Genomic DNA, 132,716 nt, shown 5'->3' with positions numbered 1-132,716 from the left:
TCAATAATTCTCCTCATCATGGTTGTTCCCGGATGACCCAAACGGTCGTGCCAAGTTATGAATTCATTTGGGCTAGTAAACTTCTGGTTTACAGTGGCATGTGATTCAATTGCACTAATCTTGGTATAATACAACCCAGATGAAAGAGAGGGTAATTTTTCTAATATAACTTTCTTATTTGAATCATGAGTTGTGATACATAAATACTCATGATTTCCCTCATTCATCGTCTCAACATGATATCCATTTCGGCGAATATCTTTGAAACTCAACAAGTTTCTCAGAGACTTGGTAGATAATAGTGCATTATTTATTATAAATTTTGTTCCTCCAGGAAACAAAATTACAGCTCTTCCGGAGCCTTCTATCACATTGCCTGAGCCAATAATAGTATTAACATATTCCTCTTTTGGCACAAGATGGGTAAAATATATATCACTTTTGAGAATAGTGTGCGAACTTGCACTATCCGCAAGGCATACATCTTCATTACATATCCTTACCATTCTTCAAAAACAAATAATAAAATGAGTAATATGCACAGTTAAATTGAATACTTGATCAGAATTATTTTTCTAAGAAACACTGTACATAAAATAATGTCATATACTAAAATTTTATTTTAAAATTTGACACATTTAATAATTTCAAAATTCATATTAATATTTCATTATTTATGTACATCACATTTGAATCTTAAATACATAGAAAATAAAACTTAATAAGTTCTTTACATTATTTATTTACATATATACTTCACAATCCCACATATTAAACTATTCCATCATTGATCAAATGACCAATATTTCCTTCAGGGTTCTCAAAGAAATCAGATACATCATAATGAGTGGTGGAGTTCTCAGCATCATTTGAAACAAAATTTGTTTCCTTTCCTTTGTCGTTCTTTTTCAAAGATGCCTGGTAAAGATCGACTAGGTGCCTTGGGGTACGACAGGTACGTGACCAATGGCCCTTTCCACCACAGCGGAAACACTTCTCCTCGGTTGATTTATTCTGCCCGATATTCCTTTCTTTGTCCCACTTCTGGTGAGATCCTCTCTTTTGAACATAATTCTTTTTCCTTCCATAATTTTTCTTATTATTAAAAGCTTGCCATTTACCTCTTCTGGGGTAATGATTTGCCGCATTTACTTCAGGAAATGGGGCGGCGCCAGCTGGGCGCGCTTCATGATTTTTTAATAACAACTCATTGTTGCGTTCGGCAACAAGAAGGCAATAAATTAACTCAGAATATTTTTTAAACCATTTCTCTCGATACTGCTGCTGCAGGAGCACATTCGAGGCATGGAAGGTTGAGAAAGTTTTCTCCAACATATCATGATCAGTTATTTTTTCCCCACACAATTTCATTCGTGAGGTGATTCGAAACATTGCAGAATTATATTCATTTATAGATTTAAAATCTTGTAAACGCAAATGCGTCCATTCATACCGGGCTTGAGGAAGTATCACCGTTTTCTGATGATTGTACCTTTCTTCAAGGTCTTTCCAAAGATCTGCAGGATCTTTTAATGTGAGATATTCATTTTTCAATCCTTCGTCAAGATGACGACGGAGAAAAATCATGGCTTTAGCTTTATCCTTCTGGGATGCATTATTCTCAGCTTTAATGGTATCTCCAAGATCCATTGAATCAAGATGGATTTCAGCATCTAATATCCATGATAAATAATTGTTTCCAGATATATCAAGAGCATTGAATTCAAGATGAGAGAGCTTCGACATAATGAAAAATTGTTACCTGAGTCTTCCTAAAAATTTGATCAGAGTCTCGTGCTGATAACGTGTTGTAAAATAAATAAAAGATATAAAATAGAGATGTATAAATAGAAGACTTTATTATTAATATAATTAGCTCAATAATTATTATATATATATAATAATATTATATGTTGTATTGTGTATATATATACAAAGATAAGAAAAGTATTAAAAATAAAGAGAGAGAAATTTGCATTTGATACTATCTCAATATAATAAAGATGGTTAATATTGCTATTAATATTATATGTAAAGAGTAATAGAAAATAGAATTTAAAATACTTATAAAATAAAAGAAGAGAAAGAATTGTAATAGTAATATAAGAAGAAGGGTATTTGATTGCAACATAAAAGAGAGAAGTATTCGTAAGAAGAGAGAGAGAAAGAGAGTATATTAGCTTTCTTTTATTGCTGTTGTTTTTTGTGTGTACGTATAATCACAAACCCATGCCCTATTTATAGTTGTCCAACATTCACCTTTTCAAACTTCATTAATATAAAGTCTACCATGGAGAAACAAAGCACCGCATATATTTAATATTGCACAGCCCAACATTAACTTGATGGACATTCATCCTTATCGTAACACACAATACTCATTTTAAAAGTTACAAGTTTAAATTTTTCTATTTTTAATAAAAAAAAAAATAAACACAATGCTCTAGATAATCATCTTTTAAAAAATATTAAATATATCTAAAATAAGTTTATTACCTAATAAAATGATTTAAAATGATAAATGAATGGACTCTCCCATAAAAATGGAAGAGCTGGAAGCACAGAAAATGATGATGAAGAGGCCTTCACTAAGATCAAGAAATTTGGGCATGGATCCATTGATACTAGTTGATTGTGACACTTGTAACGTAGTGCCAAAGTAAGTGGCCATGCTACCAGACAACCTTTAAGTCCCTGTCTTCCTGCATGAAATCATAATTAAAAAAACAAAAAACGATATTCGTCTATCAAAATTAATTATCAATATATTTGTGTATAAATATATATATATATAATTTAATTTATTTTTAATTTATATTTATATTTTAATATATATTTTATACTGGTGATTAATTTTAGAGTACACGTAGCATAATTTAAAAAAAAATAATTATGAAAAATCTTGTGATGAATTGAATGGAAAGTGGAAACCATTCTTCTCTGCAGATAGATATGGTTGATGAATGATGAGTGTTCTTCCATTCCTCTCATCTCCCATTCAGTTATAAACAAAATCTTCATTGCCATAGGGTTACCAAAGTTGTACCTGTACTACAAGGGTACGTTTATCATGTACCCTTAACTGTAGGGTCACTTGCAACCACTTAATTAATTATTTATTTATTATTTAAATTCTATTATATGAATACTAAATTTGTTCTTTTAAAAAATACTAAAATTTTCTCTCATAATTCACATCAAGGAAAAGAAAAATCACATCACTTGCTATACGTACGATAATGGCAACATCCAACAATGATAACGCTAGTGGGCTAACTAACCCTAAATAAGTTGAAGAAAATTTAGGTACAATCAATTTTATGTAAAGTTGATATCTAAAAGTCATTAAATAATTTGAATGATTTGACTAAATTTTTATCTAACAGCTTTTAATTATCAATTTCATGTGAAATTGACTACACTTGAGTTTTCACTAAATAAGTTTATAGTGAAAATTTCGGTGAAGTCGATTTCACATGAAGTTGATACATGAGGGCTGTTAGATGATTTAACTGATTTAACTAAATTTTCATCTAACGACTTTCAGATATTAACTGAGTTAAATTTCTACCTAAGTTTATTCATGCAAAATAATTTTGTCCACACACGGTGAGTTGTTATCGCATAATAAAACCTAAAGCAATTTTGAAGCAGTGACGACACACACGTGCTAAGAAATTACTAGAGAGATTCTGATAATATATATTGAGTTTATTATATACAATTTATAATATATATTTGTTTTTTTGTGTGTACTTATTAATTTATTATACATAGTTGTTAAAATGAGTTGTTTATGTTACCCCATGTATGTAGACTAATGCGTGTTTTTGGCGTAGGTCCGTTGTGTATGTACTTGTGTTGAATTTAGACAACCTCATTTCTTGGTTTTATGGGCCAAAAGTTTAAATAAAAAAATAATGAATTAAATTTAGAAAATGAAAGAAATTAAAGGATGAGATGAGAGTTTTATTTGAAAAGTGAACAAGTGGTGGGACCTTGATAATTAAGGTTGAAGAGACTGCGACCAACTACACTAAACTAGTATCTTCATTATATTTGCCTCCATCTCCCATCACTCATGTGCTTAGAATTTTCTTCCAAGTGCTCTGTTATTTGCCCCCACTCACCACCACTCACTCATATCAAAAGTGAAAAAAAGAGTAAATTTTAAACTCGTGTATATTTCGTTCTTACTCGTCATCTTAGCTTATTATTGCAATAATTAATTAATTAATTAATTATGTACAAACTCATCATCATCAGTATAACATACAAATTAAACTTAAATTATATATTGGTAAAAATTCAGATGCAATCAACTTTACGTGAAGTTGATAGCTGAGAGCTGTTAGATAATTTGACTGAATTTTCATCTAATTAACGACTTTCAACTGTCAACTTCACGTGAAGGCGACTGCACCTGAATTTCCACCTTATATATTTATTTTATTTTTGTTTATATAATTAATTATATATTTACAGAGTTAATAACATTTGTACGTGCATGTTGTAAAAAAAAAAAAAAAGATATGAAGAAATTAAAGAGAAAAAGGTGGGTGTGAGGTGAGGAGGATAAGGTGAGATTTGATGAATGAAGAACAGCTAGCATGCATAGGAAAGCAATATAATTAAGCCATAAAACCCTAGTTTGAGTGAGTGAGTGAGTGATGATAGTGATGGGCGTGGAAAAGAAAAGGGAGGAAAATGTCAAAAAAGCAACAGCTCATTTTCATGCTCATGGGTACCCCCTTAGATTTGAGGGTCCCATGCATCAAATTCTCTCTTTCTTCTTTTTTTGAGGCTTCCTTCCAATTCCACCGTCACACCACTTACTCACCGCCCAATTTCCCACCTTCTCCTCCTCTTCTTAACACACATCAACATGATCATACACCTTCATTTCTTTCTTCTTTTTCTTTAAGCTACCCAAATTCTTGTTTTTATTTTTCTAAAGAATAAATGACCATTTGTACCTATAATAGATGAAAACGCTGACATTTATACTCATGATAGCCTGAAATTAAAGTTATACTCATGATAGATGTCTTTCGTGTGACAAAAGTGCCCTGACTTAGATTTGAGCTTGGTTCGTAAGAATCCAATCTTAGGTGACACTCCCTCCCTTATCTTCAACCCCTCTCTCTCTCTTCATTCTCCAAATCCCACTCTGGCTCCTTCTTCCTCAACATTCGCTCCCTCACCATCCACTCTGCCCTTCACGCCGACGAAGCCATCCTCTTCTCCCTCCCCACCACCTCTGACCCCATTAAGGACACCCTTCTCACTCTCATGCTTTCTAACCACTCTTCCTTCATCCTCACCTTTTCCACCTCCCCTTCCTTTTCTGCACTCCAACGGCTCTTTTCTCCACAAATCTATAACAAAACCCACTCTTACGTCTACACTTAGTGCTAAGCCATCTATGCGCATTCTATCTTTCCCTCCTACAACATTTATGTCCGAACGATTTGTTACTCTGTCATCCTCAGCATCCCTTCCGAACTCTCCACAGTCATGGCTGCAAACTGCGTGATGAAAACGCCTTCCGCGTGACGACAATGCCGCTGCCTTCGCCTCATTAAACTTGAATTGGTGCAGCCAAGACCGCGTGATGGAGGAGTTTGTGATGGAGTAACCGGTGCCTTGTTATCTCTTTGCCTTTGCGATTGGGACCTAGACTAGGATTTATGCGGAGGAGGGTTCGACAGTGTTGGACTCAACGGCATAAGAGTTCGAGGGAAGAGAGGATATAATTGGGGAAGGAGAGAAGCTCTTCGGAAAATACGACTAGGAAATGTTTGATCTTTTGGTGTTGTCGCCGAATTTTTCTTACCGCGGAATGGAGAATCCAAAGATGGTTGTCACAGGATTTTGGATGTGAACCAGCGAAGAGCAAGATTCGAACTTTACCTCTCATGAAATTAGGGTATTCAGGGTTTCGCTGGAGCCATTGTTGGCGTTGTTGATCCCAATCGGAGATCTTGGGGCCTAGGGAGAAGGCAGCAATGGCGTTGGGATTGAAAGGTGTCGTTGCCGTCAGGTTCAGAGTCGAAGCGGATCTCAGCGAGAATGCAGTTGGTCTCCTCGATGAGACTCTTGTTGACGGCATCAGCGTCGGAGGAGGAGAGGTTGACGCCTATGGTGCCGTGAAGGACAAGGATGGTGACGAAACCGCAGAGGATGGTGATCTTGACGTTGTTGAAGGTCTTCTGGATCTGGCGGCCACGGGGTTTGGAATACCCTAAGATGGACAACTAAGATATGGATTTGGGGGTTTGGAGTGCCACCTAGGATCGGATTCCCACGAACCAAGCTCAAATCTAAGTCAGGGCACTTTTGTCACACAGAGGGTATCTATCATTGGTATAACTTTAGTTTCAGGCTATCATGGGTACAAATATCAGCATTTTCATCTATTATAGGTACAAATGGTCATTTGTTCTAAATTACATGTCATCATTATTGTTAGAATATAATTAGGATCAATTAGAATCAATTAGTATTATTTAGTATATCTAAATATTTATTATAGAAGATTACGTCTTTATTATTATGATTTTTTAATATCTATAAATGCCCTTTAATATTGTATTATTCTAGAAAATTTGAATAAATAACTTAAATATACTCAATAATACACAAATCATTTTTTCAGTTTAATATCTTGTTTCTAACAGCTTTATATATATATAAAATAGCATATCATGTTAATATTATAAAGATATAATATTACTCACTTAAACATATAAAAAAGTAGTTCATACTTGAAACTTCATATCACTCAAAATGATTTTGAAAAATATAAATAACAAATAATTTTTTGAAAATTTTAAAAACACACAAAAATATATATCACGTATTAGATATATATTTTTTTAATTTCAAAACTTATATTTTGATGTGATTTTTATAAAATTAAATAAAACTAAAAAATAAGATTTTTTATCTTTAAATTTTGATAGCTTTATAATGAGTAATTTTTTAAGAAATGATCGACAATATTTTTTAAAAATGAAAAAAGTATAAAGATTGAATTTTGCTCCAATTTTTAGTTAAAATTTTATAAATAATTATCCAAATATTAAAAAAAAAACTGTCGCTATATATGGACTTAAAGTGTTGTGGTGTGTGTGAAAAATAATAATATTTTTTTATAATTCTAAGTTTCTAACCATATGAAATATTTTAAAAGTATTATTTTGCAATTTTCGGTAATAATATTTTCAGCAATGCATATATTAACTCCATTTTAAACTTATATTTATGCTGCTTTTAGAATCAATACCTACCTTTTACAAAGGCCCCATCATGGTTTCTCATATATATTCAACGTAACTTAATCAATCATCAATTAAAAACCAACAAAGGCTGCTCACAAATCTTAATCAAATATCTCATTCAAACCTATCTCTCATCAGGAGAAATTAAACTAAGTCATCAAATTAAGTCCCTATTGTAGGTTCATATAGTCATCATCTAAAATTGTTAATTATTAAGCTGTGAATGTATTGAAATTTTAATAGAGCGACAAATATTAAAAAGTAAAGATGTTATTATAACTATTTGAGTAAAACATATTTTTTGTCTCTAAGATTTATAACTTTTTTAAAAAGTAGTCGTAACGTTTAATTTTATTTAATTTTAATTTTAATATTCTTAATTTATGATCAATTTTGTTTTAAATATTTTTATTTGTTTTAAAATTATTCTTAAATATTTTCAATAATTTTATCTTCAATAGTTTAGATAGAAAGTAAGAATGTCAAATGAGCTAGTCCGGCCTATTTAGACTCGGCCCGTCCATTGGTTAAATAAGCTTGCCTATTTAAACTCGCTTTATTCGCGGGTCAGAATTTTCTAGTCCAGACTGTTTATGGTCAACTCGGGTTAAACGGACCAGCCTGTTTATTATTTTATTTTACTTTTTAAAAAATATTTTGACAAAAAATATTACTTTTAAATCAAAAACTTTTTAAAAATAATATTTTTTAGTTGATGGGTCGAATTTTCGGATTGAATCAGAAGAAATGTCGGTTAAAAATTTTTTTTTTGAAAAAATGTAAAAAAAAATAAACGGGCCACCCGTTTAACCTACGAGTTAGTCCGTTTAACTTGTCATTTTTTCCGGGTTAATCGGATTCAACCCGTTTAGCCCGAAATTTAATCAAGCTTAATTTTAGAAGCAAAGCTCGCTCATTTAAATGAGTAAACGGGCTGGTCCGATGGATTTAACCTATTTTAACAACCTTAGATAAAATTAACATCTAAAAATAATTTTGATATAAATTGAAAATATTTAGGATATAATTACTTTACCCTTATAAATAATTAGGATATGATTTACGACATATAAATGAAGCCAAAAATACGAAGGTATACACCCTAAGGTAACAAGATTTTAGGAAGAATAATAGATAACACAAGTGATGAAGATATATATATAGGTACATAGAAAAGAGACAAAGCACGTAAGGAAAGTAGATAATAAGGTTGAGGTAGTGGCAATAATGTTAGTTTTGGAAGTGTAGATGACAAAAAAGGACATGTTATAATTGAAGGTAGCTTTCTACATGCAATTATTTGGAGGATCTTGCGGAATTTGTGACTCCAATGTGTCCACTCAGATAGTTTCTTTTCCACTCGTGAGTTCTTGTCAGGTAGCAAACATGTACATCAATTCAACACTACTCCTATTTATATGTACAATTAATTTTCCCCTCTTACTTCAGATGCACCTACCCAACATCTTTCATTTATTAATTACCTATTTAGTTTCTTCTCTAGTAGAAACTCACGACTTCACGTGAAGTTGATAGGTGAGAATCGTTAGATGAAAATTTAGTCAAATCAGTCAAATTATTTAACGATTTTTATCTATCAACTTCACGTGAAGTCGACTGCACATGAGTTTCTACATTCTTCTCTTTTTACTTTCAGCATTTCTTTTACCTTAGTGCAAAATAAATGTGTGAATTATTGTTTGGATAGGAGAAAGATATGTTAATTAAAGGGACAAAATTGTAATTATTGAAGTAAATAATTAATTATTATTAAATTTATAACTTCTATATATTATGTGTAAATTTATTATTTCGATTTAAGAATAATTAGATTCTTATTTTATCAATTTTTAAAAAAAAATTAAATCTGATTCCTTGAAATAATTTTTTTCTAGACATAATGTAATGTTTGAGAAGAATAAACCCAGACTTTATCGTATAATATTAAAATAAATAGATATTATATGATATATTGTTAATAAAAATATAAACTATTTATTTTTTTATTATTCTATGATTTATTTTTCACTTATGAATAAGATGTATTTTTTTTATCATATTTTTCACATTAAAATTTACAATTTTCATTTTCAAATACTTTTTCTTAATTTTAATACGATGTCAGAATTTAGGTATTTTCTAATAATAATTAATTAGAGAATACATATTTTAAATATTATTTTTTTATTGAAAATAAAAACTTCTTTGTAATAAGAATAAATATAAAAATAAAAAATAAACGAGTGTTATCATATATATTATTAGTGTAATTCTCTCTATGATTCCAAAGAAAACCCAAGTTTTATTCCCATGATAAACTAAGCTAGAACGAAATTAGTCACCTTATTCAATTACTAGTAATTAAATAATAGAGAGAGGAATACCTTGTGAAACAAATAATAATAAAATAATACATATTTTGTTTTCTTAAAATTACAATTGGCTTTCTTTCTACTATCTCAAGAAAAATTCAATGTTTTTAATCTATAAATTATCTTGATCGCAAAACAAACTATTCCAACCAGATAAAAAGTTACGTGAATATTCAAGGAATAAAATTAGAAGAATATTTCAAAACATAAAAAACTTCTCAAAAGAATAATAAACAGTCAAATAATTTTCAAACTTTTCCCGATTATTATTGATTTTAAAAACATCATATATATCCTACCACCGAAAATTAATAAATCGTCAAGTATCAAATTCTCATTATAAAGGCTCGATATGACATTTTCCATTAAAAAAATGCTCTCGGATGTTGATGAGAGGACTCTAATTAATTAGCCTATGTTTAGAAATCAATACTTTTTGGGATGTGGCCATTATTATCAACTATTATATAGTAGCGGATACGTATATTTCTAATTCCAATAATCTGCATACAACTTTAATTTCCTTTTGAAATTTTATTACTAAAGAATAATAACCACTTGCACTTAATTTTATACATTAATTAAGGAAATAAATATGCTTGTGTCATGTCATTAAGAAAGTGTATGTGTATGAGCAATAGTTGGTCAATAGTCATGTATATAACTTTTATTTGCCATATTAAAAATTCATAAGTGAAATATAAATAATGATATTTATATTTATATTTTGTTCTTAATTATAATTAATTACTTTACATGATGAACATAGATACATATAAGTTAAAAAGATCTATAATTTTCAAAACTAAACAACTAGTTAATTATTAAGTTGTTATAATTAATTATATTCTATGAAATACGGATAGTTCGCTGAATTTTCGTGTCTGCATGTCGGACATATTTTAGACATGACACTCACCGACACTCGTCCGACACGTGTGTCTGCTGTGTCTAAACCGTGTCTTAAAAAATAATTTTTTTTATTGTACACGCTTAGATACGCCTAAATATCATCACACGTAAATGTATCCAGTTTTATTTTTAATATATATTTTTAAAATAAATTTAGATATCATATAATGTATATTATTATTTATTAAAATAAATAATATTTTAAATACTTGATATAATTAAAATAAAATATTAAAAATAATTAAAAAAATTAATTTATATTTTAATATTAATAAAATATTAAAATATATCATTACAATTTATCTAAAAAATACATTATATTTTATATATATACATATCACCATATTTTATAAAATTTTAAAATTTACGTGTGGACGTGTCTCGTGTCGGATTTCATCTATTTCATCTGGTAGATTATAGCACTACCACATGAAAGTGGAATTAAGCTAGACAAGCTTAATTAAGAACAGTAATACAGCAAAAAGGATGGGAAACAATGATAAACCGAAACATAAAGAATAATATAATATTATTGTGGACCCCATCTCCATAATTAACGAAAAAGAAAGGTTTGAAGAGTGTGTATATGTCACTAATCATAATCATAATTAGTATTATATTATTACTAACTACTCATCAAAAAGGGTTTTAGCTAACAATCAGTATGTCCCTTTTCAAATATATATAAATTAAATCTCTCTCCCCAAACAAAAGAATGAGAGGGCATAAAAACATTGCTGGAGAGAGACGAACATAGAATGAAACATGTTTGACCAAATGTTTGTGTTTTTGCCCTCTTTTTATTTGTTTGCCATTCTTCAAAGGTAATTGGCTTCAAGGGAACACAGCAAGAAAGCAAACCAGCACCAACTTGGATTTTTTTTTTCTTGAACATGTTTTGGGTGACATATATATAGTGTCTCCAACATAATAAATTAAATCCCATTATCATTTATTATGTTTTAATTCTATGATTGCATGTTTGCTAATAACCAAACTTCATCCCTAATCATTTATATATCATTAGTGAAAAAAAATTGGACCTACAAGCAACCACTCTACACTACTAAACATTTGTGTCTTTCAAGTCAAATCTCTTAATTACATGTCATTTAGCTTAAATTTTTTTAGGTGTAATTATATTCCTATACATGCTTTTTGTCTCTCTTATACAAAAACTAGTACACGTGGCAAAATTGTATTGGATCAATAGTTTGTATGTACATGAACATGCAACAAATGAGTCTTCCCATGGTGTAGGAGATATAACAATAATAATGTATCCTCTTGAATAGTGAAAGATGCAGTTTGAAGCACCTATATTGAAGGATGCTTAAACTTTAGGTTACAAATAAAATATTCACGTTGTAACCAAGCAATATATATATATATGACATATAATCATTCTATATGTTTGACCAATATATAATCTCATATTCGAGCTCTAATAATCTCATATTCGAGCTCTAATAAATATGGACCGGTGACAATGCTAAAAAAGTTGTGTCGCTTGTGAGATAACGTTTGAAAAAAATACGGTGATCGAGAGACACAGAGATTGAGATTGAAATAAATTTTAGTATTGTGTTTGGTATAAAGTGGAAGACAAAAACTATAATAAGAATGAAGTTTTAATTTAATTTGTACAAAGAATAAAGTTAAAATTAATTAATTAAAATAGAAATATTTTATGTATAAAATGTTATTAAAGTTTCAGTCTTTGTACTAAAAAATTTTACTTTTCTGTGTTTTTACTTTTTGGAAAAAATTTTGGAGACAGAGACTGAAATTTTAGTATCAATCTTTGGGCCAACAAACATAATACTGAATTTCAGTCTCTTAGGTAGCATTTGGTGGAGAGACAGAGACGGAAAGACGAGACTGAGAGACAAAGATTAAAATAAATCTCAGTATTCTGTTTGATGCAAAGTGGGAGATAAAAATTGAAACAACAATAAAATTCTAATTTAATTTGTACAAAGGGTAAAATTAGAATTAATTAATTAAAATAAAGGTATTTTAGGTATAAAATATTATTAAAGTTTCAGTCTCTATCTTTACAAATTTTAGTCTCCTATGTTTCTATTTTTTGGAGGTACTAAAATACTGAAATTTTGGAGACAGAAACATAAATTTTAGTACCAGTCTCTGAACCAACAAACATGATATTGAGTTTCAATCTCCTAATCTCTATCTCAATATCTCAAAACAAACGCTACCTTAATCTTTGTTCTAGAACTTCAAAATAAATACTATCTTAGATTCTTAATACTTAAAAATAAATAAATAAATAAATAAATAAAAATATTATGCACCGCTATTTGAGAGTCCAGATGGGATGGTCAACATTTTCTCCTTTGAATATTAGCTCTGAGGATATTGGTATTCTACAATGCAAGGAGGAGAAATTTTAAAATTATTGGAGTAAACCTTAAGTCACATTTGCAATCTTTTTTTGTTTTGAAATTGAGTTCAAAGATATATAACATTTGAAATGTGAAGCCCAAGTTTAGGAATCCATGCATTATTGATGGGACCACAGAATTCCAAGCACGGCAAGTGGGTTCACATTTCTTGGTTTAGAAAACATTTTAGGATATCAAAATGATGCTATTTATTCTATAAAAGAATCATGGTTATTATAATAATATTTGATGGCTGTATAGTGTATACTATTACCACAAAGAATTATATTTTTAATGTATAGAACACTTTTAAGATCTATCAGAGGAATCATTAGGATAGTGTAGGCCATAGAGAACAAATTTATATGATGATAAAACACACCTGGGCTTTCAATTGGATTTGGATTTTAATTATACTAAAGATTATCTCCAACGTGCTTTGGAAGCCACTAAGATCAAAAAAAAAAAAAACCTGCGTTATTTGATGATAAAAAAATTATTAAATAAAATAAATGACTATTTGTACCCATAAAAGATAAAAACGCTGAGATATGTACTCATATTAAATCGAAACTAAACTTGTGCTCACACAAGATACCCTCCGTGTGACAAAAGTACCCGTTTTTGGAGGGTTAGAGTGCCACGTAAGGTACTTTTGTCACACAAAAGACATCTTGAGTAAGTACAAGTTTAGTTTCGATCTAATATGAATACATATATCAGTGTTTTCATCTTTTATAAATACAAATAGTCATTTATTCTTATTAAATATAATCCTACAAGAAAGAGTTGAAGAGAAGCTAGGTTTAGAAAGGTGCTCTCTCTCTCTCTCTCTAGTGCTGGATCACTTTTTGTGAGTGTGTTTAAATTAATTGATAAAATTAATGAAGAAGGGTTATCTTGGCCTAATAATATGGTATATTAATGACAAAAGAAGGTTCACTATTGATGAAAAGTGCTCCGTATAAGGACAATATAGCATCACATGGTTTGGTCAAACATGAAATTATCAAAAAGAGAGGCCAAACAGTTGCTTGTGTTTAAAAGGCAAAAAGCACGAATAATAAAATATTACGACTTCTTTTTTTTAATTAGAAGATTACGTACTACAATAATGCGATTAATATAATCAAATTTCTTATTTAAAAGGTTATAGTATGCGGTATATACGGTTATTACTAGAATAAGTCCAAATTGTTAATGGCACAAGTTCCATTGGCAATTTTTATATTGTCCATCTTTGAGAAAAGGGAACTGCTAACATATTTAGAATTAGAAGAGTAGTCATACATATCTTCTTTTTCATATTTAGATATATCATAGTCAATTCTTTTTTTTTATTATTTTAATTAATGCCAATGAAGAAAAGACAAGATATGATAATTTATCAACAGTGATCCATCTTTTATTGAATTAAAAAAAAAACTAAATTACCAGTGAAACTACATGTTTTTTTTTTAGTCAAATAAATTAGACAACTTTCAATCTTAGACATTACAAACTCACGCATATGTTGTCCCATTCATCCAAAACATAGCATAATTAACTACTTAGCTAAGCCCAATAAACGAAACAATTAATTGTTCAATAATGTATTTGGGCCAAAACAAGGCCCATAATAAAGAAGAGGTCCATATTAATCACTAACTAAACCCAAGCCCAAAAAGCTTAAAAGAAAAAAAATCGAACAGATATTTCAATGATTTTTTTATTCATCTTTAATGGTGTTTGGTTAAAAAGAAAAAACCTCTAATATTTTTGCTTGATTTAGGTAAAACATTATGGCCAGCAATTTAATCAAGTCTAAATTGTCCGGCTTCAATAAATAGGACTATGAAAAGTCATATATTGTTCCTTTTAGTTTTTCACCCTTTTTTTTTTTGTTAAAACCATTAAAACTATAATAACAAATAATATGATAAGTTGCATTATAAAACGTTGCAATACAAGAACTCATTCACAATGCAAATCAAATAATAAAGTTTTACAAAGTTTACAAGAATCTATATTCTAAAGTCATCTTCTTATACATGCCTTGGTGGAAATCAGTACACTCCTTGAGAAAGATGCACCTGCAATGGTCACTTTCCTACCCAAAATTCATTAGACTCTAGTTTACACCAAAATCACAATGCAATCATATTGGAACTCTTGCATATGAAGGACTATGATATCAGAATTGTGCATGTATATTCGAGGTGTTGGAAAGTGGGAACAAGTATCTGAGAGTATTCAAGGAACTAGCTTCCTGATTCAAAATCTGATTTCAACATTTATAGCCAGAGTTACACTATCTTTGTGGCAATGCCTAAAGCAAGTTGCTCATAGTTCAAGAAACTGACAAGGAATACTTACAAACTAAATCCCTCGGCCCGTGTCTACAACATGTGCGCGTCTGCACGTCTACAACTGCAATATATGCCTTTGACATGGAATGTGTCATGAGGAGGCATATCATTCTTCTTCTCCAAAGTCCATGAGGAAATCAGTCAAGTTCTCAGAATCATCTATAGCCTCATCCAGAGACATAGGACCGTCCTTCTTTGGTTTTGGCTACAGGATTGAGGATAGAAGGAATGTTATAATTGAGATGAAGCATGTGATAAAAAAAATCTATCTCAATTCTCAAATATGGACATGTATGATTTGATAAAAGCCAATAGGAGATTGATTTGACACTACTAATTTCGAAAATAGATGAAGCTATCCGATTTACAAGAATACCTTTGACTGGCGAAGCTCAGGAGTACTTTTCAAGACGCTCCAATTACGAGTGATCTTCTCTTCCTCTTCCTCTTCTTCTCCCTCTTCTTCATCTTCAACATCACTATCCTCTTCATCCTGTTTAATAAAAAGAGGAGGAAAAAGAAATATAAAATGTTACAATCACATTCGAGGGTAAATATTGTATACAGTTTACACGAGCAAATGAAATGACCAAGAGATAATGGACGAAGCTCACATCATTTTCACCAATGTCAACGGCTTTGGCCATAGCTTCATCTACATCTGTCACCTGTCAATTTAAAATGAATAGTATTAAACTATCTTAGCATACAATACTTTCCTTTAAAAGCTTCTGACCTCAGAGGTTTAAGGTTCCTTTTAATTTATCTTGATGACAAAAATTGCAAGAGTCATATTTCACAAATGATCCATGCAATCTGTATATTCTCTATTGGTATTAATATAATTTCCATGCTTATTACTTCTGACTACCGTACCACATGCTGTTCAGGCTTCTCCTTTGCCAGAATAGTGTTGAGTTCCTCCCTTGTAATAATGTGTCCATGCTGACCATATAAAGAAAAAATTTTCAGTACATATTGCAGTATTTAAGCACATAATGCATGGAATGACAAACTTATGCCAAATAACCCTTGCGTACTCCATCCCCAATACTTCCATATTTAACTAAGCAGTTAATCTTTAACGGTTACTCACATTTAGCAATCAAATTTTCAGGAAATAAATAAAGAAATAGCAGAAACAAAGTGGAAATTGAGTTTAGATCAAATTACCTCCATCAGATAAGCCAGCATATTTGGTGTTGGTTCATGGAAATCCGGTCCCCTGTAGTCGATCACTTCATTTGGATCTTGAATATAGTTCACGGTTGGGTAAACTGGATCTCCACCCCATACTGCAAGAATGAAAGTAACTTTTTAACTAATTGATATTCTGAATTTAGTATATCTAGAATCTAATGTGACCAAAAGCACATGAATGGTAGATCTCAATGCAAGCTGAATGATATTTACAGCCATGGAGTATGGGATGCTTGGCCTGATGATATGAGAAGACTAAAAAACTAAAACAGGATACTGACATAACACACTTTAGTTGTTAAGAGTACATACTTTGCTTTATCTGTTCCTCCTTCATTCGCATTGCTAAAGGATCCCTTTTAATACGCACATCAGTTCCCATCATTACGCGATACTCCCGATCAGTTTGGTGGCTGAACATTTCAATTAGTTGAGCAGTTTCATCTTCACCAGTCTCTTCAAAATGCTTCTGAATAGCTTCACGAGATGTGTCCCCTTTCCATGCTTTTACCCATTCTGAATAGTATGCCATCGGACCAATCTCTTCCAGTCTATCTTCCTCAGCCTGAAGCCTATAATAATGAAGAGTATGCTTTTAGGAGATTCAATAGTAAATGTCTTCAGATTTTGCAAAGCAGTCATCACAAATGAAACTATGAAGCAAGGATCTCTCATATGTCTATGTATGCGCAAATTATATGTGAATTGTGAAGTTAGTTTTGATGAATGAATTATACCATGAAAAATTCGATCTAATTTCATACACTGATGTCACCCTTAGTTTTACATTTCTCATGTACTACAGAAATGCATCACTTTCATTTCTATGCTTATCAGAACAATGTTGTGAGAATAATGGTCAGCAATACCTCTCTTCCTTATAAAGATGGCGTCTTGCTCGGTAAAGAGACGTTTCTGTCAATGTTGGGTGCTCACCATAAAGCTTTACTTGCCCAGTTTCTGCCATGGCTTTCAGGAAAACCTGAAAAGATTATTCAGTTCAGTCAAAATAGAACTTACAAGCTTCAATATATCTAACAACTTATTCTCAATGAACATAATTTTGAAGACTAACAAACAGTAGTATCTAATTTGAGGACTAGGAGTATCTGAGCTTCATGCTGCGAGGAAAATTAATTCATAGGTATCCTCTCCATAAACCGTATTCATACACACTAACCGTATCAGCATCTGGTTTCCTCCTTTGCCACCTGGACCATTGTTCTTTCTCTGGCTTCTTCCAGTTCCACCATAGTTCTTCCTCAGGAAGTGTGCCCTCTATTTTCTTTTTAACTCTTGGATCAATAAACGGGTGAGGATTTCCAATTTTCTTATCAAGGTCATATCCTGCCTCTTCTTCTTCCTCCGGTTCTGACTGATAAACAACAAACTCAGACGAAGAATCTTGGGCATCCTCAGTGGATTCAACCAAAGAAGCCTCATCAGATGGTGCAGGGTCAGACGATTCTACATCAATACTTGAAGAAGAAGCAGCAGCTGTTTTGTAATTCTTCCTCCTACTTCCAGGCTGGCTACCATAAGACGGAGAACTTGACGATTCGCCACCTGGCAGAGGCGCCCTGGCAGCCCTCACCTGACTAGCAGTTCCCTCAGGCCAATACTCTTGATCTGGAACACTTGCTCGAGCACCGGAGGCCGGCTCAAGCTGGCCAGAGGTGGAGTCCATGTAACTGTAGTAAGGTGGACGCTCAACAGATACATGCTCAATATTATGATCATCTTTCTTTTCACATTTTATACAACTATATGAAGGAAACCTCCTTGAATTGCTGAAACCAACTCTAACTTGCAAAATCCCAGCAGGGAATGAACCAACCAAGTAGGATGATGTCTACAAAGAATTGCACTACTATAACTTAGCTCATATTATATAACAAATTCAAAATTAACATAATAATTTAAGATAAACTACCTTAAACACAAATATGAGAGGGAAAAAAAAGATATATAATTTGGCAGCTCAGTCACCTAAAAATTGGATTTTTATTCTTTTCAAACAATAAAGACAAAGAACCACATACCTCATACATGTCAAACTTACATATAGGGAAAACTAAAGCAATCCAGAAGCTAAAAAATTGAACTTTGAACACCCCATTAAAGAGAAAGAGTAACCAAAAGGGAAAAAGTAAAGGAAGTGAACCTGGAAGTGATTGAAGGGAGACTTGGGAAGGAGATTGGAATGAATGGAATTGGAAGCCATAAGGTCTCACGAAAAAACGGGTTTTTAGAGTTCAAAGAAGATCCTTTGAGCTGAGTAGGTGGTTGGTTGGTTTTGCGAAAGAAGAAGAAGAAGAAGATGCGAGAATGAGAGAGGATGATTCAACTTTCTCCCTCTTTAATCCTTAAACCTCACTCAATGCAATCTGCAAAACTATGCAATGTGCAGTGGCATTGACGCATTGCCACCCCCCTTATCATTTTCCTCTTCTCTCTCTCACCCTTTATCGTATTTTCTTTCAAAAAATGCTAATTCACGAAACAATTAAGACTATGATAATTGGATAATGACTAAGGATTTATTTTCTATTCATGGGCCATTTATATCACATTCATTTTTTTTTAAAAAAATACAATAACTTATCAATAAATAGTTAAATTAGCCTCTAAAAAATTATTTATTCTTTAAATTGGTCTTCAAAATTTTTTTTAATCAAATTCATTCTTTAAAGATTTTAAATTAGTTATGCTAATATTTATGTCACTTTATTTATTAATAGTGTCAAAATTTACTAATGTAACACATTAAGTGACATTCTAACATATATTAATATGATTAGTTTATAAAATTAGATCAAATCAAAACTTAATTAAAGAGAAAACTTGAGGCATTGGAATTCCTTAATTTGGAGTTGATTTGATATAATTTCATAAATTAATCATGTTCAATTAAGACTTTTAGATGTATGTTAGAGTGTCATTTAACACGATACATTAGTAAATTTTGACACCATCAACAAACAAAGTGACGCAAAAACTAACATGACTAATTTAAAATCTTTAAATAACGAATTTGATAAAAAAAAATCTTTCAAATACCAATTCGGAAATATTTGGTAACAAAAGAAAATCAGCCAAAATCTCTGGCTGTTTTTTTTTTTATCTACCTAGCATTACCCGACCCTTTTAACAAATGCGTTATTTTTTTTAGATATGTTATTTAGATATGTTATTGAGTAAATGGTCAAATTAGTCCTTAAAAAATTATTTATGTTTTAAATAGAAATGTTTGGTAACCAAAGAAAATTAGTTAAAAATAGACATGACTTATCTTATTTAGTATTATTAATTGTTGCGACAATTAATAAATGTTAAATAAGGCAAGTTCTAGCTGTATTTTTTTGTCTCCCTAGCATTACCATTGTTAAAATAATGCATAAAGCAAATCTTTTTAATTTTTATTTCATTTCCTGTGGCGGAAGATAAACTTGAGTCGACCAATAACATATTAACATGTTAATTTGCATTTAATTTAACAAAAGTAAAGTAAATTAACAATTTTTATTTCAAATTTTTGGCAGAGAGAGAGAACGAGAGATAGATATACAACATAAGCTGATTTTGTAGATAGCTACGTTAACCGTTTTTGTCGCTCTTTCAGTTATTAGAATCGCTTCTTCTCTCTCTCTCTCTCTCTCTCTCTCTCTCTCTGGAGCTAGCTTCTCATCACATTTGACATTACAATGAAATCACTCCTTTCTCCTCTTCTTCTTTTCTTTTCCACTTTGTCTGCCATGTCTTAATTATTAATTTCTTAATATCATCAATGCAACAACCTGCGATTAAATCAAATAATGTCATTCATGAAGCTGGGATCAAAGTCTTCTGAAGCATTTCATTTGGAAGGCCAGACATGGTGAGATTTTTCTTTCTTCTTTTGGTTTCACATTAAGAGATAAATATAAAGATCCCTTATGCAATTAAGCATTGTTTTAATTTGGTAATGTTCCCATGTCAAAATGGAACCCTTTATTTATTATATTGGTGGGGTGGTGAGAGGTTTTCATTCTTGTCTTCAAATATCCCTAATTTGAGTTGCCCTCATTTTGGGATCAAAATGTTGTTAAATCCATTTTCCTCCAAAGATAGAAAGGTGCAAGCTTCCAAAATACTAGTCAATTTTCAATCATGCAGGAAATTCAAAGTGGTGCAATTCTATGAGCTTTTGGGTAGAGAGGAAACATGAGATTGGATTATTTCAAATTTCCTATTTGGTTCTTAACTGGTTCCACTTCCACTGGCTAATTACATTTACTAGAATTGTAAAGAAAAAAAAGAAAGAAAAAGAAAAGGCAAGAGTGAACAACTTATCCAAGTAACTATGAAATAGACTCAGCTTTTTGCAATTTTTGTCCAAACAACAGGGGATGCCTCTGTTTATCTTAGCAACTTTTCAATGATAATTGATATTGGGAATGTTGTTAGAGTATGATTACATTTTTCATTATTGCTCCTAAATCCTAGTTTTGTTCTACTTCAGGGTATGTTCAACAGGACTTCCAAGTGATGTTACAGTTGAAGTTGGCGAGATTTCTTTCTTCCTCCACAAGGTGCTTGTTGAATTCTTCTTTTTTATCTCCACTCTTTACCTTAAAAATGTCTTTGTAGGCCTCTGTCAAGCCCTAAATTATGCGCTGAGTTTGTTCCTCAATTTGTTCATATAATTGTGATTTTGATGCAGTTTCCATTGCTTTCTAGAAGTGGGCTGCTGAAGAAACTCATTGAAGAATTGTCAGGTGACGATGGATATGTTTGTACCTTTCAACTTCATGATATTCCTGGTGGTGCAAAAACATTTGAGCTTATAGCCAAGTTCTGCTATGGTCTAAAAATAGATATCACGCCATTAAATGTAGTTAGCCTCAGATGTGCAGCAGAATACCTCGAAATGACTGAAAATTATGGTGAAGGAAATCTTGTTTCGCAGACAGAAGCTTTTCTGAATGAAGTTTTTAGTACTTGGCCAGACTCCATAAAAGCCCTTGAAACATGTGAGGAAGTGCTACCTTTCGCCGAAGACCTGCATGTTGTTTCAAGGTGTATTGATTCCTTGGCAATGAAGGCTTGTTCGGATCCAAGCTTATTCAAGTGGCCAGTGGGAGGACGTAAAAGCCAAGACAATGCAATGGCGAACGGAATTTCCACTGAGATAAAGCCACAACCTCAAGGTGATAATTGGTGGTATTATGATGTGTCTTTGTTAAGCCTGCCCTTGTTTAAACGACTGATTTTAGCCATTGAATCGAAAGGTATGAAACCTGAAAGTGTCGCAGGATGTCTCATATATTACCTTAGGAGGTTTCTCCCCTTGATGAATAGGCAATCAAGTTTCAAGGATAAATCACATGCAACCATTCCCACAACCTCTGAAGCAGATCAAAGAGCTCTGTTGGAAGAAATTGTGGAGTTGCTTCCAAACAAGAGGGGGGTCACATCCTCCAAACATCTGCTTAGGTTGCTCAGAACAGCCATGATATTGCGTGCAAGTCCATCCTGCAAGGAAAATTTGGAGAAAAGGGTAGGAGCTCAACTAGACCAGGCTGTGCTCGTCGATCTTCTCATTCCAAATATGGGATACTCAGTTGAAACCCTCTATGATGTAGATTGCATTCATAGGATTCTTGATCACTTTATGTCTATATACCTCCCTGCATCTGTAACAGCTTCCCCACTAATACTCGAAGAGGGAACATTGATAGCTGCGAATGATCCATTGACGTCGATGACAATGGTGGCAAGCTTGTTAGATGGATATCTTGCTGAGGTGGCTTCAGATGCTAATTTGAGCTTGTCTAAGTTCCAGGCACTTGCTGTTGCAGTTCCGGATTATTCTAGGCCGCTTGATGATGGTATATATCATGCAGTAGATATTTACCTTAAGGTTAGATCACACTGGATAGTCTAGCTTGAGCAATAAATTTATTTCAATACACCAATGTTACATGTTTTTGCAACTGAAATTGTGGAAGACAATAATGAAATGTTGTTTGGAACTTGCTACCTTTGCCAAACCTATATATATTATGAAAGAACATATAATAAACGTAATGGTAAAATAATAATAATAATAAGTCTTTAATGTTCATGTGTTTGGAATTTCGTAATTCTGATGTTTTTAAAACATCAATAAACTGCAGGCACATCCGTGGCTGACAGATACTGAAAGAGAGCAACTTTGCAGACTGATGAACTGCCAAAAACTCTCAATTGAAGCAAGCACTCATGCAGCGCAAAATGAAAGATTACCTCTCCGTGTAATTGTTCAAGTCCTGTTCTTCGAACAGCTTCGGCTTCGCACGTCAATATCCGGCTGGTTCTTTGTTTCTGACAATCTTGCAAACTCACAAGACCAAAGTGGAAATCTCGGCCTCCATAGGAGTGATAGTAATCATCAACTGGACTCTGCAGGGGGAACAGACAACGTGAGAGAACGTCTTTTGCAGATCGAGAAGGAATGCTCAGAAATTCGAAATGAGCTGCAGAAGTTGACAAAGACAAAGAGAAGTTGGAACATTTTCTCTAGAAGGTTTGGCTTTAGGAGAAAAACAGATTCTAGCAGTTCAAAAGAATCAAATAGCACTAACGCAAAGACACAATCGTCCACTGTAAATGGAAAACCAAATCGGGAAAGTAGTTGATCGTCATCATTGATGTCCAAGTAGGTGGAGATAAATTGTCTCTTTTCTGCAACAAGTTCTACTTCTCTATTTGAATGAGTTTATAACTGCAATCAAATTGACAGTAGAATAACAGGTTTAGATGATGGTATTTTAGTCAATGTCTTAGATCAGTTCATTCTTAGGATATGAAACTCTAGAGTAAACAATAGTCACCTCTTAGACAAAGTAAAATGACCGTTCAATCAAAGAAAGACAAGGATTCTCTTCCATTGAGACTTATAGCATTTTGCAATGGTTAATTAATACTTAGAATTTAAGATGCTCTTCAGAATTGAGATGTTATGCTTAGATCTAATCATCATGATGCTTAACTTTTTTTTATATTAGTTTGTCATGTTCGTCTTTATTATGTGACGTGCTTTGCTGCCTTAAGATAATTGAACCAAGATTTCGTATAAACAGATTTATTTAGTGAGTATAATCAAACATTAATAGAAATGGATAACAGGGAGTTCTTCATGGGAGGAGAAACTTCACACCCTATCTGTGATAACATTTATTCAAAGATGTAAAAAAATAACTCGTTTTAACATAGGATAAATGTTATTTTTGGTCCATAACGTTGATGGTCAAAATCAAAACCGTCCCATTGTAATTTTCTTTTTAGAATCATTCTTAACATTTTTTTTTTTGTATTAAAATCGTCCTTTTAAAAATCGCCCTAACGTTGAAGAACTCTACCATAATGACAATTCGTTTTGCACATTGTAAAAATACCATTTCGTTCAACAAAAATGCTACACACACTAAAAATCAACTACATAAACCAGGAACACCTCAAATAGAATTTAGAGGGCAATGATAGTTCCACAAATAGTTCATATTCATATAAACCAGGAACACGTCAAATATGTTATATATAACAAAGTAACAGATTGTTCCAACAGCAAATTAAACCCAATATCATTCGGGTATGTACATTATTCCAATCAAAGGGGTTTTTTGCGAGTCAAAAGTTACATTCGACGCATTATCCAGATCCCAGCACATACTATCTATATTACGCCATTAATAACACCTGAAACAAACAATAAAATAAGATCAATCTCGAGAACCAGCATGCACAGAAATCGTGTGATTCCTTCAATAAATAACCTTTACTAGTGATGAGTTAATAAACCATTTGCGCATAATCAAACGTGAAGACTGAAGCCTCAAGGGGGAACAAATGCAAATTCGGAAATTTAGGTTAAGACTCCGTTCAAACACATCAAGAACAAAATTATGAATCCGCGATGTTCGGGAAAGGTAAATTCAAACACAGAAACAGATTACATAACAAGCCAATTGTTAATTAAACGCAAAATCACGGGGAACCCTAAAATCAAGAAGAATAGGGAAGAGGGAAGAAGAGACCTTTGAAGAGGGATTTTAGTTGTAGTAGAGCTCGAGGCCCATGCCGTCGTGGATCTCGTAATCTTTGAGGGTGATGTGATCCTTGTAGATGGTGTACCACTTCTGGATGCGAATCTTATCGGCCCTCGTTCCCGTCTGAGCTGCAACCAGCTTCTTCAGGTCGCCGATGGTGTCGTCATCGTTGCACTTCACGCGAACCTTCTTCCCCAATCGATCGTTCAGAACCACCTCGATCATCTTCTTTTCTTCGTTAATCGTTCACAGAAACTCGAAACCCGAAACCCTAATCCCCCAATTCCTTCTTCCTTTTCGTGTGACTTTGTCCGTTTGGAAAAAGAAGGCTTCGTATTTATAGCTTTGCTTGACCGCCATTAGTTGGATTATATATTAAATTTTTTTATTATATTTTAATTTAAATGATAAAATATTAATAAAATGAAATTAATTTTGAACCGATTCAAAATTCTCAGTATATTAGATGTATAAAACAATAATAATAAATATAATGTTGGTTTAGATTTAAATACCTTTCACTAGTTTTAAACTTAAATTTTAAAAGTAATAAATATATTTATGATGAATTATTGATAAGAAAAGTTATTTTAAAAGAAAATTTTTGCTCCATTTTTTTCCAATCTCAATCTTACATGTATAGATAAATAAAAAATAATAGATGAGCCAAATAAGAGTTTTGGATGAGATTATTAAATTAAAAAATCTAAATAATAGAAGAGGGGATAAGTTTATGGATTGTGGGTTCGAATTTTTTTATCTTTGGTAAAAAAAAATGTTCAAGTAAACAATAATCAGATTCTAAATTTTTGAAATAATGACTGCACAACATACAGCAAATAAATGTAACAATCGTAGTTATTTAAACAAATAAAATCATATTAAAAAAAAATAAATTAAGCAAATTACAAAATGAAAATCTACCAACCTTTATTAGTCTTTCTTGAAATAAAATCTCAATCACTTCTTTTAGAATTGGAATTAAACCAATTCCCTTTAAGCAAGGCCAACATGTTTGAAACCTAATCAAATTCATAAAATGGAGGTGAAAAACTTAGATAGCTTCAAAATAATGAGCCCCCACACAATATTCAATCAAAATAAAATGATTAAATTTAAGATAAAAGCAAAACCAAAACCAAATCAAAAGAAAAGAGGTGAGCAGCGAGACATACTAAAGAAAGAAAAAAAAACCTTTATTAGTTCTTTATGCACTAATTTTCTTTTTCTTTTATTTCGTTTTTTTTTAATCCAAACAAGATTATACAACAACAAAAATTCAATAATAAAAATTTTATCATTTATCTTAATAAATTTAAAACAAGATATAACTTAGCAAAATTCAATAAATAAATTCAGTTCAATGAAGTAGAAAAGACTCAATCATAATAAAAGCATGTTTATTATGTTTATATTACTTTTTAGGTCTCAAATTAGAGATTTAGCTGAAAAGAAATATGAAAAATTTTTATATGGAGACTCAAAACCCAATTCATGCACCCTGTAGGACATTGGTTAGAATTTTCACATCTGAGAATATTCTATTTGCATTGATTATTTTTTTATTTTCGAAGTTTTTGCATTGTTTAAGAACACAATTACAAACTTTTGAAGCATGAAAATTTATTTGAAATTCTCTAAAAATTTGAGGGATTAACATATTAATTTAACCAAAAGAATACATTGTTAAATAGTATAATCTAATATCCACATCTTATAGTCACAAAGAGCATAGCCTCAGAAAGCAACACTACAATAAAAGCACTTGAATTCCTAACAATTACAAGAATACTAATATCAAGTAACATACTGAACAAATAAAAGCTCATGCTTTAACATAATTTTAACAAGAATTATCAAGCGTTTAGCATAATTTTTTTCTACACAACACAAGAAAAGGCAACAAAACAAAGTATAGCAGAGACCATAGTTAAAAAGAATGAAGAATGAAAAATAAAAAAAATGAAAAAACCAATATGAATAATATAATCCTAAATTTTTGTTCTGACTTCTTAACAGTTTGAGTAGAGGGGTAAAAGTGTGATGGAGACAAAGGCCAGACAACGAGTACAACGGACGACGAAAGTCCTGTAGCTGATCAAACAAAGAGCAGACTCGAAGATGTTGAGCTCGAGGAAGAAACTACTATTGGTGGATTGGGAACTTCGACCACCATGACTAGAAGAAGTCAATGGCAGGAGCGCAACAAAGCAGATGAACGCCAAGGACTGACACTAAACTCGAGGAAGAAGTTGCAACGCATGACACGGCGGCAATCCTTACAACAGTCCATGTGACGATGGTTAGACAGCCCTTGAAGCAGTGGGGGAAAGGCTAGGATTTCTCGCCTTTAGGCTTCAGCTTTCTTTTTGTTTTGGAAAGAAGTGGAGAGGAGAATGCATTTTCAGTTTCAGTTCATCGTTTTCCTTCTTTTTTTTGTTTTTAAGTGTTCATGGTGGTGTTGATAGTGGGCTAGTGGCAAATTGTCTAAGTTTTAATCACATGTAATAGGATTGGTTCTATCAGCGGCTATGATGGAGGAGCGGAGTAGAGGAAGGATGAAAAGAAACTGACTGTAGGAGAGAGAACGAGATTGGAAAGGAAAAGGAGTGAGAAGACATATGTCATAATAGATGAATAATAAAATAATTTATAAAATAGATAATAAATTTAATAATTAAACAATATATATTGAGTTTAGAAAATTAATATTAAAATGATGATCAAACATTATTAAAATGTTAAATTAAATGCCTATTAAAATATTACCAATAGTTTGTTTGATGGATTGGGTTTAGTATGCAAGAAAGAAAATTAAGTTTCATAATGGCCCAATTGAAAACGCCCATCTTGTTAACTAAACAAGCTTAGCTTGGACCGCATTTTGTAAGACCGAGATACTGATAGAGGGGTTGGACTGTATCAAGGGCAATATGACCCTGCAAATGAAACTACTATCTAACTGACGATGGTTTTGAGACATGGTGGATGTTAGACAATTGTGCGGTCCACCAAACTTCTGAACCTCCCTAATCACAACAAAACATTTATACTTCAACTATATCTCTAACCTACATAACATATCATACAAAAGTAGTCAAAATCACAATTAAATTTGAACTTATCAGTATTCGAGATTCTGACGAAAGGTCACACAGAGGCTCTATTGACACCCATTGTTGGCTTGACGGCACTGCACAAGTTACTTTAACCGGTCGGACTCGATCACCCGGTACTCAGCACTCTTGTGAATACTGTAGTTCTTCACACCCTGAAGGCTGAAGCACCGCCTCTCGGCTTCTGAACCTGTAGCCGACTCGAAACTCTACCCTGCCGTCTAGGTTGTAATCCTCTTCACATGTGTCAGAAATCGAGGTCCTCTCTTGCATCGCGTCTAGATGCAGACTGTGATAGTGACTTGGGATTGCCGATAGCACCGGAATCGAGTGAGGTGGAGGCAGCACATGGCGTGCCACAGCCCCGACAAGTGTCTTCGGCACAAACTCATCCTCATCGCCACCATCAGACGACTCACTGTCCGCACTATCCGCCACGTAATCTTCGTCCGACTCCTCCTCACCCTCCTCTGCCTCATGCTCTGGAATGGCGACATGAATGGGTGGTGGTGCGAGAGGTCGGTCGTCCTGCACATAGGTATCGTGTACGGAACCACCACTACCACCATGACCCACCTCAGCCGACAGCTCCATTACCTGTTCTACCATGATCCTTCCATGGATGTCGAACATCAGTCGCACATGCTCGTCCCTTTGAAGTCAGAATAGTCGAAACCAGAAGACTTCGTTTCTCATGGGTGCCAGCAACCTATACCCCACCCTTCATATATTTCTCGGTTGTGTACCACTGGGCTTGCTCAATATCAAACTCTTCAAATCCGACAACGTCTCCACACGCTAAGTGTGAAACAATATCGGATTCTCACACTCAAATGTCACCCCATTGTCGTCATTTCTCATACGACAATTGGAATAAACAAGCACAAATATGAATGAACTATTATTGGCCATTGAGCTTTGTTTTTGTGAGAAAACAAGACAGAAAAATGATATAAAATGTGTGTAGAGAATACCAAAAGATTACACGTGTCACGCTAACGTGCCTTATCTCGTTTACACTGTAAATGATATAAGGTAAAGAAATTTAAATCGGTAAATATTTTTAAAATTATTTATTTTGATAAATATTACATTTATTTTATTTATTAAAATAAAAAATCTAAATTTAAATATTTAACTAAATGATCAAATTACTAATTAAATATTTTTCTAAGCCAAATGATTTAAATTTTAAATTTAAATTCAACTTTAATATACACGCAGTATCATATCATATCATAAAATAACAACTAATTTTCAAGGGTTTGCTTTGAAACTTGATAAAAGTAGCAAGGAGCCAAGGAAATCGTGAACATGATTGATGGTCCTGTAGCTGAGCCAATTAGACAAACATATGTAGGCCTCTAATCAAATCATGCGTAGGTTCTTCCTTTAACTTAAAACTAATCAAGTGAGAAAAACGGACTACTTAAGAAGTTGATTAATTAAAGCTGAAGCAAGGCATAAGATCCAGTTTTAAATTTACGGTGATCCAAAATGATGGAAGGTAAAAAGGTGAAAACTCACATGGATTCGATTTACGTTAAATTGATAATAGAGAGTAATTAAATAATTTTAAATTTTTATCTAATTGCTCTTATTTATCTACTTAACATGAAGTCGATTTTAGCTGAATTTTTACCTAAAAAAAAAAAAAGTAGAAACACTTTCTACAAAACTTATGAGAGTAGAGAGTCATACCTGAATTGTAAGTGCCAAAATAGTGGTGATTTTTTACTCGCAAAACATTCAACCAATCACATTCACTGTTCCCTTTCCCTTTTGCTGCTCTCATTCTTCTGCATTCAGCATTCACCTTCATCTTCGTCTTCTCACCATCCGGCACCTTTCTTTGTTCCTTTTCCATCCATTAGGGTTCACTTTCTACAACTATTAATTCCGTTCTGCTTCCGCAGATGCTGCTCTCATGCTGAACAATTCGGGGTTCCATTCCGCCACTTGCAACGACTTCCTTTCCAATTCGTTGAATCACTGCGGCATTGGTTGATCGACGCACTCCTTTTCCCCCTCACTGCATGAAAGTTTCATTCTTTGCCAGAAGAGGCCAACTTTCACTGCCCAATTCGTTGCCCTGTCGCTTTTAGCGGAAATTTTGGACTTGGGGTTTGCTTTCAAAATTACAGCTTTGTTGCCGTTTGCGTGCTTCCTCACGTTGATGTAGTTCTTTATGGTTTATTCGCGTTAAACATCTGCAGTGTCGGGTATTGTTGTAGTTGATAACTTGCTGTAGTGTAGATTGTATTGCTTTTTTCTTTGGTTTGTTGATTTTGAAGACTATGAAGAGGCAGAAAACTGAACCTTCCAATTCGAGGAGGTTTAGGTTGTCCCAATTTTTGTTTGCTGTTGGGGTGTTATATTTGGTTTTCATTTCGTGCAAGTTTCCTCAAATTCTGAAAATTGTGTCAACGATAAGTGGGGATGAGATTTATGGTGGATTGGATGGTGCCGCTGCTGTTGGTGGCTCAGAAGGTTCAGAGTTGAGCAAGCCTTTTGTTAGTTCTGTTTATCGAGATTCACTTCACCGGAGGCTAGAGGATAGCACGGACAAGGATGCTCCCTTGAGACCCAACAAAGTTTCACTGAAGGAGGAAGAACATGATGGTGAATCCGTGGAACGTGTTCCTCAGAAGTATGGTAGGATTACTGGAAGAATCATGCGGCAAATGAATAGGACAAACAATTTATCTGTGCTTGAGAGAATGACAGATGAGGCATGGACATTGGGGCTGAAGGCTTGGGGAGAATTAGACACGGCTGATGACGTGGAGTCCGGAGAGAACTCTATCGTCGAAGGAAAGCCTGAGTCCTGTCCTTCTTGGATATCAATGACTGGGGATGAATTGCAGAAGGGAGATGGCTTGATGTTTCTACCTTGCGGGCTAGCAGCAGGTTCTTCAATCACTGTGGTGGGGACACCCCATTTTGCTCATAAGGAATATGTTCCTAAGCTTGGGAAGTTGAGGAAAAGTGATGGATTGGTTGCAGTTTCACAGTTCATGGTTGAGTTACAAGGACTAAAGTCAGTTGAAGGGGAAGATCCTCCGAAGATTCTTCACCTGAATCCTCGGTTAAGAGGGGACTGGAGCAAACGACCAGTTATTGAGCATAATACCTGCTATCGAATGCACTGGGGAACAGCTCAAAGATGTGATGGCTTGCCAACTGAGGATGATGAAGGAATGCTTGGTATGATGTATAACATTGCATATGCACTTTCAATTGTTTTATCTAGAAACATTGTGCTGCAAAATAGTGCCCTCTTGTTCATAATGTTAAATGAAACAAAGCGAGAAAAGTAAAATGGTCTGACAACTTGGAATTCGTGAAATAAGAAAAAATGACTAATGGCCATCAAAATAAGTAGCAACTTGTTACATTGTTAACGAAACAGAAGAATGTTTACTGTGTTGGTTGTTTGTTAGATGCTTTATGGGCACTGCAGAAGTAATGCTTATTATTTTTTAAGTTATATGGTTAATATATATTGTCGTGCATGTTTGGGTTAGCTTGTATTTAGAAAAACCTCTAACCAAAATTGTAGACAGAGTTATATGGTTAATAATTTTTATGGCCCTTCATATGGAAAAATTATATTTGAGAGCAGTAATCCTTTAGTCTCTAACTTGCGCAGAAATTCTTGGATTAACTTTTTGGGTGTCAATTCAATGCACAAATAAACCTTTTGATTATGTTTGGCAGTTGATGGGTTTAGGCGATGTGAAAGATGGATGCGGAGTGACATTGTAGACTCAAAAGAGTCCAAGACAACATCATGGTTCAAGCGGTTTATAGGGCGTGAGCAGAAGCCAGAAGTGACTTGGCCATTTCCTTTTGTAGAGGGTAGAATGTTTGTCCTTACCCTGCGTGCTGGTGTTGATGGGTACCATATTAATGTTGGGGGTCGCCATATGACTTCATTTCCATACCGAACGGTAATTAATTAACACATGTCAGTTGCTTTTATTTTATGGTTGCACCCAGTATCTTGATTGAGTGGAATTATGTATATTTACTTATTCTTGTTAATCATTTGTCACAGAAATAACTTTCCCATTGTTGTTGCTTTTATTTTACCGCATTGAACTCAAAAACTTAAAGAACATATATCTATGTCAAGTTTTAATATAAAAAGAAATTTTTTTGTACCCTCATAACGATTGGCAGTATCACCTTTACTGTGTCATAGGGTGTCTGTTTGGCTTAAACAATAAGAAAAATTTGGGACTAATTGACATCTGCTGCAATCCATACTGGTTCTGCTGTGGGATACAGCTTACTTTTTTCCTGATGACTTTCTTTTCAACTTTATCGTCAGGGTTTTACACTTGAAGATGCTACAGGATTGGCAGTTAAAGGAGATGTTGATGTTCATTCTGTCTTTGCTACTTCACTACCTACTTCACACCCAAGTTTCTCACCTCAACGAGTACTGGAAATGTCTGAAACATGGAAAGCAAGTCCTCTACCCAAACATCCTATTAAAATGTTTGTTGGAGTCCTTTCTGCTTCAAATCACTTTGCAGAACGTATGGCAGTTCGAAAAACGTGGATGCAAGCAGCTGCGATCAAGTCTTCAGATGTAGTAGTACGATTTTTTGTTGCATTGGTATGACTTCTTCCTTTTGTTTTTCTTATATATATTGCGTAGAAGCATACACTACAATGATTTGATCATTACGTCAACATGAAGAAATGCATGTTAATTCTCAGAACCCATATGCAGTAATGCAGATAATTTATATTGAAATGTCTGTATTAACTATAATGTGGTTTGTGAAGAAATTTATTTGCCCAATTTATACATAAGATGCTTGAAATTTTGCAAGGCATTTGTGTGTATTTTGATTCATGCTTCACTATTGTTCTTTTACTATTTTTTATTTATAATATGGCTAAATTCTGTATTTGTGGCTACCATAAAACGATCGTCATGAAGAATCCAAGGAAGGAAGTAAATGCAGTGCTGAGGAAGGAGGCTGGTTACTTTGGTGATATTGTCATTATGCCCTTTATGGACCGCTATGAGCTTGTTGTGCTTAAAACCCTGGCTATCTGTGAGTTTGGGGTTAGTACATCCTTAAACTTTGTCAGCTAAGCTTTTCTGTTTCTTCTGTTTTTATTTTGTACGGGTGCTGGGTGTCGGTGACTTGCATTTATACAGCTGGTGTCGGTCACCTTCCTCAAATCTGAATTGTTGTATACACTCTAGTTACATCAGCTATATATTTTTGTCATGCAGATTCAAAATGTGACAGCTGCTTATATCATGAAATGTGATGATGACACTTTTATTAGGGTGGACACTGTCTTGAGAGAAATTGAAGCTGTACCTCGTAAAAAGCCGCTTTATATGGGGAATCTCAATCTCTTACACCGGCCTCTGAGACACGGCAAATGGGCAGTTACTTACGAGGTATGGAAGTTGCCACATTTAGTTGTAGTAGTTAATATATGGTGTGTGTATTTCTAATGGTAGATACTGAACAAGAATCTTAACAAATTTTGACAACTCCGGGGAACAGTTTTGGCCATAGAGAATTATTTATTGCCTTTTGGTTATCCAAATAATGCATATTCACTCAGCACATGACGGAGCTTAAATTAGACTAGAGTTTTAGCAGGATTCTATTTTCCTCGGTAGCCGTTCTTGTTGTAGGTGGTTACAAGTACAAGAGAATTGCATAGCTTGGTGCTATAGGCCTATTCTTTCCTTCTCTTAAGGATGATGTTTCTGTTGTTGCAGGAGTGGCCTGAAGAAGTATATCCTCCTTATGCAAATGGCCCTGCATACGTAATTTCCGAAGATATCGTTAATTACATTGTATCACAACACAAGAATAGGAACCTGAGGGTTAGTTGCCGTAAATTTATCTGGATTTTACATTCATTTCATTCGCCCTCCCCATCCTTCATCAACTAGTAACCGTGACTTTGACAAAATTGGTACATTCATAAATCAATCCTGAAACATTGGTCTGTGAATGTACAAGTTTCATCAAAGTAACACTTATTAGTAGATTGGGTAGTATATCACTGGATAATTCGCATTACTGATTGGCGAGAGATTTGTTGTGTGGTTGCAGCTGTTTAAAATGGAGGACGTAAGCATGGGGATGTGGGTCGAGCAATTCAACAATACAATGGCAGCAGTCCAGTACTCACACAACTGGAAGTATTGTCAGTATGGATGCATGGAGAACTACTTCACGGCGCATTACCAGTCGCCGAGGCAGATGATGTGCCTATGGGACAAATGGTCAAGAGGCCATGCTCGATGCTGCAACTTCTGAAGATAATGTTAAACAATCCCATTTTCCATTTTGTCTTCTTGTACCTTTAGCTTTGTGCTCCTCTTGGTTCACCTAGCTGGTTCATGTTTGAAGAAAATCTCAATGATGCAAAATCTATTAGTCATTCAATTTGAAAGAAAAAGAGAATTTGTAGGGATGTTCATAGTCCTGGCTGAATGGCTTGGGCCTTGGTTTCAGTGTAAATACATGTCCTCCATTTTTTGTGTGCATCAATTCAAATATTTTATTGCTCATAGATTCTGCAAAGAAACATGTGTTCCTCTCCTTTTGGAAGTAAGATGAAGGTATAGTTGCAGTTATGGAAACCTATTCTTTTTCCTTTTTTCTTTTTGGACCCGGAAGCCTTGTTTTATAGTCCTTCAGAGTTGTTTTCCAATGCTTGGCCCAACTTGTCCCCCAAAACAATTGACAAAAATTTCCTCATATGTCTTGTACTCGTCTTTCCTTCTTACTTCTAGTTCTTAGCAACCTTAAAGAGTCATAATCTCATTAATATTTTGATGTTTACTATCAAGTAATCTACTATTGATGCGTCAAGCAGAAACTATTCTCGATCGATGGTTAAAAGAAAAATGTAAAGTAGGATTTATTATAAAGTGAATAATTTGAATTAACGGTACAAAGTAAAGAAAGTGAGGAATGGCAAATCCAATGCCAAACAGGTAGATTATGGATATACACACACTTCAGAATTTCACATTTTTTTTTTAATATTGGGTTAACAATAGTGTTTTTCTAAATTGTGGTATACTGTGTTATTTTTCTAAAATGTGGGATGATTTAATTTATGGAGTACAAATTGGACCGTCCGATTTTTAAGAGGTATAGAAATCGGACAGTCCGATTTCTATACTCGGACAGTCCGATCTGTATTACTCCAAATTTTTAAAATTTTTTAAACACAAATGGAAAGGTTTGTGTACCTCCCATAATTTTAAAAAATACAAAAAATTATCACGTTAAGATATAACAATCATTCTACTTTCATATTCAAATTTTTTAGCGAAAAAATTTTATTGTGACTGTAAAAGAAAAAGCAAAAGTATATGGATGGGGCTCTTTTGGTCAAGATAGGGTACTTGTGGTGGAGCATTAATGACAGGCAAGCTGCCTTAAAATCAGACAGCACGGCCTATCCCTACAATGGAAAAAATATCAAAGAGCAAGAGAGGCATTGTATTGCGTGTGTTGAGTCAAATTCACTCTAACATGTTTGAGAGTTGGGAGTTGGGAGTTGGGACCCTCTAATCTCGAGTCCTTTCATTTTCAGCAACCTTTTGTAGCTGGCACGTGCCCCCACAACCCCACAAGTCCATACATTACTAAAAGGATCGGATTTCCCTTAAGTTAAGGATAACATGTGATCATGCAAATGACATATAACTAACAAGTAACAAGGCGCATCTTATTCCAATTCCAATCAATTCAAATTGAATATGTGGGGTCCTATGTTGCATCTATTTCCCGTTTCCTCTCTGTCGGCACCATATCCATCTGCCACGTTCATTCTCAATCCTCTCTTGTCATGTGGACACGTCGGCAGTAACGTTTGTCTTTGGGATAATACGACAAAGCTTCCGTTTGGAACAGTGGTTTGGTACGTACACACATTTCCCCGTATAGATTTCATCGGTGAATCTAAATTACAGCAAAAATTACCTCTAAACAGGAAAAGAAAAAGGAGAAATTATAGGGAAAGGAAAGTAGTAATTATGAAGCATTTTGGTTAAGTGACTGCTAAGCTTAATTATAAATTACACTTTTAAACATTGATGAATAATTGTTAAAAATAATAAATTTTGTTAATTTTTTAATATTTTTTATTATAAAATACATACTAAAAATAAATTAAATTATATATAATTATTAATTTTAATAGTTAATTTTAACGCATAAATAGTATTTTTTTAAATTAAATTAAGCCATAAAATAAAGTTAATTGCATTATGATGCTATCAATGACAGGTTGGCCGTGTATATGAACATGTGATATCAATTGTTTCTTCATGTTCAATTCACATGGTTACTAAATTATTCATTTTATATAACCTACCTATTAAGAACACAAACTCGTTTATTTTTATTTAACTTTTATTTGTTTTTTTTATTCAAATAGGGAGATTCGAATTCGCAACCTCTTACATGAATATGAAGAGACTATACTATTTAAATTGGTAGAAACTCAGATGTAGTCGATTTCCCGTGAAGTTGATAGATGAGAGTCGTTAGAGAAATTCGTTTTGTTAATTCATCTTAACTTTATGTATAAATAAATAAATAAAATGCCAAACCGTGTCTGTGGCAACTCACCAGTCACCACCAACCCTTCCGAGTTCTCAAAGTAACATGTCAAGAGAAAGGTTGACACTGAATCTATAAAATGTTTGATCTCTTTATATTGTTATTTAATTGAAAAAATAAAATAAAATCTGACGTTAATTAGTGGAATAGTCAGATTTAACCAACACAAAACGTATATATGAAAGCGAATAAATAAAAATACATTAGAGGAAGTCTTTAAATATTAGTTATTACCATTCAATACTGCTTATTATAATGCCCCATATATTTATTTTTTATAGTTTATAGCTTTATGCCACTTTTTGTCTGTTAATTATTCTTTCTTTTGTTTAACTGTGACATATTATTATATTTTACAATAATTGCAATCTTCACGTGCTTATAAAAAAAAATCTAATATTGAAAATTTGAAATGACCGGAAAAAAATAATGTATTATCAGAAAAATACAGTACTAAGTGTTAAAAGAAAGAATATAATCCAAAGTAACATTAAATGTGTATAAGAAATCGAAATGCTAAGGTACCCCACAAAACAGCTACCACCTTGTGTGTAAAAAGATCTTCCTCCTTCCTTTTATTTTCAATCTTATCTCTGCAATTAATCCTTTTCCATATCTCTGATATGAATATGATATTAATATGTAACTGTTTTCCATGGCCAATTATTAATTTCTGACTCCATTAGCATTTAGCGGCGGTTTCATTTCTGAATGAATGCAGAGTAATCCAGTAACCGATATTTCTACTCCGTTTTCCACGGTTCTGTGAACCAAGTTGGAAACTTTTCGGTGAATTCAGTGTTGTTTGGTTTAGAGAAGGAAGACCCAGATGGATTTTTCTTCGTTCTTGACGTCTCTAGCGACGTCGTTCATCATATTCGTGGTTCTGATGATTTTGTTTGCGCTTTTAGCAAGTAGGCCTGGCAACAATGTCATTTACTACCCAAACAGGATCCTCAAAGGTTTGGAACCTTTGGAAGGTGGAGTCAAGTCTCGCAACCCTTTCACTTGGATCAAGGAAGCTTTAACTTCCTCTGAGACAGAGGTGGTTGCCATGTCTGGGGTTGATACCGCTGTTTACTTTGTCTTCCTTGGCACTGGTTTGTCCTCCTTTTCTGTTAAATTTTCCTTTTTTTTTTTTGTTTCTTTGAAAATTTTCTGACTTGTTTTCATGTTCTCTGCTTTGACTTTTGCTTTGGAATTTTGAATTAAAAGGGACTTTGAGCTTTTCTGTTTTTAGTTTTTAGGTTGTTTGGATGTTGATATGTTCGAAGGATTCCTCATATTTCCTCACTTCTTTTTCTATTTCTTTTTTAATATATATATAGATAGCTATATTCCTATTTTAGAAGCTACTGATTAGCATTTAGTTTCAGCATGAGCATGTCAGATTAGTATTAACTTAGGGACTGAAGTTTTTACTTTGGTAATTTAGGGACTAATTTGCAGGTGAATAAAGCAATATCCTTATGAATGATGCTCGTTTCAGAAACGTGCACATAATCTTATACCTACACAATTTTCACCATCTTGTTGAAAAATGTATTCTAATGTTTATGACATGTATGCTTTTGCCAATAATCTTCTAATCCAGCGTAGTGCTTCCAGAATAGGCTCTTGGGCTGTTAAGTTTTTGTTGGCACTTCTCAAGTGTGGTGCCTTATGATTTAAAAAGAAATTTGAAAATTGCATCTCTTTCTTTTCAAACACTTTCAAATTGTATACTTCTATATTTTCCAATTATTTGAAAGCTTGTTTATTGGATAATTTATGAATAATCTTTTCAGTTTTTAACTATTGTTCTTCTTGTTGATGTGCCTGCAGTGTTGGGTATCCTAGTTTTTTCTGGCATGATTCTGCTACCAGTGCTTCTGCCTGTTGCTGTCACCGATGATGGTGGGAATCAAACAACTAGTAAAGGAACTTTTAGTGAACTTGACAAGTTATCCATGGCAAATATCCGGGTATAATTGCATTGAATCACAGTTTTTTTTTATAACATTATGCTAATTTTCCATACTTTTTTCTCCGAGTGAAAAAGAAGACTAGCTTGTTTTATATATGTTAGTATGATGGCAATGCCAAAGACTAAATAGCTTCTTGTATCTGCAGCAAAAGAGTAACCGGTTGTGGGCATTTTTTATTTGCTGCTATTGGGTTTCAATTGTTTCATTTATCCTCTTATGGAGGGCTTACAAACATGTGGCGTGGCTGAGAGGTGAAGCTCTTAAGGCCCCTGATGTGAAGCCTGAACAGTTTGCTATCGTTGTGAGAGACATACCTGCTGTCCCCGAAGGCCAGACTCGAAAGGAGCAGGTCGACTCTTATTTCAAAACCATCTATCCTGACACATTTTACAGGTCAATGATTGCAACAGACCACAAAAAGGTACACATTTCATTTCGTTGCTTTCTTGTCCTAAACCACCTACATTTCTGATTCAATGCCTTTCATTATATATATCACATTTGTCCTGGTGCTTCTGTCTATTTTTTATTGTGTCTGAATTTGATCACTAGTCTTTATTATTGCTAATAGGCAGACAAGATTTGGGAGGAGTTAGAAGGTTATAAGAAGAAGCTCGCCCGTGCAGAAGCTGTATTTGAAAAGTCCAAAACAACTGCCAAACCTGAAGGAACAAGACCTACTAACAGGACTGGTTTACTTGGACTTTGTGGTAGTAAGGTAGACAGCATAGAATATTACAATGAGAAGATTAATGAAACTATTACCAAGTTGGAAGCCGAGCAAAAGGTTACTCTCAGAGATAAGCAACAAAATGCTGCTATTATCTTCTTCTCGAACAGGGTTACTGCAGCATCAGCAGCTCAGAGTTTACATGCTCAAATGGTTGACCATTGGTCTGTGTTTGCTGCTCCAGAACCCCGCCAACTATTATGGCCCAATTTGAAAATAAAGTATTTTGAAAGAGAAGTGCGGCAATATGTGGTGTATTTCGTTGTCACACTGACTATACTCTTTTACATAATTCCAATTGCATTTATATCAGCATTTACAACCTTGCAAAATTTGGTGAAACTTCTGCCGTTCATAAAGCCAATAGTGCGTCTAAGGGCTTTGAGGACAGTGTTGGAAGCTTACCTACCTCAAATAGCGTTGATTGTTTTCTTGGCTTTGTTGCCCAAGCTGCTTCTGATTTTGTCTAAAATGGAGGGCATTCCCACAGAAAGTCATGCAATCAGGGCTGCATCTGGAAAATACTTCTACTTTACTGTGCTGAATGTATTCATTGGAGTTACTCTAGGTGGAACCTTGTTTGGCACACTAAAAACTATAGAGAATAGCCCAAACAAACTTGTGTCCTTGCTAGCTGCAAGCCTTCCAGGCAATGCTACTTTCTTCTTGACCTATGTGGCTCTCAAGTAAGATAACATCTCATGTTTCATTTATTTATTTACTATTATTCTTATGGCAATGCTGATTAGGTCTGTTTGTTATATATGCTAAAGGGTGCATTAATGCAAACTTGATTTACAAATGGTGTTTCCATGATCTTGTTAGTTATCATCTTCTTATGAAGTTGGGTTGTGCATATGATTTAATGTTCAACCAAATTAAATGACTTCTATTCTGTTTATCTCAGATTTTTTGTTGGCTATGGTCTTGAGCTGTCCCGGTTAGTTCCTCTTATTTTATTCCATTTGAAGAAAAAGTATCTTTGCAAGACCGATGCGGAGGTGAAAGAGGCTTGGGCTCCTGGAGATCTTGGTTATGGGACTAGAGTTCCTGGTGACATGCTCATCGTCACAATCGTTTTCTGCTATTCTGTGATTGCTCCTCTGATAGTCCCATTTGGTGCTCTGTATTTTGGCCTCGGATGGCTTATACTAAGAAATCAGGTGAAGTTCTCATGATTCTATTTACCCAACCAGGATCTTAATAGATCTGTGACATTTTAATAACTTGAAATCTCATGAATAAGTAATGTTTTTTGTTATCAACAGGCTCTAAAAGTGTATGTTCCATCGTATGAAAGCAATGGAAGGATGTGGCCGCACATACACAACCGCATACTAGCATCTTTGATTCTATACCAAGTTACCATGCTTGGTTACTTTGGGGTGCAGAAGTTCTACTACGCACCGTTCTTAATACCTCTTCCATTACTGTCAATACTCTTTGGGTTTGTATGTGCAAAGAAATTCTATCCAGCTTTTGAGCGACCAACGCTTGAGGTTGCAGCCAATGGTTTGAAGGATGCTCCCAACATGGACTTGATCTTCAGAGCTTTCATTCCACCAAGCTTGAGTTCTGAGAAGATTGATGATGAGAACTTTGAAGATGCAAGGTCTAACGTTTGAGGCAGTTGTCTGAATTTCCACTGCTAGTTGTACTATTCTAGTGTTGATATGTTTAGATATTGTTCATAATACATTTTAGGAATCAGGTTTGAGGTTCTTCGGGTCTCACATATCTGCTTTTGTAACATTGACGTTTGTGCATAGCTTTTCTGAATATAAATTCGAGTTTGTCTTTGTTGTTGCAGCTAGAACTACTATGATTCACAGCCTGTCATGTTCTACCTATAAACTATAAAGGACTTACTCTAACATTAGTCCAATCTCTAAGTTCTGGCCCAATACTATGTTGAGGAGGCCCAATAGTCTCCTAAAAAGAGGCCCAATATATCTTAACTCCGTTGTCAGCAGATGAGTTAAGAATTTGGTGGAAACTCAGGTAGATGAGTTAAGAATTTGGTGGAAACTCAGGTGAAGTCGAAGTTGATAGCTGAGAGTCGTTAGATGAAAATTTAGTCAAATCATTCAAATCATCTAACGGCTCTCAGTTATCAACTTCATGTGAAGTCGACTGCACCTGAGTTTTTACCTAATGATTGATTGATAGAGGAAGCATCCAAGAAAGAAATAAAGTTGATAGATTATTAGGCCTGGCTGAGACATTATTTGTAGTTTATTTGTCTTAATGTGAAGAAAAGTTGATCCCACAAGTTCACTTTATTTCTCAATCATACATGATGAAAGGGTGCTACAATTAAGAAGACGGTGGTGATATATTTTGTTGGTCAAGATTAAAGAGATCTTCTATGTTATTTCCATACTGCTTCAGTTAGTTACCAACTTACCATGCATCATATAGCTTCATAATTTGTAAGCAATAATAGCGTTGGGGTTAGAAGACTTTGGAACATCATGGACCTTACATCTTTTGTAACATCTCTAGGGACATATTTTGGGATATTCATGGGTCTGATGATAGTGTATGCGTTCCTTTCATGGAGAGCAGGAAACAATGTGGTGTACTACCCCAACAAGATCCTTAAGGGGTTGGAACCATTGGAAGGGATAAACAAGTCACGCAACCCTTTCATTTGGATGAAGGTTGCATTGGTTACCTCCGAGACGGAGGTTATTGCCTTGTCTGGGGTCGACACTGCTGTTTACTTTGTTTTTCTCAGCACTGGTTTCTCTCTCTCTATTTTACTTTCACACCCTCTTCACTACTTGTGCTTTTATCAGTAATTAATTTATCATTATTTCAAGAGGAGTCTTAGATTTCTGAGTCCTTTTGAAGTAATGAAATCAGTCACGGTGTGATCTTTACCTTTTTTTCTTATTACTATTATTCTTGGATTTAAATAAATATTAACAAATTAGTTTATTTAGGTGTACAAATAATATTGTTTTCTAGAGTAAATATGATATAAAGATTATTTGTTTTTGTTTTTGCAGGTGATTAAAAAAAATATATTCTAACATAAAGATGAGTTGAAAGTTTGTATTTTAATCATAATAACATCATAATTACATTTACGTAATCATTAAAGATTTTGCTGATATGTAGCCTTATTTGAAGGACACTTGTTAAATGATATTATGATTAAAATGTCTTGCTAGAAAATAAATATTTTTTTTTATTTTTTATATATTGAAAGAGCAAAAAATTTCTACTAATCTATAATGAATGTTCTTAGAACATTCTTCAGTTAAAATTACGAAATCTTTTATTATTTTCTTTACATTGGTCTATATCTTCAATATTCAAAAATTAAAAGTTGAGTAATTAGTGTGTTTGTGATTGGTGTTTCTTCTCAAAGTGCTGAGTATCCTGGTTTTATCTGCCGTGATTCTGCTACCGGTACTTCTTCCTGTTGCTGTCACCGATGAACGTGTGGTGAAGGAGTCAGTAACAAGTCATTACAATCAGACAGTGGTCGATGAACTTCAAAAGTTGACAATGGGAAACATCACGGTATGCATGCTGAATTTTGCCATGTCCATATTGTTAGAGATATAACCATTAATATTACCTTGTCCTATCAGCTTAAGCTTTTGAGATGAGTGGTTTCATGACATGGTATCAGAACTCTATGTCCAAAAGGTCAAGAGTTCGAGGCCCTTGTTTGAGAGGGAGTGTTAGAGATATAACCATTAATTTTACTTTCTCCTATCAGCTTAAGCTTTTGAGATGAGTGATTTCATGACACATATGGTTAGCTTCCTTTACAAGATATCTTATAATGTATGTGTAGGAGAAGAGTAATCGGTTGTGGGCATTTTTTGTTTGCTGCTATTGGTTTTCACTTGTTGCATTGGGCCTCTTATGGAAAGCTTGCAAGCATGTGTCATGGCTGAGAGCTCAAGCTCTTATGGCTCCTAATGTGAAGCCTGAACAGTTTGCTGTAGTTGTCAGAGACATACCTGCTGTTCCCCTAGGAGAGACTACTACAGAGGAATATGTCCACTCTTATTTTGAAGCTATCTATCCGGAGACATATTATAAGTGTATGATTGTAACAGATAACAGAAAGGTACACTCCTCATTCTGATTCAATGCCTTCCATTGCATATATCATTCAGCTGGTGGTGCTTCTTGTTAAAACAAGAGAGAAATCCGAAGAAAATGTTTGTATATTATTCAGTTGTATTCAAGTTGTCTATTCAAGTTGTTTAGAATGATACAATATAAAAGGATATTTATAGGTACTAAGAGAATCGTAATAATAAAGACGTAAATATTCAGATATACTAAATAATAATAATTGATCCTAATTATATTCTAACACTTCTATTAATAGGCAAACAGGATTTGGGAGGAGTTAGAAGGATATAAGAAGCAGCTTGCACGTGCTGAAACCGTATTTCAAATGTCAAAAACAAATGCCAAACCGGAAGGAACAAGACCTACTATCAAGACTGGTTTACTTGGACTTTGTGGTAGTAAGGTGGACAGTATAGAATATTACAACGACAGAATTAATGAAACCGTTACAAAGTTGGAAGCGGAGCAGAAGATTACTCAGAGTGAAAAGCAGCAAAATGCTGCTTTGGTGTTCTTCACAAGTAGGGTTGTTGCAGCAAGTGCAGCTCAGAGCTTACATGCTCAAATGGTTGATACATGGTCAGTGTCACCTGCTGCCGAACCCCGTCAACTAATATGGCATAATTTGACAATCAAGTATTTTGAAAGAGAGCTGCGTAAGTACTTGGTGAATGCTGTTGTTGCTCTCACTATAGTCTTTTACATGGTTCCAATTTCATTTATATCTGCCTTCACAACTCTGCAAAATTTGGTGGAACTTGCCCCATTCATAGAGCCAGTAGTGCGTATAAAGGCTTTGAGGACAGTGCTGGAAGCATATCTACCTCAACTTGCATTGATTATTTTCTTTTACCTGTTACCAAAGTTGCTTCTCTATTTGTCTAAATTGGAGGGGATTCCCACACAAAGTCAAGCAGTGAGGGCTGCATCTGGAAAATACTTCTATTTTCCAGTGGTCAATGTGTTCCTTGGAGTTACTCTCGGTGGAACTTTGTACAGAACATTCAAGTTAATTGAGGATAATCCCAAATCACTTCTGTCCTGGCTAGTTATGAGCCTCCCGGACAATGCTACTTTTTTTTTGACCTATTTGGCTCTCAAGTAAGATACCATTATCATACTTTGTTTATTGATTTTATCATGTCTAAAGTCTAATACACCTTAAGTGATTTTTAATATTTTGATTGCGTCAGATTTTTCGTTGGCTATGGCCTTGAACTGTCCCGGCTAGTTCCTCTTCTTCTATACCATTTTAAGAGAAAGTATATTTGCAAGACCGATGCTGAGCGTAAAGAAGCTTGGGCTCCTGGAGATCTTGGTTATGAGACTAGAGTTTCTGAGGACATGCTCATTGTCATAATTGTCTTCTGTTACTCTGTGATTGCTCCTCTAATAATCCCATTTGGTGTTCTCTATTTCGGCCTAGGATGGCTTATACTACGAAATCAGGTGATGTTCTTGGAACAGTTTTTGTTTACTAGAGGCCTGCAACAAAGGCAAGGCTATCAATTTTCACCATTAAAATTTTAACTTTGTATCGACAGGCACTCAATGTCTATGTTCCAACATTTGAAAGCAATGGAAGAATGTGGCCCCACATACATAACCGTATACTAGCATCTTTGATACTTTACCAAGTTACCATGCTTGTGTACTTTGGGCTGCAAAAGTTCTACTATGCCTCATTGTTGATTCCACTTCCTATATTGTCGTTCATCTATGGTTTTGTCTGTGCAAAAAAATTTTATCCAGCTTTTGAACGTCCAATACTTGAGGTTGTAGCTAATAGTATGGGAGAAGCTCCTGACATGGAATTGATTTTCAGATCTTTCATTCCACCAAGTTTAAATTCCGAAAAGATTGATGATGAGAACTTTGAAGAATCAATTTCCAAAGTTTAGAGATCACTGTAATTTGTGTGATGCGGTTATCCGAATGAATGTCCACTAGTTTTACTTTCTAGTTGTGTGCTATTGTAGTTTTGATACCTCTTATATTGAGGAGTGCTACTTTTGTTAAAACCATTAGATGTAATTTTACATCATTAAAAATTTTATTGATGGCTAATTGATGACTAAAAATCTCAAAATCTGCTGGTGCCTTAGTTTTTTTCTATTATATTTATTGTTGACAATATGTTTTATAAATAAGGATTGATGACTGCTTTATATATATATATGATTGGCTTTGTACAAAGATACTATGATGCAATATTAGGCTCGTAAAAGTGTTTATTTCATTCTGTCCTTAGGTTATTTTGTTCAGAGATGCTATGATGCAGCCAAAAGTGGAAACTCAAATGCAGTCGATTTCACGTGAAGTTGATAATAGCTAAGAGCCATTAAATAATTTGAATAAATTTTCATTTAACAGCTCTCATCTATTAACTTCGATACAAGTAGAAATCAAACATTATTAAAAGTTTAAAACTGAAGAAAGAGGAGTGGTAGGGGTAAGGGGCGGTTGAAAATCATTTGAGCAGAGCAGAGTAGAAGATGTCAATGTCAATGTCGTCTCCGGAGGTGTTACTGAAGAATCGTTTCATGAGCTTCTTGATCTGGCAATCCATACCCTCAACCCTCATCTTCCTCCTCTTCAAACCCTTCCTCTCTTCTTCTTCTTCTTTCACTTCCTCCCTCTCCTTCCTCACCTTCCACTTCTCCCTCCTCCTTTTCTCCTCCACTCTCTCCCTCATCGCCTCCCCCCACCCCCGCCACCCCGCCCCTCCTCTTCAACTCGCCGCCCGTCTCCTCTGCTTCTTCCTCTTCATCCCCTCCGACTCCGCCCACTTTCGCGCCCGCGCCAAGGTTTCCTTATCATTCGTGCTCTTCGCGGCCGCCTCCGCAGCTTCTGGTCTGGCGGCGGCGGTGTCCCTATGCGGGCTTGGAGCCATTGGTGAGGGCTTTTGGGTGATTGGAAGGGTAGCGTTGAGGGGTTTCTTCGTTGGTTTACTTTTTGGTTTGCATTACGTTTTGAAGCGTCGATGGGTTTTGGAGTTTCCCATCAGTCAGGTCACTTTCTCTATCTCTATCGCTATCTCCCTCACTATGATGCTTCTTAATGCGTTTCTGTCAATAACTTCTTTTGATTCTGCAGCGGCCACCTTACTTCAGCTTCAAAATGGGAGTTCCTTCGGCTGGTAGGCGCGCTCTCAAGCTTTCCATTGTGGCTTCCCTCTTCTCAGCTATTTTATTAGAGCTTCTCTCACATCCATTTAAGTACAGCATTTCACTGCAGAGATACGTCACCAACCAGATCGTCTTTTCTATTGCCACTTTTGCTATCTTCTTCTGTTGGGAATTGACTCATCACTTGCACCGGGTTGGTTTCTGCAACATGCTTCTTATGTATATCTTAACTGTTTCAAGTTACTTATAAATATTAGTAGTTCATTTGTGTTTGAAGTTTCTGTTGATTGGTATGTAGGTTTTACATACAAAGAGATCCGTATTTGCACCTCCAAAAGGTTCAGCAGCAGCAGAAACAAATCCAACTGAACATCTCCTTTTAGCTTTGGAGGAGAGTGATCCAACATCTCTTCTACGCTATCTTGCGTATCTTGATCTCTGTATGGTTTGCGAGAAAAATGTTGACACTTGGAGGCGTGCAGCATTTTTTGAAGAAACTGGTGAGACTTACAAAGGAGTAATCGCTGTGTGCTTGAAGCCGCTGGAGCAACTTGCCACAATATTAAGTGAAGGCATGGGAAATTCTGTTGACAAATCTGCACAGCTATCGAATCAGCTATCATCTCCAACTGATTCACTACTTGATTCAAAGTGCTTAGAACAATTGCAGCTTCTCCAGGTATGGGCATATCTAACTATATTTATATTTTTTACTAGAAAGATTTGCTAGTTCATTTAATTTTGTTCTTTGTTTAACTAGAAAGTTTTGGCAGCTCTTGTGATTACACTGAATTTTTAAACTTAAGTAACAAAAACCTTAAAAGGCTTATTATAAACTTCATAAATTGGTATGTTACTCAAAAAGTCAGGAATCTTGGATTGTATATGCCTGCCGCATTCACAATGTTACAGTGTTTGTTGGCCCTCTTTACTTTATCTTAAGTTTTTATCTAGTATGGTTGAAAGTTGAAACTTATTTAGAAGTTGTGGAGCCAACATACACAATTTTGGAAAGAGGTGTATAGAGACATGTGCCACTTTAGAATTACATAGAAATAGGATTTGTGACCTGGCTCCACAAAAGTCTGATCACTACTAGCTACCTACCTGCCATTCTGCGAAAATTGATAAGGAAATTGCAAGTGGTTAAAGGTGGATAGCACGAGTGCACGACCATTTCATGTTTTTGTTTTGGGTGTGTAAATGTGCTCAAATGACCAGTGTCATCAGTTACCATTCCTAGTAATCACTAATCATGACTGCTAGTAACAATGTTCACTTAACTCAGCATTGTGAATTTGCACGCGACATATTAAGATCTTGTGTTACTTATATGCAGCTTTACACGTGGTGTTCAAGATCTGTTGCCTCACTGACTGCCTGTTCACGCAAAGAAGATAAGTTTGGGGTTGCTCAGCTCTCTGGGAGTAATGCCGCCGTAATTTCAACGTTGATATCATGTCTTCTAGCTGTTGAAAATTTCATGGGAAAGAAAACAAACCTGCAGTCCCCGCACCAGCTATTGGGACCTGCCGGTATCAGATGGGCAACAATGAACGGTGGAAGGGTGGATGTTTCATCTGGTAAAAGAAGAAGTGGCCCAGTAAACTCAAAAGCTTATGTTATTGCTGATGTTCTAAGGACTTCAATATACCAAATAGTATCAGCATTCCATGATGAGATGTTAGCTGGTGCTAAAGCAAGCCTTCTTGAGAAGGACTGGATCACCAATGGGAAACCAGCTTTTGGTACCCGTGAGATGCTTATACAAAAGTTACGTCTTTTCCTTGATTATAGAGCTACATAACTTGATTGTAGTATTGGGGTTTGGATGCCACTTTGTTGGGTTGATCAAATATACTCATAGGTTGTTGTTAAGTGGAGATGAAATAGGATGAAGAGGATTCAATTTTGCTGTCAGAAATTTCAGAGAGGATATTAATCTGTAACAATTTTTTTTAATATGCTTGATTTTGCAGGTAAAAGTACATAAAGGCATGGGTTTATGCGTTTTTATTTTTACAAGTTCTTTTAGACTTTGCTAACGAGGAGGCCCTTCCTAGTTGCTACTCTGTGGCCCTGTCTTGGACTTTGTTACATTGCCTCCAAAAATAGATAAAGTCCTAAAATAGAAAAAAAAAAAGATGCTGTCGACAAATAGATGTTGGCTCAAAATTTTGATCACTTGCGTCATACATAGTATTGTATCGTATCATTTTTAATCGTACTTACATGTCCTATTTTGCCATTTTCATTGGCTACCATTGATAAGGGAACTAATAATTAATCAACACATGAACCAACTACAACTACTACTACAAAAACAAAAACTAAATTCACAAATAGGGTTCTCATACTCCAATCGTGTCCATTTTAACCACAAACAACCACCATATGTTGCATTATAGTTCTTAGTCTTCCCAGCTTGAGAGTTTTCATTTAATTTCCTTATAGTTTGATGGCTGCTTCAACTTCAGCCTCCATCTATCTTAGCTGTCACTGCACACAAGCTCACTTATCACCCTTACAGGTGGTACTTCTCTCATTGGTCCAAGATTCTCCACACGGGGAACCTCATAAGCACCATAATATCCCCCTTTTCCCCCGGTAGGATATGAAACCCAACCAAAAACCATTTACAATTCAGATATTTTGTTGTTTTGCCGGGGAAGTTAAGAATTTAAAAAATGGTGGGAAAGAAAGTGAATGTGCATGGCAATGGTGTTAGGAGTAGTAATGAAGAAACAGAGTGGGAGGTGAGGCCTGGGGGAATATTGGTGCAGAAAAGGAGCAATGATGCTCTGGCACCCGAGTTGAGGTTTCGAATTGCTTATGGGGGATTGAGGTATGAGATCAGTGTGAGTTGCATGAGCAGTTTCCTCGAGGTGAAGAAGGTTCTGAGCATGGAAACGGGGTTGCAGGTTGATGAACAGAGATTGGTGTACAGAGGAAGAGATGGAGAGAACGGAGAGTACTTAGACATGTGCGGAGTGAAAGACAGATCAAAGCTGGTTCTCATTGAAGACCCTTCCAGTATCCAACGCAGATTCAGACTGTGACTCGCGCCATCAACAATATTACCCTCCAACTCGACCACCTCGCACAACAGGTACATACCTATGCAACCTTTCATAATTTGAGGGACACAGGGAAGTTGAATTATGCTCACAAATTATGTAGGTTAAGACGTTTAATGGTCTTCATTGTATGTTTATTTTGATTTGATTAGGCCATGTTAAACGGTCTCTCTGTAGACATGATACATGACAGAGCACAATGACGTCGTTTGATTAATGTAGCCGACCCCACTTAGTAGGACAAGGCTTTGTTGTTGTTGTTGTTTGTTGTAGGCCATGTTAAAATTTATAGAGAGCACAACCTCCTATAATAAGTCCCTCTCATTAATGCATAATGAACACACATATAACTCAATTTGTTTCTGTTTCCCTGATCTATAGGTGTCTGCAATTGACAAGTCCATTTCGAATGGGGACACAGTACCTGAAATTCAGATTTCGACACTAATTGAGATGCTTATGGGACAAGCAATCAAGTTAAAAAGCATTTCTACAGAAGGAGATGTTTCTGCACAAAATAGTGTTCAGGTATTTAATTCCATTCTTTATTATCACACAAGTTCAAGAGGAATGATGAGTTATATGTTAAATTTGATGGTTACATTTTTCAGGAAAAGAAACTGCAGAAATGTGTTGAAACATTGGATGCGCTTAAGATATCTAATGCAAGAATAAAGCATGTTGTTGTTACAACCAACTGGGAGACCATTGATCATCCTCCTTCGTCGACTAAATCTCAGTGGGAAATATTTCATTGACTTTGCTTCTTTTTATTTTATTTTTATTCCAACTCTTCTACCAATAAATGTTGGGTGCTCTGAAAAAGTTCTGTTCAAAATACTTGTATCTTTGTCAAAATTATTGTTTTGTTGGGAGTTTTAATATGTCTATATTTATTACTTGATTGTAAAGTTATTGATCCTTATTTTGCTGGTCAATAATGATGTGGAAGATATGAAATATGTCATATGCTCAATGCCTTAATAACTCGAATTATATAATCTTATGCCATTTTGCTTCGAGTTTGAAATTTTCATTTTCATATATATATATATATATATATATATATATATATATATATATTAACAGAATCCAAACCCTACTATAATTATGCCATATAAGACTACGTTTGTATTTTGTATTATTTTAAAAAAGAGGCAGCACTATATGAGTATATTCACATTACACATTGCACAATATAGATTCGGAAGGTTATCAGGTGTATCGGGAATACCTTTGTTTTAGTTGTTATAACCGTTGATATGAATTATAAAAAATATATATAATATATATTAATTAAAATCAAGAGTTAAAATAATTGGAACACCGATATTTTCGAATACACCTGATAACTTGAAAGGTTATCAGGTGTATCGGGAATACCTTTGTTTTAGTTATTATAACCGTTGATATAAATTATAAAAAATATATATAATATATATTAATTAAAATCAACAGTTAAAATAATTAGAACACTGATATTTTTGAGTACACCTCATAATTTTCTTACACCGGTATTTCCGAGTACACCTGATAACTTTCTTATAGATTCGATCTAAGTGAACATTATATTAACATATCAAATCCTTAGCATGTTGTGGTATCGTACCATGTAACATGAGACTATACTCAAAGCTTTCCTCATTGGTGCACACATCTCAGCCGTTGAACCCCAAAATCCACCTATGTTCCTCAACCTTCTTATCATCATCATCAACAACTGCCACACAGAACCCAGTACCCCATATTGTCACAAAATGCATTGCCCTATTGCAGTTTTGGGCATCTTCCATATCCAAACTAAGGCAAATCCATGCATTTTCCATTAGGCATGGTGTCCCACTCAACAACCCTGACATGGGAAAGCATCTCATTTTTACTATTGTATCTTTCTCTGCACCCATGTCTTATGCCTACCATGTGTTTGCTGTATTGCATGACCCAAATGTGTTCACTTGGAACACCATGATAAGGGGTTATGCTGAAAGTGATGACCCAAGTCCTGCACTTCATTTCTACCGTAAAATGTCGGTGTCTTGTGTTGACCCTGACACTCACACTTACCCTTTTCTTCTAAAGGCTGTTGCCAAGTCTTTGAATGTTAGAGAAGGGGAAGCTATACATTCAATTACAGTGAGAAAAGGGTTTGAGTCTTTGGTGTTTGTTCAGAACGGTTTGCTTCACATGTATGCTGTTTGCGGTGACACAGAAAGCGCACACAAGGTGTTTGAGTCAATGGTGGAAAGAGATATTGTGGCTTGGAATTCTGTGATTAATGGGTTTGCACTTAATGGCAGGCCTAGTGAGGCCTTGACACTATTCAGGGAGATGAACATGGAGGGACTGGAGCCGGATGGGTTCACTGTGGTTAGCCTTTTATCTGCTTGTGCTGAACTTGGAGCTCTAGAATTAGGACGTAGGGTTCATGTGTTCTTGTTGAAGGTAGGATTGACACAGAACATGCATGTGAACAATTCACTGCTGGACTTTTACGCCAAGTGTGGGAGCATCAGGGAGGCGAAACAAGTTTTTGGCGAGATGAGAGAAAGGAATGTGGTTTCTTTTACTTCTTTGATTGTTGGCTTGGCAGTGAATGGCTTTGGGGAGGAAGCACTTGAGTTTTTCAAAGAGATGGAAGAACAAAGAGTTAAGCCTAGTGAGATTACTTTTGTTGGTGTCTTGTATGCTTGCAGCCACTGTGGAATGTTGAATGAAGGATTTAATTACTTTAGAAGGATGAAAGATGAATATGGAATCATGCCAAGGATAGAACACTATGGCTGCATGGTGGACCTGCTGAGTAGGGCAGGTTTAGTGAAACAAGCATATGAATATATTCAGAACATGCCAATGCAGCCAAATTCTGTTATTTGGAGGACCTTATTGGGAGCATGCACAATCCATGGTCATTTAGGCCTAGGGGAGATAGCTAGATCACACCTTTTGAAGTTAGAGCCTAAACACAGCGGCGACTATGTGCTTCTCTCGAATATTTATGCGGCCGAACGCCGTTGGTCGGATGTACAAACAGTAAGAAGATCAATGCTAGAGGATGGTGTTAGGAAAACACCTGGATATAGCATGGTGGAGTTGGGAAATCGGGTTTATGAGTTTACTATGGGCGATAGGTCTCATCCTCAGAGTAAGGATGTGTATGCACTGTTAGAGAAAATCACAGAGTTGCTGAAGTTAGAAGGTTATGTTCCTCATACTGCAAATGTACTTGCAGACATAGAGGAAGAGGAGAAGGAGCAAGCTTTGTCTTATCACAGTGAAAAGGTGGCAATCGCTTTTATGATCCTAAATACACCACCAGGGACACCAATTAGGGTCACAAAGAACTTGAGGGTTTGTGCAGATTGTCATATGGCTATAAAACTCATATCAAAGGTTTATGATAGAGAGATTGTTATCAGGGATCGTAGTAGGTTCCACCATTTTAGAGATGGTTCATGTTCATGTAAAGATTACTGGTAATATGGGATGTAATGGAAGTTAAATATTATTTGATAATTTTAGGTAAGATAACTTAAAGGATGGAATCAAACCATAAATTTGTGAACTCTTAAGCCATTAAACTACAATATTTTTTTTTTGTATTTTTTGTGTTATATAAAAAATTACTGGTAAAAATACGATTTGATAGACATGAAAATATCCAACAATATATATTTTTTTTTTTAAGTATAGGTAGACAATAAAAATACTAAACAATGTGAATAATGAATATATCGAATGTTTAATTTACTAGGTGTGCAGATGATTATTCTAATATTAATTATCATCAAAATTTAAGTGGGCAATTTAGGAGTGTAGTGTGTTTTCACTTTATTGGACTAATTTTAAAACTTATTGTTCACAAAAATAATTATCTATCTAGTAAATTTTTTTTTATTTATAAAATCAATAATATTGAGAATTTTTACTTTTGAGTTTGCAGATTTTTATTTTTTTATGAAAACCTTTGTTACTTATTTCTTTTTATAAAAAATGATTATTTAAAAAATTCAACGAACATAATTTAATTTAATATTTCTTAAAATTTTGCGTAATTAAGGAAATACAAATAATAATAAGTTAAGAAAAGAAAGCGGGAAAGAGTGGCGAGGAAGAAACTAGAAACTAGAAAGCTTGCACTGCAAAACAGAGGCGCGAAGGAAATGAGTTGGCGCGCCTTCAAATTCAAATAATAAAAATCGCCGCAAAACTACTTATTTGAAGCACAAATATTCTGAACTCTCTTTGGAGTTTGGATATAAACTGAATAGAATCAGAATCGTTTTCGCCCTTATTTGATCTGTCAATCGAGTATAACAATGGCGAATCGTACGGATCTGGAGGAAATGGGCAGAGAACTCCAATGCCCCATTTGGTATTCAAACACTCTCTTTCTAATCTTATGTTAATAATCCTCATAGTACAATTAATTAATTAATTTCTTCTCGTTGTTTTGTAATGATCTGTGAAGTTTAAGTTTGCTGAATTCTCCGGCCAGTCTCCCATGCAGCCATGTCTTCTGCAAGTAAGTATTCTTCTTCTTCTTGTTATTCGTTATACAAAATCCGAAATGAAGCATTCTTATGTGTTTGTAATTCAATTTTGGTGGTTTCAGCTTTTGTATCGTGAAGTCTATGAAATCGTCTTCTGATTGCCCTGTCTGTAAAATACCCTTCTTCCCTCGAGGTACCCCTCCTCCTCTTATCTCCTTTCTTTATCTTAAAGGTTCTTTTAGTAATTTTGGCTATTTTGTATGAAGAGGTTCGCCCTAGTCCTCGTTCGCTCAATTTGGTCAACATTTACAAAAGAATGGAACGCTCTTCTGGTATGAACTTATTCCTCACCCAGAATCCGCACCACTCTAAGTTTTCAGGTTAGCTTTTCCCATCTGTTTTTGTTCATGTATAACTTCACCTACTTCCAAATCATTATGACTTGTGTTCAAGTTTTTGTTTGCATTATGCACTATTTTATTGATTTAATGTGTTGTAATAAGCATATGCCTGTGCTATCTTTTAGTTGCAAGCTAATTTGCCTGTGGGTTTATAGGTTCAAGTTCTAGCTTTGTTTGAAATATAGGAATGTGCTTTCAAGCATATGCATTTATGTCCTCCTTTTTACACTTTACTGACATTTAGTTACCTGGCAGATGAAGAAACGCAATGTCAAGCTGATGCTGACTGTGGTAGAGAGGATGCTACTCGAAGTCATCCAAATCCTGCTCAGAAAAGGAAAACCCTCAAAAACAGCGTGTCAGGGAAAAAGAATGTTCCTGACACTGCAAAACCTTCTCTTCCAGCTAAGAAAAGGGTTCAGGTGCCACAAGATCCTCTTTCTGAAACTCCATTCAAAAATTTAAGCTCTGGAGACTCCCTCTATGGAACTAGAAAAGAGGGAAAAGAAAAGGATACTGATACTGCAAATGAAAACCCTCTCCAAAGTGAAAGAGATGTACCTGTTCTTTCACCTTTCTTTTGGTTAAGAGAGGAGGAAGGTGTTGAGAATTTAAGTCAGCAAACTTTCGGAGATAAGCTTATAGATGAAAGCCCAACACCAAGCCCTCCTTCATTCAGTGATCTCAAGGACTCTGATGATGAAAATCCGACTAAACTGACATTATCAGTAAGTAATGGGTTGTTATAGTAACTGAATATGTCGTCATAAACTATGAAATTGTAAACCCTTTTTTTTTTCAATAACTGTTTGTTTTATAAGGCTGATGAAAATCACTTCCCAGTCTCATGGTTCTTAAACTATTCAACTACTTGGTTGGTGATAAACGTTGTTGAAGTCACTCAGAACAAAATTTGGAAATTTAGTTTTCATGGTTAAAATCAGATTACGTTAGAAGAGACTTATAATAAATTACTGATTTTATTTCTTGGCTTCTTGCTATTGTCATGTAGGATGAAGTGCAAAATAAAACCTCTTTTGATCTCTTTGATAGTGAGCTGTTTGAGTGGACACAAAGGCCTTGCTCTCCTGAATTATTTTCAAGTCCTGTCAAATTGCAGGTAAGGAGAGAATTGGAGCCACGGGTTATCATACATAAATTTAGGATACTGTACCTTGACTATGCATTGATGTTCTTTTCAATTGTATTACAGCCTTTGAGTGCTGGTGTGATCAGTGAAAATCAAGAGGATTTGCTGGAAGCCTCAAAAGAGCTTGAAAGGAATAAATCCAGTGATTATGCTGAAAATACTAAACTTCAGAATTCACAAAACGGAACTAGATTGCCTGATGTGTTACAACCCAGTGTGACTTCTCCATTTAGGAGTTCTGGTGATATAAATGGGGCAAAGAAGTACAAGAAGAGAAGCAGGAAGATGAGGGAAAAAGCTGCTCAAGAACAGGTTGTGGAACAACAAGATTCAATTGAGGGAATCAATGTTGATTCAAATAGATCATTAGAAATCACTGAGGATCAATCACGGGAGAAGCAACAAGCTTCTAATCTGGGAAAGACTAATATAAAGTGCAAGAGGGTTTGTTTTGATACTCGTACCGACTCCAATATATCAGTAGTTTTTCGTAATGGTGAAGTGAACATGGCAAAGGATTCATATATTTCACATTCCCAAAAAGAAACCAACAAGCTTGCTTGCCAAATGATTCCAGGTAAATGCCAGAGTAAAAGATCTGGAAAGCAAAAGCTGAATTATGTGCAGGACCAAGCTGAAGAATTATCTTGCATGCAAAATCAAACTGATGATGAATTAGCTGGTTCTGCATCATCTATGTTAAGTCAGCAGACAGACAAAAATGGAAAGATGTCCAATAAAAGGCAAATTAAAGGGAAAGTTTTCAGAAAGTCTATTTCTTGCGGTAGCGAATTGAGGAGTACCAAGAAATTGAAACTTTCCTCCGATTTTATCTCTCAGACAAAGGCTGGTGAACAAATCCAACCTAATGAAAGTACCCAGAGGTGTCCTGGTGTCAAGGTTTTGGATGATACATCTAAGGAGAAATGTAGCACTTTGATGCATGTACCAGTTTTACCGAACTGTGAAAGTCAAGCTGAAAAGTATCAATGTGTTTTTTGTCACTCATCAGAAGAATCAGAGGTAAATTTGTTTGCTCACGCATCTAGTCATCTCTAATATGTTATCTACTATATACGAACTAGGATTTGATAGTGTGCCATTCAAAATTCAGGTTTCTGGGCCAATGATGCATTACTATGGCACCAAGCCTGTTGCTGCAAATTATGAAGGAGGATCCAAAGTCATACATTCTCACAGGAACTGCACAGAATGGTAATTTCCTAATTTTTACTGACGACTAACTACCTCTACTTTGAATGTTTACTTGTGACTGAGTTTGATATGTAAAGTTAATTTGTTCTAAACTTGTGCAGGGCCCCCAATGTATATTTTGAAGATGATAATGCAATTAATCTTGAAGCTGAAATAAGTAGGAGCCGGAGAATTAAGTGTGGTTTTTGTGGACTCAAGGGCGCTGCTCTTGGTTGTTACGAGAAAAGTTGTCGTAGGAGCTTTCATGTTCCTTGTGCCAAGTGGACTACGCATTGCCGATGGGATATGGTATGCGATAAAAAGCAGTGAGGATTTAAAGTTTCATGCAGCTTTTTAAATGAACCCATCTAATCAAATCCTTTCATTTTTATGCATCAGGAAAACTTTGTCATGTTATGCCCTTTACATACTTCGTGCATTTTACCCTGTGAGAGTTCAGGATCCAAGGGTAAGAGCAATAAGTGCAGAACGAGAGACAGTAAAAGCCTTGCTTTCAAACATGGCCCAACAAATCAGAAAGGGATTGCTGTTGGATCATACAAGAAAATTGTGCTTTGTTGCTCAGCTCTGTCAATACAGGAGAGGGTAAATAATTGCATATGGCATATTGTCTTTCCCCCCTCATTTAGAAGCCATATTTACTTTGTTTCATGGTTGAAAACTGTAGGATGTTGTTTCTGAATTTCAAAGAGTAACCAAGGTTACTGTTTTGAAAAAATGGGATTCAAGTGTTACCCATGTTATAGCATCAACAGACGAAAATAAGGCTTGTAAAAGGACCCTCAAAGTATTGATGGGCATACTGGAGGGGAAGTGGATTCTCAATATTGAATGTGAGCTCAGTACTTTAACTAGAATTCCTCTGGTTTCTAATTCCTACTAAAATGTCATCACAAAATTAATAATTGCGACATCTCTCCTATTCTCATGTTGTCTGGTTACAGGGATTAAAGCTTGCATGAAGGAAATGAAGCCTGTTGATGAGGAGAGTTATGAAATCAATCTTGACATCCATGGAATCCATGATGGTCCTCATCTTGGACGACTAAGAGTTTTAAATAAGGTTAGAATTTTCATTGTTAAGTGTTTTGGCGTCAAAACATTGTTAATTTATATTAAAACTTTCTCATGTTAATTTCTTAGGCATACTTTTTAGATAAACCTTATTTATCTTTTATATGAATGTCCTGGAACACGCAATGATAATAAAGCAGCTAGACGTTTGATTTCACGTCTTAATGTTTTAGGCAAAAACCTACTATGACTAAAACTAACTTCTATTTCATTAAAATTAGCTGTGCTTTTAGATTGGATTTCTTGGTGCAATTTCCGGATTTTGTGCAAACTAGTGGTCTGTGTTGACAAAATTTCTTTCTTTATGCAGCAACCAAAGCTTTTCGATGGCTTCAAGTTCTATTTTGTGGGAGATTTTATGCCATCATATAAGGGCTATTTGCAAGATCTTGTGACCGCTGCTGGAGGGGTAATTTTGAATAGAAAACCAGTGTCTGGTGACGCAAACTCAACATCACCTGGTATGCATCCACCCCAGACACTCATAATTTACAACCTTGAGCTTCCTGATAAATGCAGTCCTTCCAAAAGGGATACCATTTCTACTCAACGGCGACATGATGCGGAGGTTCTAGCAAGCTCTACAGGTTCAAAGATAGCAAGTAATACATGGATTCTGAACTCTATTGCAGCCTGCAAGCTGCAAATCCTTGCTGAATGAAATTGTATATGTTGACCTCTTTTAGATTAACGTGATCCTAGACTAGTGTCTTGCTCTTTTTATCCTTGTCTGTCAAGGCATGCTTTAATGACAATATCGTATGTAATTATATTATATAACCATGGAAAAAAAGAACTCATACTTCAACGGACAATCCAACTCTTACTCAAACAACACTCTGCATATGCATCTTTAGCTCTACATATGAAACTTACTAGTTACTATACATTTGTTAAGCTTCATACCAGTCCTAACAGATTAATAGGTAACACATACAACTTCTACCACACACTTAACTACTGTTCATGAATCAGCAATTTTGAAATCATACTTCGGAAATAGTGATCTGAACTTACTCACCTTTTGTTGAATCAGCACAATACCAACCAACAGCTTATACGACAAACAACCACCGCTAGTTAACAAATCAATCAAAATGCAAACACCCCTAACCTCAGACAGCTATACCCATGTCTCTAATCACAATAACCTCTTTCCAAGATCTGACAAGCAAAGCGAAAACGCTTAGCAGCCAGAGGCATATTACCCATTTTACCACACACTTTACAAGCTTTCTTCATTACCATGCATATTGTTTCTTTATCGGCATCACAAGCTTCTTTGAAGGCCCTCAATTTCTTCTTGAAAGATTCTTCGTCCTTCCACTCTGCATGAGTCTTTGAAGCCCCTCATTAGTATGCATATATTATATATTTTGCTAATCCAATCGATTTAATTTAACACCAATCGATTAGTAAATAACTATTTTGTGTCAAATAACTCAATCCTAAACTCATAACAGTTGATTGTATATATAAATAAATCGATTCCCTTATGCACAAACATATTCAATCTATAAATGTGAAATATAGTTTCAATCTGAGTATGAAACTTTGAATGATTTAAGATATAGTCCTTCGTCTTCATGACCCATCTCATAAATTTCTCCAACTATTCCTTTCGTCGTCCAACACAAGTCCAGACTTTATTATTTTATTAATAACAACCATCCACTAATCACACACCAAAAGAATAATAAAGGGAAAAAAAAAAGAACATACCCCTTTATGTAAAAATCTGGCTAATAGGCGCAGCAAGAGTATAAGTGTATAACGATAGAACTAGATATGCATTGATACTATGGTATCTATCCATCAACAATCAATATGCAAGCTAAATTGATTAAGATTCGCAAGAAATTGAGAATTTAATCGTTCTTGAATTAAAAGACTGAATTTCGACATGCTGAATCAGTCAAAGCGTGGGGTCGAGAACTTGTCCCACATGATTGAGCTGACCTCTACTACTGTGCCGAAGAGAGCACCACACATGGTGAAGCGTGCGGAGGCTCTGAGACTGCGGCGGGACACGGAGAGCAGCCCGGTGCCGATGGCCCTGGAAAATATGCGGTTCCAGCCGTCGTCCTTCTGACGAACAGAAACCAAGGCGTTTTTGGAGGCCTTGCAGAGGGCAGACCAGGCGGCAACCTTGCCCCCGACGCGGGGTGCATTGAGGCGAACGGCGTTGCAAGCTGTAGCGATATGGGTTGGAGAGATGCAAAGGGACTTGAAGAAGTGGTAGGGGGATCCGGCGATTACGCCCACCGTGAACCCAGCGCCCGCTGAATTGACGACCAAATCAAGGCATTCTTCCATTGACTGCGGACTGCGAACTTCTGAGTAGTAAGTGTATTCTTCCATTGACTGCGGAGTAAGTTACTGGAATCCTATTGCCCAAAGGTGTAATTGTATTTCTCCTTCTATGTTTTCTCCACCACAAGGGTTTTAAAAGGAGTTCTATTTATAGAATTCAACTAGGTATCTGATTCATATCCCACAGGCTCTAGAATAGGGATGTTCAAATTCATCCCTATCCAAATTATACCGTTTATTTAATTTTTAATTTAAATTAAAAGTTGATTAAAACTGCGTTAATTTGAATTTAATTGGATTGTATTTTTTTGCATATTGCTGCATAATTTTAAATTTACTTTTCATAATTGATCAAATCTAATTTAAATTGTACAATATATTACAATATTATTATTTTGTTATTATATTTATAATTATACTTATAACATGTACAATTTATTATACATTTTTATATTATTCATGAATTATTTTTATTTAATAAATATTTTATATTCAAAATGTTATTTATTTATTTATTTTAACTAAATTATAATTTTATTTCTATTATTATGTTATTGTTGGCTTTTTAAGAAATTGTTAAAACTTGTTATATCATTGTTGATTATTTAAATTTTGATGTTGAGACTTTTTATATGTATTTAATCTTTTTAATTTATAAAACCACAAATCCAATCCAATCCAATCCAATCCAATCCAAACTACTTGAAATTAGATCAGATCGGATCGAATTTTTTTAAGAATCATCTAATCCAAACTACACTGCAAGTAAAATTAATGTTTAAATCAAATGATTTTTTATTCAAAATCGATCTAAACCGTCGCAAATACCCCTACTCCACAAGAACAAGTCTAATTTTATAATAACTCTAACTCCAACGTGCCACCCGATTTTTAAGAGGTCAGATATGACAATGCAAACCTACACTAACTTATTCTAAAACGAAAGGAGTTCTCAACAAAGATTTCTAAGATAAAGAAAATAATAATCAACAATAAAAAGTAGAACTATCTTGTAAGTGATGACGAGCTCATCACCCACTATTATAAATATACTAACACCTACATATATATTCAAAATCTAATTCTGCATAAACATATTTTAAATTCATGATAACTTAAGTATTAGAGTTCTTTACATGTATTCTCACCAACCTTTTCAAAGAGCTTGGATGGCTTCACTTTGTCGAAAGAGACATCAAATCAATCACTCACATAAGTCTGTACCTCACGTTCAGACCCAAATCACCTATTTCATATAATTCTCAAAATATTGATGTCGTTGTCGGAAACCTAGAGTTCGACCTTTGACAAATGGGGGATGATCATCTTAAAGATGGACATATTGTCTCAGAATCAAAACCTCACGATGAGGACCAACCAAACAACTATCGTGCAATTGTCATACCTCCAAATCTTGAAGAAAGAAGATGTGTAAACGACAATAGAAACAACCCAGAAAGAAGAAGGAAAAAGAAAGAAGTATAAGATCATAGGTCTATCAACTTGAAGGTGCCCAAGACCGTGATGCTGCAAAATTCATAAGACTCATTTACAGACACCAAAAACGATTAGAACAACTGGAAAGACAAAGAGAGATTAAAAGTCCCTTTGAAGGAAGGCAAGGCGGTGCATATAGTTTAAAGACAAATTGCAGAAGTTGGAAGCCAACCTAAAAAAAAGTGTTAGGAAATTATTTAATCTTTTAATTTGTTTGTGAGCAATAGGATTTAGGATTTAAAGGGTGTCATGCTCAAATATAAATAATGACTTCAGGGTTTCGGTCCCCAATATATACCAAAGCCGCCTTAACAATTCTTTTTTTCACCAGAGGAGTTGCAATTCAGCCACCCTATTAGAAATATAGAAGGTTTTGGTTGAGGGAGATTAAGACAATTTTTTCATTAATTTCTAATTTTTATGAGTAAAGGTACGCTTCCATACTGTGATATATATTTTTGTTGATTCAATATGGATGATTTGGATTAATAAAACAATTTATTCTAACAAATAGTGGTCAAAACAAAAGAGAGACCTCTTCGCCTAAAAAAGAAGATCCCTTTCTCTAAAGACATTATGTTGGCTCAAGTTCCTTAAAACTTTAAGAGTCCAGACATTGATCTCTACGACAGAACAACTGATTCTCAACATCATCTTAACAATTTCAAAAGTCGTATGTACCTGGTAGATGTCTTTGACGCGACTTAATGTAAGGTTTTTTCAACCACGTTGACCAAAGCAGCAATAAAATGGTTTGATAGTTTACTTCCTAGATTGATCACATCTTTCGATGATCTAGACAAAAATTTCTTTATACGGTTTTCATTTAAAAAGACAAAACTAAGAATGCTCCAAGTTAGGGGTGTACATGATCCGACCCTGTCCAAACCTGAATATTTTGGGAGCTAATTTGGTGTGATTTTATCAGGTCTAGGGTCGGGTAAGAGTCTCAAAAATAGATCCGGTCATTATTTAGGATCGTGTTCGGGTCAAGGCGAATTTGGCTTCATCCGGCCCCATGTGCACCTTAAAGGGACTAAAAAAGATATATATTTTTTAAATTAATTCTAATATTATGTTATATTAATTATAAGCTTATTATTTTGTTTTTAATCATACTTGTTGAATTAGAAAATAAATCAAATAAGACTTGTATAGAAAAAAAATTTGTATATGAAAATTTTCTGATCTTGATTATCCCATAGTTTATAGGAAAATTTTCGAGTATATCAGTACACCGATATTTTAATAATTTTTAACCGTTGATCTTAACTGGTATATCAGTACATTTAAAATTTTCCTAGCTTGTGTCATTTAAAAAGTACAAAGGAAAAAACAGGCACACCGCACCTAGTAATAATTTTTAACCGTTGATCTTAACTGGTATATCAGTACATTTAAAATTTTCCTAGCTTGTGTCATTTAAAAAGTACAAAGGAAAAAACAGGCACACCGCACCTAGTTTGTAAAGTGTGTTTAGTTTCACTCATGTCTTCGATGTAGAAGAATTCAAGATCTTCATGGATAAGACGTGACTTTGTCAGTTAACAAGTGAAAAAATTTTAAGGAGAGTTCGTCGGAGTTAAGGCAAACTTTATAATTTTTATAGAATTCGTTGGTGCGGCGAACTTAAAAAAAAATGGAATTTAAAAAATGAGTTTTGGAAAAATATTTTTTTATTTTATTTATAAAAAAAATCCCAAGTCATGCTATTATATCTGAGATTAAATCTATGTGGCCAGTGAATTTGAAAATAAAGTTGGTCATAGACTCGTAATAACTACTCTTTATAAATCTTGACGTTTAAAATTGCTAGTAATTTAGCATGCTTGTAAAGGTTTTTGTGTGAACACTGAACATCAATCAAACATGTCATTCATTCGTTATCAAATGATAGATATGGAACATGGTTGATCAAAACCTATTACTGTAAGGTGTTCCATAAACAATAAAATATGGTCCAGTTCTGAGAACAGTGTCGATGGGAATTGCAAAGTTAACACCTGATGACATTCCGCTCCCTAAAATTGCGTTAAAAAAAAAGCAAATAAGTATTCTTGGGGAGTTGGAATATTAGTGAAGAATAGCATCCCCATAACAGTTACTTTTCTGGTGAAGGTTGCTGTGTTTACGCCAATAACATGGCCGTATGAGTCAATCAATGGTCCTCCTGAGTTTCCTGTTTTCCATCCATGCACACATAACATCACAATTCAAACTTTAGCGCTGGAAACATCAGGAAAATGAGGTGTGTTGCTTGCCTGCATTAATATCTGCATCAGTTTGAATAGCTCCTTATATAAAAAACTGGCTAATAGGCGCAACAAGAGTATAAGATATGCATTGATACTATGGTATCTATCTAATAACAATCAATAAGCTAAATTGATTAAGATTTGCAAAGAAATTGAGAATTTAATCGTTCTTGAATTAAAAGAGTGAATTTCGACATGCTGAATCAGTCAAAGCGTCCATTCGACCGGTAACATCGCATCTTTGGGTACATACTGCCTTCCTCGATTTCTCAAGCATGCAATCGGCCTCGAATTTGTTCCTCATGATTGGAATGACCTCTCCTGCTATGCCGTAGAGAGCACCACACATGGTGAAGCATGCGGAGGCTCTGAGACTGCGGCGGGACAAGGAGAGCAGCCCGCTGCTGATGGCCGGGGCAAATATGCCGTTCCAGGGATCGTCCTTCTGACGAACAGAAACCAAGGCGTCGTAGGAGGCAGTGAAGAGGGTAGCCTAGGTGGCAACCTTGCCCCCGACGCGGGGTCCATTTAGGCACACCGCGTTGCAAGCGGTAGCTTGAGAGTTGCAAAGGGACTTGAAGAAGTGGAAGGTGGATCCGCCGATTACGCCCACCATGAACCCGCTGAATTGAGGACATCATCAAGGCATTCTTCCATTGATTGCGGACTTCTAAATAAGTTTCCGGATTCCTATTGCCCAGACGTGTAATTGTGTTTCTCCTTCTATGTTTTCTCCACCACAAGGGTTTTAACGGGAGCCCTATTTATAGAATTCAACTTGGTATCTGTTCATAGCCCAAATAAGCTGTTAAATCCTAGTCGATCCAAATTAAATGGTTTATCTAATTTAATTTAAATTTGGTTTAAATTTGATTGAATTTTATTTTTTTAAATCGTTAGATCAGATCGAATTTAGATCTACTTTTTATAATTAATCTAATCCAATTCAAATCACACAATGTATTATAATATATTAATATTATTATTTTATTATTATATTATTATATTTATAATTATACTTATATCATGTTCAATTTGTTATATATTTTTATATTATTTAATAAATATTTTATATTTAAAATGTTATTTATTTATTTATTTTAACTAACCAGTAATTTTATTTCTATTGTTATGTTATCATTGGCTTTTTAAAATATTATTAAGAATTGCTATGTCATTGTTGATTATTTAAAATTTGATTTTGAGACTTGTTATATGTATTTAATCTTTTTAATTTACAAAATCGCAAATCCAATCCAATCCAAACCACTTAAAATTAGATTGAATTTTTTTAAAAAAATATCCGATCCAAACTGCACTACAAGTAAAATTCGTGTTCGAATCGAATGAGTTTTTTATTCAAAATCGATTCAAACTGCACCGCAAACACCCCTACTTCACAAGAACAAGTCTAATCTTATAATAACTCTAACTCCAACGTGTCAACCAATTTATAAGAGGTCGGACACGATAATGCAAACCTAAACTAACTTATTTTAGAACTAAAGGAGATCTCAACAAAACTTTCTAAGATAAAGGAAAACACAATCAACTATAAAGAGTAGAACTATCTCGTAAGTGATGACGAGCTCATCACCTACTATTATAAATATACTCAGAATCTAATTCTACATAAATATATTTTAAATTTGTGTTAACTTAAGTATTGGAATTCTTTATAGGTATCCTCACCAACCTCTTCAAAGAGCTTGGACAGCTTTACTCCGTCGAAAGAAACATCGAACCAATCACTCACATAAGTATGTACCTCACGTTCAGACCTAAATCATCTATTTCATATAACCCTTTGAATATTGACACCGTTGCCGAGAATCTAGAACTCGACCTTTGATAAATGGCGGATGATCATCTTAAAGATGGACATACGGTCTCGAAATCAGAACCTCACGATGAGGACCAACCAAACGACGATCGTGCAATTGTCATACCTCCAAATCTTGAAGAAAGAAGATATGCAGACAACAACAGAAACAACCCATAAGGAAGAAAGAAAGAAGGAAGAAGCATAGGATCATAGGTCCATCAACTTGGAGGTGCCCAAGACCGTGATGCTGCAAAATTCATAGGACTCGTTCACGGATATCAAAGATGATTAGAACAACTGGAGCACAAACTAGAAATACAAAGAGAGACTAAGAGGTCCCTTAGGCAAGGAGGTGGAAGAGTTCAAAGACAAATTGTAGAAGTTGGAAGCCGACCTCAAAGAAAAAAGTGTTAGGAAATTATTTAATTTTCTAATTTGTTTGTGAGCAATACATATATTAAGAGTAAAGTATCATTTTTGTCTCCAATGTTTGGGGTAAATCCTATTTGTGTCCCTAACGTTTAAATCGTCCTATTTGTATCCCTAATGTTTGTAAAAGTGATTCAATGTTATCCTTCCAACAATTACACATCATAAACGCTTTAGTTTGAGTTTTAAAAATCTCTTCTTGAAGTTAAAATGTAAATGTCTTGGATAGAATCGATGATCCACTCCGAAAAATAGCTCATCAAAAGTTGAAACTAATTCCTACAACATTTACATAATTCACTTTTTTAGGGATATAATTGAATCTAAACACAAATAGTGGGTATAATATTAAAATCAAATACATCCAAGTGAGACCTAATTGAGAATGAATACATCTAAGTGAGAATAATTGAAAAATATAATCTGATTTATTAGTATAATTGACAGTAGGATAACATTGAATCACTTTTATAAACGTTAGGGATACAAATAGAACGATTTAAACGTTAGGGACACAAATAGGACTTACCCAAAACGTTGGGGACAAAAACAATACTTTACTCCATATATTAATTATAATCACAAATTATGTTATTTCATTAAATTATTTATATAATGGTAATCTAATTTAATGTTATAAATACTAAATTGAATAAGTCATAATTATTTTTGATTTGGAATTAAACGAGAATAAAATCAGATATTATCTTTTTGGGTTTTAGATACTATTTTTATTTGGGTTTTAGGGTTTAAAGGGTGATATGCTCAAATATAAATAGTGACTTTAGGGTTTCGGTTCCCAATATATACCAAAGTTGTCTCAACAACTCTTTTTTCATCAGAGGAGTTGCATTTCAGCTGCCCTATTAAGGATATATAAGGTTTTGATTGAGAAAGATGGAGACAACTCTTCCATTAATTTCTAATTTCTATGAGTAAAAGTATGCTTCCATGTTATGATATATATTTTTGGTAATTCAATATAAATGATCTGAATTAATAAAACAATTTATTCTAACAAAAAGAGGTCAGAACGAAAGAGAGACCTCTTCGCCTGAAAAGGAAGATCCCTTTTTTAAAGACATTATGTTGGCTCGAGTTCCTTAAAACTTTAAGAGTCCAGACATAGACCTCTACGATAGAACAACTGATTCTTGACATTATCTCAACAATTTCAAAAGTCGTATGTACCTGGTAGATGCCTTTGACGTGACTCAATGTAAGGTTTTTTCAACCACGTTGATAAAAAAAGCAATAAAATGGTTTGATAGTTTACTTTCTAAATCGATCACATCTTTCGATGATCTAGGCAGAAATTTTTTTACACAGTTTTTCATTCAAAAAGACAAAATTAAGCATGCTTCAAGTTAGGGGTGTACATGACTCGGTCCTGTTCGGACCTGAACATTTTGGGGGTTGATTTGGTATAATTTTATCAGGTCTAGGATCGAGTAAGAGTGTCAAAAATAGATCTGGTCATTATTTAGGGTCGGAATTCGGGTCAAGGCGAATTCGGTTTCACCCGACCACATCTGCACCCTAAAGGGACTAAAAAAGGTATATATGTTTTCAATTAATTCAAATATTATGTTATATTAATTATAAGTTTATTATTTTATTTTTAATCACACTTGTTAAATTAGAAAATAGATAAAGGAAGCATGAAAATTAGAATTTATAGAAAATTCAAATATAGATATCAACTTCTCGGTAACAAGTATATTTTTTTTCTTTTTTATAAGTAAGTGCATCATAATTTTTTGACATAAAGTTTATCAAGACCTAGACTTCACAGGTCTAGATCCGGCTTTAGTATAAGCTGAAAGTAGTGTGATTTCACTAAGTTTAGGACCAGGTAAAAGTCTCAAAAATAGATCCAGCCATTATTTAGAGTTAAATCCAGAACAAAATAAACCCAACTTTACTCGATCCATGTATATCCTTGCTCCAAACCTCTTGAGAGTAAAGCAAGATGTCGATGAGCCTCTCCAAGCCTACATAAAAAGATTCAATAGAGCATATTTAGAGATTCAAAATCTCCCCACTAAAACAGCCATAATAGGCTTGTGAATGGATTTCTAGATGACCTTTTCTCTTAATCTATCTCCAAAAAGCACCTTACCTCCTTGTATGAAGTCCAAAAAGGAACAGATAAATACATCAGTACAGAAAGAACTTCTTTCCTCTAAGAATGCAACATACAAAAATAACTATCAAACTGTCATGCTTCTTAAGTTCTTTTTAACATATATGTAAATTATAATACATATAATTTATTTTTATTTAATTTATTTTAATTTTAATTATAAATTTATTTATTTTGTTTTTTAATTATATGATAGTTATTAATATTATTTTTTAAATAAATACTTATAATATTATATATTATAATAGATATAAACTAATTAATAAATGATTAAAATTTAAAAATAATAATTATTTTAATATATCGACGAACCGGCCACAAATTATTTATTATTTTTTATAAAATAGTTCCTATTTTTATATTATTTCTATTTTATATTGTTTTAGAATAGTTTGATTATTTTCAAAATGTTAATGTAAAATATGTATTTTAAATTTTAATTTTAAGTTTTTGATTTTTTTATTTATATAATTATAGGAAAAATATATGGAACCAACTTTAAATCAACCAAAAATAGAACAATTTAATTAATTATAAATATAGTAATTAATTTTATTTATTTATGATTTAAAATATTAGTTATTAAATATTTCACCACATTCAAATTAGGAAGAGATACGTGCAGTATCATTGCAACGTGAATCAAGAAAACTGATTCAATTAGCTTCTGTCTCATCACCCTCCTTCCCTCTTCAAATGCCTAAAACATGATAAATCAGAAAATAGATTCAAAATCATCTAATTTACAAAGAAAAGAAACATCCTAATGCCTAGCATAAATACCATCCACGTAGAGGTTTTGAATTCACCCAGAGGCATTTGGCTGATACCCTCTTGGTTCCCTAGTATTGTTGTAAATGAGACCGAATTAACCGGTTCAACCAGTAACTCACCGATCAAACTAATAAACTAATAAATCAGTAATTTAATTTGACCAGTTTAATTACTACTTCAGTTCTATCAACTATGATATAAGCAAATATTCAGAAATTATAATGAACTATTTAAAATGTTTTTATTTGGCGAAATGTATAATAAAAATGTTAATATATATCGAGTTTCTAGTTAGAATTATGTTTACCCATGGTTATATTGTCAAGCTTTAATTCTACTTTGCTTCTTGGATAGCAACACTATCTCACGCAGTCACGCTTGTATGTCACTATACCTAGACATAAGTCATAAGTGTTACGCGTTTGATCTGTAATCTTGTCGTTGGTTGAATATCAATTATTCACATTCCTGAGGTATAAAATGCCTTATTATTATTATTATTATTATTATTATTATTATTATTATTATTATTATTATTATTATTATTAAATTGTAGAAGTAGAATTCGTTTTCTGAAAATAGGAAACATGGTAGCAGACTAGTTTTAATTGAAAAAAAAAAAAGGAGAAGAAAGAGCATAACTCCTGATTTTCTGATTTTACAGAAGATAGAATATACAGCCTCTTTTGTTGGGCCTCAATAGATAATATTTAAAGTTCAAAAATATGTGCAATATCAACTTTTTCTACTCTGACTCTTGTCCTCCTCATTACAAATTTTACAGTTAATCATCTATGTTTATAATGACTCTCTTTTTTGCATAATCCTGAAGCATGCATCCTAGACAGGTAAGCAAAGAAGTGAATAAGAGCATATTATACATGAAGGGTGTGTTTATAACTTGATTCCAATAATGCATGCTTCTTATCTTGGCCTCTAGCAATCTCATATTATTAGACACATTAAGTTTTCTCCTGATCATGTTTTGAGATTTTGAGGCCAAGAGATTCAAGCATGTTCTCTATAGCGGAAATCTCCTCTGCAAATATGTTTTCATGACTCTTTATGACTTGTTCCTTGAAGCCATGTATCCTTTGAGTGCCTGCTTCAACTTCCTCCTTCAATTGTTCCAATGTGGCATGGATTTCTTGGTTTTCCTCTCGTGCATCTTTGTACTTGTGCTTCAAAGATCGATATGCATCAAGAGACTTGTGGAGTTGTTCTGTAAGTGCCCTGTTTCGCTCCTGCAATGCTATGTTGCCTTCAATTTCCGCATCGTTGCTCTTCTTTTCTGAGCTGCAAGCATACAGCTTCTCTGCCAACATGTTATTTTGTGTCTTGAGATCAACCAAGAGCTCTTCCATTTCTGCCAACTCTTGAGCCTTTCTTGCAAGTTCTGAAGCCATAATCTGCTTTTCTTTCCCCAAACTCGCACACATGGCTTGAAGGCTCTGTCGCGCCATGAAGCTCGCATTAAGCTCCCTCCTTAGCCTCTCCTTCTCATCTATTGGCAAATCAGGCTGCCTTTTATCATTGGAAGTTGGAATTGTAGGCCTGAGATCTGTGTTACACCTTCTAAGTTCTGCTTTTTTCTTGGTAGATGTTTGGATTCTTTGAATCCTGGACCTAACCTCATCTAAAATGGACATGATCCCATTCACCCTGTGGACCTTTCTCTCTTCGTTCTCTTTCATGCTTGCTCCATTATGATCTTGAATTAGTTTCAGCAGCAATCTAACATTTGTGGTAATGCCTAAAGCAAATAAGAAATATTAGAAACAAAAGACTAAACTGAAAAAATGATGTTATATTATTGACAAAAGGAAAAGAAGAATGACATAGAAAAAAATGCAAAAACTATGGTGATTTCACCGCAAGAAAAACAATCGATCCTCTTCAAGGATGATACCATGAGTCTGATACCATATCAGGAACAAGAGGCTAAACTGGAGAAAGAATGATATATTATTGAGTGTATTCAAATTGTCTATACAAGTTGTCTAGAATGATACAATATAAAATGATATTTATAGGTATTACGAGAATCGTAATAATAAATATTCTAACTATATTCTAACAAGAAACATTGAATAAGGATTATTCTACCATATACTATGATGAAACATGAACATGAAAATGAATGTTATTACCTTCTAAATTGCAATCTTCTTGTGGTTGTGGCCTTTCAGCGTTATTTGATGATGGTGAAGAAACTAAATGCGGAGATGAATGTGCTCGAGGGCGATCCATGCTACAAACCACAATGTCCAACAAATTTTAACAAATGTGTTCAAAGATATGTAATGATGAGTAGAACAAAAGGGATAAGTGTTAGTGAAATTCTTTCTAAGAAAGAAAAGATATGATATAGCTTTTTTTTTTTCTGGTCTCTATTCTCTATCCCTTGAAAGCATCATTGTTTTCCTTTCTTTGATTTGTAATGTTAATGTAGTATGTGGAGTGAGGATTGGGGAATGGTTGGCTAATAGTTGGATGCGCAATTATTGCTTTGAGTTTGACCTTTTCATTGGTTTTGTCTATCCTTATATTATGGCCTCAAATCACATCGGAATTAATGCTCATTACTCATCCTTGTCTAAGAAACTTTTATCCAATCCACGGCTTATGGTGATTATTGGAAAAGAATATTAGAGATCATGTTTTGATCATCATTTGCCTCAAATTCCATTTTAAAGATAGTAGATTGTCATAATTATTGCAAAATTAAATGAAGTTTATTTGGATAATTCAAGGCATCTTATTTAAGATAATTAGAGTATTAATTTATCTAAAATTTTTAATAATAAAAAAGAATCAGTTAAGAATGTACACAATTTATCTTATTTAGTACTTATTTATGATGCACAATACTGACATAGATGCGAGACACACTAACACGCAAATTTTTAAATGTTATAGAATACGGAAACATATATATAAAATGTAAAATATTTTTTAGATAAATCGTAATGATATTTTGATATTTTTGTTATTAAATATTTTTGTTTACCTAAATTAATTAATTATTATTGTGCAAAGCTTGATGAAGAATACTTAAATCATTTAGTTTCTAATGTGAATCACCGGTTCCTCTTAGTCAATGTGAATAATGAATTTGTGAATTTGATATGTGACATTGCACTGCAAGCTGGCTCATTTGACACCTATAACACAAGATAGAGAGACAACTATACAAATCTCTTTAATAAAAACGTTATTTAACACAATTATATGACCAAATAATTAGAAGTTACTCTGATTGATAAGTTGTCACTTTCAAATAAAATTTTTCTATGAAGTTTTTGTTAGTTAGAGTGAAAACAAGGTACATTATATACTTAGAGAAGACCAAAATATGAGGTTAAAAATGATCAGAACATATTCATAAATAATTTTGACACACATGAACATGAATTTTTTTCAATCTTATTTTTACTTCTTAACGAAACAGACACATTGAAAATTAAATTATACTACATATAAATAAAAAATTAATCACCAATGGATCACTTATATAAAATACCACATGTAAAGATATATAAATACATATAAAAAGTTAAATTATAGCATATATTGGTTAGTATATATTTGGTGGTATTGTTATTGATTACCTACCTACTATATCTAATCCAGAAATGCCATGGGAGGGTTACGTGGCATATTAGGAGAAAGCAGCATATATGACAGATAACCAATACAAGTTGAAAAAGAAGAGAACGTGCTTTTGCTTTCTACAGCTTTGCTTCTTTCGCTGTCCTAAGTTACCAAATCATATAACAATCACATTTCCTTTGACCCAAACAATCATAAGAGACAAAAGCTGCACCCTTTTCTTTATTTTTTTTGAAACAAAATAATTGAAAAAAGAATGTGTGCACTTGTTCACGTCCTAGCATGTGGGTGTATCCGCCATAAACGCCCTTACGAACGGCCTTCATAATCTATATCCTATTTCTGTCAATATGTGTTAAGTTCAAGTAATGATAATATTAATCATATTAGTAATAAAATAATAATTAATATAAAGAGAAAGTTGTGGGTGAGTGTTAATGTTCTTGACATGAGAATGCTCAATGTTATGATGATAACATTTGAGAGGTATGATGCACGGAAACTCACCGACACCCGACACGTTATGGGACACGCAAATTTTAAAATTTTATATGACATGGAATACGCATATATATAAAATATAAAGTATTTTTTAGATAAATTATAATAATATTTTAATATTTTATTGATATTAAAAATAAATTAAAATTTTTAATATTTTATTTTAATTATATTAAGTATTTAAAATATTTTTTGTTTTAATAAATAATAATATATACTATATTTAAATTTATTTTAAGAATATATGTTAAGAATAAGGTTGGACACGTTGATACGTGATGATATTTAAGTGTGTCCGGAGAAGAATTTTTTATTTTTTATTAAGACACGGTTGGACAAAGCAGATACGCGTATCAAACGAGTATTGGTGAATATAATGTCTAAAATGTATCTAACACGTAGACACAACAACTCAGCGAAGTGTCGAGCTTTATAGTTTGAGAGAAAAAGTAAAATTTGATGAAATATTTTTTTGACATATAAAATTGAGAGAATAATATACGTAGCAATTAGCATTTGTACATTGTAATATCGTTTTTCTTCCGGAGAGTGCAAACTTCTTTTTGTCAGAAAGGTATTCTGTCACCAAGAATATGGCCCATTAAAGAACAAAAAATATGAAAGCCCAAATTTGGAACTGATATGGCCCAAAATAAACTCATCTATCATGGAAAGCCCAAAACTAAGCCCACTAAGAATTAGCAGAAGACAAGTGTTACACGCGAGTTGGCTTTCCAAGGAAAAAATTCCAAATTCAACCCGAAAATCAGCATCTTCTGCCGGTTCTTCAATGGAAGCATCGTCATCATCGTGCCCGAACCAACCACCACCACTGCCGTCTTCGCCAGAGGATGAGCAGCGGAACTGGCTGGATCTGCCGCGAGACGTGGTGTCGGCGATATTCGTGAAGGTTGGTACGATCGAGGTGCTGAGAAACGTTCAGAGAGTTTGCTCGCTGTGGCGCAATGTCTCCAGGGACCCTCTCATCTGGCGCACCATCGACATGCACGCACTCGGTGACCTCACCGACTCCGATGACATCCTTGACGCCATGTGCCGCCGTGCAATCGACCACAGCTCCGGCCAATTAACCGACATCACCATCGAAGAATTCGCCACTGACGCTCTTCTCAAGTACATCGTCGATTCGTAAGTTTCTTTCTTTCTTTATGTTTTTGGGTTAAATTTTTGTTTGGCTTTCTTTGTTTCCGGCTTCGAATTTTCAATTTGAATATCAATTTTGGTGATGATTAGGGTTTCTTTAATTTTATTTCCGGTATTTATAAGCTTCCCTACAAGCAAGATGATCTTGATTTACTTTGAGTTTTGCCAATTGTCAACTTTAGATTTTATCCTCAATAAAGGTTTCAGAAATGAAATACTCTTAGTAATCACAAAATAAGGAATTTTCAAAAATTTATCTCTTTGTTGAGAGCCAAATGGTATGTTTATGTTGAAATCATGTTTCTTGTTTCCTGGGACTGAGTTATGTCAAGTGATGGCTTCCTTGAATGGCGATACTTCCATTTAGTGTTCACTACTAATCATATGTGTATAAATACTGAAGTTCATATTTTCATTAGCATATCCGTTAACTATATCTTCCGCTGTTGTTTTGTCTTTCCATTTACAGTACAAGTCATCTACGACGTCTATGCCTTATACGATGCTATAGTATAACAGATGAGGGATTGTGTGTAGTTGCAGAAAAGCTATCTCGGTTGGAAGAACTTGACATATCAATCAGCAACTTATCCAAGGATCCTCTAGAAACTATTGGCCGGAGTTGCCCTCACTTAAGAACATTGAAATTTAATATAGAAGGTTACAAAAGTCCACACATTGAGTGCAATGAGGATGCATTTGCCATTGCGGAAACAATGCCTGCATTACGCCATCTACAGCTTTTTGGGAACAAGTTGACCAATGATGGCTTGCTTTCCATTCTTGATGGGTGTCCCAATCTTGAATCTCTTGACTTACGCCAGTGTTTCAATGTCAATTTAATAGGAAATTTGGAGAGGAGATGTGCTGAACAGATCAAAGATCTACGGCGTCCATATGATCCCATTGATGACTACCCATTTGAAGCGGAAGATGACTATGGATCATTTGATGAAGACTATCCATCTGGGATATCAGACATTGACATATTGTCTGATTATGAGTATGACTTTTATGAATTCTCAGGTGGGAGTCTGAGTGAATTTTCTGATTATGATTACAATGATGATTATTAAGACTCTGGTAAATTTAACACTTTCCAGCTAAAGGACAGATAGCTGTTGTGAATATGTTAGGTATATTTCTCTAGGAAATAATCAACAATGTAATCATTGAAGTATCCTCGACCTTCCAAGGAGGACTCATTTTGGTGCTGGTTAATGATCTGTTGTAATGAATTTGCATGGTTAGACCACATGATCCTCTTTTGATCTTAATGTCCCATAGGATAATAGTACCATTTTGAGAAGCATTACTGTTTGCATTGTGCAGCTAATTAGATGTATGTAAGAAGCAATTTCTTTAGCTCAATGTATGTTTATAATTGACGATTCTGAACGGGTAGGAGATTTTTGGGTATGTTTATTATTGTAGTTTTGTCGGATGATTTCGACTGCATCTGTGGTTTTCCTTTTTTACGTTGAGTCCCTATCTTTGTTTCGGCTGCATCATCCAGCATTAGCTCTTGTTAATGCACATGTTGGGGGCGCACTATATTGCTGGTTCTGTAACCTTTTTATAGTGGTGTTTTACTTCCAAATATTGGATATGACAAGTGAGTTTGACCCAGAAATAGTAAGTTAATGACCCAATACTTGTGTTTGTTGTCATTGTTTGAGTTAACTTTTACCTGGACACGATGTGACCTGCTGTTGCAAAATGGCCCAAGGGCTAAGCTGTTGTAAAATCGCATTTTTAAATATAGGCCTAAATATTTTATATGACATAAAAGTATAAAATAAAATGATTATGAATGATGTGTTAATAACTTGTATAAAGCCATAAAGGATATCTTTATCATATAAAGTAGAACCAAGATTCCAATATGCTTATGGTCGGTGAGCCGAGCATGCGTAGAGAAGTGGTCAAAGAGAGAATGAAGGATCCTCTTAGGCTGTTAACATCATGCGAATGGAATACATTCCCATGGACTATGGCCACAACCGTTTATTTATTGTTTTACTACTCACAACTATTTATCTATTTGTTATTGTTATGTGTATAGTAAAACACACGTTAAATACTGTTGGTAATCGTAATTTTGAATGAAAGAGAAAACGAATGTGATTGTGATGGTGAATTGAGTGTTTAGAAGGAAAAAAGAGTCCAAGTATGATTTGATTTGGTGAGCCTCGCCAAAAACTGAATCATTCAAAGTTGTGTGGCATGTGACCGCGCGCTTCCAGACCTAAATCCGAAGACTAAAACCTCCCCACACCGCACTCCGCACTAACTAACACGCAAACACCAACAAAGCATCTCTTTTCTGTTCTCTCTCAATTGAAAACATAAAAACAAAAATTACAAACTTACCCCGCCGTGGAAGCCACCTTCGCTTTCTGCTTTCGGTGCTTCGCCATCATCAACGACGGCGATCGCGGCGTCTCGCCTATCATCTCCACCACTAGCAGGTACGCCCGCCGTCCCTCACCGATTAAAACCGACGATTCGGATCCCACTAAGGATTCCGAATTCGCATTCGGATCTCACAAATCCTCATGCTTCGCGAATCCACCATCTCCCTCTTCCTCTTCTTCTTCTTATGCTGTCATGCGGATCCGGAGTGCACGCGGGTCAGCCCGCTCGTCGATTTGGAGTTCGACTTCAAGATGGTTCAGCACCAGCTCAGAGGCCGCATCAAGGTCCTCGACGATTGCTCCTTTAGGGTTTCACAATTTGACATGCTCTCCGGCTCCGACGTTCATTGGTGGGGCGCCCTCGCCCCTGATCTTGATAACCTCACCAACGGATTCGTCATTTCCGATCACCGCTTGAACCAAACTTTCGCCAATTCCACCTTCGTTGTGCGCTTGCTCAACAACGTTACCTGGAGCATGATCCAGGTCCTTGCAGTTTGGGATCGCCCTACCGGCTCCGATTTTGGCCACATCGTCCTCGAAGAGTTAGCCAATGTCACTGAGGCATCTCCCGCACCCGCTCCGGCCGGCGGGGACGGGAAAGGAAAAGGTGAGGTTCGTATTCACACTGAGCCGACAATGTTTGAGAATTGCAAGGTTTTGTCTGATAATTTTAGGCTAAGGTGGAGTTTGAATGTGGGGGAGGATTCCATTGAGATTGGTCTCGAAGCTGCAACTGGGATCATGAATTACATGGCTTTTGGCTGGGCAAACCCTAATAACACTGGGTCTGAGCTCATGGTTGGTGCTGATGTTGCTGTTGCAGGGTTTAAGGAGGACGGGTTGCCATTTGTGGATGATTTCTTCATCACCAAGTATAGTGAGTGTGTCACAGATAGCAATGGATCTTCAGAAGGGGTTTGCCCCGATTCGATCTATGTTGGTCCTGATAGAGTTGGTTTGGTGAATAATACTGAGTTGATTTTTGGGCAGAGGAAAGATGGAGTCACATTTGTTAGATATAGGAGGCCATTGAGTAAGGTTGATGGGAAGTATGATCACCCTGTGGATCCTTTGGCTAACATGACGGTTATCTGGGCAATGGGCAAGATTAGGCCTCCTGATACCCTTCAGCATCACTATCTTCCTCAGAATCATGGCGGTCTTCCATCTCAGAATTTCGGGCATTTGGTTCTGAATGTTTCTGAGCATGTGAATGATTGTCATGGTCCCCTGGATGCTGAGGATAAAGAGGATCAAGATGTCATCATTGCTGATGGTAAGGTTCCGTTGGTTGTTTCGACTGGTCCAGCACTGCATTATCCAAATCCGCCAAATCCGGAGAGGGTTCTTTACATCAACAAAAAGGAATCTCCTGTGTTGAGGGTGGAAAGAGGGGTGCCTGTCACGTTTTCCATACAAGCCGGGCATGACGTTGCATTTTATGTTACTTCTGATCCAATCGGTGGAAATGCTACTGTGAGGAATCTAACTGAGACAATTTATGCTGGAGGTCCTGAGGCTCATGGAGTTGTAGCCAGTCCTAAGGAGTTAGTTTGGGCACCTAACAGGAACACTCCCGACAAGTTATACTATCATTCATTGTTTGAGCCGAAAATGGGTTGGAGAGTTGAGGTTGTTGATGGGGGTCTGTCTGACATGTATAATAATAGTGTTCTTCTTGATGATCAGCAGGTTACTTTCTTCTGGACATTGTCAAAGGATTCCTCCATATTTATTGCTGCTCGTGGTGAGAAAAAGAGTGGTTATCTTGCAATAGGATTTGGAAGTGGAATGGTAAACACTTATGCTTATGTAGGCTGGATAGATGATAATGGTCTAGGTCGAGTTGACACTTACTGGATTGATGGAAAGGATGCTAAAAGTATACATCATACGCATGAGAATTTGACATATGTGAGATGCAGAACAGAAAATGGTATTATTACCTTGGAATTTACACGTCCACTGGACCCATCATGTGATAGGAGCATTAGGCCAGAATGTAGCAATATTATTGATCCCACAACTCCACTTAAAGTTGTTTGGGCAATGGGAGCTAGATGGAGTAATGAAAATCTTAGTAACATGAATATGCATTCAGTCACGAGTAGTAGGGCTATTAATGTACTGCTGATGCGTGGCTCGGCAGAAGCAGAGCAGGATTTACTTCCAGTTTTGGCTGTGCATGGCTTTATGATGTTTCTGGCATGGGGTATGTTGCTTCCTGGAGGTATATTGGCAGCTAGATACTTGAAACATCTTAAGGGTGATGGCTGGTACAAGATTCATGTTTACTTGCAATACTCAGGATTAGTAATTGTTCTACTTGCCCTTCTTTTTGCTGTTGCTGAGCTTCGGGGTTTTTATGTCACCTCACCACATGTTAAATTTGGAATTGCTGCAATATTTTTTGCTTGTATACAACCAGTGAATGCATGCCTACGGCCTCCAAAACCAAATAATGGGGAGCATCCATCTTTGAAAAGGGTTATTTGGGAATACTTTCACATTATTGTTGGCAGAACTGCTTTTGTTTTAGGCCTTGCAGCACTTTTTAGTGGCATGAAGCATTTGGAAGAAAGATATGGTGAGGAAAATGCCAACGGACTCATTTTGGCAATGGTGGTTTGGTTCGTACTCGGTGCATTCATTGTGTTTTATTTGGAATACCGTGAGAGGCAGCGAGTAAGGGGCCGGATATTTGGAAGAAGCAATTGGGTGCTTGGTAATGCCGAGGAAGATGATTCCCTTGATCTATTGAGCCCATCCAGGGCACATGCAGAGAAAGAGTCACAAACCTCTGCAACAATGGAAGTCCAGCTAGAACCTTTGAACAGATAGATGCATGTTTTTGAACTTCTGATTCGAACTCTCTGTTTTGCTACAAATTTTGGCAGATTTTGAGTTGTCACGCTAATTCATGAGGCATTTTTGAGGTCTCAGGGGAGCACTTGCTGTTCAATACCTCGTGTTCCACCCATGATGCCATCTTTTGTGAAGAGTAGCTTTCCGATAGATTCATACATGTTCAGCAGAATAGGTTATATCATTTCTTCATTGTAGCTGCTTTTATTCTTCCCAAACCCACCAAAAAGAAAGAGAGAGAAGAAAATCAGTCATTACAAAGTCAAAGCATACTTGTGGATTAATTTAGGAGGCTGTCGTAGACAAAAAGCTTTGTTTATATTATGAGATGCAGGAAACTAATACAAAGTCGTTTATTTTTTGTTTCAATATGATTGTGTCATTCTTCAATTCATTGGTTGCCATAAATTCTCCATGTAAGCCAAGTAGCTAAGCTCAATTGGTTTCCATCGTCCCGATTGAAATCATCCTTGTGCTCTGCTCTAGCATCAAATGATTAAGCTATTAACTTCTGTGGAACCACGTTCCATTGTATTCGAGCAAATTTTTAACTGCTATTGAAATGAAGCGTTTTTTCTTTTAGTATTCACATAACATTTTTCTCCTAGCAGGTAGAATTTCTCCTACGGGTGATTTAAGTAAGTGTTGTCATTAATCAGAAGTATATACAAATCTTAAAAGAATTTTGTTGAAGAAAGCATTAGTTAAATAGTCGATTTTCTCTGAATTCTTGAAACTATATTTTCCTTATATTCCACACTTAAATATGAGAAATTTGTCGCACAACTTAAACAAACAAGTCTAGAGTAGTAATCCACCTTTTAAAAATATAATATGGCATTAAAATTTAATATATATATTGTTCTGGTATAACATACATGATTACATTTAGATGACCAATGCCGCCAACATATCTTATATATATACCCATTAAATAATAGCATTTGCAACGAAGACTTCCTTTTTTCTTTTATTTTCTTTGGTGGTGACAACAACGACTTCATATTATGCAAATGCAGTGGTTCCTACTATTCAAGTAGTCAAAGGCCATTCACTATTGTAGTATAAGCCCAATTTCCTTCCAATGAATACAATCTATTTGCCAACATAACATGCCAAAAAAAAGAAACTGGATCAAAATCCATTTGCAAATGCTGTAATGACCCAGTCCAAAAAAAGAATGCTGTCATGAGGTGACCCAATAAACAAAAAGTCTACTAATACTGTGAAAATAGTAAATTAACAAAATCCTTTTGAACGAAAACATTGACCGTTAAGCCGAAAGTAATGGTTCTTAATAATGCAAAAAATAGGAGAAAAAGAAAAGGAGGGGGGAGTCTGAAGTTAGAGTTCGTTAATAAAATTGTAATTTTATCTTATAGATTTTTAGAATTGCATTTAGGATAAGAGATTGCACCCGTTATATTCTAAAAGTAATTAACACCAACATATATTTACAGACATTAATCCAAATACAAATCTTAAAAACAGGCAATACAAAAACCGGAACTTAAAACATATTAAGATCTTAATGATTATACTCGGCTGAATTATTATACATTATACATAATTTTTATTATAAAAAAACTTTGTTAGACAAGATATTTATATTAAAAGTGTGATTTTTTTGTTTGATCATATTTTAAATAAAAATAATATTTTTATATGTTAAAATAAAATTTTAAATAATTTATTATCTAATAATAAAAAATATTTTTATATTAAAATAATTATAAAATTTTTATTGTAATATCCACCAATTTGTTAATATTATTTTGGACCACAATAATGATTGCAGGGGCAGGGGTAGCAGTTTGTGTATAATGGCAGTGATGGTAGTGTACCGTATTTGACTGATCCTATCTAGCCTTAGGCTTGTGCAAATTTTCTCCATACACAGAACAAGAAAAAGGTCAATAATGTTCAGCTGAGAAACTTCATTGATCCCAACACTATATTTATAGCCAATTGTCAACTCTACCATCCCATCCCCTCTATATTACTACTATTATTATTTGTACATTCCATGATAGAATATATTATTAAAATTAGTAATTTATGTTTGTAAGGTATTCTTATCAAAGTTAAACTCGTAACTTGTTAGCTCATTTAAATTAGTAAAGAAATATAATGCATAAAACAAGGATAAATATTAAATGGTACATACCCAAATCCAAACCTTGGAAATTCACCCCAATTTCACCTTGACCCTATTTGTTAAAGTACTCAGAGAATTAGAGCTTGTTATCAATTCCCATGCTCACTTGCAAATGGTCAACTAAGTTTGGTTTTGTTCCTAAGCTATCATACTAGTTTACGTCATGTCGTCATAATATAATAATCTACTACTATTAGACCATTAACATTTTATTTAGTTGACAAGCTTGGTTTTTGTCGGTTGCTACCAAAGTCATCTGGACTAGTTTATTTTTAGTGTACAGTACAGTATCATTAGATTAATATAGCTGTCCCATTGAAAAATAATTGAATCCATTCACTGAAGAATAAGAAATTGATGTTTAATTTGACTAAATCTCTATTTTGGTTCTCATTTTAGTTTTTAAAATTTAAAATTATTTATATTGGTCTTTTAGATTTAAATTTGAACACTAATGTGGTCTTTGACTCTTTTCGACGATAACTAGACAACAGAATATTGAGATGACACCCTTCTTGACAGGCTGGATAATGAGTAAAGGACGTCGTTTATCTTTTGCATCCAAACAGAAATGTCGTTTTGTATATAAAGAGAGAAAAAATAATGGAGACCCAAAATAAAGTATTTTTCTTCTTTTTTACTTCTACTATTCTTCATTTTTGACTTGTTTAGGTGTCAAAAATAAAGGACGTCGTGTACTCATCATCCAATATCGCAGAAAGAGTGTCATATCAGCATTTCGTTTGTCTAGTCATTGCATAGAGTCAAGACACTATATTAGTGTCCAAATTTCAATCTGGAGAACTAATATAAATAATTTTAAATTTCAGAAATTAAATTAAATAATCGCATGAATCTCAAAGACCAAAATAAATATTTAATCGTTTAATTTCAAAATAGAGTTGCATCGATAAGAAACTTGAAAGCAGCAGATTTTGGATACAAGTACAGAAAAAAAAAAATAGTGGAGAGTGGAGACAAACATTTATGAAATAAATGTTTTCCATACTACATAAATATCTCCTACTTTTAAAACAATTGTCATAAATAGAATTTTAAAAATTGAGCAAAGGGTTACAATAATTAATATTTATGATAAAATACTGAATTCAGAATTTGTCGAGTGAAAGTCATATCAAAGCTCTTATATCCATGCATGTATCAAATTTTAGGCTTCCCAAATTAGGCTCAACTTTGAAACCAGTTACCAAGGTCATCACTGCCATTTCATTTTCCCACCATGTCTTGTTAACCTTTGCTTCAATTCAGAGTTACTGGCATACACTTGGACCCATATATACTATTTTTTTTCTAGTTTTGTGCAATAATTCTGTTTTTAAATATTCTTTCATACACTGATTTGTTCTTGCCATATAAATGTGTGATGTGAAGTTGGCCTAAATTTTGTAGAGAAAGGATCATATATGGATGGATGTTGACATTGAGAAATAAGGTTTAGGATTTTTGTTCACATGCAATATTCGAATCACACATGTGGTATGTTCTGTTTTTAGTTCTTACAATATAATAATCAAGTTACTCTTCCCCTCTTCTGAATATAAATAAAGCAAAATAAAACAAAACATTCACACTTAATTTGACTTTGCCTTCTCTAGCTATTAGTATTTAGTAGTGAATTATTTGTTATTTATAATTGATCAATAAATAATCTTAATTTCAAATTCAGACATGTTTGTCATATCAATGTTAAATATTTATATATTGTATTGGAATTTTCAAGGAAAAAATGTATGATTGATATTAGCAATAGAGTAGTTAAAATCAACAGAATAACGAGAGTTTCTAAACAAAAGAAATTGTCTTATACATATAGAAGTAAAGAGTTAACCTGATCATGTCCATTCTCAAGAAGAATAAGGCATTTTTTATTTAAAAAAAAAAATACAGTTCAACTTCTATTTTTAGTTGTCTTAAAACATATCGATCCTTTTATCATATTCACTTCATTAAATTATTTTCGTCAACTTTTAATGTTAAGAATAACGAAAAAGATAATATATCTCACAAGTCACAATAAACAGAAACAAAAATTGACACTACTATTTTTTTAGACAGGAGTCGAATTAGATTTTTATTTTTTACTCTATATCTAACTGGTGAGAAACAACACGAAAAAAATGAAGGATTCACAAATAGCAAGACATAATTGAATCGGATAAACAGGGTAGTTAATCTTTAAGAGTTGTTCTTATAATTATTTAAAAAAATCACTTAAAAAGTATTTTAAAGATAATGATTAGGTGAATTAAAATAAAAAAGATGATGTACTATTGATGCAAAACTTAAAAACAAAAAAATTGTTTATGTTAAAAATAAGATACTAAACTGTATAAAAAATTTGTGTATTATTTAGTGTATTCAAGTTGTGTGGAACAATACAATATAAAAGCGTATTTATAGGTGCTTAAGAGAATTGTAATAATAAAGACGTAATATTCTATAATAAATAATTCTAATTAATCTAATTATATTCTAACAGTTTAGTCAAAATGTTTTATTTTTAATTTTAATGTTTTTATTTTTATTTTTATTTTTATGTTTTAATTTTTTCTATTTTTACTAACCGTTTTACAAGATTTTATAAACGAATATGAATAATAAAAACATAAATCAAATAAATGCTTTATATTCTCTAATAAAAATAGATTTAACTTATACGTATTCTAAAAATATATTATAAGATTATTATTATTATTATTAGTGAAAATTTTAAATTTTTTCTAATAAATACAAAGCTAGCTAATACGTTCAAAACTTAAATATTTTATATTTTTAATAAAAATTTTCAGTTTATAATTTTAATATGTGTCTTTAAAATAAAAATTAGTTAAATTAAAAAAAATTAAACATTTGTATATATCTTTTTTTTACACTTTTATTTTTAATATTAAAATCAAGAAAATTAGTTTTATATCATAAATAAATTTACATAAAAACATTATTTGTCATAATAAAAAAATGAAATTTGCTAATTTGTAGTCTAAGATCATAAATTAGAATATTATAAAAAAAGATTTTAAAAATTATTAAAAGATAGCTTTTTTTATATATTTTCAATGTATTGAATACATTAAAAATTTTAAAAATATTTTGTTATTGTATGTTTAAAATTAAATGTGTTATAAGAAGTTAAGAACACAAGTTAACTAAATTCTAAAAAGCATATCTAATTTTTGTGTTCAATATGAAGAAAACGGCCGGCTTATTAATTTTTCTATGCTGCAGGAGTGTGTATCACAAAAAGATAAAGAGAGAATATGTGATTTACCCAGCTGCAGATCTAAGAAATCGGTACTTCGAAATTTTTTACATTATTTAACTTTTTTAATAAAATGTCACAAATTAAATGGTTTGATTTATGTTTTTAAAAATTTAACAAATATTAAAATCGAACACTCTTATTTTTATTTTTAAAAATAAAAAATTAAAATTGAACCATCTAATTTGTAATTTGTTTTTTTTTTAAACAAATTGAATGATCTTTTTCCTTTTGTTAATACCAGAGTATTCATCTTCATCAGGCTGAAAATTTAATGACTAATTTTTCAGATACTGCAAAAGTAAAGTGGACAATTTTTTCACACAAGCAAGTTTTATTTTTATCTTCCAGTAAGTATTTCATTCATTTGTGTCAACTTGCGATAATAAATGATCTTATTTAATTAATATCAATTAAAAAAAATCTATATATATATAAAAAACACTCAAATTTTCAATAACAAAGTAGTACATACATTTGATCCATATAAAAAAAAAAGAGCCCAGGGAAAGATAGGATAGGGGGGGACAGTGATATTAAAGAGAGGTGGGCAGGCCTGGGCTGCCTGGTTGGCAGGGAATCACATGGACATTGCCATTTCCCATCACATGTCTTTGTATTTCTCTCTTCTCTCTCTCTTCTCTCTTCTCTCTTTTCCTTTTCACACCCCTCTGGGGATTGGGATTGCAATTCCACCAATTTCCATTACATTCCACACTTACACCACTTTCCGCGTGCCTCACAACTCCCAAATGATTCGCTGCTACGCGGCGCATATTTCAAACTACTATTAACTTTGGAGTTATTCGAATTTTAGCATAGACAGCACGGGATATAATAATGGATTTTTTCTCTTAAATTTTTGTGCCAACACAAAAGTGTGCTTAATTAGAAGGTCAACACCTACACTTCATATTCTAATTTAACGCTGTAACCTTTGAATTTGTTGATTAATATATTCTGAAAAGGTTAAACCAGTTGGTTATCAGACACCTGTATCATTCAGAGTTTTCGTTTCTACGGTATCAATTATTTGTAGAGATATAATAATTCTTTACTTGACCAACGAACTAACTATATTCCACATTTGGTAGATTACATTGAAATGAGCTACCAATTAGTGAAATAATGTACTATAAACATATACTACCCTAATTATAAACATATACTACCAATTAGTGAAATAATGTACTATAAACATAGACTACTAATTTCCCTTAAAATGAAAGATCGATCGAATTCGAAGCAAAAAGTGGATTCCTGCCTAATGAGAAGTCCACCCTACCCTAAACTTTGTAGGAACATGATTGTTAAATAATGGAGAACAAGTTTGATACAAAAGCAGATAAAAACAGTAGGGAACATTCTAAAGCGTAGGCAAAGAGGAAAAGGGAAAAAAAGAGAAGGAATTAAAACACTAGAAGCATTATCGATAGATGAAGATGAGATATGTTATATGAGACAGTATATTTTATGAGAACAATGAACATATCTATCTATTTATCTGATGAAAGGGTGAAAGTGGTGTTTCAAAGCAGAATACATAGAACTAGAATTGATTGGGGTATCGATTCTTATTATACTGTTTATATTTTTTCCGTAAAGCATCAGCACAAGTTGTAGTAAAAGGTAGCATACATATATATGATTCGTATATATGTTTTATTTTACAATATAATCTTTTATACATTATATTACATGCTGTGACATGTCAAAACATATCCCATTCAAGACATGCAATTCTTTACGTGAGACGCACATTTTTATTGCTTTCGACATTCTTGGTATTGATATAACTTAGTAGCTTATTAAAGAAAATCATCTATATATGTATATATATATATAGATAGATACAGAGCTTATTGACCATGAAAGTAATGATACCAACAACAATGCTAAATGGTTAAGAATGATAACATGTGACAAGCATGTGTATATATATATATCAAGCGTGAAAGAAATAGATCGATTATGCAATATATAGTGTGTTGTGGAAATCATCATAACATGTATTAGTAGCATATTTGCATGCTCAATATGATCTACAAATATTTGTAGTCACTTATATCTATTTATAATTTTAAATGTTAGAGTGTAATTAGGATTAATTAGATCAATTAGTATTATTTAGCATATCTCAATATTTATTATAGAATATTATATTTTTATTATTTCGATTCTCTTAACACTTATAAATATCTTTTTATATTATATCATTGCACACAACTTAAATACATAAGAACCTTTTCTCTATTCTTCTCTTTTACCTTCCTAAAATGGTATTAAAGTAATGGTATTCTCCTTGAAAATGATCTATTGTTTTTCTTATGGTGAAATCATCATATTTTTCACACTTGTTCTCTATGTCATTTTTCCTTATCTTGTGTTTTTCCGAGTCTAATGAATCAAACACCATTCTCATTTGCTGCTTATCTATTCTCACAGAGAAATCAGATATTTTTTGTCACCTTTTGACAATTCGCCATCCTCCCGACATTTTACCATCTCTTCGGACTTCGTCACTTTTCAGCAGTTTTCCAACTGTTTGTCATCTTTTCGGCAGTTAGCCACTCTTGCGGTAATTCTGTCTACGCTTTTCTTGTGGCAGTTTCATTTGTATTTCCTTGTGGTAGTTCTTTTTGCGTTTCCTTGTAACAATTTCGTCTGCGTTTGTTTGTGAGAATTCTGTCTGCGCTTCTTTCCGGTAGTTCCGTGCATTCCTTTTCGGCAGTTCCATTTGCACTCGTTCTATATATATATATATATATATATATATATATATATATATATATATATATATATATATATATATATATATATATATAAATTTCAAACTCAAGTTGTCATTTGAATTTGAGAAGAGATGTTAGAGTATAATTATGATTAATTAGCATTATTTAACATATTGGAATGTTTTTTTTTTCAAAGAAATTAAGTATTTTATTCCTTTCAGCAAAAAGGGTACAATGTCCAAATGAGACTTAGTAACGACAAAAGAAGAGAGAGACAGTAACCTCTCTATGGCTCAGACATATAGAGCAATAACTTAAAGTTGCAATACAGAGAGATAAGATAAAAGAATACCCACTCAGAATTGGGGTTCATTGGTAGCTGTGGAGACCCAGCTAATCATCTTCCTCGCGAGGCCATCCACTTCTTGGGGAGTCTTGGCACCCTGTCCAAATACGTGATCATTGCGAGACCGCCAAATACACCAGCAGTAAATCCCTAATGAAGCTAGATTTTGCTCATCAGTTGGGTTGAGAATCAAGTGCTTCTTCTTCGCCTCCCAACAGTTGAAGAACAGATTTTCCTCTTCCCCATCAGTAATACCACGGTAAGGGCTCCTGTTCCACACTTCTTTAGCTTTCTCACAAGAGAATAAACAATGTATGATGGTTTCCGTGGCTGCGTGACACTGCGGGCAGGTAGCCAGTCTTGAAGGGATCCTTCAGTGAAGCAGGTCCATAGTCGGTAGCCTTTCATGCTGAGCACGCCAGAGGAAAAGGAGGATCTTTGGTGGGGCTTTAATCTTCCATAGGTCACGCCAAATCCCTTGTCTTTGCTGGAGGTGGGGATACAGCTCAGTTGGTTCATGGCTGAACGAATAGGCTATTCTGTAGCCAGAAGAGACTTCATATCTACCAGATTTATGGAACAACCAAGTAATCTTATCCCTCTGTTCCCCAATTTTAATTGCTAAGATTTGCTGGGTGATGGCTGGTGGAAAAATTGAGGAAATAAGTTGTTGATTCCACTCGTTGTTTTCGTGCATTAGGTGGCTGACCCGTGAGACAGGTTGATTTGTGGCAAAGGAGTTTAACCTAAGGGGAGGGGTAAATTGTTGCTGAGGCGGGATCCATGGATCAGAGAAGATATTCACCTCAGAAGCAGGACCTATTTGCCAGATTAAGCCTTTCTCGGTGACTTTTCTCCCTTCCAGAATGCTTCGCCAGCCCCAAGACGGTAAGTTCCCTACCTCTACTCTCATAATATCTGTATATCGAAAATACTTGCCTTTTAGGATTCTAGCCAATATTGAATTAGGATGTGTTGCTATTCTCCAGCATTGTTTGCCAAGCAGTGCCAGGTTTTGTGCCTTTAGATTCTTAAATCTCAGTCTTCCCTCTAGTTTCGGTCTAGTCAACATGCCCCAGCTGACCCAGCTAATCCTCCGATCCTCTCCATTCTGACCCCACCAAAACCGAGCTAGGATACCTTGAATTTCCTGAAGTAACGAGTCAGGCAGTTTGAAGCATGATAGGGTGTATATAGGAACAGCTTCTCCCACCGCCTTGATTAGAACATGTCTCCCTCCAACTGAGAGTAGCTTGCGTTTCCAACCTTCAACTCTTTTTCGAACTCTATCTTTAATAGCACCAAATGTTGCCTTTTTTTATCTCTGTATTGTAGAAGGCAGGCCTAGGTACTTATCTTGGGCCCCAATATGTTGGATATTCAGATTCCCAGCCAATAAACTTCTGGTATTCTGGGGGGTATTTTTACTGAAGAATATAGCCGACTTGTTTAGGTTGACTGTTTGTCCACTAAAGCTTTCATAATCACCCAGTAAGTTCAAAATATTATCACAGCAGTTAGGGGACGCTTTACAGAAGAGGATAGAGTCGTCTGCAAAGAGGAGGTGGTTAACAGTCGGGCACCTTCTATTGATTTGAATCCCTTGTAAGCTCCTGTTTTGCTCTGCTTTGTGTAGCAGGAAGGAGAGTCCTTCCGCACAGAAGAGAAAAAGATACGGGGAGAGAGGGTCACCTTGTCGGATACCTCTACTTGGCCTGAAATAGCCAAATGGTTGTCCTTCCACAACAACAGAGTAAGAAATAGTCTCAACAACCTCTTTAATCCAGCCAATCCATCTCGCATCAAACCCTAGACGTTCCATCATAAACCAAAGAAAAGGCCACTCTACTCGATCGTACGCTTTGCTCATATCTAGCTTTATGGCCATCTCAGATACGTTCCCAAATCTCTTTGTTTTCAAGTAGTGCATAACTTCATGTGCAATAAGAACATTGTCCGAAATCAGCCTACCTTTCAAGAAGGCACTCTGATTCGGGCTAACTAAGAGATTCATAAAGTGTTGCAGTCTATGGACAAGGATTTTTGAGATAATCTTGTATACTACTGTAGAGAGGCTAATGGGTCTCACTTGGGACATGTCTTTTGCACCGGGGACCTTAGGAATAAGACAGATCTGGGTATGGTTGAAGCTCTTGAGTAATCTGCCTCCTGTAAAGAAGCTCTTCACAGCCGAGAAAACATCTCCACTCACAATGCTCCTGAATGTATGAAAGAACTTAGCTGTAAAACCATCATCTTCTGGGGCACTCTGAGGATGCACACTAAATGCTGCTCTTTTAACCTCCTCCATAGAGACTGGCCGCAGAAGTTTCCGATTTATACTTGGTGTTACCTTCGGTATAAACTCGTCAAATTCCTGGCTCGGATCCTGAATAGCAGAGGCAGAGAAGATACTTTTGAAGTAGTCCTCTGCTACTTTCGCCATACCCTCGGTTGTAGTTGCCACCACCCCAGTTTCACCAACCAAACTCCAGATTTTATTACTGCGGCATCTGACTCGAGCAAATTGGTGGAAGAACTTGGTGTTGCGGTCCCCTGTTTTTAGCCACTTTATTCTTGACTTGTCTTTCCAGCAACTTTCCTCATTTAGATAGGCCACCTCAAGTTGCTTTTCAATCTCCAGAACCTGTTTGCCCCCTTGAAATCCAGAGGATCTCATCTCTTCCAATCGATCCTTGAGGTCCCGAATTTGTTGCAGGGAGTTTGACCTAGAAGTTTGCTGCCAACGCACGAGTGAATGTCTGCATTTCTTTAATTTTTGGGCAAGAATAAACATAGGGGAACCCTCAACTTCTGCTTTCCACGTCTCCTCAACTATTCCCCTTACCTCAGCATTCCAACACCATCTCTCCTGGAACTTGAACCTGCGTTTTGTTTTCTCCATAGAAGGATTAGAATCCAGCAGTATCGGGGAATGATCGGAACCGTCCTCTTGTAGTCTGAGAACTGTGGCTGTAGGGTAAGACTCGCACCACTCCAATGTTGCCAGCACCCTGTCAAGCCTCTCTTGGATAAGCGCTTGTCCTCTCCTTCTATTTGACCATGTGAACGGTCTTCCAACCATTCCAAGATCCAGGAGATTGTTGTCATCTATAAAGGAGTTGAAAGCTGTCATAGAAGGTTCCACAGCCAAACATCCACCCTCTTTTTCTTGGATATTCTTTATAGCATTAAAGTCACCAAGAATGATGGTTTTTCCTTGGAATTGTTGTAGGACAGGTTTGATCTGTTCAAATTGTTGATGCCGGGTCTGCTCTATGCTACTAAAGTGAACACCAATAAGCCCCCATTCCTCCTGCCTAGAAATATCCTTTATTTTTGCAGCAATAAAGAAATCACCCGAGTTCGTTACTACCACCTCAGAGCCCTCTTTCCATGCCAAAGCAAGACCACCTGCTGTGCCATTAGGATTTTCCAGAAACCAACCGTCAAAACCACATGCCCTTAACTTGTTCTCCACACGACAAGGCTGATTTTTTGTTTCACAGATGAAACCAACCTCGGGGGAGTGGGATCTACAAATCCCTTTGAGGTTATGGAATGTCAGGGGTCTCCCCAAACCCCGACAATTCCATGTCAGAACTCTCATGGATCTTGGGGCACCGTTTGACGGCCGGTGCCCTCCACCTCATCGCGAATGTTTTGCATCTCTTCCAAGCAAAGCCTTTTGTGCGGTGTTATATTTTCTTTCTCATTGAATTTTCTCTTCACCCCTCCATTGATGTGAGAAGCCTCTATTTTTCTACATGCCATCTGTTTGAGCTTGGATCACTCCTTTCTTGGTGAATAAGATTGATCGACATTTTGAACCTCTTCTACAGCCATAAGACCTTGCACTCCTTCTTGTGGTTCCTTGGTACTTGCTGAGGTTATGTCTACCAAGTTTGCTTCTGAAGTCTCCAACAACGAGTCGCTTTTTGAGTGAGAACTATTCACCTCTGGGGCCAGTTTTGCTCCTACCGTTTCTTTCATAGAGAGACCTGAGAGGCTATTAAGTAACCAGCTAGGAATAGGTTTTTTCTTAGGTTTGTCCCCTTGGTCATTCAGGTTAGCGCCAGGCACATTATAACCATTGAATTCGTTGTTAATCCTCCTACCCATCTGGTAAGCTTTTATCCAATCTCCAATTTTATCTTGCCGCACTGATTTCATTACTGAATCTGTATCGAGTAGTTCACACCCCTTTGGCTCGTGCCCTAACCTTGCGCAATAAGTGCAGAATCTCCCAAGCTTTTCATACCGCACACCAATTTCAACAGCCTGATGATTAGGGCCAATCACACAGACGTGATCTTTGAGTTTTTTGGATGCATCCATTTCCACCCTGGTCTTGATTATCCTGGATTCTCCACCCTTCATTTCGTAGAAGCCAACCTCTATAACCCCACCAATTTTCTCAGCCAGTTTCCTTCCAACTTCTATAGTTTTATAGCATTCTGGCAATCCCCAAAATTGAGCCCATACCGGAAAGCCTTGCATCTCCCTCTCCTCCCTTCGATCAGAGTTATTCCATCTCCTCACATGGAGGACATAATCTTTAAAGAGCCACGGAGAACCTTTTTCAATCTTCATCAAATCTTTGTCATTGTCAAAGAAAAATTGGAAATTGTTGCCTCCTCTATCCGAGACTCTGAATCCTTCTGGTCTACTCCATATGGATCTGAAGGCGTTCTCTATAGTTCCAACAGAAAATTTTTTATCCGCAAACACACGGCCTATGAGGCTTTTAGCGCAGGCTTCCTTTCCTTTCTTGATATCCTCTTCTTCGATTAGTACCTCATTGTCGCTCTCTCCATCGCTATCTGAATTTCCTTCTCTGGCCTGCCTCTATATTCGAATGAATAATTTGATCACTGCACAGTTGAAATGTTATGAAGAGCCACTCCAGAAGAGCACAGAAACCCTAGCAGGGCACCAGTTAACCCTAGCAGGGCACCAAAATAGTGTTTCTAATATTTATTTTTATAACATATTTGAATGTTTATTATAGAATATTACGTTTTTGTTATTTCAATTCTATTAGTACCTATAAATATGCTTTTATATTGTATCATTGGATATGACTTAAATACATACAAATATTTTTTTTATTCTTCTTTTTTACTTTTCTAACATTAAAAACTATATAAAATTAGAAAAAAGTTGTAAATATGTTTAAACAAGTACTAAGTATGTAAAAAAAAAATTTCTCATTTGTATATAATGGTACGAGAAGAGCAACTTTATTATTCTTCTTCTATGCATCCTGATCATGTATGTTCATTATTCACTAGAAAATATGCCCAATGTTTAAACAGCAGTAAGAGGATTCGTTATGTGTAAATGTGTAATTGTGCATAATATCTATAAGGAATGTAAAATCTGCCACTAAAAATTAATTATTAAATTAAACGTTAATATAAAATATATATTAAAATATAAAATATATATTAAAAATAAATTAAATATTAATTATTTTTTATTTATGCAATGTATGTAACAATAATTATAATCAACTTCAATAACTAAAATTGGAGTATTTGGTGACAAATATGCAACATTCTTTGTAGCTTACTGCCATGATAGACCTTCCAAATTAGATTGTGAAGGGCGAAAAAATCAGCATCTTATTTTTCTCTTTTAAATTTTCTTTTTGTCTTCTTTTTTGGAAGAGAAGGCAAAAGTTAGTAAAAGAAGATAATAATAAAATTATATTTAATTAAGTTGTATATAATTTTTTGTCAAATTTTGAAGATGGAGAATCATAGATACTTTTTTTTTAAATTAAGATTAAGAATCATATAATTAAACAGGAGAGGAAAAACTCATTATCAATAATTAACTTAAGAAAAAGATTATTATTTCGCACTTTGTATGGAGCTCATGAGTCATAAGTATCAGTAATTTATGAATTGAATAACAAATAAAGCATATATACTAGCATGCTCCATGGCATTTAGGTTTAACAAGTTGCTTTTTTTCAATTAATTACAAATTTACAAGTTAATAGTCTTGCACTCTTCCAATGTCATTGTTTCAAAGTAGTGCAACTAACAATTAGCACTGTGTATCATTTCTAGAAATGTATAGACATATTTTGATTGAATCTGTGCTCTTCCCATGAATGCATTCCATAACAGGAAAGGAAAAGCGCAAATCTGTGATAACAACCCTATTTTTATTTAGTTATTTTACTTTTTCATCGCAGGAACATATTCAAAGAGGACAAGTAATGACTTGGCTTCCCATTTTTTAAGGAAGTATATATATAAAATATGTGATTGATAAAATAAAAAATATCTAATGATTTTATATTTACTTATTTTAAATAATGTGATAAATTTAAGTTTTAATTATTTTTATTGATATTTTTACTTAATCAATTTAATATTATACACTCAAATTTTTATATTTTTAAAATTATTTTTTATATATTTATTTCTATAAATATAATTGTTTATATTATTTTGTTTTAATAATCTATCTATTTTAGATATTCTTTTTTGTAAAAAATACTATTTTTTTAAATTATGTTGTTAAAAAAAACTTTTATCTTTTTTTTTACGATAACTTATTTCAATTATTGTTTTATTTAAGAGTTGTATTTTATATTTTGTAAGAGTACCAATAATTTTAAGATAATTAATAATTTATAAATTATTTTTAAATTTTTGAAACTTTAAAAGAACAAATTTTAATTAAAAAATAAGATAACAACTTTTTAATTAATGAACATACCATAAAAATATTAGTAGTTTATAATTTTATAGAGTAGTAGAGAGTACTATATAATTTTTATATCAAAAATAAAATTATTAAAAAGAATTTATATTTTTTCCTATATATATTAATAAAATTTTTGAAAAAGGACAATTCACTAATTATATATGATACATAAATTATTTTTATATAATAAAAAAATTTATATAAAATTTGATTCCTATATATCAAAATTTTTACATCGTCCCTGTTGCTTACTCGTCACCCACGCTATCCATATTTACGCATGTACATACGATCAAATCATAAACAGAATAAGGTAAATAAGTATTTCAAATATAAATTCTATTTTTTTTTAAAAAAAAAAATATATATATATATATATATAAAGGCAAGATACAAAAAGGAAAAAAAAAAAAGACAACTTAATATACACATACGTCACCCCACCAGCTATAAAACCTGAGGGGTCACCGACTTAACACGTGGCGCAAAACTCGGCCATCGTCGGAATATTTTCTCTCACTTTTCTCTTTCAAAAGCAATCAAACGACGCCGTTGTTTGCAGCTGCTTATTACTCATTATGGTGTTGTGACCTTTAGTAGTAGTAGAGAGCAACGAAGAAGGCATCGTTTTTTGCCTCCTGAGATAGGGAATCTCCGGCGGAGTGAGCATCCTGATGAGCGCCAGGTTGATCCCGCTGAAGAAGGGGTGCTTTTTGACGTCAGCAGCGCCCCGCCTGGACCCGAGTCTTCGAGTGGGGTCCTTGTGGAGCAAGCCACTTATGAGGTCCCGGGCGTGGTGCTCAAGCGTGCTACAGGGCGTGGCTGTGGGAAACGCCAACGGCTTCTTTATGATGTTGCGCAGTGTCACATCGTTGGATGGACCAGCAAACGGCGTGCGACCATACACGAGCTCGTATACGAATATCCCGAAAGACCACCAGTCAACGGCATTTCCGTGGGAGTTCCCGGAGGCAACCTCTGGCGACACGTACTCGTGAGTTCCGACGAAGGAGCAGGAGCGTGCTCCGACGGGCTCTGCCACGAAGAGGCGCTTGGGGTTGAGCGTCTGAACTTTCCTGGATCGGAAGACGCGGTTAGAGAGACAGGAGAATAGTGGCGTTGCTGAGTAAGTGCGTGTGTTTGTGTATGGTAGGGGGAATGTATTTTCTGAGTCAGGGGAATAGTCAGAGGATTCAACAGCTGGGATTGCATCGGAACAAAGGGAGAGATCGAAATCGGAGAGCATGATGTGACCGTCTGATCTGACCAACACGTTTTCGGGCTTTAGATCCCTGTAGATGATTCCAAGCATGTGCAGGTATTCCAAAGCAACCAGTACCTCCGCAGCGTAAAACCTGTAACAAGAACAACGAGGAATAGTAAATAATTAGTTACACCTAATTTTCTCACACAAACCTCATTTAGTAATATTGGAATGTTTTCACTTAAAGCACCTTGCGGAGGAGAGAGGGAACCGTTTTTGTGGTTGCTTGTAGCGGAGGGAGTGGAGGTCGCCGCCGGGACAAAACTCCATCACAATGCAAGAAAAATGAGACGCTTCAAACTCCGCATATAGGGTAGGAAGGAACGGATGGTCCAACATCTTTAGAATCTTCCTCTCCATTTCGGCCCTCTGCGACTTGTTCTTCATCGCCACCGCCTCTTTGTCCACCACCTTCATCGCGTAGAAGCACCCGGCGGGTTCATCGTCGCCGTTGCTGTTGGAGTTGTCGTACTCACCGGAGGGGAACTCATCGGAGGCGGCGGCTGAGTCACGGAGGCGGCAGAGGTAGACGGTGCCGATGTCACCAGCGCCTATACGGCGGAGGAGGTGAAAGTCGCGGAAGGTGAGACCAGACTTGCGGCGGAAGGTGGCGGAGCGGATGGCGGAGTATGCAAAGTCAGAGGAGCGGTGTGGCTTGATGGAGAGGCTCTCCGGTGAGGTAGGTAGGAGGTCGAAGGAGAGACGGCTGAAGCTGGTGCTACAGATGCTGTCACTGCTCATGGACGTTCTCTGTGCAGAATTCACAGTCTCCAAGCTCATCCCAGAATCACGACCACCACCAAAACCACTATCTACCATGGGGGTGTTAGGGATGAATCGATCATAAAAAAAGAGAAGAGTGAAGAAAGAGTAAGACAGAGCTTTGATTTTAATTTGGAATTTGAATGCGTTGTGAAAGATAGTGGGTTGTGTTTGTGGAAGGATGAGGGGTAGTTGTGTGGTATTTATGGTTAAGGAGTACAGAAGGGATAATAAAAGGGCACGTGAGAGAGGGTTTAGGCACGTGCGGAGGATAGTTGTTGCATTACTTTAGTTTAGTCCTGGACTACTGGTTAGTCGTTGGTTACTTTGAAGGATGATGACGAAGTGGTTTGCCGCGTAGCAGAGGATTCATTTGGAGGGCTGGGCGTGTGGGTGCAGTGAGAGAGAGAAAGAGGGTTCAATTTGTGTGAAACTGTGAAAAAGGCTTTTTGCTTGTGCACTTGGCATTTTTTACCCTTTTACTGATTAGGGGTGTGAAAATTTCTGTAAAACCTGCACTGGTTAAGTTTGTTGATGTCTCACCATTTTACCAAACACAATTTATGGATATCACCATCATTATTATTTGAGTCATGCTACGTCTAAACTAAAATCAACCATCAAAATCAGTTAATAGTATAAAATATATATTAAAATATAATTATATATTAAAAATAAATTAAACTATTATTTATATACAAATATATTAGTGATTGATTTTGACGTACAAATAGTATTTTTTTTATTATTTTTATGGTTTAATTTATTATTATTATTATTATTTTTGCATAATACAACTTTTAATACAAAACTTTAAGAGTAAGAAAAGCTACATGGAATTACATATAAGAGTAACGGTGAACATACACCATGTATCCATGTGAAGCATTTGTTCATCGGGAAACAAAAGGAAAACAAAAAACAAAACAATCAGCAAGCTTTGTTCATTTTTTATTTTTTCTTTTCTTTTACGTTTTTTTTATCAATTATTTTGTGTTGAATTTTAGGAGGAAGGGGAGTCAATGCTAGTAGAGACGGATACAAGGATAAGTAGTGATTTTGACCTCCCTAAGTTTTTTGAAAAAGTATAATATATAAAATATGTAATTGTTAAAATAAAAGATATTCAGTGCGATAGGTTTAAGTTTTAATTTTTTATTAATATTTTTATTTAATTAATTTTATATTATATACTCAAATTTTTATATTTTTTTAAATTAATTTTTATATACTTATTTCTATGAATATAGTTACTTACATTATTTTATTTTAATAATTATATATATTGTCTATTTTAAACATTTTTTTCTTATAAAAAAATACTAATTTTCTTTTAAATTTATATTGTTTAAAAGAAAATTTTTATCTTATTTTTTCATAATAACTTATTTTAACTATAATTTTATTTTGAGAATTGTATTTTATATTCTATAAGAATACTAATACCTTTTTTTGTGTGACTGAATACTAACACCTTTGAAATAATTAATAATCTATAAATTATTTCTAAATTTTTGAAACTTTTAAAAGAACGAATCTTAATTATAAAGAGATGTAACAAATTCTTAACTAAATATACCATAAAAGTATTGATATCTTATAATTTTATAGAGTACTGTAGAGTACTAAATAATTCTTGTGTAAAAAATAAGATTATTGAAAAAAAATTCCATATTTGTTCTGTATATATTGATAAACTCTTTAAAAAAGAGTAATTCAATAATTACATATCATGTATAGATTACTTTTATATAATAAATAATAAAAAATAAATTAACAATTTATATAAAATTCGGTCTCGCATATCAAAATTTTTAGATTTATCCTTGAACGCTAGCATAATTTTAATCTTAAAAAATTGAAAAAAAATGAAATAGTCTAATTATTTTTTCTAAGACCTGCAATTGATTAATTCTTTTTCTGATACGGTAATATATTTTGATGACATACCTATCTGTAGTCTAAATTTTAAAAGAAAATATTATTATGTCATCTAAAAAGATGAAAGATATTAGAAGTCATTTTCTGGTTCATGAAGAGAGTTTGATGTATGTAATGTATAAAATGGTAGATCCTCACATGAAGATTGACATGTTTATGGCAACCTTTGTACTTGCTAATTTTCTTTCAAACGGTTATATAATCATTTTTAGCAAACTTGGAAAGTACGCGCTATGTAGTGGTGATTTGTTACGCACGTCAACCAAATAGAAAATTATTGTAGTCTCAATACATGTTTGTGGTGTATGTAAAATATTTTGTAACAATTATTTAGATCCTATTGAAGGTGTCATGAGAGATTTTTGCGAAGAGGGAGGCAGAAAATACAAAGAATATGAACAGCAAGTATAATAATTTGATGAACAAGAACCACAATTTGTGTGTGTGGAATCAAGATAGCCCAAGGCCGCCCATGGTCATGTCCTAATGAAAGGAAAGGGGAAGAGAGAGTGAGTGTATGTAATGCCTTTGGATGCAGAGACAACAGTGACTAGTGAGTGATAATGTTATTGCACATTTATTATCTATCTTAATATAATATTCCACTTGGAGCAAAATGTGGAGGTTGTGTTTTGGGCTCATGTATGTACTAACCAATTAGTAACTATATAATAATAATTTCCTATAAGAAAACATTGAGATCAATCGTAGGTCCAATTTTATGGTACGGTAATAGGCCCGACGTAAGTGGTGACCTGACCTTTCACAAGACACTTTTAACCTTTTCCAACTTATTGCCTCTGCATGGGAATCTTATTATATATACACATATATTCACGCTCACACTCCCATACTATATTATTAGAAAGAATACAATTAATTTTATTTTACTAATGTTATCTTAGGAATTTGGAGATTGAATATTTATCTTCGTATTAAGTATAAATAATTTTTATATAATTAATTAGATGGAATTTAGAAAAATGATAAGAATATAAATTTATGTGATTGTTGATAATAATAATTATAATTTTGTTACTTAAATTAGTAATCAAACCATTGAACTAATCAATTTCATAGTATTAATGAAATTTTTTTAAAAAGATAGAAAACTTTGAGGAAAATTTTGTTTCGCTCTTTAGTTTCAACGTAACCAAAACCCACAGCTTTCATATGTGAAAACATTGATTTTGAACATGTGTGGAGGACACCATGTGGGTCTCCTAAAAATAGATAAACATAAATGTTTAATAAAAAAACTATAAATATTTTTTAATCATCGTATGCCTTACTATATATTACATATAATTGATGATGGCAAACCATGAGAAAACGTTGACATAACCTCCGATGATATATGATTTATGTTGAAAGCTTAAAGTATTATTATTGATTGATTTATTTGAGCTGAGGATTGAGTTTAATTAAAAGTTAATTATATAAATGTACAGTGAAAGCAGAATCACACTTGCTTCAAAAATAAGAAGGCATTGATTTCCAAATGAGCAATCATTTTCTACTTTGCACGATGCTCCACACACGTTTGCACTCTTCTCACGGACTCCTACAAACAAACATGGCCTTAATTGTTCGTAAGCCTCACCTCATTTCGTCATATTAATTTAATTTAATTATAATTCACATATTAAAACTAAAAATAACGTGGACACCTTTCTCCTAGGTAATACAATATAAGCAGCACTGCCAATAATTGTGATTTCTAAGACTGTGTATTCTACTGTGTGGAAAGATTATTATTTTACTTAATATTTTTTTATAATTAAAATGGACTTAATTAAAGAAAAAACATACATATTAGAAAGAAACGTTACCTTAATCATGATTTGGATAACTCTAGCTAAAGAACATTGACATTAGAAAATTTTAAATTTAACAATATATTAAATTAGTTTTCGACAAATTTTGAGGTAGAGAATTTAATTTTTAACAAAATTTAATTATTAAATCAATTAATTTTTAAATTAGATTGCTTGATCATATAAAAAGATTAATTTAAAAATTTTAAAAATTATTAACAACCGTTATATGTTTATCAAACAATGATAAAAATTAATTTGTCCAAATATTTAGCAAATTTTGACATAAGAGTTTATTTGTCTAAAAAATAAAAGATTATAAATTAATTTGGTGATTATAATAAGATTAAATTATCCTACTTAAAATTTAATTTGGATTGACCTATTGATTAATTCACTAGTCTATTTAAATTTTAAATAAGCGTCAGACGATTCGAAACATTGTTTTGTATATACAATAACTCATCGACCAACTACAAACTTTTAAATAAAACTCTAATCTGCAATAAATAAATTTTTAATCTATGAAATTGAAAAATACTGTAAAAAATAAAAAAATTCAATTTAAAATTCATAAGAACTGATTTGTTATATTACTCTCTTAAATTTTAATTATCAGAGGCAATAGTTATATAAGATAAGCTTTTTCTTTTCTTCAAAAGATATATATTCAACATTTCACATATGTAATAAATAATTTAAAGAGAAACAAGTTATTTAGTTGTCTCTTTCGAGATAGTAATAGTGTTATCTGTGCAAAGGAAGAGCAAGGTATCGGAATCCATTTTTACATGTTTCCACTATTCATTTTGGGTCTAACTTATTATCATTGTCAATGTCGGCAAACGATTATTAGAGAATATGCAATTTGTGTGGAGTAAATATGTAACTAACATATGCATATATACCTTATCATATGTGATTTAAATCATTATTGAGACATATCACGTATAATAATTAAAAGATTAAAAAAGTTCATTTGAAAATATGTATATATTAATACAATAAGATGCTAAAAAAACCATACTTGCTTTACATGGAAGTCAATATTGCAACGGATTCTCAAGGGAAAAAAGATAATATAATAAATAATTTAATTGAGAATCAATTTTTTAATTAATTTTTTATTAGTTTTAAATATTCAATATTAAATATTAAATTTTAAATTATAAATTTAAAATTTTTATATTAAATTTTAAATTCCTTTTAACTTTTTAATTAATATTAATCAATTTTTTAAAAATATTTTATTTATCTTAAATTCTAGGCATAAATTTTTAATTTTAAAATTTAAATCATCCAAAAATAAAAATTTTTACTCTATAAAAAAATAGTTAATATTGACTACATAAAAGTTAACTTCTATATTTTCTCATTATCATATTGAAAAGTAAATAATTTGATAATTTATTTTGGGACTTGGGGGTTTCTTTCCCTCCTTTATGCGTCAATGTTTTTATAGCTAGCAATCATTTATTAGTGCATACATTCATTATATGCTATCATTAGATAAAAGGAATCAATAAGGTAGCTATATATGTACATACATATAGAAACATGGGAGAGTTTGTGGTAGCTGAAATATGTTTCATGGAGGATTAGACAAATGCACTGAAAAGAAAAAAGTTGTGTGTAATAATTTTGTGACCCTGTGTATTTTCTTTTTTTTTTAATTCTTTTTTAGGGATGATATAAGTAATAAATAATTATTAATTTTTTTTTAAATATACTAATACACTGATATCTTAATAATTTTTAATTGTTAATCTTAATTATAAAAAATATATATAATATATATAATTAAGATCAATAATTAAAATTTATTAAAATACCAATATATTAATATACTTAAATTTTTTTTTAATTATTAAGTACTCCGAAATTATCTTAAGTTCTATTATTCCGTGGCCGTTTTACTATCGAAGTTATCTCTTGTACTAACCAAATGATTTTTCTGTTGTATCTCAATATGTTCATAATTTATTTTAGTAGAAAAGTAAACTTTACTATTTAATTAGTCCGAAATCAACAATTCCCTAATTAGGTAGTGAATATAATTAGTACATAAAAATGACTAGGATAATAAGATACATGTCAAAACAAAATTAAAGACAATATATAATTAACATGCATGTATAGCTCAATAGCAGGAGATTATAGTACTAGATTAATAACCATAAGTTTTTTATTTTAAATCTTGGATACATATAGATACACAGTTATAGAAATAAATATAATAAAATACTAAAGCAGAAGCTCTTCTGTTCTATTTGGCTTAAACAATATTGCATTTGATAGGCAAATACATGTGATTTTGTTCAGAAGTCAAAACAAACATGATAATACATTATTATACATTAAGATTTACCAAAAACTTGAAGAATTAGGTAGCTTTAATAATTAGGGGGCATACTTGTAACAAGCGAACAACGATGTTTTGCAATAGGTCTTATCAATTATTAAAGTAGAAGACAATTAAGTAATTAGATGAATTCATAATAGGAATTTATGGAACAAAGAAGTAATCTTAGTTAGTTATTAATTAAATGATTTGAGTTGTAATGGCATTGATGCAAGTTGTTGGGAGTACAAACAAATGACAATTAAGCTGATGTCGATTAAATTAAATATCTGGATTTCGATTTAGTTTATGGAAAGAAACGGATTAGATTGATACTAAATATCCACATGGCCGAAACAAAAACAATGCATGCATGACATGTTATGGTAATTGGAAGCAACAAGTGTTGGAGAAGAGGGATGTGGGGTCCAAAAAAAACTTGATGAGAAATTGATTGGGCCCCAGTGGAAAACAACCATTCTCTAATGAGGCTACATGATTTTTGAATTATTTGACACACATGACCCTCATCCTTTTCTTGGAAATAGATTGAGAAGAAATTGATGTACACCCTTCGGACCCATCATTTTATTTATTCACTAATTTTTTTTCTTCATTGATTCAACATTAAGGTCACCAAGTTAGTACAAACAAAGGTGCCGGTATAACCAAACTTGATAATCTATCAATAGGGTTTAATTAATATGTATTTTTAAGATAATTGTTAACATTAATATTGGTATAAATTTAAAATTTTTTATTTTAATAAATATAAAATAAATCTGTTTTAAATAAAGGACATATATTAGCTAAAATCATCAAAATACTAAGCTTAAAATAATAATCAAAGAAAAATACGAGTTTAAAAATACCATATTAGAATAATATATAGACTATCACACATCACACTCTAAATTGAAGGGACCCATTATAGTTTTGAGTGGGGAATGGTGTTTTGGTAAAGAGCAGCAAAAAGTGCACCAAGTGGAATTGTTGGTGCTATGGGGCCATGAGGTTTTGTACAAAAGGGAACCCAAACACTGAAAAATTGATGAGTCTTTTGTTTGTTTGTGAGGTCCATGACAAATATTTGAACCACCTTGCATTTTTTATTTTTTATCAAGTGAACCAAACTTTTACTATTTACACACGTGACCAGACACCCATGCACAACCTCAATTAATTACTTCCAACTTTTCTTGCATGTTTAAACAAAATTACTTAAACACAAGAGATAAGATTACTATTATTATAGTACCAAAAAAATATATTATTATTATTAGGTACATATGCACATGTTAATATTATCAATTTAAAAAGTTTTTATAATAAATATATAAAATTTAAGTTTTCATCAATATATTTGTTATATATTTATTAAAATAAAAATAGTAAAGTATCGTTTTTGTCCCCAACGTTTGGGGTAAGTCCTATTTGTGTCCCTAACGTTTAAATCGTCCTATTTGTATCCCTAACATTTATAAAAGTGATTCAATGTATTCTACTATTAATTATACTAACAAATCAGATTATATTTTTCAATTATTTTTACTTGGATGTATTCATTCTCAATTAGGTCTCATTTGGATGTGTTCGATTTTAATATTATACCCACTATTTGTGCTTAAATTCAATTATGTCCCTAGAAAAGTGAATTATGTAAAGGTTTTAGGAATTAGTTTCAACTTTTGATGAACTATTTTTCGGAGTGGATCATCGATTCTATCATAGACATTTGTATTCTAACTTGAAAAAGAGATTTTTAAAACTCAAACTAAAGCGTTCATGATGTGTAATTGACGGCAGGATAACATTAAATCACTTTTACAAACGTTAGGGATACAAATAGGACAATTTAAACGTTAGGGACACAAATAGAATTTACCCCAAATATTAAGGACAAAAACGATACTTTACTCTTAAAAATTTTATTAAGAATAGTATTCTTAATATATGTTCTTGAAACACATAATATTGTAGGATCGAAATTAACAACTTAGAAAATTTTATAAAAACATTGCCATTTTTATGCATTTATAAGATTGATTTTTTACGTCTACCCAGCTAATTTTAAAATAAACATGTTTATTGGATGGAAAAAACATTAGGTTACTCGATTGATTTAAAATTTATTGGATGGAAAAACAGAAGGCTCAAAATAGGTGGCATGAGGAAAGTGCCTAACTGTATGAGAATGAGAGTAGGAGGAGGAACCAATAATTGAATTTGGTGATAATAATCCCTAACCATATTCTGTGGATGGTAGACAATATCATAAGCTAGCAGACAACCATGATATCCACCATTAGATCTCATTTACCAAAACCAAAAAAATTACAAATCAAAGTATCAAACTCATTAGTATAGTAGTTACTTACTTTGTTTGTCAATGTTAAGGGTCACAAATTTTTCGCTAGCGAGGTCTTAGTCATTTAATATTCGAATTTTCACTTTAGCAATTATTTAATAAGAAACATTTTTCTAGTTGAATGATTATTTATTGCGACAAATCGTCACTAATCTAACTTCAATTTTTACGATATTATGCGATAAAAAAAAAATTAGTTGCTGTTAAGAATAAAATTTTTGTGATAAATTAACTAGAAAATTATTCATCGCAAAGAACATTTCAAATCTTTATGATAAATTAGCTAAGAACATTGTTCTTTGCTAATATATTTTTTCACACTAAATTAATTTAGCAACAAATTATTAGTGAGTAAATGATTGGTCACAAAATAAGGTTAAATTTTGGCTAAGAATGAATTAGGAACAAACTTCTCACTAATTTTATGTCAAACACTTGTGACGGAACAGTGATTACAATATCTGTCGTTACTATACTTTTATTCAATTGAATTTTTAAGTGACCGATTTGCTAAAAAATGTTACTCACTAAGTAATTATGACAATTAAATTAGGAAGAAATTTGGTCTTGTTCTTCTTTTAGCTACAAAACTCAATTTGCAAAGAACTAACATTTTCATGAATCTCTCGCTAATTATCTTTTTTACATTCGGGTATTGTTCGGTTGCTCAGGTATCGAATGGGCCGGATGTGCTAAATGCCCAGGGATGATGGAGAAATTAGGTTCTGATCACCTTCGTGCGTCTGGATCTCCAGGACCAGGGTGTAGAGGAGAAGGTCGAAGCTCAAGATCCTCCCAGATTGACGACGTGGAGTGAAGAGGGGGGATGCCACTTGCAAAGGGACTCCGACGCTTTAGTCAGTGTCTGTACAAAGGCGGCAGTTAGGGTAAAGGTTAGGTGACGTACCTATGGAGAGGGGTAGTGCCCTCCCCTTATATAGTCTACACTAGGGCGGGTCCCACAAGAGCAGGCCCACCTTTGAGGAAGCTTCCTCCCCAGCTATCAGGTACCTTGCGAGAGGGGAGGTGGCATTTGGGTCGCCTCCCAGTTCTGGTCGTGTTGTCCCGTCAGGTTAGCCGGTACGTCGGGTTCGAGTAGTGGGCCAACTGGGCTGGGCCGGAACACTGCCCCTAACACGCCAGCTATGGCCGTGAACGTTGTTGTTGGCGCGTTTCCTTCACTTTTTCTCTGGTTATGTTCCCGTGGAGTCGGCCGCTCGTGATAGGGGCATGCCCCCTACGCGCGAGTGTGCTTTGTCCATTTCAAGGGAACATCAATCGTCGCCTCTTTCCTCGCGCCTGACATTTAATACCATTATGACTGATTTGAAAAGTTAGGGGAAAAAGTCTGTTTTAACTCTGACTTTCGCGCTTCCGAGTTGTGGCAGTTATTCGTCAGTTTTTTTCTCATACTTTTGCATTCCATCTTCCCATTTCTGAATCACTCCTACGCTACTCCTTCTCATTTTTCCTATCAAGCTCTCTGGATTTCATTGCCTTGGTCAGCTTCCAATTCAACTGCGTCCCTTAGAATTTTTCCAATATTCCTTGGCAACAATCTTCCTGGTAAGCATCTCTTTCTTTATCCTAAATGGATGAATGATGCTGTTGTCACTGTTGCTACTGCTTCATCTTTGTAGTTCATAGGTTGTATATGCTCTTTCACTTGGATTACACTGCTATTTAGTTCGGCTTTTTTAGGAGGGTTACCACTAGATTTCTAGTTTTTGGTTTTTTATCCTTTGCTTAACTGTAGATAGGCTTACTGTGACACGTAGTGCTAGTTCCGAATTTCTCGATTTTCCAACCTACCAAACTCATTAACTAAGTGGTGCCCCCACTATAGATATGACACAACTTCCCATTGTGAGGACTCCTGTAGACTGGTACGCCTGGGTGACATCAGATGTGAAGGATACCCCTTCACAAATAACTCTGGAGGAGCTCACGGAGTTCCGTCAAAATGACCAGCTGTACGGGGGAGGTCTCGAGAAGGATCGCTACGACGCGTTCGTTCCCATGGACCGAGAACGAATATGTCACCTTAACCTAAACACCCCTCGGGTTGCTGATTGGATTTGAGTGTACAAGGCGATGTTTACCTGCCTGGGGGTTTGCATCCCATTCTCCCCCTTCCAAATGGTGCTACTGAATCGATGTGACGTGGCGCCGTCTCAACTGCACCCGAACAGTTGGGACTCCATCCAATGCTTTGAGATGGTCTGCGAATATCTCAAACTGCTGGTTTCGGTGGAGGTTTTCTTGTGGTTTTTTGTCTTGACAAACCCTCCAAGGAAGGGAAAGCTAAGAAAGGGTGCATGTCTTTCTGGGCGGCTCAAGGTAGATGGATCTTTGAGTTGTTCGAAGACTCTTTTCATGGTTCAAAAAAAGTACTTTAAAGTGCGGCTTGCCGAAGGTCTGCATCCCTTCTGGTTAACTTTGGAGGGAGAACGCCGCTTCCCAACCTACTGGAGCTTTGGGGCTGAGGCCAATGCGTTCACAAAAGTGACTTACAAAGGCACGACCCAACAGAATAAAAAGGTTGCCGACGTGCTGTTGGCTATTTTTGGCAAAAATAACGTTAACCCTCACCTTCTTATGGGTGACTGTGAGATGGGTATGGGTTACATAGGTGAGTAGTTGGCTGGTCGTAGTTTCTTGATTTCTAATGCTCGACTTATTTATTTATTCAATATCTTAATTAACGAGTTCTTATGTGTTTCCTTGTTTAACAAGTTCTTATGGCAAACAAGTTGGACTTGATACCTTGTTTTCGATGTTCCTTCCAGGGAACAGCGACGATAGCTCTGCCAACGGTGCCAACGAGGCACCGCATTCCCTTGACAGTCCCAACCTCCTCAAGGGGAGGTGATCAATACAAGCACTGGTCCGACCCCCCGACCAAAGGTTGGGGAAGAGGAGGTGGTGCCCGAGGTTACCATCGTCGATAATCCGAGGAAAAGGAAATCGACCTCGAGTCCTGAGGGAGTTCTCACCGTGATGGAGAAGAACTTCGATGCCAGGACCTTTATCAATTCACAACTGCCGCCCGCCACGGAGGACTTCTTTCTTGGTGGGGATCTGGCCTCCCAAGCCAAGCGAGTGTATCGCACCTTGCTTTGTGCTGTCGCTATAGCAAGGAAAGCGGAACCCGTCTTGGCTGGGGCTCGGACTCTGGAGGGTAAGCTTCAATCGGTTGTCAATTCCGAGGAGAAGTTAAAACTGGAAGTGAAGTCACTGCAGGCGCAGCTGGCTACTTCTGAAGAGAAAGTAAAGACTTCTGACGTGACGGTTGCCCGGCTTACTGAGTGAGAGCTTACTCTAGAGGGTCAGCTCAACGTTGCTCAAGGTTGGGTGAAGGAGTTGGAAAAAGAGCGTGACGATGCCGTTTCGTCGGCAAATGCCGCCGAGCTGAAGAAGAAAAATAAAGAGACTGTGAAGAATGCTCGGAACGCCATTCGGGCTACCTAGGAGGCGATCAAAGCGCATAGGGCTATCAAATGGGCCAGCCCAGCCCATTTAAGCCCAGACTGATTAGCCCACGGGTTATACGGGCTAGCCCATTTAAGCCCACTTTGTTCACGGGCCTAAATTTTATAGCCCGAACCGTTTATGGCCTACTCAACGGGTTAAATGGGCTAGCCCGTTTATTTGTTGGAATTTTTTGTTTAAATTTTTTTGAAAAAAAAAACTAAAAAAGTCCAATTTTATGGAGAAAAACTGGTGTATATATTTGGACAAAAAATTTTTGTTTGGCACAGGTAAAATTAAAGTTCTAGTAAACAACTAAATACATTTGATTTGAGTAACAATTATGCTCTAAATTTGTTCTTTTAACTCAAAACAGAACCACATTCACATCCAATTAGTGATTCCATATTTCTAATTCTAATATTTCTAATTAAAGGGAAATTCCTCATAAGTTAACAGAGTATTATAAACCAACATAGCAACATCATAATTCTACCAAAAAACCACACAAAAGTGAAAAGAAAGTATTTAACAGATTACATGGCATGCAAATATTTTATAAAAGCAGCAAGCAATGTAATTTCCAAAATTTTTTTTATCCAATCCACCAAATTAGTCAACACCTGTAAGCCATGGAAGCTAAATCAGAAAAGCGATGGGCTTGAGACCTCCAATATTGCAAGACATCTATTTTAGAGTTCATATCAAGAGTTGACTCTTCCAAATAGATATCTAAAGAAGACTTTCTTTGTGAAACATTAGTTTGAAAAATTATATTTCTCTACTCCTACAATATTAAAAAAATAACAAAACAATTAAGAAAGTAACATATTGACAGAAACATATAAAAAAATTATATTAACATAATGCACAACAGAAATAAAACTTACATCAGGCACATCAAATGAAAGTGAATCATCTTTTCTAGAAGTTGGAATTCTTATTTGACCACCAGAAATATTAGAAGAGGCATTATGTGACAAAATTTCTGAATATGCTTCAAACAACAAATACAGCTTTTTCTTGATGGTGGTCAATTTCTCATTAGCAGTACATGGATCCACTTTATTCAAACAATATTCCAAAACATGAAATTTTATTCGAGGATCAATAATAGCTCCTAGAGAGAGAATTATGGAATAATCGTTCCAATACTTATCAAATTTGGCTTTCATTGGCTGCACCATTTTTCTTATGACCCTATCCTCAGTAATGGAGTATTCTTTCAGCAAACACTCAATCCTCCAAATTTGCATAAAATATAAATTTGAAGTATGATAAGATTGACTAGACATCAAGGTAGTAATTTTATAAAATGGATTCAGAAATTTACAGATTTCTCTTCCTCTTTTCCACTCTTCTTCCGACAGACAATCTTTGAAATTGTTATCTTTCAAAGAGAGTCTAACAAAACTACGCTCACATCTCAAAGCACTCTCCAACATCAAGAAAGTAGAATTCCATCTAGTAGGCACATCTAAGTTCACTCTAATGTCAGGAATTTCAAGTGACTTAAGAACATCTCTAAATTGGATAGTTTGTGCCTCCGATGCTCTCACATACTTGATGCTCTCTCTGATATTATGAAAAGTAGAACTAGCAACCTTCAACCCATCTTGAACTATCAAGTTTATGATGTGAGCACAACACCTCACATGGAAAAAGTCCCCATTACACAATAACCCATCACTTAAAAGGAGGTTTTGCTTGAGTAAAGTTTGCATGCTATCATTAGATGAAGTATTGTCTAAGGTTATTAAAAATATTTTCTTCTTTATTCCCCATTCAGATAACAACTCAAGCACTTTATTTGCTAATTGATATCTCGTATGTGGAGGGAGCATGTGAGAAAATATGAGTATCTTAGAATTTAATTTCTATCTAGAATCAACATAATGGGCAGTCAAAATCATATAACCCTTTGTTGTGCATGAAGTCCAAAGATCAGTAGTTAAACATATCCTACTTCGAAGTTTCCCTAACTGGCATTTTAACTTTTCTTTTTCAGCAATATAAAATTTAAAAATATCAGCTACAGTAGTGTTTCGAGAAAACATCTTAGCATAAGGATTCAAGTACTTAAAAACATCCCTAATTCTTCTATACTCAACAAATGAGAAAGGCAAATCATGTTCTATGATTGCTATTGAATTAATTCACGAAAAACCATATTATCAACTTGTCTAGCCCTTAACCTCCCAGCTTTATCAAGCGTCATTTTTCCCAAATCATGAAACTTGGGGAGTTCACGACACACAGGGATATGAGCCTCAATGTAATGGTACCATGAGTACTATCCCCACCTTTGTATTCTTTTCCACACCCTTTACATTTGCACCTTGTTTTTCCATCTTTCCTAACTATTTTTATAAAGCTATCCCATATATTAGATGTAGTTAACGGTTTTCTCTTTTTAGAATTTGACCCATCAATAACAGTAGGTAGAATACTTACAAGAGGTGTCGCTTGAGTCACTTCCGGTGAGACTTTGTCGTCAACAAGATCATCAAAGTCATCATCAGAGTTTGAGTCCGAGAAAATTTGTTCTACCTCAGCATTTGGATCAACAATATCTCTTGCATAATCATCCATAACTCCAAATTAAATCACTAACAAAAAATAAAAACACAGAATTAGATTAATCCTTACAATAACCCAAAATAACCCTGAATAAAACAGAATAGATAAATAATTGATGTTAGTGTCATACTATTCATCTAAATGTTGAGAACCTAAGATTTATGGGAAAAGAAATAACATGTATATTTTGTTATTAAGACAAGAAATTAATCTTACAATAGTTGGCTGAAAATTGATGAGTGTGATGAGCGAAGGCTACGAAAACTGAAGAAGAGTATAATCTGAGTGAAAACTGAAGAATGGATGAAGTAACGAAAACTAAAGGGCTAACGGTGATGAGATCCTTGCAAGGCTCTAATGGTGGGGATGTTTATCGATGACACCGACAAAGAATTAGGGATTTATGCTACTTCAGAGTGCTTTCTCTTTTTCCTTTGAACGTTTGCTGTGTAGAAGAAATGAAGAATTAAGAATTTAGCATTTATGGCATAAGGGCTGATGGGTGTATGGGTTATGGCTATTTCTTTTTCCTTTGTAGTTTGTACGTTTGAATTTTTAGTGAGTGTTAGAGAGAGTTTCTTTATTTTTGTACTCTTATATTGTATATGAGTTGGGTTATCTTTTGGGCTGGATTTTTTTATCTTGCATAGTATTGGACTATTGGTATTTAGTTAATTGGGCTTATAATCCGTGATTTATTGGCTTAATAATTTTTTTATTTTCTAAATCTATTTTTTTTTGTACGGGTCAGGTCGGTTTTTTTCTAATGATGCTGGGTCAAAATCTGAAATTTTGTTAAAAAAAAACACAAATTTTATGCGGGCCCCGTTTAGCCCGTGAGCTAGCCCATTTAACCCACAGTTTTTTCGGGTTAATTGGGCTCAACTGTTTAGCCCAAAATTTAAATGGGCTTGGATTAGAGGCAAAAGCCTGCCCATTTAAATGGCTAAACGGGCGAGCCTGATGGGCTTAGCCCATTTTGATGACCCTAAAGCGTAGGTGAAGTTGCTGGCTCTCGACTTTGATATCTTAGCCGTCAGCGCCTTCAAGACCATCAAAGATGGTAAGATTGTCGATCTTCCAAAGAAGTGAGATGTATTTCCTTGTACTTTTTTGGGCCGTTCTGGCCTTGTGTAATGTATTGCTTTAGGCATTTTGGTTATTTGTGTAAATTGTTTATCATTTCTTTCAACAAGTGAAAACTTAGCCAAGCCGACTTGAGGCTTTTATGTTTGAACGTTCGAATTGTGGCCTTCATTTTCTTAGTCGTTAAGATTGTGTTCACAATTTTCATGGCTCCTGGGGTGATCAATCCCGAGGTGCCGTAATGTCAAAATTAGTCAATTTACAACTAAATAACGCATTAGACACGGTAGATTAAAAATAAGAGGTACCGTCATAAGATTAGACATGCGACTAAATCATGTTAAGTGACGATATAAACAAAATGGGTAAGTAAATAGGAACAAGTAAACATGGGATGGAGCGGGTATTACTAGATCGATGGATAGGCTGGTTGCTGGGTTCGTTTAGGGTTCTAAGGGTAGAACCTTTTTAAGTTTTCCACGCTCCACGTTCTAGGCACCTCTCTTCCGTTCAGTCATTCCAGCTTGTACGCCCCGCTGTCGACCACTTCTTTTATCCTGTATAGGCCTTCCCAGTTAGCTGTTAGCTTCCCTTCTCCGGGGGTCGGTAGACCCACGTCGTTGCGTCACAAAACCAGATCGTTTGGTTCAAAACTCCTCTTTAGTACTCTGGCGTTGTACCGCGGGGCTATCCTCTGTTTCAATGCCTTTTCTGACAAGTGAGTCATTTCCCTGGTCCCTTCGATCAGATCTTTCTCCACAGCTTCCTCGACTCCACCGAGGAGTAACCACGGGTTCGGTTCTCCCACTTCCACAGGAATCACTGCATCGACCCCATAGGTAAATCGGAAAGGTGTCTTCCCGATGGAGGATTGTAGTGTTGTCCTGTAGGACCATAAAACTGATGCGAGTTCGTTTGTCCATGCTCCTTTCTTCTGGTCAAGTCATTTCTTAAGGCCTTGGATGATGACTTTATTTGTCGCTTCCACTTGGCCATTGGTCTATGGGTGCTCTACTGACGAGAATCTTTGTTTTATTCTTAGGCCGGTAAGGAACTCACCAAACTTCTTGTCAGCAAATTGTGTCCCATTATCCGATATCACGACCTCCGAGATTCCAAGTCTGGAAATCACTTTCCTTCACATGAATTTTCGGCAATTTGCTGACGATATGCTGCCAACGCATGCGCCTCGACCCACTTGGTGTAGTAGTCAATGGCCACGATCAAGTATTTGACCTGCTTGGGCCTACCGGGAAGGGTCCCAGAAGGTCAACCCCCCATTAGCTGAAAGGTAGGGGGCCAAAAGCAAACTCAATTCCGCTGTCGGGGTCCTATAGAAGTTGGCATTTTCCTGACACTTTTTGCATCTTTTCACGAATTCTTAGGAGTCCGCCATCATCGAGGGCCGATAGTAACCGGCCCTAACTAGCTTCTGGGCTAGGGCCCTTCTTCCAATGTGGTAGCCGCAACATCCCTCGTGGACCTCGCTCAAGACGTAGTCCGTTTGATCAGGGTGTAGGCACTTTAGAAGGGATTGGTTCAGTCCTCTTTTGAACAGTTGACCCTGTACTATCACGTATTTGGCCGCTTCCCTCCTTACCACCTTCGCAGCCTTCTCATCCTCAAGGAGCTTCCCCTTCTCCAAGTACTCGGTAATTGGGTCCATCCATGAGGGGATGTCGGCTGCTTGGGTTATGTGCAAAGTGACCGTCGGTTCCTTTACCAATCCTTGGATCATGGATCGGTTTCCTGACCCTGGTTTTGTACTTGCCAGCTTTGACAGGAGGTCATCTCAGGTGTTCCTTTCTCTCAAAACGTGTTGCACCACGACCTCGTCGAATTATTCACTCAAATTTTTTACCCTTTCCAAGTATTTCTGTAACAAATAATCCCTCGCTTGGTAGGTCCCATTGATCTGAGGGGTGACGAATTGGGAGTCGCTGTTCACTTCCACTTTGGATGCCCCGACTTCCTTTGATAAGAGCAGACCTCCGATAAAGGCCTCATATTCTGTCTGGTTGTTTGAGACTGGAAAATCGAACTTGATGGACTGCTCGTATATCATTTTGGTAGGGCTTTCGAGGATTATCCCTGCCCCCCCAGATGTTTGGTTGGAAGCTCCGTCAATGTGGAGTTTCCACCGTGTGTCCAGGATCTCGTGAGGGTCCCCCGTTACCTCCACTAGGAGGTCGGCCATCGCCTGGGCCTTAATCGCGTGTCTAGGCTTATAATGCAGATCGTACTGAGATAACTCAACCGACCAGGTCATCATCCATCCTGCTAGGTCGGGTTTTTGCAGAACTTGGCAAATCGCTTGATCTGTCCTGACAGTGATCCGGTGCCCCTGAAAGTACTGTCTCAACCTTTGAGACAAGATCAGGAGTATGTAGGCTAGCTTTTCCAATTTGTTGTACCTTCATTTCGCGCCTTGCAGCGCTTTGCTAATGAAGTTGACCGGTTGTTGGGTCCTTCCTTCTTCTCGGATGAGGACGACTGCCAAGGCGTCGTCCGTTACAGCTAGATATAGAAATAATGTCTCGCCATCCTTGGGCTTACCTAGGACCGATGGTGCTGAGAGTATGTTCTTGAAAGGGTTGAAAGCTTCTTCACAAGCCGAGGTCCATTCGAAGGCAATCCCTTTCTTCATGAGGTTGAAGAAGGGGATGGCTTTGGCTGCCGATGCACCGAGGAAACGGGATAGGGCTGTAAGCCTTCCAGCCAACCTCTGCACGTCCTTGATGCAACCTGGGCTTGTCATTCGCAAAATGGCTTCACACTTGTCGGGGTTAGCCTCGACCCCTCTTTGGGTTATTATAAAACCTAAGAACTCCCCGGCTTCCATGGAAAAGGCGCATTTGAGGGGGTTATGTCTCATATTGTGCCTACGAAGAGACCTAAACACGGTCTCTAGGTCACCGACTAGGTCTTCTAATCGACTGGTCTTCACCAAGATATCACCCACGTATACCTCTACCGATTTCCCGATTAAATCATTGAAAACCTTGTTCATCAGTCTCTAGAAAGTCGCCCCTGCATTCTTCAATCCAAATTGTATTACCTTGTAGCAATAAGTGCCCCCTGGCATTATGAATGCCATTTTTTCCTCGTTTGGCCAGTGCATCGGTATCTGGTTATACCTAGAGTACGCGTCCATGAAGCTCAAGAAACAATAACCTGCTGCCACGTCCACCAGGGCGTCAATGTTAGGAATGGAAAATGAGTCCTTGGGGTATGCTTTGTTAAGGTCTGAATAGTTGACATACATCCTCCACTTTCCGTTGGCCTTCTTAACAAGGACCACGTCCGACAACCATGTCAAGTAGTCTAGTTCGCTGATGAAACATGCTTCCAACAAGATGACCGTCTGCTTGGCTACCTCACTGGCTCTTTCCTAGGACATCCTTCTTCGTCTCTGGGCCACGGACTTGGCATCCGGTCTCACGGCTAGTCGGCAGCCGGACCTTGAGAATAAAGTAGTTAAAAGGGGTTGCTCCCATGATTATGGGGTTTCGTCGCCTTCTCGGTCTCTCTCTGCTCTCTTCTCGATCTTCTGCCTCAGCATGAGTCACGAAGGGCCGAGTGTAGATTATGGGGTCTTGTCATCTTCTCGGTATTTCCCTGCTTTCGCCGTGGCCCTTGGACTCTACACGAGCCGAGGTGGATCGGTAACCCGTTCTATGTCTGACGTGGTTCCTCCGGGGGCTTCTTCCCCGGGTCTCCTCTCTCCTTTGAAGAGATCGGGCATGAGGTTGACTCAGGCCAGGTTGGTAGCGGTCCCTGGCCGCCAGCTCCCTCTCAAGATTTTGTACTCTGTGGCGTAATTCCTGCATGATTCTCGCGTTATCGACTCCCGTCCCTCCAAAAGGATGCCTCTCTCGGGAACAGGAGAGGAGCTCGTCCCCGCGAGAGGGGGATATCGTGTGTTCGCGGGAGGAAGCTAAGGAGGCCACCCTGCTGGTTCGGTGAGTGCCCTCTTTCTCGCGCGGCTCACCCTTCTCTCGCCCTTCAACTGGCCCCAACAGAAAATTTATTCGTGCCAGAGATCCCCACAGACAGCGGCAATGTTCTGTTGCTCGGGTATTAATCGGGTCAGATGTGCTAAATGCCCAGGGATGATGGAGAAATCGGGTTCGGATCACCTTCGTGCGTCTGGATATCCAGGCCAAGTGTGTAGAGGAGAAGGTCGGAGCTCGAGATTCTCCTGGGTTGATGACGTGGACTTAAGAGAGGGAATGCCACCTGCAAAGGGACTCCGACGCTCTAGTCAGTGTCCGTACAAAGGCGGCAGTTAGGGTAAAGGTTAGGTGACGTATCTCTGGGGAGGGGTAGGGCCCTCCCCTTATATAGTCTACACTAGGGCGGGTCCCACAGGAGCAGGCCCACCTCCGAGGAAGCTTCCTCCTCAACTGTCAGGTACCTTGCGAGAGGGGAAGTGACATCCGGGCATAGTTATCAAAACTGAACCGGTGTTCAACACAGTCATATGACCGGATTACCGGGTTACTGGTTCAACTGGTGGGTCACTAATTCACCCAGTTAACCCGGTTATAATTAAAAAATATAAAGTTATATAAATAAAATTAAAATTATGTCTTAAAACTTAAAATATAAGTCTTTACAAACATTAATAATCTAATATCTAGTTTTAAACATAACTAATAATCTAAAAAAAGATAATAAACTAGTCTCTAGTACAAAATATGTTCTGAATTTAAATCAACAAGAGCAAGTGAAAGATAACACAATCATTAAATCAAGTACAAGGGTTGAGCTCAAAGTCGGCATCAACATCTTCATAGGACAAAAGAAACCAAATATATTTTCAGCAACAAAAGATTTACTTAAGTCAGTTTTTAAGCAACACAGCAACCACCACCATTCCACCAAAATTCACTGACTTTGTGATTCAACAAAGTGAACAAACAGCAACTCTAAAAAAATCTAGCAACAAACAACAACTCTACAAAATACAGCAACCAGCAACAAACAACAACACTAAAAAACTAAATGCAACATCAGCAGCCACTAGATTCAAGTTCAACAATAATTCTAACTAAAGTAATAACCACCAGATTCAATAACAACTCTAAAACACAGCAACCAGCAAGAAACAACAACACTAAAAAACTAAAAATGCAACATCAGTAGCCACTAGATTCAAGTTCGACAATAATTCTAACTAAAGTAATAACCACCAGATTCAATAACAACTCTAAAAAATCAAATACAATAGTAATAACCACCAGATTCAATAACAATACTAACTAAAATATGCTCACCTTCAACAACTCTCAAATTCAATTACAATAGTGAATAGCAACAACCAGGTTCAGTATTCAACAATTCTAATGAAAGACAATGGTCAAAAACTTGAAGGGAGCTCACTTGGATAACTGGTTCCCAGACCGCGACCAAGAAGACGACCACCACCACCCGACTGACCCGAGGGAGCAGATGCAAAGATGCTGCTTGATTTTTGTCCTTTGTGAGTTTTCTGCCGCCGACGAAGTGAACGCAGAGCAGGAGCACGGGACCGCGACGACGACGAAGTGAGGAGACGAGGTGAGAGACTGAGAGAGCGACGAGGTGAAGCCTTGATTGTGAGAGACCGAGAGTGACGAGGTCATCGGAGGCGCGACGAAGTAACAAGGTGAGGGAAAAGACGATGGAGTGACGAGGTGAGGGCGAGGGTGAGCGACTACCGAGTGCCGATGACGAAGGAGCAGGGAGACGAGTGCTGGGGGGTTCCACACTTCCACTGGAATCAGATTGATTTGTGATTTCTCAGATTAGGGGCAATGGAGAGGGTGAATAGCCATTAGGGTTTTGTTGAAAGGGGAGGGGAGATCTGAAAGCCAAACGACGCCGTTGCCATTAAAAAAAAAAAAAGAAAAAAATACGACCCGGACCGAGTTGAATTAACCAACTAGGTCACCAATTTTTATGAAAACCCGTAAGGTCGAACCGGATTCCACTGGGTCTCATGCATAGCTGGTTCGACGAGTAACTTGACCCGATCAAATAATCGGGTGACCAGATTTTCGGTCGAACTGGCCGGATTTGATAACTATGCATCCGGATCGCCTCTCAGTTCGAATTGTGTTGTCCCGTCAGGTTGACTGGTATGTTGGGTTCGAACAATGGGCCAACTGAATTGAGTCGGAACAGATATTCTGTAACCCTATTTATTAATTTCATTGTTAGTTGTCGCCAATTTCTCATTAGCTAGTGATAAAGTAATAACAAAAAATATTTTTCATAAAAATAATTTGTCATTATTTTGTCAAATTTTTGTAGTAAACGTTCTTTTTATTATTTTTTTCGTAGATTAATTATCATTTTTAGATTGGAATAAATAATTTTGGGTAAGGCCTGGATCTCACTAAGTAACTAGCAGGTTACTCCGAAGAATAAGAGGGATGATAACCATAGAGAACTTAGGATTACTGATTAACCGATTAAGGGTGTGTAAATCCCATTACTCTTATTAATTGCCTGTCTCTAACTTTTAGCAACTGAGCTATCATTAGTAGAGGATTAGCTGAAATCATATATTTATGCACATCCGGTTTTTACGGTATATGCTAACAAATTGACTTGTATTGGTTAAGAAAATTAAATAAGAGTTTAGTTTTAAATTATATATATTTTTAAGACACTTGTTAGAGATATCCAAGTTACTCATTAATAATGATATGTTAACCGTCATATATACATCGATGCATGGACCATACGTAGCATAGAGCACTATGTCTGAAATTCAAATTCCCAGATAATCTACTCTAGATTCGATTCCTATCATTTATGCGAAGAGAAAAGTATTATTATTCTATGTCAAGATTAAAAAAAGCGGCAAATCAAAATATCAAATCTTATTCTATCTCTTTACGCGTATTTGTACATATATTATATATTGCAAATATTACAATTACAATAATGAGGTAATAATAATAATATATTAAGACGGAAGAAAAGAATGAATGAAATTAATAGAAATGGAAGGAAGCATGATTTTAAGAGATAGAGAAAGAGAACAGCCACCAATATTCCCGCTGTATTAATATCCCGACAAATGGACAACATGTGTCACACAGATAGCAACTCATCTTTTCTGTAACAATTTTTCTATTCTATCCGTGCAATTGATCCATCACGGAAAATAATAATAATAATTTCTTTATTTTGTTTTTATCAAAGAAATTCATTTGCTCTGGAGAATAATACATAGTTACATACCATGTACGACGTATAAATATTAATATATATATATTTATATGACACCATTTTAATTTACTGAGATCCAAACACAGTTATATATTAGTCCATCTTTCCCATAATAATTGGAGTGGAATGATATATATAATTGATCATCATGAATTGAAATTATTCTCGATTGTCCTACCTCTCTCATTATTCTTAAAAATGATAATAACAGAGAACAAATCCCAGAAACAAAGAATACCAAAATGGCAAAATCTAATAATAGCTAGCTAGCCTACAATACAACATTTTTTTGGGGGGAGGGGAAATAATTGCACTTTGATCCATTATTTTTTCAAATTAACAAAGGGTGGTGAATAGGAGAAATAGTGAGGCGTCATTAGGAAAAAGTAAAGGAAAAGAGAAAAGAAGGGGAATGATGATGGGGAAGTCAAATAAAGTCAAGAGAGAATAATAAATGGGAGGAGTTAAGATAAAGAGGAATTTTGGATCCTCTAAAGTTTGAATTTTATTTTAGAGAATAAAGTGTAATTTTTTATTATTGATTTTATAGGTGAGAGATATTCAGTGATTAATCTCACATTTTATTATTTTTTTTATTTATTTCTAGTCCTATTTATAGAATTAAAGTTAAAAAATTATATTTTATTCTCTTTGGTGAAAATAAAAATGAAGAGGATCTATTTCTATAAAACATGTATTTCCAAATTGAAAGGGAAACAAATAAATTGGATTTCATTTTAAAGAGAGAGAAATTGCAAAATGTCCACTACGATAAATACTAGATTGGTCCAAAGAAATAAATTGACAAGTCAAACTTAAAAATCAAGAAGGGAGTACTTTATAAAAAAAAGTTGATGAGTATTCAAGGGGATAAGTAATTTAATAATTCATGACATAAATGGTTCAAGCTCTATCTTCTTAGGTCCTTTTTAATTTATTACGTTGGTCCCCAAATTTAATTACAACAATATAAATAAATAAACGACACTAAATGGCTCAGTGATCCAACATATTTTGGAGCTTGTGATGGTTGGATCGTTGGATGGGTAGATTCTCCAAAAATAACTTGGAAAGTGACCAGACGAGACAGAAAGCAAATGGTGTGCACCCAAAAGAGAAACTTGAAAAGTGAAGCACTTAGTGAGCCATCAAAAAGGGAGAAAGAAAGTTAAATAAAGATGGTATTGATAACAAGATCCCCTCAGCATACGAAAGGTTGGTGTCTATTCCACGTAATTTATGCACCTGTTTTTAGTAATGGTTTAGCTAAAAAATATTATAGTATTCAGCTTGGTATTATTATTTACGTGTTATCAGTTAAATTAGTTTCTAAAATATGGATATTTTTTTAGTTTGTTTATAACAAATTTTATTAATTAAATTATTCTTTAAAAAATTATAAATTAATTATATTTACTCTTTTATTATTCTATTAACAATTTTTGTCAATTAATAATATGCAAGATAATATATATGATATCTAATATATTTAGTTAGACATTGATCAAATATAATTATAAAAATATGTCAATTTATTAAATTGAGATTAAAATTTATGTAATTAAATAAATCGACTAATTTAATAGATTTTTATAAATATATTTTATCAGCGTCGAATTCAACTTATTAAAACCAAAGAAGAAAGGAGAATGAAGGTAAAAATTGTATGCTAACAAAATGGTGAGTTATCAAACACTAATTCTAGAAGAATGTATTATGTGAGAATAAGACAAAATAGAATGAATTAACAATTGGTTGGTTGGGCTTTATTGTTGTGAATGAGCTGATTTTTATATTTTATTTGGACTGTTTGTTGTTTATGTTCGAATAATTAATGTTTCAATCGTTGATAAATTTGAAAAATGATCCATCCTTAAAGGATTAATTTGACTATTAATTTATTATGTTATTTTGTATTATTAGGTAATAATAAGGTAAGTTATACAACACTAGCAATTAACAAATTTTAAGATGATATGGTTCTTCTAAAAATTGAAATACACATTGGGTCTAAAAGCAAGAGACTTTTTCGTCTTCCATTCCATGCAAGACATTTGAGTATAATAGCTTGATTGGCGAGGATTTGTGATTTTGAAAGATGCTTGGAATAGTTGAATATAACAGTATTAGTGGAAGTTTGTGGCATAACATGATCAAAAAAGGAAATTTTTCTAAAATAAAAAATAGTAGAATAAATAAATAAAACATTTAATCACTACTGAATTTATAATTTTCATTGTATGTAAATCTTATTACCTCGATTTAAGAATAATTAACATTTTATTTTCTCACTTAGATTTAGAGAATCTTTTTCCAAAATCCAAACACAAGTATTCAAGACCTAAAAGATTTTTTTTCCCCTAATATGTTTTGGGCAATAAAAATTATATTACAAATGATAAGGGAAATTGGGTTAATTGCTGGATTAAGATCAAAATGAAACTTATTGCATTTTCGAACTCATGTCTCATGGCTGAGTGATGGAGCTACATTGCCAAAAATAGAGTTAGCACAACCTTGGGTATGTGAGTCAGTTGGTGGGACTGTGGCACATGTTATATTCCCTGCAATTCACAATAATTGTTTGTCCAAATGAACAATTATTTTGAAGCAGAGGTAATATATAACAGTGCAGCTTTGGCTACATATCAACTTGATCAAAGTTAATTGATCTATCATCAAAATCAAAGTCTGATTGATGAAGCCTGCTCCCGGCCAGTCTGCTCATCATTGCAAGACCTGCAAAAACGAAAAAGACATGCAATTACATCATCTACACAGTAAGAAGCTTATACTTCATCTCCAACCACATTGAAAAACCTGAGATTCTTTAATCTTAGAAATTTAAGCTCATTTAGCTCTGATACCATATCTTCCAGGGTTATCTCTAACTTAGAAATATTTGAGACAACATATATAGGAGAAAAAAAGGAAAGAGAAAGGAGAGGGAGGATAATGCATTCATGGACAAAAAAATGAAGCGGTCTCAGAATTTAATCTTTCAAAAATTTCATTGCAAGGGAAGGTTATGTAAAAGATGGCACAAAGTTATACATACCTTCAATCATCTTGTAGAGTGATGACCACCAACTGTCTGAGGATATTTGGTATCGGTCTAAAGATTCCTCGACTTCTCTATCATGCTTCCTTTCCAAAACCCCCTGCAAAGTTATCACAGCATCCCTTGTTTTCTTGAGTATGCTATTCTCTTCTTCCACTTCCAATCTTTTTAGGTCATTCTGTGATGAGGTGAGACTGACGGCAAGGGCAAATTGAGCTGCAGCAGCCCAGCGAGACGAAGCAAGCCATTTTTTCTGGCCATCATTATGCTTACTCTCTTCCCTATCTGACTTACTCCCGAGTGTTAAGCTGCGTAGATATTGGGCATTTGTGGCTCCTGTACTTTGCACCATCTTAGAGAACGAACTGCCTTCATTTGATAGCAGTTCTTCAGGGGTATCATATTCAAGAACCTTTAAACATAAGAAGCTAGCATCAGTATTATTTTATGTTGTATGATGAGCATTACTATTACTTACATTAGTGCCAAATGATAACCATATTATAAGATTTAACCAGCAGTACCATATAAATACAGTGCTTACCTTACCACCATCAAGCAAAAGAATCCGATCACAGTCTATGATGGTGTTAAGACAATGAGCAATGATGAGCATGGTGCCCGATTTAAATTCCTCTCGAATTGTTTTCTGTATGAGGGCATCTATTCTAACATCTGCTGCTGCAGTGGCTTCGTCAATATCATTAATCTACGCAATAATGCCCGAGAGAGACTCAACAGTTGCCTCTGCCCAACACTGAAGTTCTCGCCTGCCTCACAGACCTAAACAAAGTACATTTTCATAAATATTATATTGCTTTCAATAAAACATCACTTATTGACCATTGTAAAAATACTCAGCAATAGAAATGGTTCTGTACAAAAAAAGACAGGGTGTATTAAAAAATCATAATTTACCTCAGCATCCAGCCCCAAAGAATTCCTCCGTATCACATCCTTCAAATGTGCCCTCTTCAGAGCCTCCCAGAGGTCAGCATCATCGTGTTCATTAAAAGGGTCAAGATTAAACCTTACAGTTCCTATAAAAAATTAAATTAAGCTTAATATAAATACAATTACATTAATTCAAAGTTTAATATGCTTCACAATTTACAGAGTAAAAATTATAAAAATCAACAACACAATCATATATCTAGCAAAGCAAAACATCACTTATTATTGCTTTCCAGTTTTGACATCACAAGTATTCCAATCTTCACTCAAGTAGATCAACGAATTTCTTAACTTTCATGTTAACATATTTATCCTTATTTTCTCATTCGTTTTTTTCCCTTACTGTATTTTATAAAAATCAAATTATCAATAACCTTTAATATGTGGCTCTAAAAGGAGTTAGAATTCCCTTCCTGCCCAAAAGATTCTTTCCACTTATGGCCAAAACAGATCTCTTAGCTTTAAAAAATTCAAGATCTACAGTCCATTTTACCATAAGTAAAAATAATAATAATAATAATAAAAAAAGAAATAAGTCCATTCTTACAACATTATTGTTCAACATACTCTTCCCTCTGGTCAGTTGGTAACTTAGAAACAAAAGAACAGAATCCCAGCCTAAGTTGCCAATATGAAAATACGATGGAAAATATTATATCTTAAATATACCTGAAAACAAAACAGGGGACTGTGGTATAATGCCAAGAACTTTACGCAAATCAGCCGGCCCAAACTTTGCAATATCACAATCATCAATTAATAGTCTTCCTCTTTTCAATTCCATAATTCAAAATAAAGCATTAAGCATGCTAGATTTTCCAGCTCCTGTCCTTCCTACAATGCAAACCTTATCGCTTGGAAAAATTATGAAATTCAAGCCATGAAGGACAGGAGGAAGTTCAGGCCTGTATCGAAGTACAACATCCTCAAATCTGATTGATCCAGATGAGGGCCAGCCTGGAGGGGGGCGACTATCCTCAATGATGGATGGTGCCTCTGAAGGCAAATCTATATAAGTGCCAACACGCTCAACAGCAAGCCTGAGCACACCAGTAAGCAAACTGGTAATGTTCAAAGCATCACTAAGTAGTAAACCCATGGTGGATGCAAATTCCTGCTGGTTCTCGGCCCTCCCATTCTGCATTAGCGCAAAGGTTGCAGTAAACCATATCATGAGACCTCCCAGAGTTTCTAATCGAATTGCAAGCCATCGATTTCCACTCATGTTCACCAGAGTGAATCGTATGTTGTTGTCCATCGACTTTCCGTTGATATCAGCCATGCGGTCATAAGCCTTGTAAGCACAAATTGTTGATAGACCATTAAGTGCTTCTCCAAATTGTGCATAAACAGGGGATCCACTAATTGAATCTAAGCGCTTTACTTCACGGGCGGTGCTCTATATAAATGAATAAAATGATGCTCACATGAGTTGCTCAAATTCAATTTCACAAACAGAATAATAAATTCTACTACTGAAATTTGTGAGAAAACCAGAAAAAAAAAATCAAAGAATTAGTGATAAATACACAACTAAAAATATTTTCGTGGTTAACAGTCCTAATCTAGAAATTATTTCAACTTGCATAAGGGTCAGATTTTGGGTGCATTAAACCAATCATCCATAGCAAAATTGCGTAAGGTACAAATGCTGGTTTAATAACAATCATCCATGGCAAAGCAATAGCAATAATAATAATAATAATAATAATAATAATAATAATAATTGCAAAAGGTACAAAGGATGGTTTATGATATAAAAGGTAATTAGACCAAACTGCTTCATAGTGATTGATGATGGATACTAAAAACTATATGTCAAGTTGAGCTTATCAGCACTACACAAAAGTTGACCATCTTAAGTCAAGAAAAATATAGATAGGAGTAAAATTAGAGGAGCTTAATCCAGGTAACGTGAGGGTTTACTTTTTATTTTTTAAGTTCTAACCAGAAACTTACATTCAAACACATGAATATGCATAACAAATTGACAACAAACAGTTCATAAGTAATGCAAATAATAATATAATGCTTTCCATTTGCCAGAAAGCAGTAACAATGGAATATATGTACGATTTGTTCTTTGTCAGAATGCAAATCTGAGTTGATTGCTTGATTTCCTATTACTGAAAAATTAAATTTAACCAACAAGCAAAATTCCATCATCCTGGAATCTGTTGTCTCTCATGAATGCTGTCAAATGCTTCAAAGAATGTGAAATTTCAGCATAATTAGGATGTGATATATCACCTGCAACAAATGAGTTTGTCTTTTGTCCTACAACAATCCAGCTACACCCAGGCATCTTTTGGATTTCTTTCTGTATCATAGTTCTCCTCAAAGATCTAGCTTCATTCCAATGTCCTGATGCAGCATACATATTAGAAAGCAATACATATGGGGAAGAATTGTCAGGTTCTAACTTAATAAGGTTCTTAGCTGCTCGCTCTCCCCTTATGTCATCACCATGAATTCGGCAAGCTCCCAATAAATTGGCCCAAATCATAGCATTCGGTTTGACATTTAGTTTGTCGATGAACTCTTCAGCTTCTTTGAGATTACCCCAGCGACCAAGAAGATCCACAATGCAAGCATAGTGATCAGCCCTGGGCTCAATGCCATAACAGTTCACCATGAGATCAAAAATTTGACGGCCCTCGGAAACCCACCCTGCATGGCTGCAAGCAGTGAGCACTCCGAGGAATGTGACATCATCTGGTGTAACACATGAGTGAGCCATCTCATTGAAGACCTTCAGAGCTCTTTCTGCATGACCATTTTTTGCAAATCCAACTATCATTGAGTTCCAAGAAATCACATCCTTTTTAGTACCCATTTCTTCAAAAACTTGCACAGCACTTTTTACATCCCCACATTTAGCATACATGTCTATGAGTGCACTGCTGGTTAACTCATCCAAGTCAAAACCAGTATGGAATATTAGAGAATGTATCTCTTTCCCATCTTGCAATGCCGATAAGAGAGCACAAGCTCGAAGAACTGAAACAAATGTTGCTTGGTCAGGGAAGATACTGTTGTCCCGCATTTCTCGGTATGAATTTATGGCCTCGTAACAGCAATCATTTTGAGTATACCCAGAAATTAAAGAAGTCCACATAACAATGCTTTTAAGGTTCGAAAACTCTGAGAAAAGTAAATTGGCATCTGCAATCCTTTGTGAGTCCATATACATGCCCAACAAAGAGGTACCTAAGAACTCACTACCACATAAAAGTCCCCTCTTAACTATAGCACAGTGGATCTGCAACCCTAGATTTACCTGAGAACCCTTACAAGCATCTATCAGGCTTGCAAATGTAATTTCAGATGGCTTGAGCCCCAATGCTAGCATCTCACTAAAAAGATTAATAGCTTCTTTTATACTTTTCAGAGCATATCCTGAAATCAGAGCATTCATGGATACCACACTCCATTCAGGCATGCTAGAATAGATTTTTCGTGCATCTTCAATGGACCAGCATTTAGAATACATGTCAATAAGAGAACTTCCAACAAAAAGGTTTGTTTCTAATCCCAACTTAACTGCCAGGCAATGGAACTGCAATCCTGCTTTTAATAGCTTAACATTTCCACAAGCGCTAAGTATGCTTGCCAAAGCTACCTCGTCAGGTACTATGCCATGTAACCTCATTCTATTGAACATTTTGAAAGCATCAGTTTCCTCTTCTTCCTGCACATATCCAACAATAATGGCATTCCAAGAAATGTTATCTCGGGTTTTCATGCGCTCAAACTGTTTCCTAGCTTCCTTCAAAGCCCCAGCCTTGGCATACATATCTACCAATGCATTGTTCACAAATAAATTGTTTGCAAAACTTCTCTTGATAACAACTGAATGCACCTGACGACCAATTTCTAAGCTTTCAAAACAAGCACATGAACTCAAAATGCTAGTGAAGGTAAATTCGTCCGGTTCAATGGTACGCCGTGTCATATCAAGGAATAGCTCCATTACAAGATTGAAATAACCATTCTGTGCATAAACTCCCAGCATGGCATTCCAAGTGACCATATTTTTCTCAGACATGACATCAAATACTTGCTTTGCAGCATCTAACATTTCGCACTTCCCATACATACTGATCAAAGAACTTCCCACATATATACTAGAACCCAAACCTTGTTTGATAGCCTCTCCATGGACTAGTAACCCATAATCCAACGCAGCTAAGCTGGCAATCGCACTAAGAACACTTGCCAGCGTGGACCTTGAGGACTTTATACCACACTTCCTCATTTCGAGAAAGAACTCAATGGCCTCCTTATGATGGCCCCTCTTAGCATGACCAGAGATCATCGCATTCCATGCCACAACATTGCTAGTGTGCATGTCTCGGAACAATTTACAGGCATCATCCAGCTTACCCAAATTCACAAGAGCATTGAGAACAGTCACAAAAACCACCTGGTCAGAAGAGCAGCCAGCTATCTGCATTTTGTCAAACACCTGGAGGGCGTCCTGCGGCAGCCCGGCTCGAACATAACCAGAAATCAAAGCCGTCCAAGAAACAGTGTCCAAGTGGACTGCGGCGTCAAATATGGCGCTAGCATGGCGGAGAAAGCCACATTTGGCATAGAGATCGATAAGAGCACCCTGGCAGAACGGATTGGACTCAAAACCTGCCTTGATCACGCAGGAGTGAAGCAGCGTGCCGAATTCAACATTCCTGAGCTTTGAACAAACAGAGAGAGCTATAGCGAGCGTGAATTGGTCAGGCAACTGGCCAAAACGCATCATAGAAACGAAACAACGGAGTGCATTTTGGAATAACCCCTGCCTTGAGTACATGGAAATGATAGAATTATAAGCGGATAAATGTCTCTGACGGGGATGGAGCTGGTGGAAGAGCCTCTGAGCGAAAGGGACATTGCCGGCAGCGGCATAGAGATCGATGGTGGCACTTGCGAGGAAGCCATCAGAGGAAATGTCGTGTTTGATGGCGTGTGCATGAACAACTTTGGCCATTTCCCCGTCGCCGTGGTTGGGAATATTGTCGAACACATGGTAGTCGTGATGGTGATGGGGATTAGTTTTAGTTTGTTGTAAGCGGAAGCAAATGCGGAGAAGGTCGTCGTAGACTTGTGAGATGGAAGGAGGAGAAGGGGAAGGGCAGTGCTGAATGGTGAGTGAATAAGGTCTTAAGAATAAGAAACCTTGGACTTGAGGTGCAACTGCAAGACGCATCGACAAACAAACAAAACCACCTTGTTAATGCTTCTATTGCATAGATGCGTATTGCGTGCTGTGAAAATGAAAGAAAGGAATTGGGTAAGGGTCCTATTTAAAGAAAACAGTTAGTGGCTAATCACATTTTAGTCCATATAAAATGTTGTATCACTAATTCACTATATGTTAATCTTATTATTTTAAAAGACTTAAATCATAACGCAAAAGACAATTTATAATCTTCTTTAAGGACTAAAGTAATAACATGGCAAGATAAACTTTGTAACTATTTCAAATCAATAGGTTAGGTAATGACAACAATTTTAAGGACGGTGACCCTTACATTTCAGTAGTATCTTTTTAAGGAGTATCAAAAGAGGATGGTACTAAAATAATTAAAATAGAAGTAAAATTAATCCCCTGTTTTATAGGCGCCAATGCAATTAGAACAATAATTTAGGCTTTAAAAAACATATTGGAAATGTGCATCTAATAGCTTCAAAGTTCCACCAGACAATTTAAGCCTTAATTACAATTAATAACTTCAAACCTAAAGGTCAAAGAACTGAAAGAAGGAAGCTACTTCAAATGCAATTAGACCAAAAACTATAAAAAGCTAATAAAATTGATTCATATTCAGTCTTTCCAAGTTCCACTTAAAATAAAAACACAAAAATACTCCCAAAAAAAAAGGGGGCATAGTGATTATTCCTATTTCCAACTGCAATTATTAGATAATGTAACCCTATTACAAGTACTCTATAAAATTTTCAATTTTGAGTCATTACCATGCTTAGGTAATAATAATAGTTTTGACAGTTATCAGAACCGAACCGGCAATCAACCCAGTCATATGACTGGGTCACCAAATCACTGGTTCAACCGGTGGGTCACTGATTCACCCGGTTGACCCGGTCATAACTAAAAAATTATAAAATTATATAAATAAAATTAAAATTATGTATTAAAATTTAAAATGTAAGTCTTTACAAACATAATAATAATAATCAAATATTAATTTTGTTCATATTTATGCCTGAATCTCTATAGACAAATAAAAGATGAGAAATGCTATTCCAACAGAAGTTTTGTTCATATTTATGCCTGAATCTCTGTAGAAATATTACATGACCTATATACTCCTTCAGTTGTGGACTTGTGGCCACCTAGACAGATAAAAACAGCTAATAATGTTATATATACTGAAAAGAAAAAAAATTAATACTCCATCTTGAAAATGGCCTAACTAAAAATAGAGAGTACAAAAACACCTCGTTCAAAGATAAGACTTCAGAGATCATTTAAGATATAATGATATATACTACAAAGTGAAATTACACCAACAGACATGTTCAAAATGATCCAGCATTTATATAAATTTAATACCAATAAATCTATAAGGAACCTAAAGAAAGATAACAAATTTGTACAAGAAGATCCTCACTAAACTGAATGCCCGAGAATTAACAAGTAAATGATCCCAAAACTACACCCAAGATGAACTATCAACATCTAATGCAGCATAAAATCACAATCCAGTTCAAAACAGATCCAATTACAAGAAATACAGTCTAAAGTTATCAGAACCGAACCGGCAATCAACCCGGTCATATGACCGGGTCACTGGATTACTAGTTCAACCGGTGGGTCACTGGATTACTAGTTCAACCGGTGGGTCACTGATTCACCCAGTTGACCCGGTCATAATCTAAAAAAATATAAAATTATATAAATAAAATTACAATTATGTATTAAAAATTAAAATGTAAGTCTTTACAAACATAATAATAATAATCAAATATTCATTTTTAAACATAACTAATGATGTAAAAAGAGATAATAAAGTAGTTTCTAGTATAAATTTAGAGCATCAGAAACAGATTTGGAGTTTCATATCTTTATAGGACAAATTTAGAGCTTGATCAATATTTTTCCCATTTTAATTTGCATCTATATCTTCTATAAGAAACATTGCATTATGTAGAACATCAGAAACAGAGAACGAAGAGTTTGAAGAGAGAGCTTCAAGAAACTAGTAAACTGAATTAACTTCATCTTATTCTTCCATCAATGAATCAATTATACACACTTCTTAGAGGGATGCAAGAGCTTTATTTATAACAGAGTTAGAAAAGAGAGAAAGATCAGAGATCAGAACAAATTCAACACAACAACAACAAGGTTCAGTAACAAATTCAACTCAACTCAATTATCCAGCAACAAATTCTACTTCCAGCAGCAACCACATTTATGATATGTTCAGCATCAAATTCAACTTACAGCTGACAACAAATTCTACTTCTAGAGTTCTAGCAACAAATTCAGCTATGATAACTATGATAACTTTCAGACAGCAACAAAAAAACTCCAATTCTCCAAATTTGATTTACAGCAAATTCACATTAGCTAAGTCATAATTTCAGCAACAACTCAACTTTGAACAATAAATTCAAGATGTACTAATAATTTACCGCAATAAAATTGAAAGAGGAATAACAGGGCCGAATCTGAAACTCACATAGGCAGAGAGACGAAGCAAGCATTCATGGAAGACCCGGGCCGAAGCTGAAACCCTAAACCCAGACTCAGGGCCGAGGAAGCGTTGATGGCCGAAGCAGGAAGGCGAGCTTACGAACTATGACAGAGCGCGACAGAGCTTGAGCGGTGACGAGCTTGAGGCGGCGACGCGAGCTTGAGGCAGCGACGAGCTTGAGGCGGCGACGCAAGCTTGAGGCAGTGACGAGCTTGAGGTGGCGACATGAGCTTGAGGAGGGGACAGAGCTTGAGGTGGCGACAGAGCTTTGAGCGGCGACGAGCTTGAGGCAGCGACGAGCTTGAGGCGGCGACGCGAGCTTGAGGAGGCGGCGACGGGCTTGAGGGAGAGAGTGGCGAAGAAAAGAGAGAGGTGAGATGGGTTCTGATTATGGGTTAGGGCACCACGCAAAGGGGTGAAGTGAGGGAGAGAACAAAGAACGACACCGTTTGGGAAAAAAAAGTCCGGGCCGGGTTATATGAACCGGTCCGGGTCACCGGTTTTCATAAAATCCGGCCGTGGCTCGACCCAGCCAGATGACTGGGAGACCGAGTTTTCGGTCGAACCGTCCGGGTCGAATCGAGTTTGATAACTATAGTTCAAACAGGTAACCAACAATTCTACACCAAAAATCCAAACGCATAGTTTGAACTTAATAGGATCGGATCAGATCTAATGATCTCAAATCAAACTACAGACAAAACAAATACAAAGTTTTGACTCAAAACCAGAGTTTATAATCAGAAAAATACTATCAAAGAAAATATATGGAAGCAACAAACAGCATTTAATTTGATTTCCATTTTAGCATTCAACAACAAACATTACAAAACAGCAACAAGTAATCCCTAATCACACTAAACCTGAAATCAATAAAGCTAACAGAGCATAATCCCTAATTACAAAACAGCAACAAGTAATCCCTAATCACACTAAACCTGAAATCAATAAAGCTAACATAGCATAATCCCTAATTACAAAATAGCAACAAGTAATTCCTAATTCCTAATCCCCTAATCCATTTTTAGCAGCAGCAAGAAAATTTCAACAAAAATTTTAGGAATTAAAACAAGAGCAGCAGCACAAAATCAATTATTTGATTTTCATTAATCCATTCACAACTTCACATTCAAAGATCAGCAGACAGCATAAAAGGAAGAGAAGAACTGAAGAAGTGAAAGCAGCCACTAACCTTCGACGGAGACACGGACGGAAATCGGCGAAACGACGGCGAGTTGCTCCAAGCCTCGGACAGAGAAGCCAGGGAGGACGGGGACAGGGGAAGGAGGACGTCGAGCTACAAGAGAGGGCCTATAAACCCCGATTAATTAGTAGATAATTAGTCAATAAATTAATTTTTAATAAGAAAGATTAGAAACGTGAATATTATATTAAATTAGAATAAAGCT

At 34.9% G+C, this 132,716-nt stretch overlaps 18 protein-coding genes across 19 annotated transcripts; 10 read left to right on the top strand and 8 right to left on the bottom strand.

Moving 5' to 3' along the window:
• Positions 1–14,876: 14,876 nt before the first annotated feature.
• On the bottom strand, positions 14,877–19,030 carry LOC130954122 (protein PLASTID TRANSCRIPTIONALLY ACTIVE 12, chloroplastic). Its single transcript, XM_057880860.1, has 9 exons — positions 18,685–19,030; positions 17,701–18,372; positions 17,390–17,502; positions 16,833–17,092; positions 16,494–16,615; positions 16,197–16,265; positions 15,935–15,988; positions 15,697–15,813; positions 14,877–15,525 (listed from the first exon to the last, which is right to left on the bottom strand). The coding sequence occupies exons 1-9, from the start codon at positions 18,742–18,744 to the stop codon at positions 15,427–15,429; spliced, it is 1,566 nt and encodes a 521-aa protein (XP_057736843.1). The 5' UTR covers positions 18,745–19,030; the 3' UTR covers positions 14,877–15,426.
• Positions 19,031–21,414: 2,384 nt separating this feature from the next.
• LOC130955984 (BTB/POZ domain-containing protein At5g03250) lies at positions 21,415–23,200 on the top strand. The gene is made up of 2 exons (XM_057882999.1): positions 21,415–22,422; positions 22,679–23,200. Exons 1-2 carry the CDS (start codon positions 21,430–21,432, stop codon positions 23,177–23,179), a joined length of 1,494 nt encoding a protein of 497 aa, XP_057738982.1. The 5' UTR covers positions 21,415–21,429; the 3' UTR covers positions 23,180–23,200.
• Positions 23,201–24,026: 826 nt separating this feature from the next.
• LOC130955985 (ubiquitin-like protein 5) lies at positions 24,027–24,916 on the bottom strand. The gene is made up of 2 exons (XM_057883000.1): positions 24,578–24,916; positions 24,027–24,239 (listed from the first exon to the last, which is right to left on the bottom strand). The coding sequence occupies exon 1, from the start codon at positions 24,812–24,814 to the stop codon at positions 24,593–24,595; it is 222 nt and encodes a 73-aa protein (XP_057738983.1). The 5' UTR covers positions 24,815–24,916; the 3' UTR covers positions 24,027–24,239; positions 24,578–24,592.
• Positions 24,917–29,434: 4,518 nt separating this feature from the next.
• LOC130955979 (hydroxyproline O-galactosyltransferase GALT2) lies at positions 29,435–34,342 on the top strand. The gene is made up of 7 exons (XM_057882996.1): positions 29,435–30,912; positions 31,426–31,658; positions 32,042–32,332; positions 32,663–32,791; positions 32,966–33,139; positions 33,470–33,577; positions 33,810–34,342. The coding sequence occupies exons 1-7, from the start codon at positions 30,003–30,005 to the stop codon at positions 34,014–34,016; spliced, it is 2,052 nt and encodes a 683-aa protein (XP_057738979.1). The 5' UTR covers positions 29,435–30,002; the 3' UTR covers positions 34,017–34,342.
• Positions 34,343–36,847: 2,505 nt separating this feature from the next.
• Positions 36,848–40,851, top strand: LOC130954920 (CSC1-like protein ERD4). Its single transcript, XM_057881691.1, has 6 exons — positions 36,848–37,438; positions 38,163–38,302; positions 38,451–38,726; positions 38,877–39,721; positions 39,943–40,198; positions 40,304–40,851. Exons 1-6 carry the CDS (start codon positions 37,168–37,170, stop codon positions 40,658–40,660), a joined length of 2,145 nt encoding a protein of 714 aa, XP_057737674.1. The 5' UTR covers positions 36,848–37,167; the 3' UTR covers positions 40,661–40,851.
• Positions 40,852–45,208, top strand: LOC130954918 (CSC1-like protein ERD4). The gene is made up of 7 exons (XM_057881690.1): positions 40,852–41,068; positions 41,146–41,780; positions 42,415–42,569; positions 42,850–43,128; positions 43,396–44,240; positions 44,333–44,588; positions 44,684–45,208. The coding sequence occupies exons 2-7, from the start codon at positions 41,510–41,512 to the stop codon at positions 45,038–45,040; spliced, it is 2,163 nt and encodes a 720-aa protein (XP_057737673.1). The 5' UTR covers positions 40,852–41,068; positions 41,146–41,509; the 3' UTR covers positions 45,041–45,208.
• A 373-nt stretch (positions 45,209–45,581) lies between these two features.
• On the top strand, positions 45,582–48,270 carry LOC130954746 (uncharacterized). The gene is made up of 4 exons (XM_057881509.1): positions 45,582–46,150; positions 46,236–46,460; positions 46,566–46,946; positions 47,607–48,270. Exons 1-4 carry the CDS (start codon positions 45,635–45,637, stop codon positions 48,072–48,074), a joined length of 1,590 nt encoding a protein of 529 aa, XP_057737492.1. The 5' UTR covers positions 45,582–45,634; the 3' UTR covers positions 48,075–48,270.
• A 684-nt stretch (positions 48,271–48,954) lies between these two features.
• LOC130955347 (BAG family molecular chaperone regulator 2-like) lies at positions 48,955–50,102 on the top strand. The gene is made up of 3 exons (XM_057882188.1): positions 48,955–49,278; positions 49,726–49,872; positions 49,956–50,102. Exons 1-3 carry the CDS (start codon positions 48,955–48,957, stop codon positions 50,100–50,102), a joined length of 618 nt encoding a protein of 205 aa, XP_057738171.1.
• Positions 50,103–50,928: 826 nt separating this feature from the next.
• LOC130957406 (pentatricopeptide repeat-containing protein At4g21065-like) lies at positions 50,929–52,943 on the top strand. The gene has a single exon (XM_057884266.1). The coding sequence runs from the start codon at positions 50,962–50,964 to the stop codon at positions 52,819–52,821; it is 1,860 nt and encodes a 619-aa protein (XP_057740249.1). The 5' UTR covers positions 50,929–50,961; the 3' UTR covers positions 52,822–52,943.
• Positions 52,944–53,621: 678 nt separating this feature from the next.
• Positions 53,622–58,464, top strand: LOC130954475 (protein BREAST CANCER SUSCEPTIBILITY 1 homolog). Its single transcript, XM_057881217.1, has 13 exons — positions 53,622–53,716; positions 53,813–53,866; positions 53,957–54,027; positions 54,101–54,214; positions 54,491–54,963; positions 55,248–55,355; positions 55,449–56,408; positions 56,500–56,600; positions 56,702–56,888; positions 56,979–57,185; positions 57,268–57,433; positions 57,545–57,663; positions 57,985–58,464. Exons 1-13 carry the CDS (start codon positions 53,661–53,663, stop codon positions 58,333–58,335), a joined length of 2,967 nt encoding a protein of 988 aa, XP_057737200.1. The 5' UTR covers positions 53,622–53,660; the 3' UTR covers positions 58,336–58,464.
• Positions 58,465–58,477: 13 nt separating this feature from the next.
• LOC130954476 (mitochondrial import inner membrane translocase subunit TIM17-1-like) lies at positions 58,478–60,166 on the bottom strand. Its single transcript, XM_057881218.1, has 2 exons — positions 59,634–60,166; positions 58,478–59,002 (listed from the first exon to the last, which is right to left on the bottom strand). The coding sequence occupies exons 1-2, from the start codon at positions 60,033–60,035 to the stop codon at positions 58,967–58,969; spliced, it is 438 nt and encodes a 145-aa protein (XP_057737201.1). The 5' UTR covers positions 60,036–60,166; the 3' UTR covers positions 58,478–58,966.
• A 9,436-nt stretch (positions 60,167–69,602) lies between these two features.
• LOC130956280 (uncharacterized) lies at positions 69,603–71,432 on the bottom strand. Its single transcript, XM_057883322.1, has 2 exons — positions 71,064–71,432; positions 69,603–70,666 (listed from the first exon to the last, which is right to left on the bottom strand). The coding sequence occupies exons 1-2, from the start codon at positions 71,161–71,163 to the stop codon at positions 69,876–69,878; spliced, it is 891 nt and encodes a 296-aa protein (XP_057739305.1). The 5' UTR covers positions 71,164–71,432; the 3' UTR covers positions 69,603–69,875.
• A 2,333-nt stretch (positions 71,433–73,765) lies between these two features.
• On the top strand, positions 73,766–75,584 carry LOC130954389 (putative F-box/LRR-repeat protein 23). The gene is made up of 2 exons (XM_057881126.1): positions 73,766–74,175; positions 74,660–75,584. The coding sequence occupies exons 1-2, from the start codon at positions 73,817–73,819 to the stop codon at positions 75,264–75,266; spliced, it is 966 nt and encodes a 321-aa protein (XP_057737109.1). The 5' UTR covers positions 73,766–73,816; the 3' UTR covers positions 75,267–75,584.
• Positions 75,585–76,360: 776 nt separating this feature from the next.
• Positions 76,361–79,844, top strand: LOC130954388 (cytochrome b561, DM13 and DOMON domain-containing protein At5g54830). The gene has a single exon (XM_057881125.1). It carries the CDS (start codon positions 76,749–76,751, stop codon positions 79,449–79,451), a length of 2,703 nt encoding a protein of 900 aa, XP_057737108.1. The 5' UTR covers positions 76,361–76,748; the 3' UTR covers positions 79,452–79,844.
• An 11,936-nt stretch (positions 79,845–91,780) lies between these two features.
• On the bottom strand, positions 91,781–93,572 carry LOC130955346 (uncharacterized). Its single transcript, XM_057882187.1, has 2 exons — positions 93,567–93,572; positions 91,781–92,839 (listed from the first exon to the last, which is right to left on the bottom strand). Exons 1-2 carry the CDS (start codon positions 93,570–93,572, stop codon positions 91,781–91,783), a joined length of 1,065 nt encoding a protein of 354 aa, XP_057738170.1.
• Positions 93,573–95,106: 1,534 nt separating this feature from the next.
• On the bottom strand, positions 95,107–96,905 carry LOC130955006 (protein kinase PINOID-like). The gene is made up of 2 exons (XM_057881786.1): positions 96,172–96,905; positions 95,107–96,072 (listed from the first exon to the last, which is right to left on the bottom strand). The coding sequence occupies exons 1-2, from the start codon at positions 96,798–96,800 to the stop codon at positions 95,247–95,249; spliced, it is 1,455 nt and encodes a 484-aa protein (XP_057737769.1). The 5' UTR covers positions 96,801–96,905; the 3' UTR covers positions 95,107–95,246.
• Positions 96,906–113,728: 16,823 nt separating this feature from the next.
• LOC130955344 (uncharacterized) lies at positions 113,729–114,085 on the bottom strand. The gene has a single exon (XM_057882185.1). It carries the CDS (start codon positions 114,083–114,085, stop codon positions 113,729–113,731), a length of 357 nt encoding a protein of 118 aa, XP_057738168.1.
• Positions 114,086–121,832: 7,747 nt separating this feature from the next.
• Positions 121,833–131,742, bottom strand: LOC130955443 (pentatricopeptide repeat-containing protein At3g09040, mitochondrial-like). Of its 2 annotated transcripts, none has more exons than XM_057882291.1 (7): positions 131,293–131,742; positions 125,837–128,850; positions 124,256–124,985; positions 123,551–123,672; positions 123,177–123,415; positions 122,630–123,044; positions 121,833–122,310 (listed from the first exon to the last, which is right to left on the bottom strand). In XM_057882291.1, exons 2-3 carry the CDS (start codon positions 128,790–128,792, stop codon positions 124,972–124,974), a joined length of 2,970 nt encoding a protein of 989 aa, XP_057738274.1. In that variant the 5' UTR covers positions 128,793–128,850; positions 131,293–131,742; the 3' UTR covers positions 121,833–122,310; positions 122,630–123,044; positions 123,177–123,415; positions 123,551–123,672; positions 124,256–124,971. The 2 variants fall into 2 exon arrangements, with proteins under 2 accessions (XP_057738274.1, XP_057738273.1); XM_057882290.1 differs by having other exon boundaries at positions 125,837–128,779.
• Positions 131,743–132,716: the final 974 nt, after the last annotated feature.

The sequence above is a fragment of the Arachis stenosperma genome, chromosome 10 (assembly GCF_014773155.1).
Source record: "Arachis stenosperma cultivar V10309 chromosome 10, arast.V10309.gnm1.PFL2, whole genome shotgun sequence".
NCBI lineage: Eukaryota > Viridiplantae > Streptophyta > Magnoliopsida > Fabales > Fabaceae > Arachis > Arachis stenosperma.
The sequence above is the reverse complement of the archived record's forward strand: the minus strand, read 5'-3'. Positions and strand labels throughout refer to the sequence as shown.

Bases quoted from the DNA above. Each gene is read 5' to 3' on its own strand.
- LOC130955006 (XM_057881786.1), bottom strand. From the start codon at position 96,800: ATGGTAGATAGTGGTTTTGGTGGTGGTCGTGATTCTGGGATGAGCTTG. The intron at 96,073-96,171 runs GTGCTTTAAGTG...TTCTTGTTACAG, and splicing joins TTCCCTCTCTCCTCCGCAAG to GTTTTACGCTGCGGAGGTAC.
- LOC130954389 (XM_057881126.1), top strand. From the start codon at position 73,817: ATGGAAGCATCGTCATCATCGTGCCCGAACCAACCACCACCACTGCCG. The intron at 74,176-74,659 runs GTAAGTTTCTTT...TTCCATTTACAG, and splicing joins CTCAAGTACATCGTCGATTC to TACAAGTCATCTACGACGTC.
- LOC130954475 (XM_057881217.1), top strand. From the start codon at position 53,661: ATGGCGAATCGTACGGATCTGGAGGAAATGGGCAGAGAACTCCAATGC. The intron at 54,028-54,100 runs GTACCCCTCCTC...TTTTGTATGAAG, and splicing joins AATACCCTTCTTCCCTCGAG to AGGTTCGCCCTAGTCCTCGT. The intron at 54,964-55,247 runs GTAAGTAATGGG...ATTGTCATGTAG, and splicing joins CGACTAAACTGACATTATCA to GATGAAGTGCAAAATAAAAC.
- LOC130955985 (XM_057883000.1), bottom strand. From the start codon at position 24,814: ATGATCGAGGTGGTTCTGAACGATCGATTGGGGAAGAAGGTTCGCGTG.
- LOC130955979 (XM_057882996.1), top strand. From the start codon at position 30,003: ATGAAGAGGCAGAAAACTGAACCTTCCAATTCGAGGAGGTTTAGGTTG. The intron at 30,913-31,425 runs GTATGATGTATA...TATGTTTGGCAG, and splicing joins GGATGATGAAGGAATGCTTG to TTGATGGGTTTAGGCGATGT. The intron at 31,659-32,041 runs GTAATTAATTAA...CTTTATCGTCAG, and splicing joins CTTCATTTCCATACCGAACG to GGTTTTACACTTGAAGATGC.
- LOC130955443 (XM_057882290.1), bottom strand. From the start codon at position 131,317: ATGCTTGCTTCGTCTCTCTGCCTAT. The intron at 128,780-131,292 runs GTGAGTTTCAGA...TGCGTCTTGCAG, and splicing joins TGCTTCGTCTCTCTGCCTAT to TTGCACCTCAAGTCCAAGGT.
- LOC130955347 (XM_057882188.1), top strand. From the start codon at position 48,955: ATGGTGGGAAAGAAAGTGAATGTGCATGGCAATGGTGTTAGGAGTAGT. The intron at 49,279-49,725 runs GTTCTCATTGAA...CCTGATCTATAG, and splicing joins TGAAAGACAGATCAAAGCTG to GTGTCTGCAATTGACAAGTC. The intron at 49,873-49,955 runs GTATTTAATTCC...TACATTTTTCAG, and splicing joins CTGCACAAAATAGTGTTCAG to GAAAAGAAACTGCAGAAATG.
- LOC130954746 (XM_057881509.1), top strand. From the start codon at position 45,635: ATGTCAATGTCAATGTCGTCTCCGGAGGTGTTACTGAAGAATCGTTTC. The intron at 46,151-46,235 runs GTCACTTTCTCT...TTGATTCTGCAG, and splicing joins TGGAGTTTCCCATCAGTCAG to CGGCCACCTTACTTCAGCTT. The intron at 46,947-47,606 runs GTATGGGCATAT...ACTTATATGCAG, and splicing joins AACAATTGCAGCTTCTCCAG to CTTTACACGTGGTGTTCAAG.
- LOC130956280 (XM_057883322.1), bottom strand. From the start codon at position 71,163: ATGGATCGCCCTCGAGCACATTCATCTCCGCATTTAGTTTCTTCACCA. The intron at 70,667-71,063 runs GTAATAACATTC...TATTTGCTTTAG, and splicing joins AGAAGATTGCAATTTAGAAG to GCATTACCACAAATGTTAGA.
- LOC130954476 (XM_057881218.1), bottom strand. From the start codon at position 60,035: ATGGAAGAATACACTTACTACTCAGAAGTTCGCAGTCCGCAGTCAATG. The intron at 59,003-59,633 runs GTCAGCTCAATC...AGACTCATGCAG, and splicing joins TCTTCGGCACAGTAGTAGAG to AGTGGAAGGACGAAGAATCT.
- LOC130957406 (XM_057884266.1), top strand. From the start codon at position 50,962: ATGAGACTATACTCAAAGCTTTCCTCATTGGTGCACACATCTCAGCCG.
- LOC130955344 (XM_057882185.1), bottom strand. From the start codon at position 114,085: ATGATCCAAGGATTGGTAAAGGAACCGACGGTCACTTTGCACATAACC.
- LOC130954122 (XM_057880860.1), bottom strand. From the start codon at position 18,744: ATGGCTTCCAATTCCATTCATTCCAATCTCCTTCCCAAGTCTCCCTTC. The intron at 16,616-16,832 runs GTATGTACTCTT...TCATTCTTGCAG, and splicing joins GGAGGAACAGATAAAGCAAA to TATGGGGTGGAGATCCAGTT. The intron at 15,814-15,934 runs GTGAGCTTCGTC...TTTATTAAACAG, and splicing joins TTGACATTGGTGAAAATGAT to GATGAAGAGGATAGTGATGT.
- LOC130954918 (XM_057881690.1), top strand. From the start codon at position 41,510: ATGGACCTTACATCTTTTGTAACATCTCTAGGGACATATTTTGGGATA. The intron at 41,781-42,414 runs GTTTCTCTCTCT...TTCTTCTCAAAG, and splicing joins CTTTGTTTTTCTCAGCACTG to TGCTGAGTATCCTGGTTTTA. The intron at 43,129-43,395 runs GTACACTCCTCA...TTCTATTAATAG, and splicing joins TTGTAACAGATAACAGAAAG to GCAAACAGGATTTGGGAGGA.
- LOC130954388 (XM_057881125.1), top strand. From the start codon at position 76,749: ATGCTTCGCGAATCCACCATCTCCCTCTTCCTCTTCTTCTTCTTATGC.
- LOC130954920 (XM_057881691.1), top strand. From the start codon at position 37,168: ATGGATTTTTCTTCGTTCTTGACGTCTCTAGCGACGTCGTTCATCATA. The intron at 37,439-38,162 runs GTTTGTCCTCCT...ATGTGCCTGCAG, and splicing joins CTTTGTCTTCCTTGGCACTG to TGTTGGGTATCCTAGTTTTT. The intron at 39,722-39,942 runs GTAAGATAACAT...TGTTTATCTCAG, and splicing joins TTGACCTATGTGGCTCTCAA to ATTTTTTGTTGGCTATGGTC.
- LOC130955984 (XM_057882999.1), top strand. From the start codon at position 21,430: ATGACTGAAAATTATGGTGAAGGAAATCTTGTTTCGCAGACAGAAGCT. The intron at 22,423-22,678 runs GTTAGATCACAC...AATAAACTGCAG, and splicing joins CAGTAGATATTTACCTTAAG to GCACATCCGTGGCTGACAGA.